The sequence below is a fragment of the Crinia signifera genome, chromosome 6 (assembly GCF_055691185.1).
Source record: "Crinia signifera chromosome 6, ASM5569118v1, whole genome shotgun sequence".
NCBI lineage: Eukaryota > Metazoa > Chordata > Amphibia > Anura > Myobatrachidae > Crinia > Crinia signifera.
The window spans coordinates 148,379,777-148,487,274 of NC_139222.1; the positions used below are offsets into that span (position 1 = coordinate 148,379,777).

A 107,498-nucleotide genomic window follows, 5' to 3' on the forward strand; every position below is an offset into this window, starting at 1 on the left:
ACATTGTTTCCTATGGAAAAATCACGGGCATTGAGGCATTGAACAGTAAAATCGCGTCCAATCACACTTTTAACATTGATCCCTATGGGCATCGCGTCGCACCCGTTTTTTTAGTGCATGCGATAGCCGCGATGCCCGCGATTTTTTACCCCCGATGACTGCGATGGACATCGTGGGCGCCGTTCTAGGTAAAGAGTACCAACTGGGGTAAATAAAATCAATAATAGTCCAAATAGATTTGACAGAAGAATTAGTATTGGTAGCTAAGGAACATATAATATAGGTGGGTAAGCATTTTTACATCATGAAACACTATATTTCTATTTTGCTCTCATTCTACTTGTCATTGCTTTACTTAAAACATAATAGATATAAATTTGCTTTTATGCACAGATCCTGGTACCCCATTACAAGACTGCACAGTGCAATTTGACTTGCCTGGAATGCCTCTCATCACTGATGTCACATTAGGAGTTGCCATAGTAACCCATCCAAGAATAGTTACGTGATGCCACCCAGTGAATCAGCTGCTCACTTCTTACCTGTGATTGAAAAAGAATGAACACTGTAGATTATTTGGCCTTCCCTGCAATAGTTAGCAATCAAAGAAAAAATAGCAATCTGAAGAAAAAATGGGACGGCTACCACTATCAATGCCACATGTCACGAGTGAGAAATGGTATGTTTACATATATAAATTTTCTGTTGCATTAACCTCATGTAATACAAATATGTTTGTTTGTTTGTTTGTTTCAATGATAGATAGATAGATAGATAGATAGATAGATAGATAGATAGATAGATAGATAGATTTGCTGAGATATGCTCTGTGCTGCATAATTTGTTTGTACTATATAAGCAAAGTTTATGATTACTTGCCCATTCATTTCGGTGTGTGTGTATATGTGTGAGTGTGTGTGTGTGTGTGTGTGTGTGTGTGTGCACAACATGTATAAATTCCATTTAAATAAATGAGGGTAACTATGTCAGGTTATTTTTATTACTATTAGCCAAACTGTATAGTCAGACATTTATTTATCATATATATTACAGATGTTGTGTATTCCAAATAATCCTGTAAAAAAAAAAATCATGTTTGTTTCCATTTGCATAGGGGCCCCCAGCAGTTAATTTACTTTTTTATCACATCAATAGACATTTAGAAGTCTGGGTTTAGAATCTCTATTGATATATAAATAAAACAATTAATACTTTTGAGGAGCATTGGGGCCATGGGAAATCAATGCAGAATCATTTGTGATTCCCTAATAGCTACAGACATGTTCCCAAGTGTCAGACTATTCTTTTTAAAAACTCCAGTAACATTTTCACATTAATTTTAATGAACCTGTTCAGTAAAGTTATTAGCATAACTGTAGAAACAATACTGACATTTATGGCCACATTCATTTCAATTGTGGTACAAATATCACAATTGATATTTGTACCACAATTGGCCCCATTTTGAGGTGTGCAGAAACCAGATGGTGTCTGTGTCTTACCACACCCGGTTACTCCTAAAGAACAAATTGGGTTGAAGTTGACAAAAAGAGAAATAGAGCTGACTAGATGGGTCAAGAGGTTCTTATCTGCCATCAAATTCTTTTTTACTCCTATAGGTGCGTACACACGCACAGATTTTCCGTCTGATCTATCTGATGAGAACAAAAACCTGGAAATGTATGGGAGCATAGGACAATCAAAAATTTCCACCCAAATGCAGGAAAACAGAAAAAAATATATGCTTTGATAGATTTGTTATATCAGAATGATTTAAATGATTTGTCTGACTGATCACTGTCTGTTTTCAAGTGTTTGCTCCCATACATTTCCAGGTTTTTGTTCCCACCAGATAGATCAGACAGAAAATCTGTACGTGTGTACGCACCTTAAGACTGATTGTCATGCAGATGATCCGATGCTGCAGCTTTATAACACTAGACATCTCCTGCAGCATTGGCATATTTCCGCACAGAAGCAGCATCCAAAGATGCTGAAGATCTGAATCAGGCCTACAGATCCATTTGAGAAGTGGTTTGTGTGCAGGAAATGCAGTCCATGGATATTTTAAATGTAACCTAGAAACTAAAACAAAAAACATACAAATTGAAAGATGCATAATACCAGAATAGCCACAAGTGTTTTTCAATTGGATATATAACTGTTTTTGGTAAATACATGACTCATTAAATATAACATATAGTAACATTTACAAGTGTTTGTGTTTAAAGTTTGACTAACAGCCAAACTGGATATCTAAACTGATGCCCTTGTGGCTATCATAAGTACATCTGTGAACATACTGTAGGTACAGATATCATGAAAAACTACACATTGCTTACTGCTGAAAAATAACATTTCTGTACTCTGGGCCTGAGTCATGATTGTAAGTAAAGTAAAAAAGCATGCAATTGGGCAAAACCATGTTGCACTGCAGGTGGAACTTGCAGTGCAGAGAAACTTTGGGGGGGGGGGGGGTATTCAATTCAGTCTATTCAGTTTGGCTAGCCGAAACAACGGACTTTCCTATTCAATTGCGGCCATTTTCGGCAGATTTTTAGTCATGTTTTGACTAATGAAACATGACTGAAAATTAGTCAAAGACTAGTAATTTGCCATTCCTCGTGTTTTTCGACCATACCAGATTTTATACCACAGTCGAAAAATCGTCACTTTAATTGAATAGGTAAATTTTTCGACTGTTGAAAAATTCTACACCTATTTAAATACCCCGGTTAAGCTGGGTACACACTATATGAAAAAAATAGAGATTGTGACAACCACAAAAAAATGTAGCTGCCACTTTAAGAAGCGCAGTCTTACTCAATAAATTATTCACACATTATAATCATAAATAATATAATAATATTTATTAAAAAAGAAACAATTCATATAAAGCTTCAATTCTTAAAGTGCACTTAATTAGGACAACTATCATAGACAAACAAGACTCACAACACTTATGACAATTAATTGATAAAGGGTAATTGCGGCTTTCTATAAAGGCTAAAAATATATAAGAGGCTTTAAATAGTTTAAAAGTTCCTCCAGAGGCAGAACAGTATTATAAATACCAGTCCCGCATAATTGTAAATTCCAATAGCTGTAAAGATGTTGCGCCTTTTTATTATGGTATTGGGTCAGTCTCTCCACTGATTTACCAGAAATGGACACCGGATAATTTGCAGGACAAGAATACAGCTGCAGTGGGCAGACCTCAGGATGTTTGAGGAAACTGAGGAAGCCGCCGAGTTGTGACACAGGCGGAGAAACGCATTTTTGTGAGAGCCTTGTTTTACTAGTTCCCGCGGACCAACTGTTATATACAAGCTGGTGGATGTCAACATCCTGAGGTCTGCCCACTGCAGCAGTATTCTTGTCCTGCAAATTATCCGGAGAGCATTTCTGGTAAATGAGTGGAGAGACTGACCCAATACCATAATCAAAAGAGGCAACATCTTTACAGCTATTGGAATTTACAATTACACTGGACTGGTAACTATAATACTGCTACTGCCTCTGGAGGAACTTTTAAACTGTGTATTGTGAGTCTTGTTTGTCTATGATTGTAGTGCACTTTAAGAATCAAAGCTTCATATGAATTGTTTCTTTTTTAATAAATATTATTATATTATTTATGATTATAATGTGTGAATAATTTATTGAGTAAGACTGCGCTTCTTAAAGTGGCAGCTGCATTTTTTGTGGTTGTCTCAATTTTTGCAACTTAAGGGTACACACCCTGTGTAAGAAGCAGCAATCTATACTCTGTCAAATATCTATTGTATCTGTGAGAATAAGTTCTAGCACCACTAGCGGTTCTATAGTGACCTATGGGCCAACACACTATATGAGTTGCAGCACCTCCTATATTGTTAACGTGTTCATGGACAAATGATCTAGTGCATACACACACTGAACGATATTGTTCACAATATTAATTAGTGATGCCATCCTCTCACTCTCACTAAGGGGGTGCCACTGATCTGATTATGACTGGCTGGTATTGTGGGGTTGGCACAGTGCTGTGTATGAATGGTTCTGGCTGGTGTTACTGTGTCATTTATGGCTTGCACTAGAAAGTTGTTCTGTGCGGTATTTGAAGTGATTGGGGTATATAACTTCTGTGTTATATTTGAATGACACTGGATGAGTCTCTGTGTAGTATATCATTGGCACTGGAAAGTGATCCTGTACAGTGCATGACTGGTTATCGGTATTATAGCTTCTGTGCTATATTTGAACTATAATGGATGTGTCTCTGTCTAGTACAGTGATGCTAACCTTGACACTCAAGAGGTTGTTGAACTACACATCCCAGCAGGTCCTGCTTCAGTTTTAGCATGGCCAAATAGCACAACTGTAGAAGAGCATGCTGGGATGTGTAGTTCAACAACATCTGGAGTGCCAAGGTTAGCCATCAAGGGTCTAATACATCAATGACACTGGAAAGTGCTCCTGTGTAGTGTATGGCTGGTAATGGGGATTATAGCTTCTGTGCTATATTTGAACAACACTGGGCGTGTCTCTGTTTAGTATATGGCTGGCACTGGGTTGTGTCTTTGTGTTGCATATGCATAACACCTGTGGTTGTCAGGACTGCCATTAATGTCTTGTTTGGTCTGCAGTGCCTCTGGTTATACAGAGGTGCTGCTGTTGTTATATTCACCTTGCAGTACCTCTGTGTGGCCAGAGGTGCTGCAATCATTTATTGGTCTGCAGTACCTATGGGTGGCCAGAGGTGCTGCTGTTGGGTTCTGCCTGCAGAACTGTGGCTTCTGAGAGCAGTTCCAGCTGGTGTAATTAGCTGGACTGGGCTGTTCTCAGAATGCCATTCCCAGCTGCAGCACATATTGATCATTAAGGGGCCTGTCTCTGTGTGCTGCAGCGATTGGTTTGTGCTGGTTTTAAAAAGCTGCATTTGCCCTGAGCTCAGGGCCAGTTATAGTTTTCCCAGCCTTGTCTGAACGTCTGAGTCATGTTACCTGGTTCCTGTACCTGAGTCCTGTTACCTGTTTTTTGTACCTGAGTCCTGTTACCTGATTCCTAATACCTGTTCCTGTTCTGATACCTGTACCTGTTCCTGATTTATTATCCTGAAAAAGCAGTGAGTTACATCCATCCAGCCTCCGTTTGTCTGTTACTCCAGCAAGTATATTTCAATCAGTCTTGCAGTCCACTGGGACTCCTAACAGTGGTGCCTATGTACAGTATATGACTGGCCTTTTGTGCATATATAGAAGTGCATTTGGGCAGTATATGAAAGTGTAATATACTCATATTTAGCTTTTTTTAAATACTTTGATGGCATTAAACTTCAATTAATTTAGTTGATTAAATGGAAACATAATACAACATGCCCCATGTTTTGTTGGCAGAAATAGGGCAACACAGTATGCTGTCACTGCGGAGATGGGAATTGTGCCTTAAAAGTTGATTCAATCTAGTTTACATAATTTTCATCACGTTTTCACATATCTAAAATGACTGGAAACTAGATAGAAGCAGATAGGTATCAATTCAGACTTTCTAATGGACCAAGAAGAACCCTGTCCATATGCATGTACCAGATATTCCTAGCAACTCCGGATTGGCCATGTGAACACCATGTACAGTAAATATGAATGCCAGAAGAGCCAATGGCTTAATGGGCTGGTCAGGCCGTATGGCACCCAGAGAGAGGAGCTGGCCTCACAGCACTCTGCTTGGCTGCCCTTCATACAGAGAAAGGGCGCATGTCACAAGGCCAGGATACTATTATTCATTGAGAAAAGGCCATCACCCGTTGCTGTGCATGTGTATAGTACAGTACTACGATTGATTTACCCCCAGTCTGTCCCTGATTCCTAGTATTAGTTTAATAGCTTGCTCTTTGTCTTTTCTGTTCAATATGGAGGGCATGGTGGAAAATTGTTGCCATGTGGTTACCATATGTCATACATTCACTGTCCCTATGAATATGAAAAATATTAAAAAGTGTTTCCGGTTGCTCAGGTTAGAGTATTGTACAGTTGAGATGTATTGTTATGTCTACACTCAGAATATTAATACAAGAATCCTGACATTTTCTGAATGGTACAAAATGTCACCAGCAAGTAAGCAAAGGGTGGTTCCTAATTGCATGTGGGTTTTATTTACTAAGTGACAGCTTATAAATGCAGCCTCTCCCCTACATCTCTCCCCTAGAGGAGCTAGACCAACTGCCACTCTAAACAATACAACTCATTGTCAATGATAAATGGTGCTCCAGACAATTTTTCACACACAGCTGGTTGGCTGGAGTACCATTTATCATATGCAACAAGTTTAACCCACAACAGTTTTGTATCACTCGTTGATAAATGGGCCCATATATGAGAAAGAGCTTATGTTCTGCAGTGGATCACATGTACGCATTTACGTGGTGATGTTATTCATAGTGGAGTTGGAGACTTGAGGAAGTGTTTCAGGCTGGAATGCACACCTACATCAGTCACATGTGCATGGTGGAGCTGCAGGTGATATTGTTTAGAGTAATAAATGGACCGATAAAGGCAGCCTGATGGTAAGCTTCTGTAAATAGTACATTTCTCAGGAGTATGGTGGTGGTGTCTTGATGTATGGTCTTCAAAGTGGTCCATTAGGGGACTCAATCACAGACTTCTGAGCAATTATTTGGTGACATTTGTATACACATATGCTAATCTCTTCATGAAAATAAAGTGAGCTTTTTAACAATTTTGGATGGTAAAATGTCCTGCTTGCTATGTATACCCAGCTACTGAAAACCTGAGGATTTGGGGTTAATGGAATAACTCTATAGTTGGATTTAAATATGTTAGGAGATGTTTATATTTTTATTCAATCCATGGGCCTTTCATTTCATTGGACAATTTGTTTTCCTTTATTGAATCATAATACTAGTTGAGAAAACAAATGTGATCTATTTTGTTAGAACTGATGAAGACAACTACCCTGATATATTTGTTATTGTCCACTTTAAAACTAGTGGTTTTTGTGATGCATTGAGGAGCAGACTGCCTGGCAGAAAATGAGTTAATTAAATTAGGGAAGCAAGAGAGGGAATGTTTGTGCATTATGACAGCTGCCACCAATATAATGTAATGTGTGTAGTGCAAGCAGTAATGGAAATCTGCAACAGCTGCAAGGCAGTAATGTGACAGATTGATTCAGTCAGGTTCAACATCAACTGTCAATTTTGCAGGAGGCCTTAAATTATTTCAATCATGTATTTTTCATTGCCCAAATATGATCTTATTAAGGGGCACATTCAACAAACCCAACAATGTGGATTTCTACCCGAAGCCTTACATAAGAAAATAAAATAAAATATGCACTTTCAGAATTCAAATTATACAGCTTCAGTGCAAATCTCTCCAAAAAAGGGATAATTTCATGAATCAGTGATATTAATGCAGGGTGCAAGTATGTTTTTTTTTATCATAATACATAACTATGAAGTGGTATGCATTATTAATATTATAATCCATTTAAAGCAGTGTATTACATGGTGCTATACATTGAGGGAGTCAGGATAAAAAAACAATAACATGCATTGACATGAACAGAAGGTAAATATGGTCTTCTCCAGGTGACATTATTATCTATGAGGTGTGGGGAACCCTAGAAGTAACAAGGGGAACATGGTTACTCCTCCCTTGCACTCCCAGCCCTGGTAAGCCATATTTACTCACATCCTGTCATTTCCATTGACTGGGGGTGGGGAAAGCATACAATATGAACACTTAGGCAGAAGTATTATCGGCCACCAATAAGAAAGCAGCCAGTTGTGACTGGCATTTCTTTCTAGTGACTTATAGTGTTGTTTAGTTGTGATAAGAAAAGATAGCGGAAGACAGAGAAATTAAAGATGAACCGCTGTAGAAATTCAATAGAGCCTTTGGCAACCACAACTGTCCTTCTCCATTTATTTCGATTGAACTCCTTTTCTCATCTGGTGCTAGACAGAGCAAGAGACTTATTCCCCATGGTGACAGACATTCTGATAACAGCTGCTGTTATTAATCGGGCTACAAATTGTAGAATTTTTTTAAGTGACAGTTATGTATATTGTGCACACACCTATTCCGCAGCTTACAATGTATTTTTCCTATCAGATAGACACACATACTGTACATACTAAGGTTAGTAAGACAATTAAACTCAAACACAGGGATAATGTAAAAACTCCCCATGACCGTGTCTTGGTCAGGAACTGAAATCCGGGCTGTAAGCTGGTGTAGACACACTCTCATGATTGTCAGTATTGCTAACCACCAGAAGGCAACAGTGATGACAGTGAAGCCCTCTTGGTCAAGCAACTGAACTGTGATAGAATTTCAGTCAATAAACATAACAACCTGGGGGTAGATTAGGTTTGTCATAGTGTTAAAACCAATGGTCATCACCAGATAATTTAATGATACTGGAACAGACAGGAGGAGGGAAGGCAGAGGCATCCGTGGAACAATGGACAAAACCAACTTTGAGAAGCCTATATATACCTATCTATACTACGGTCACACCATGGTGCTGTCATTCTGCTGTCACTACTTCGGAGGAACCGGGGATGATCCCATATTGTGGTCAGTGGAGAAGGGTAAGGGAAAAGATTATGGGTAGTCCCTGAGTTATCCAATAGTTGCGAAGATAATGGTGGTAACTGAGTAAACCAATGCTGGACTATGATCCCTGGGAAGCCAATCCAAAGTAACAATCATACCTTTTTGAAACAAGGAATTCTGAAAGTCTACCAATTTTCTTACTCTCATAGCATTATTAAAGTGACATGCTACTGTACATAACAGGATTGTAGAATAGGAAGCTCTAGACCCCCATTTAAGTCAGTACCTTTGTTGTGAATCAATCGCCTGACGCATGGTTTATGACTAGCCCATATAAATTAGTAACATGTTTTTTTTTACAAGAGTCACGTGAGATACCAAGATTGGGAAAGTCTGGAAAAAATATATTCAGTGCTATTTTTCAGCAGGAACCAGCAGGGACTCAGTTCCTAAACCTCAAAATAAATATGATATCATCAGGAACTGGGTATTTTAAAGTCCCCTTGGAGTGTCTAGATTTGTTAAAAGAATATATACCTCTCTCTCTCCCTCTCCCCCCTCTCTCTCCCCCTCTCTCTCTCTCCCTCTCTCTCTCTCCCTCTCTCTCTCTCCCTCTCTCCCTCTCCCTCTCTTTCTCTTTATTTAATTGATCCACCCCAGATCTGGAGTTCCTGGACCTATTTTTCCTGAAAAATAATACTGGATATAATAATCATAAAAAAAGTTATACATAAAATCCTACTATCAATATCCAGTGCTACAGTTTTAAACATAGGGACAAAATTTGCTTAAGGGGCTGAATAGGTTTCAGTGATATAGACATCAAGATACTTAACCCTTGAGCCTGTCCTGGTTCACCACAGTACAGTCCAGAACATCCTTGATTTGTTATGAAAGATCTTCACAAATGCAGCTATCAGAGCTTAAATGTCCCACTCTAATTCAGAGGCAAGGGCACGAAATAGCACGAAATGCTGTCCAACAGATTGGTGGCCTTGCAGCTGCAGATTACCTAGCACCTGGGTTCATTGAAGGTTGCTCGGTAATCTGCACTGTTATTGACCAGAGGGTCATTCCTTTACCATAATGAAGTCCATGCAACTAGATGACATAAGCAACTTTTGTTATCTCAGAAGGAAAACTTGATGTCTGAGCCCTGACTCAGGAACCCCCAACAGCCTTAGGCAGAATAAGGTCATCGGGAAGGTGGTATCAAGCTAGGAGTCACCAAACACAGTTCAAAGGGATAAGGCAAAGACAGGTAACTAGGAATAGTTTAGGACATGGGCCCACCCCAGGACTCGGCATTTGCAGTCTGAAAGCTCCATGTCCACCCCAGCTTATTGCCAGATCGCTGACATCACACGGGGGTGAGGCAGAGTGGCGTCACATCATCAGGGGGTGGGGGAAGAGGCAGCGCTTGGAGCTGACAGCACTACCTTCTCCATACTGTGAAAAGGACCCGGGTCGCTCGACACAGGTTAGCTATTCACACTGCACCTTGACCTGGGTCAGAGCCGTATTCAACCATGGTTGTGACCATGGTTAAAATTGCGGGTTGCTCACCCTGGAGTATCGTTGGTGACATAATGACCCAGCAATATCCTGGGTTGAGAGTTCGGTCTGAAAGGGTTATAAGTCTGCATGGAGACCTATTCTCTTTAGATTCAAACAAATGAAAAGTTGGTATTAAAATGGAATGGTATTACTAAGTGTTAGGGACTATTCTGGACTGTGGCAGAGTCTGGGAGAGGTAGACACAACAGAGGAACAAATCTATATTATGTGGTATCATGTGGCACAGTAAAAACTACAGTCTTGGCTATATTTTTTAACAATGTTGATGGAGAAGACCTTGTTGGTTAGGAGCCTGATTTATCCAAAAGGGGAATGAGTAGGATGCTAAAGTTTCTGCCTATCAAGGTTTTGTCTTTACGATAAAGTAACAGTTTGTGAAAGAATTTTTAAAAATTAGATTGGCCAGTCTTAGGGTAGCTAGAGAAGTCTACATAGTAGCTAGAGTAATCGCCTCATATCTGATCCTTCCTTGTAACATAATATATCTCAGTCACATTTAGAATCTAGAAATTTATAAGGGAGGGAACTTCTGAGACAAAAGAGCAACTTCATTGCATTTTGAGACATGGTTCGCATATCATGGGGAAAGTTTTGGAGGACAATAACGGGTGAGAGTCTTTCTTCGGGTGATTCTCTGTTAAAAAAAATGACAAAGCCCAATAATTTTCAAAAGGACATGTGAAGATGTGAGGTTTTTTGTGGATTGTTAAGGTCTTCAGTGTTGATGGATGAACATTGGAGGCATTGTGGAAGGCTATAGAAAGGATGCCCAGGCAGGTAGCTATGAGAAATCTTAGACTACATTTAAAAAAGGAACAAGAAGATAAGAGGAAAAGGTAGAGAGAAGAAAAAAAGAATAGGGAAAGAAAAAAGGAAAATAGTAATAAAAAAAACCCTGAAAATAATCAAATACGAAACATTGAATTGTGAAAAAAGTAAAGAAGGAATAAGTGAACAGAGATATACCCCAAAACACCTGCTATTCAACCATAAAATGTGGAGCTCCAAAGAAATGGGAGCTCACGATTGAGAATAAAAGCTATGATTAATAAAAAGCCTAGTTAATACACAGTCTATAATCCCTTGAGTTCAAATATGAAGTGATAGGTGGAAATATCACAACTCTCTTCATAGATTTACAGATATTAATTATAAAATTAAGCTTAACATTAGGTACAGTAGTAATAAAGTTAGTAAAGAACTGAAAGCAAAAGGTCAAGGCCACAAGGAAATATGTTTAAAGCCAGTTAAGGGACCATAAAACAAACCTAAACATTTGTAAACATAGATAAACTAAAAAAACAGGTCCACATTATCGCTGAAATTGAGCAGAACATAACTAAGTCTACTGAGCATAATTTATGAATTAGTAGACATCAGAAAACAGTGTGCAAAAAAAAAATTCAAAGAACATCTACAAACCTATTAGGCAATGATAGAAAGCCAAACGGAGTTGGAAGATTTTTAGGTTGCCGGGGAGGAGAGTAGATGTGATCTGCCAAGGTCAGGACCAGATGCAGGCACCAGGCATGGTTTCCTGAGCAGATGAGGTCCCTCATCCACAGATTGAATAGAGTGAAGGTGACAAATCTTATAATATCTGTATCTGAGAGGCATTAAACAAGACTGAAATGGTATTCTTACTGGCCATTGTAATTCTGCTTTTAACATTGAATGATAGAAATTTAGGAATGACATCTCAGGGAAGGTTGACATTTTTGGGATTCGGTAGCTGTGCCAAATAGGCTTTCTCTCTGGTTTGTGACTGCTGACAGTGAAGGAGCCAAAAAAATAAACAATCTCTAAATATAAGGCTGCAGGTCAAAAGCAACACCGGTTTCTTTAACATTTCAAATTTGCTAATTTGTTCCGGCTTTCATTGTTTTTGAGGTCATTCATTTTCTCTCTGAGGAATTCATCTTGTAGATAGTTCATATTTCAGCGTGGTTTTTTTTCCCCTGGAATGCTGTGAATCTAGTGTAAAAGTGTGAATTATAAGAGGCAATTGCATACAAATATGAATTAGGTCCTGGAAGCAGTTCAACTGATAAGTAATAATCCAATGTATACCTGACCTCCTGGTTTATTTCTTTTTTTTAAATACTGGAACTTACTCCTAACCATTTTTTCTTGGACAACCAGTATTATTTAAAAAGCTCATAAAGTGCCATATAATCAGCGTTGGCTTTGTCTTTTGTGAACAGTAATAAATTTACTATAGGACTTTGTTTTATCAGCAGAAATAATTTACCAACACCTTTCTTATTTTCTCGTGTCATAGACGATTTGTTAAATGTTTGGAATGGCCCTAAAGCGCTGCTCACAGATCATTTGGATCAACATTATCTGAAAAACTGCTCCATAAAATGTACTTATGAGTGCCTAAAGGAAAACAGGTTCTTCATTAACTACAATAATGTGTAAAAAACCCACAGACAAAAAGAATTTCCTTAAATTTGACAGTTTCCATCCTCCAGTTTTAGGGGTCAGCCATCTTACATGTGACCTGGAAGACACTAAAACAACACTAGATCTAATGGTAAGCCTCATCAAGATAGAACCTCTCATTGCATAGGATGTGCAGTCTACAGTTCCTCCATGCCAGAGGCAGATTTAGACCTCATGAGGCCCTAGGCAAGATACTGTTTGTGGCCCTCCTCCCGCTAACAATCCATAGCACTATTTTTTTGCTGCTGATTGCAGACGGCATCGATAGTGTACCTTGGCAGATTCACTGTCTACAGATAAATGCTCATCTGCATAAACATCGGCATTGCTTAAAAATTTTAATCAGGTTCTAGAGCTTTTGTCATTTTTTGCCATCTCACTCCACAACTGTGGACAGTTTTCCCTTTTAAAAGACTGTATTTAAGATATTGGGGAGACACCAATATGGAACGTGACTGTTTTTTCAAAGAAAATCGAAGTCAGAAAGTTATTAGAGCAGCACTTTCCTGTTGAAGAAGAGGATAAATTACAGATACAGTTGTGTAGGTGCGAAACCCTTTTGAAAATAGAAATCACATCTATTTTCTGCATGTGAATATAAATCATCCATCAATATGACACATGATTCCTCAGTGAAGGAGTTGTTTGCAAATGTTTCCATTTCTCAGTTCTGCACTTTCCAAGAAGGCAGTCTGTGTCCTCCTGCCATTCCCAACAACATGTTATAATATGTATGTGTTGTTAAGTGTTGCTGTCAGATAGATACAGATTCTGTCATGATGGTCCAGCTCTGCACCATCCAGCTAAACTTTGTATAGCTTTGTATACTCATGTCTCGATATTTCCATGGATTGGAAATATCGAGAAACATTGCATACCCCCTTTACCTTAAATGTGTTAGTATTGGTTGTATTAAGTTTTGCAATGAAAAATGTGGGGCTTTGCTATCACCAAATTTTTTAATTTTTTTTAATCACCTCAGCATTAATATTCTATTTCCCATTGATTCACATTTAAGTAGAACTTGCAATTACAATTTTTTATGTGTACCACAGTGCGTAACATTAACAAGTCAAGGTACGTAGGCACAGGGAGGTATCAGATTCCAATCATGTAGGTCTGCTGCATATAGTTGGGGGCATAAAAGTCGGGTATGGTAGAAAAAGTTCAAATGTGGAAACAGGCAAAAATCAAGCATCACGATAATTTGGTGGGCCACATAATTTTTACACTACAGAAATCTATTATTCATGTATCGGCTTTTATTATTTTTGCCTTATTATGACATGTAAGTATGTTCTTTAGCTATGAAAAATAAAGGTCCAAGATAGTCTTTATTCACAAGAATCATGCAGCTCCACAGGACATTAGAACTGGCAGAATTCCATGAATTACTGCAAAAAAACACAAAGCACATACATTACAATCCTTCAGAAGGATCCAATGTAGGTCACGTATTCCAGACTACATTACAAAACATTTCAGGTATCGCTGTACTTTTTTTACATGTGTTATTTTAAAATCATTGTGTTTCAAAATAAAGCATTAATAAATGATTATTGAATGATTCTTCTCTACGATTGGATATTGAAAATAGCTTTATAAGCAATTCCCACAGGATGCATGATCCCCAAATCCATAAATTCTTTAGGTGATCTATAGTACGTAGGATGAGAGAACATTTATGTGCTATTGATGCTGCTTCTGCAATTGATTTTCTGCCAGAAAGATCTTTCGGCTCAGATCAGGGCATTAATTTCTATCTCACAGATTCCTGGCATTTCTACTTAAAAAAAAAGGCAAATGATAACCCGAGTTACAATATTCTGAAATCTTCTTCATCTGTGTATAACATTTCAGTGTCACTGCTTTACTTAGTATCACTGTCATTTAATAATTGCAGCCTGGATTCAAGTGCAATTACAGTAAAATTGGAGTTGGAGTGTCCAAAAATGTGGCTGAACTCCCACTCTCCGTCATTTGTCCTTTTTTGTTCATTCCAATTAATAAAGGTCTGTTTGTAGTATTCAAAATGTTTGTAACATAAATAGGTTACTTTGCAGTGAAAGCCTATACTTAAGGCAGAAATACATTTGCTTCAGCTTGTACGATTCGTTGCATCTTATTTTAAGCTTTTGTCTCTTAAAGCAATTATTCTCAGTGACAGAGATAGTGAAGGTCTTTATTTAGTCAGAGTGGGAAAATTACAAAGCAAATGGTTTTAACAATAATTACAGACTCTGGTTGTGAGACAGATTGCCCTCCTCTAACACGGATTGTTTTAAAATATTTCTATTTTTGGATTCATCTTGTTTTTTTTTAATTTACATTTGGCTTTTGTATTAATATTTTGTCTTATAATATACCACCCAATTGTCCTATATTTCATGGGGCAGTCCCATATTTTGGAACTGTTCTTCCTGTCCCACCCAGTGGCAGCAGTGGGGTGGGGCAATTGAGAGATCCCCTGTCACTCTCTGGCAGCGGTGAACAGATGGTGTGTGCATGCACACACCATCTATTCATGGCAGACAGTGGGAGTAGGGGAATGCAGCACTCTGCATGGCCACCATAGTGACCTAAGCTGAGGTCACTTTAGGGGTCAAATCCCCTTTTGTAGGGGCCAAGCCCCCTCATTGGGAGTGAACAGAACATGAGAAGCAAGTGTGCCTCTTCTCCTATTCAGAATGTTATGCAGTATCATGGTGACAGTAGTGTTATTCATTGTTTTCACAATTGACAAATGTAGTTGATAGATACTTGCCAGTTACCTGAGAATGCCTAGGAGGTACAAATCAAGACCCTGAGCAGTCGGGATTGCTAGTACGATAATGCCATTTGCAGCACCTCCTAACCAGACCTTGCAGAATATGGACTGGCTACATGATATCAGCAGTCATGTGACTGTCCCTTTAAATCCACATTAAATTCTGTAGATAATGGAAGGGGAGAGGAGAGAAAGATAGCAGTATGACGGTGATGTAGAAGGGTTAGTTATACATGCAGAAGTGCAGTGGGGAGGGGGGGTAGTTACAGTGAAAATGTGAAGGTAAAGAAATAGGACATCTGTTGGTCGATGCAGCGGTTCGCATCAGAGGAGGAGTTTTAGCAGAGTCCAACGTTTAAATGGGTAGCCTAACCAACTGCCACTCAAAACGCTGCCAAACATCACCGGCCAGGACTCACTAGCAACTGGTGGGGCTCCCCTACTGTGTTGTATCCCCTCCTCTGGAGCCACCACTGGTTAGCACATAAATCCATAGTAGTATAATATAGAGTGATTGGAGGTATACACGCTATGCTATTTAGAGAATTTAATGGTTTAAAAATGTACAGTATTATAAGATGTGACAAATATAAAGACTGTATGGCAATAATAAAGATAGAAAAATATATATGAATATAGGAAAGACAATTAGTATTAATCATATAGAAGTGATAAGACAAAGATAAAAAAATTAAGATGATAAAGAATGCAATTAGTTTACAAGGAAAGAAAAGTGTTGAAATAATGCAATAAATGCTAGATGAAAAATGTCAGCTGTTTAGGAGTATTCCTAATTAAGAAAAATATCATGTTAAAAGGTGTTACTATAACAATTATAGCATAAGATGGAAAATAATTTTAAAAAATAGTGAAAAAAAACAGTAATATAACATACTAAAGCTTAGTGTAAAAGTCAGATACTAGGTAAAGTAAATCAGTAAATAGTAAATTATTTATTTTAAAGCACAACATCCTCAGTGGGCTCTTTAAAAATGAGTGGTTATAAAGGAATACCCCTTTGGTGAACAAAATGGCCACTTTTCAATGGTCCCCAGACTCAGAGCTTGATAAAGGGGAGGGCCCATTAGGCATGTACCCTGAGTTCCACTAATTTACAAATGTAATTTCTGCGCATGTGCAAACCCCAACTGTGAACGGCCTCGACAATTTACAATGTAGTCAGGCCATTTGCAGTGGGGAAGGAGGAACAGGGGCAGTGCTGGCGCTGGATCATGGGAATTTATGGGCATCCCCATGGAAACGCTGGGTGTTCCATTGGGAATGCGGGTGGGATGCAAATATAAGTCAGTCTCCACTGACTTATATTTGCGAAAGCAGGAAAAATCATTCAATGGTTTGCGACCATTGAATGATTTCTCCTGCTGCAGGCACATGCAAGGGGATGTGTCTTCGTAACACATGCCCTTGCATGGTTGCGAGGAGAAACAGCAGTGGGAGTTGTGTCAATTAGAATCACCCCCTTGGCTTCAAGTTGGCAGACACCCCTGTTCTTGTCAGTGGCTCTGACCCCTCCTGTGGGCATACAATTGAAACTCACTTGATTTTTCTTGCATATTTGTATCTCTCACAAAGCTATGGAGGACAGCTTAGATATGTGATCACAGTAACAGTAGTAGTAGTAATAACATTGTACAATGTTACTTCTACACAATTGGATTTTAAGACTTGATAAATATATACAGATATATATAATTATTTTATGATGGAATTGGTCTGGAAGCCGCTTTAGTTTTTACAGCTACTAGTAAATCTCCTCCTCTGTGCTCTTGGTTTTAGATCATAGGGAAACCCATATCTAAAATGTCCTGAGTCCCCCAGTGCCTTATCACAGCTGTGCTCATTGGCAAAGTAGTGGCTATGAATAAATAATGTGGACTGAGACTTTGCGACTTTGGTGGTTTATCAAAGTTTTCACCATATTTCATTTTTTGTTTCTCTTCCGCCTTCTTAATCTTCCCAGGTTCTACTAGTGTAGGAGACGTGTTACAAAAGAGTCCCTGTCTGCACTTAGCAGTATAACATGGTAAAACAACAAGAAAAGAAAAACCAAGTAATTATGTCAATCAGTTGAGTATCTTCTTTGTTTATGTGAGAGATATAGATCTAAAGCTGAACATTCACATTGCAATATCAGCAGCAGTATGACCAAATAGTCTAATATTTCTAAACTATGTACCCCTAACTACCTGCCATGCCCAGACCAGGCAGTAGAAAAACCTGTGTTTTTTTTCTCTTCTGTATGCAAAAGTTTTACGGGTATTAAAAAATATTTATTTTAATTCATATACACCGTATACAGTGGTCAAAGTGGAGATTTTGAAGTGGGGGTATGGAAATATAGCAGTATTTTTCTGCATACGCTCCATGAAAGGGGCGTGGCCACACAAAAGAGGGTGTGGTCACAAACAAGGGGGTGTGGCCATTACACATATAATGCCACCTGTAATGCTCATTATACATAATGCCCCTTTTAGAAAGAATGAAATCCATGCCACCTTCAACAAATTTCCACTCTTAGGGTGCAGGCCAGGGATGGGAGTATGGAGTACCTTTTTACCTGAGGCTCTGCTGCTGTTGCCGGCTCTGGCCGTTCACAACTCCCGCTGTCGGCTCCAGACAGGACCTTCCCCGGGACTGGCAGTCTCAGGGGATTTGGGTGTCACACCCTGTGCTGTGGCCTCGCTGGATGGGGTAGAGGCCTCTTCTCAGCGCCGCCGTCTGCCCCCAGCTTGCTGCCCGCTGACTCTGTGCTGCTGGGCTCTGTATGCTGATGCAGCACCTCTCTCCCACTCCTGCTGTCTTGGTCCCGGAACTCTGGGGTTGGCGGGGGTCACGGCTGCTCCATCCCGATGGTGTCAGCAGCCTCCGCCTCACAGCCGCATGCTGCTAAAGACATCACCCCCGCACTTGTCATCTTTCCCCGGCACGGCAGTGACGTCACCCCGCCGCCTGCCGCCGACCCGCTGTACTTGCTACGGCTGTCCCCCTCTGCTGCCGTGGTCTCAGCTCCTGCTGAGGCACTGCTCCTTCCGCTGGACTGCCGCCATCAGGTGTCTCGGCTCCGACACGCTGCTCCCTGGATGCCGCACACTCATTCTTCCTTGCCTCTGTGAGAAAAAAAAAGCAGTGCTCGAAGGAAGTGCCGGTATGTCATACCGGCGTATACCGGCCCACTTCGAGCAATGGCCCTATAGGTAATGTTTACGCAGGTGTCTGCATTTAAATAAATGCATAAAATGACTTTAGAATATTTGCTTAATTATGGTAGTGAAGAGATATCTGTATTGCTCATAATCCATGTGTCCCTTTGATATGTGTATGTATATATATATGTAGCTTTATATCCCATTGCTCAAAGTGTGTCTATATTGCTTTCTCTCATTATAATATTGTTGGTACACAAAATGAATTCTTGCTTCTACGTTGCTCCTGAAAATGATATGTGCCTCACTCCAAACTCCAGTTGTAATGCTTTCACTCCACCTACCTCCTTCAGTCTATCTGTGCAAACTTTTGCATCTTCACAAATGAGGCTACTTCATAATTCTATCAATCTACCAATCTAGAAAAACAGCCGTTGAATGCTTTATCTGCGCTATGCTTCTATTTATTGTTGTATGTTCATTTTATACAATTTAAGGTACTTGTGTATTTTGGCGGCGCCCATCACATCGCATACCATAACGCATACGATGGTATGCGATGCGACGCGATATCGTACGATAGTGCACGATGGCATACAATTTTGAAATTGTATGCCATTGTACATGGCATACAATGCCATACGATGCGATGCGATTGAACATTGTATAAGCACCCTAATGGGTGCTTATACAATGTTAAGCACCCAGATGGGTGCTTACAATGTTAAATGCACCCCCACGCCACCCCCCCACTATAAACGTCAACCCGAAGCGTGGCGAGCGCAGCGAGCCTGCGTGGGGTGGCGGTACGCGTCCTACGACCTTTTCATGCCCCCACTATCCACCTCGGCGTGGAGTTGAGAATAGAATAGTGTGGCGAGCGCAGAGAGCCACCGAGCCCGAAGCGTGGCGAGCGCAGCGGATACCTGTGAAGCCCGCGAAGGGACGCGTTTACCTGTGAAGGTATCCGCGTCCCCTCGCGGGGCTCGCCACACTATTCTATTCTCAACTCCACGCCGACGTGGATAGTGGTGGTATGAAAAGGTCGTAGGACGCGTACCGCCGGCGCTCGCCATGCTTCGGGTTCATGTTTATATTGGGGGGGTGGCGTGGGGGTGCATTTAACATTGTAAGCACCCATGTGGGTGCTCAAAAGCACCCTTTAGGGTGCTTATACGAATTTTGGTCGTATAGGGGGTCAAAATCGCGTTGCATCGCATCGTATGCCATCGGGTGCATGGCATGCGATGCGATGCGATCTGTTCGTCGTACGATGGACATCGGGGGCGCCGCCAAAATACACAAGTACCCAATTTAATTAAAAATATGTTCAACACTTAATGCATCACTAAAAATTGGTTGACAACCCAATTTCCACACAAACAAACTTTTGCTGCTGGTAATAAATTACCTCATATATGCCCTAAACCTACTCAGGACAAGCAAATATGCATTTACATTGCTCTTAAAAAAAAAATAAACAAAAAAACAACAACTGTATAAATATACATATTATTGTGCATGCTAGGGTAGACTGCTCCACTGGAAATCTAATATCCCTGAAGGTGCGATTTGCATTTGACTAAACCAATACTACAATTTAAATTCTATTCTTTGCGCAAAACATCTTACACAAAGCTACTCTACGTATGTCTTATTTATAGTCTGTTCACAGCTCATAACATTTACTATTCAGACTTGGATTATAAAACCTTCACAGAATGTGATTCCAGAGCACAGACACATCCCCAAGTCTAAGCTTTGTAAAAAAAAAAAAAAGATGAAACTAAATTAATTTATTCCAAACCATATTTCTAGTAATTTAGGATGCCCAAAACGAGTATACAGTATGAGTTACCTTTGGGGTAAATGCAACTGTTGGATTGTATACTATCCTCTATAATTTATTAGCATAGGCAGTTTATTTTTAACATCAAATTATTTTTTTTGAATTTCCCTGTTTAATGTTGATTACAAATACATCTTAAAGACAGAGAATATTAGCTGAATGCAACGTTTATTTTTTTGTGTTGTATTTTTGTGTGTGTGTGTGTGTGTGTGTGTGTGTGTATATATATATATATATATATATATATATATATATATATATATATATATATGTGTAACACACAAGTACAACAGTACAAATAGGCAACAGAGATATTTTCAGAAGACCATCATACTGCTTAACAGCTTAGTTGTAATATCAGATGAAACCGGTACAAAACTGCATAATTTTCTATTAAAACAAAATGTGTTTTAGTTTTTTATGTTGAACAGTCACTACATGTTCAGGTTTACAGTTACATTATTAGACAGAATGAATAAGCAGGGTCATTTACAATGGTCAAATGATGATTCATTTGGCATCAATTTAGAGAATACAATGATAAATGTAGCTGGCAGATAATGTAAGTAAGAGCAATACATTTCTTTGGCTTGACAAAACTTTGGCATTCTCGAAGTCCCTATGACACTAAGGGGGGAAATGTACGAGTATGAGAGATTCAGAATGTGAGAGATTTTGTTAAAAAATCTTCTCTCTTTTTTTTAAAAAAAAGGCAATCCTTCACATTGCCAAACCAGTTTGATTTTGAAGTGTAATGATTGCCGCTTTAAAAAAAATTGGAGATTTCTTACCAGATTTCTCACTTTCTAAATCTCAAATTCTATGTTTCTATGTTTCTATGTTTCTCATCCTATTACATTTCACCCCAATTTTTTTAAATTGAATATAAGAACTGTCAGTGAAGCTCACCAGAAAGAATTTAAAAGTAACAATGAAATTAAATATTAAGAAAATAGGCTAGTTTATAGACTAATAAAGGAGATGCAGGGATGGAGAGAGTTTACCAGTACGCAGAACCTGCTACAGGTTGAGTATCCCTTATCCAAAATGCTGGGGACCAGAAGAATTTTGGACAACGCATTATTCCATTTTTCAGAATATTTTATTCAATGATGTATCTTGCATTTATGTTGTATAAGCACATCAAACACATGAAATACACACAAATATATTTTATTTGTGCATAAAACAAGGTTTCAAAACATGAAACAAAGTTTGTGTACAATCTCAGATAATAAATTTGAAAGCCAACCAATCATTTTCTTGCAGATTTTTAGTGCCAGTTACATATTATGTCCTTAGTAGTGCTGTTAAAGATGACCCAAGTAGGTTTGTATCCCCCTTATATATCACCACTGACAGTGCCTGATGCACATAATTGCCACACAGTGCCAGATAACACAATTGCCCCCACGGTGTCAGATAACACATTTGCCCCCACAGTGTCAGATAACACATTTGCCCCCTCGGCGCCAGATAACACATTTGCCCCCTCGGTGCCAGATAACACATTTGCCCCCTCGGCGCCAGATAACACATTTGCCCCCTCGGCGCCAGATAACACATTTTCCCCCTCGGCGCCAGATAACATATGCCTGCCTGGTGCCAGATAACATATGCCCACTTGATGCCAGATAACACATGTGCCTCCACGATGCCAGAAAACACATATGCCCCACAGTGCCAGATAACACATGCCCCCTCCGTACCAGGCTGGGAACAATGTGACAACTATCTCTTTCCCGGGTAGCTACTACTCCAGGACAGTACCTCACCACAAAAAAAAGGTATCTTACCTCTGGCAGGCATGGCGTGGAGGGTTACTTCAACCCGCTGCTGACACCTTCTGTCGGCAAGGCACTGGGAGGTTACTGCACAACTTCTGCCAAAGCACTGCTCTCTGCTTCTGTTTCCGGCAGGGGGTTACTGCGGGACACTCTGCCCCTCTCACTGCAGCCGTTCGCCTCTGCTAACCTGCCTTCATGCTTCTGCTAGACTGCTACCCTGCCTTCCCACCTCCGCTGCCAACCACCACAGCCCTGCACTGTGCGGGTGTGCAGTGACGTCACCCGTGCACCCACGCAGTGCACTCCTGGGAACGCACATTTTCTTCTGAAGCCTCTCCTGGCTTTGGAGTCCTGATAGGGGCTTTGCCCTTCAAGCCCATGAGCCTTGTGGGCCGCAAAAGTAGGCGGCTGGGGCCGCGAGTTTGACATGTCTGTTGTAATATAACAAGATGGAGACCAACACCACTATATAGCACAGCTCATGAACCCCTCCCCCCCCTCCATGATGAAGGGAGAAGGAGACACCCAACAGGCAATATATAGCATAGCTCAGGAACAGCCACAGATTGGAGAAGACACCCATCAGCCAGGGATGCACTTGGAACCTGGAAAGGGAATGTAGATCCAGTCTGTGAACCATACAGGGTGACATGAGAATAAAATATATGAAAGAGTGGCACGCTGGGGACTGCATTACAGCAGAAGGAGCCAATTGTACTGCTATAAAAATGGGTGCCTGGCAAATTATATAGGCAAATTATATATTAATTATATGCATATATGACTCTCTAGATTTATGACTACATGTGTGACCTACAGATGGAGCCTGCCTCGTCCTTGCCCGGCGCCCGCCAGAATGTCCCCTCGGGTGAGCGCCGGCAGACAGGGACTCCATTAAACTGGGACGCGCGTGCGTCTCATTCACACGCATCTCTTATTCTCTCGGTGGCTGGGTAGCGGCACCCTGCCCGTCTAAGCTTCAGGGAGACAGGCAGGGTTGGGGCAGTGAGGGGGACCGGTGGCGCTGGATGTCAGCGGGGAGCTCCGTTGCCACGGGGCGTGCATGCTCCCTGGCTGGAGTTGGGGGTACGCGATAGAATCGCCAGCCTCTGCCAAGATGACAGGGGCTACATACTGTATGTTCTGCATGTGTTAATATGCATCTGTGACTGTGTGCATGTATCTCTGTATCTGAGACCCTACATATGTTTTCACAACTCTTTCACATTATGTTAGTATTACAGCAATGTACTAATGGGTAACTGGAAGAGAATTCACTAAATCTTCTTTAAGCCCTTTATTTCCCTTAACATCGCATTTTTTAAATTAAGCAGATTGCATATCCCAGACTTGTAATGGGAAATGTGATCTGCTAAAATTTACTAACATCAAATTGTAAAAAAAAATGGAGGGAACCCTGCAACAATAACACAATTTCCAGCTGTATAACACCATCTTGAAATTGTGTTATTTTTGTAGGGCTTCCTAGATTCTGCAGATGTGATGAGGCTTGAGGAAGAGAGCTTTCCTCTCCCTCTCCTTCTTCCTGTCCATATTTTGGATAGCAGCCAAATGTTTCCTGTGGCTGTGCAAAGCAGTTCTGTGCTGTTCCATTTTTGACAGGTCCATGATTTTTTATTCAAAATTCCTCAAATACCTTACTGTGTCCAGCATTGGGTGTCTCCTCCCTCCAGCATTAGTGTGGCAGCTCGCCATCAGGAATATCAGCTGTAGGGTTCACTAGCTTGATTAAGGGCAATTAATTTCTTTGGCTTGACAAAACTTGGGAACTCTAAAAAGTCCCCATAACTAACATTTTTTTAATTGAATATAAGAATTATCAAAGTAACTAATAAAAAACAATATAAAATGAATATATAAATTAAATATTAAGAAAATAGGCTAGTTTACTAAAATAGATTACAAACAAAATGTTATATTGAGGTATAATTTCTTTATTGGAGTGCAATTCAGTTATTTAACTGATATCTGTACTTAAATGATTGTGATTTGCAAATTAGTCAGAAGTCTAAAAGTGTAAGATGTAGGCTATACAACCATATACAGAAGGGATACATTCAGAATTCCGGCAGTCAGGAGATTGGTGCTGGAATCCCTACACCAATGAGGATGCAGACACCGGATTTCCAACTTGAGTATGCAGGGGAGGGTTAGGCTGGGCAAGGTGGAGGTGGTGAAAGGGGTTAGGTTTAGGCACTAGGGGGGATTAGGGTTAAGGGTTAAACTATGGGGAGGGAGGATTAGGCACATAGAAGGGGGATTAGAATTAGGCTGCTGGGTGGGGGGGTTAGGTTTATGCGTTAGGGTTCGGGGTTTGGGTTAGGAACTGGCAGTGTGCTTTAGAGTCATTAGGGGCAGATTAGGGTTAGGCTGCGTAGAGGGAGGGTTAGGGGGGCAGGGGGATATTAAGTATACTTACCAGACCCTTGTCGGGATTCCCTCCATCGGGTTGTCAGAGTTGGTATTCTGAACGCTGGCATCCTCACCATCGGTCATCCATAGGTATTGCACAGAACTAATATGTTAGATGTAGGATACACTGTACAACTATATACAAAACCAGTGTTTATGTATTACTCTTTTTCTCAAGATATAATAAACTTTCATGTATAGAATTATTTGTGAGAAAATTTAGTTTATAATCCTTTGTTTTACAGCCAAAGCAGAAATTGACAATAAGCCTCCCTGGATACCTTTACATCATTGTATTCAAATGAAAAAAATCCAGGTACAGTATATTATTGAGATTTAAAAACTGTTGCACATAATATTCACATTATTCTTCATTTCACCACAAAATGTATAATTTGTAATTAGTCTCCCTAATTCTACCATAACCACATCACATAGCAATATTAATAAACATTTCTATGCTAGTCAGTGGCATATCTATAATAGGTGCAGTGTGTGTGGTGCACATGGGCCCCTGAGTCCCAGGGGGGCCCACACCATGCACACAGAACCCATTTTGGAAATACTTACACTTTTAGTCCAACGGCAGGAGCGCTGTAGAAATTACAGGAAAAATGGCACAGTGGACATTTTTCTGGCGATCTGAATGTGAAGTGGAGTCTAAGCGCTCTAGTGCTCAGACCCCACAGCACAACAGAGGCTCACGCATGCACAGTAGGGTCTGAGCACTAGAGCTTTCAGACCCTACAGTACTTCTCCCACAACCGCTTCCGGCAGAGAAGAGGTGGCCTGGCCAAGGAGGCTGCACACAGGCCTCCTCCTCTCTCAACAAGCCTCTTGTACCAGCCCTTTTCATATGCTAAAAATTGTTCAAGATTAAAATTTACAAACATCTCTTGTGGTCCTATTTTCATTTGCAAAACCAGCCTCTATAGGTTTCTAAGGGTGCTAACATTGAAATCAAGCTCCAGTATGTGAAACATTCTATAGCTTGCTTCCAATAGTGCAGCTAAACAAACATTGACGTACTGATTCCACCAGCACTGTGGTCCCAGCCGGTTAAGTGTAGCAAGTGAAAAGTCCCCAGAGCCGGCTGCCTGTGTCTCTTATTTCAACTCCGTTCTTTGTGAGGCTACAGGCTATGCATCACTTTTAGGGAAAAAATTACGGTCAGGGCAGTCAAATTGTGGAACTCTCTTCCTGGAGAAGTCGTGTCGGAATACACAATAAATACATTTAAAATAAGGTTGGACAAACATCTATTGGGCAAAAACATTCAGGGGTACAGAGCAACAATCTGAATCTGTCTTTAAATAAAACAGAATACACAACACACAATAAGGGATCTAGCAAATGGATCATACACACTTACCAAAGTTGAACTCTTTGGACGCACATCTTTACTCAACCTTAACTACTATGTACTGTAACTATGTAATTTAGAGGGCCAGATGCTGCAAGTAGGGGAATTCTAATTGGCACCACAATTGAACTCCACCTATTTAGGAAAGTCCCCGGGGAGCACTCTTGTATCATAGTCTAGGCTCACACATTGCTCCAGCGTTCCTGATCCTTGTGTTTCGGCTTCCTGTTACTAATTTTGGCTACTCTTGAGGCCTGATTTTGTCTGATCACTTTGTACTGCATTGGTGATTTCTGGTTTGACCTTGGCTTCCCTGATTCTGTCTGCTCCCTGGAATCTCACTGTCCATCTGTTTCAGATCCAACTTGACGACTACTCTCTATACATACACCACAAATCTCCAGCTCTACCTGTACAAGGGAACCTTGCAGGGGTCCCTGATGAATTCCACCTGCAAATTACACTCCACAACTCTGTTCTGGATCTAGGCAATCCTAAGTACAGGCAAGCATTCACTTCCCACAGCGATTGTGACATCTACTGTAGCAGCCTAAGGACTGTTGCATCACATCATTTTTTTAAATGGAAATGGATCATTCCCCACTTGCCAGAACTCGCATTTGCAAAGCTCTGAGAGCTGTACGAACCACAATATTTTTAGATTAACCTATGCAAATAGGCTCTACAATATTATCTGTGAAGGCAAAACTGGTCAAAATGAATCCTATACCTTTTCTAGAAGAGTTATCCCTTTCCAGTCTGCTCTAACATATGTCAATGTCTACTGTAGGTAAATCTGGGGTGCTTTGGGTGCTGATGCTACACTCTAGCACTTGTAAAGTTGGTAGGATTGTGCCGAACACCCTAATACTGGCCATGCCCCAGAAGACACTTTCTGTAAACTGCTGGTGAGAACATATAGTCCACAGAAATTTTTCAAGCACTTTATTATAATCCCACGGTCCAGGGTATCAAATACTGCAAAAAGATCAAGGAGGATTAAAATTGAACAATCAAGAAGTGATATAATATTTGCTTCCTTTAGCTAATGGGAAACAATGCCTGTCACAAACAGTAAAGTAAATACAAACAGAAGTGAATTATATCAAAGAATTATGTGATAGAATCATGTAAAATCCAATGCATATCTTACTCAGCATCTGCAGAATTAAGCAAATGAAAGTAATTTCACTTTTTTCAAACTTTTTATTCTACTCTAATTCATTCTTAACTTTTCTTCATTTCTACTGTGCTCTTCTTGTATTTCACAGTATATATCACTGTATTGATGTGCAAACCTTTCATTAAAAAAAATATGAATGAATGTTCCTTTTCTCCTTGTAAAAGACATATTTAATCAATAATGGGGAAATAAAATATTTACTAAGCTAGATCTGAGAGGAGCATATCATTTGATGCTGAGCAGACAGAAGGATTAATAGATAATGGCTGTTAACACCTGATGTGCATACCCCTTAGCCAAACTGTTCTGGACCAGAAGAATTTTGGATAATTAATTAAGCTTATTCTGTATTTCAGAATATTTTTAGATTTTAATTGAGGACAGGACCCATGTGTAACTACAAAATGCATTTATATTGTATAAAAACATGAAATGCACACATATATATTTGTGCATGAAACAAGGTTTCAAAACATGAAATAAAGTTTGTTTACTATGTCAGGCACTGATTTTGAATACAATCATTTTATTGCACATATTTAGTGCCAGTTACATATCATGTTCCCAGTAGTGCCAGTTACCGATGTTCCCAGTAGTGCCAGTTATATACCATGTCCCCAGTAGTGCCAGTTATATACCATGTCCCCAGGAGTGCAAGTTACAGATGTCCCCAGTAGTGCTTTTAGCAACAACAAAAAAAGTACATTCAGGAAACTATGGTTTTCAGAATAACTTGGATAACAGATATCCATAAGGGATACTCAACCTGTACTGTATTTACTAATGGCCTGGCAATAAATGAGTCGCACAAGACCTCCAGCACAAAGAGGAGTTATTTTGCATGACTGGACCAATCTGTTGGTTGCTCCTTTGACCAGGAAGTAGATTTATAGAGGAAGTGCCACCATTTATAGAGCTAATTTCAGTCAATGATTACACATGCAATGTGCTGAGTCATTTTTTAAATAATCCTGAATGTATAAATTTCAACATATTTGGTGAGATACAGAGTCTCATATTAGGTGAGATCCAGAATTTGATTTAGTTTTTTATGCACCATTTTGTAGCTGATATTTTTGATTTACACATTTTCTATGACCTGAATCTAAATTTGCATGTTCATGTCCAGTTTTAGTCACAGGGTTTCAAAGTATAATGTTGATACATTTCAAATTATGTAGTTTTGACCTTAAAATATTTGGCAAAATATAGTAGGAGATATAAGTAGTAGTAGTTGCATTAGTGAATAAAAACATAATCAACAAAGATAAATATGTGTGGTGCGCAATTATCAGCAGCTGGCAAGGGGTAGTCACTCCCCTAAATAGGTAGAGATATAGAAACATAGAAACATAGAATTTGACGGCAGATAAAAACCACTTGGCCCATCTAGTCTGCCCCTTTTTTTAAACATGTCACCTCAAACCATATTTGATCCTTATTTTTTTGTAAGGATATCAATATGCTTATCCCAAGCATGTTTAAATTGTACTCCTGTATTTGCGTCTACCACCTCTGATGGTAGGCTATTCCACTTATCTACTACTCTTTCTGTGAAAAAATTCTTCCTCACATTTCCCCTGAATCTTCCTCCCTCTAGTTTCGTGTTCTGTTGCTCCTCTTCCTGTGAAGAATGTCTCCTACCTGTACCTTGTTAAAACCCTTGATATATTTGAAAGTTTCTATCATGTCCCCCCCCTTTCCCTTCTCTGCTCTAAAGTATACATATTAAGATCTTTTAGTCTTTCCTGGTACGTTTTGTGATGTAGGCCATGCACCATTTTAGTTGCTCTTCTTTGTACAGTCTCTAATGTATTTATATCCTTCTGGAGATATGGCCTCCAGAACTGAACACAATACTCTAGGTGAGGTCGTACCAATGACCTATACAGTGGCATTATTACTTCTTTCTTTCTACTGCTGATACCCCCCCCCCCCCCCCTTTTCATCCCTGCTTGATGCTGCACTGTAATCCACAAAAAAATCCTAGTGTGCGCAAGAACACATGGCCAATAAAGTTGATTCTATTCTATTCTATGCAACCAAGCATCTGACTTGCCTTCTTCATTGCTTTGTTACATTGCCTACCTGCTTTTAAGTCCCCTGAAATAGTGACACCTAGATCCCTCTCTTGCTCAGTAGTTTCCATTATAGTGCCATTTATACTATATTGATTCTTTGGATTTCTGATACCCAAGTGCATGATTTTGCATTTTTTGGCATTAAACTGTAGTTGCCATTCTCTTAACCATTTCTCTAATCTACCTAGATCCTCAATCATTTGTTTTACCCCTCCTGGTGTGTCTACCCTGTTGCATACATTTGTGTCATCTGCAAAAATGCACATTTTACCCTCAATTCCATTTGCAATATCACCAATAAAGATATTAAAAAGCACCGGTCCAAGTACAGATCCCTGGGGTACTCCACTTGTAACCTTTCCCTCCTTTGACTGTACTCCGTTTACTACAACTCTCTGTTTTCTGTATTGCAACCACGCTCTTATCCATTCAACTATCTTAGAATCCAATCCCAAGCTTTCAAGTTTATTTAACAGTCTCTGATGTGGGACAGTGTCAAAAGCTTTACTAAAGTCTAGATAAGCAACATCTACAGCCCCACCATGATCTATTACTTTAGTCACCCAGTCAAAAAAGTCAATAAGATTTGTTTGACATGATCTTCCCCCAGTAAACCCATGCTGTTTTGGATCCTGTAAATTGCTGGTTTTGAGATATTCTACAACTCTTTGTTTTAAGAGTGTTTCCATCAATTTCCCTACTACGGATGTAAGGTTCACTGGTCGATAGTTGCTTACCTCTTCCATGCTTCCACTTTTGTGCAGTGGGACTACATTCGCTGTTTTCCCGTCCTCTGGGATTACTCCAGTAGCTAGTGACTGGTTGAATAATTCTGTTATTGGTTTTACCAGCTCCCCTTTAACCTCTTTTAGTATCCTTGGATGTATCCCATTTGGCCCCATTGATTTATCCACTTTCAGTTTTGAGAGTTCTGTGAGGACTTTCTCCTCTGTAAATGTACTTGTCTCTCCCTCAGTTTTCTGACTATACTTGCAACTTAACTGTGGCCCCTTCCCCTCTCTCTCAGCAGTGAATACTGAGCAGAAATTATTATTAATATTATCTGCTATTACATTGTCCCCCTCAAGAAAACTTCCACTCTCTGTCTTCAGTCTAATTATTCCACTTTTTGTTTTTCTCCTTTCACTTATATACCTAAAAAAGTTTTCCCCCCTTTACCCACTGACTGGGCCATTTTCTCTTCAGCCTGTGCTTTTGCAAATCTGATTACCTTCTTAGCCTCCTTCTGTCTAACAAGATACACCTCTTTGTCCTCATTCTTCTGCGTCTGCTTAAATTTCTTAAAGGCCAACTTTTTTGCTTTCACAATACTTGCTACTTCTTTTGCAAACCACAATGGCTTTCTTTTTCTTGTGTTTTTCCTAACTCTTCTGACACAAAGGCTAAAAATAGTATGCCAGCGCTGGCTAATTGATATACACAAGACAGTTCACAATGATAAATAATATTTATTAACTGAAATTATAATCAATGTAAAAATCAATAATAATAATAAAACTCAGAGTAATGCAAATCACAATATATATATATAAAATAGAAAAAGGTAAATGTCACATTTGTAACTTCAATTGTGGTATATATGGTTGATAAATTTCACTTTAAAAGTCACAATTTTTTCCAAACTGGGTATGAAATAATATCATATTACCATTTTCATAGTGATCCACTGATGGGTACTAGAAGAATTGGTAATTAAATATAGTCCAATTAATTGAAGATGAGTCACAGTAATCCCAAACTCTATAATTTCAAGAGCTCAAAATATCCCGATTGCAACCTTTTTGAGATCTTGGACCTTATTCTAGTTCACTCTTTCTGTCAAAATCCTTCTTAGATGGAAAAAAACATGTGCACTGCAGGTGGGGAAGGTGTTACTTGTGCAGAGATAATTACATTTGGGTGGGTTTACTTCAAAGTGAGATCTATATTGCAGTTTAAAAATAAAGCAGCCAGTATTTACCCTGCACAGAAACAAAATGACTCACCCAAATCTAATTCTCTCTACACATTTTAAATCTGCCCCCATGCAGTGCACATGGTTTTGTCCATCTAAGAAGGATTTTGTCAGAAAGAGTGAACTAGAATAAGGCCCCTTGTGTATTAGGGATCGGGCTAGATATCCCATAAAGAAGTTCGAACACTTTACCAGTCCTTGGTGGTGCTCAATGGATTCAGGAGGTTGGTGGTGGATCACAGGCAGGGGTGGGCTGGGCCGGGGGTCAGGGTGCCATGGGCCCCCCGGGCCGCTTACCCAGTCACTGGCTGTGCATTGTCCACCTACTCCAGCCATCTTGCGCTGGCCACGGCTTCCAGAACACGGCCGCGGCTACAGGAAAATGTCCGCCGGCCCCTTGCACTGAAGACATGTCCTCAGTGCAGGAGGCCAGCGGCCATTTTCCTGTAGCCGTGGCCGTGTTCTGGAAGCCGCAGCCAGCACAGGAGGGCTGTCAGTAGTAGCCTCACCGGACTGGGGTGTGGGCAGGAGGGGCATGGACAATACAATCATGGTACAGGCCATGCCCCCTTATGATAGGCCACACGCCTAATTTTTCAGCGCGCCTCCAGCGCACACAAGTATTCCGTCTTCCAGAAAGGGGGGGGGGGGTATGGGCCAGTGCTCTGGACTTGTCCCCTAGGCTAAAAATTGCCAGCCAGCCCCTGATCACAGGTAGGTGTGAAAAGTCCCAGTGGGTCAATAAAAACCTTAACGCGTTTCCCCAGATAAATTGACTTCCAGCTTCTTCAGGAGAAAACATAATCAGTACCCTCTATCATGCCCATTGCCCACTTGGTGACTTTGTGACCACAGCACGGTGATCCTGTTACTTTATTAAAAAATGTGCCCAGGTTACACAAGCTTTCATATTTTTGCCAAATGTATGTAGCTATATCCACAGGATTTCCCCAACTTCTAATCTGTGAAAATCTAGACTGTGTTTAATTGTGGATTCGGAATTTACCAATTTTATGTGCACACACATAGTAACATCTCTTATACGGTAAGTGGTGATTCCATTACAGACTTTGAAAGTAAACTGATTTATCAAGGATAACCTACACATAGTACTTAAGGTATTTTGCATTTTATTTTGTTTTGTTGTGGGAGGTTGGGTTATGATGATTTGTTTACATTAGAGGTATCAGTTGTATAGTCAATAGAGTTTATCACTGTAAAAAGGTGATTCCATTACTGATTGAATTACCCATATGCATGCCCTTTAATATTTATTTGTAAGTGGGGTATCAGGGATTTACAATAGGAAATATATTTATATTTTACTTGTTGCATTTAGAAAATGCAAACAAAATCTCAGTAATTAATTTAAAATTTCTATTTATACTTGTAGAACCATTGCTTTAATTACCACATTAGCTAGTCAGTGTTGTGTGGATAGATTAATTGACTCAGCTCCTGCCTTGTGCTTTTTACATACAGATGGAAAAAGAAAGACTGGCTGTTATAGAAAGGACTAACCAGCTGCTGCTAGAGAAAATCTCTCAGATCATGCGCGGCCCAGGTGCAGTGGACAACTGGAACACGTATTATTTACAGAGGTAATATCGGCTGTTCTACTGTTCTGTCATAAAACTGTGGTATTTTTTATATTTAATGATCTCTACTTCATTACTGAGTACCACTGGTGTATCTATATGGTGTCCATGTGCTGAGCACACATCATTAATTATTATTGACTTTAATAAAAAGACCCAAACTTACAATTTAACAAATACTCTTCCATTTCATATGTGACAATAGAGATGGTATCAATATACTGGTATTCATTAACGCGACGACAGTAACACCCTGACATCAAAATCCTTATGGGTCCAGTGAGTATATATATATATATATATATATATATATATATATAGTCATATCGAGGAACCGCACTCAAATACTCAAAGAACAGCTTTGCGGTGCTCCACTTTAGAGGAAACAAAGTCCCAAATATATAGATTCTGTTTGAAGCAGGCACTCACCATAAATCATCATCTCAGTTGAAAAAGAATTTATTTCATAGAATATCCATCATTAGTCGACGTTTCGGTCCACAACAGGGACCTTTGTCAAGACAAGTGTTTGTCAGTCAACAGACCAGGAACACCAGGCAGTGTGTCCATACAGTGTCGCAGGCGGCTATTTATGGCATCACAACCCTAATTGAAAAGCACTCCCACTTCCTGTTCCATATAAGGCAGGAAGCGGATCCTAAACTGCTATATCCGATGGATAATGCAAGTTAAAAATAATCCCACAAGTGAGGCAACAGGGCGAATACTTACTATAAAAAATTCCAGCAAAAAATATCAAACGGGGACCGAGATAAACACCAAACCAACAAACGTTGCCGGACCGGAAGTGCCATGCGTTCCACGACGGTGGAACGCAGCCGGAAACCGGAAGTAGAGCGCTCGTGAGCGCGAAAATTAATAAAACACGGCTGACAATTGTAGGGGACTGGTGGACAGGAAGTAACATGCGTTCCACAGCCGTGGAACGCATGTAGGGTAGAGGAATGGAGCGCAGGGTGGCCAAAAATTGCATATAGATGTTTGGATACCGGAAGTGAAGCGCTAATGAGCGCAATAATCACTCAAACAATGTTGACAGCCGCTAGAGACCACATGCGTGCCACAGCCGTGGACCGCATGTAGAATAAAGAGGTGGAGCGCTGAAAAACAAAAATAATGAGGGAAAAAAATTTTTCGAATAAAAAAATATAAATAAAAAATGAAAAATCAAAAAAAAAATCAAAAAATAAAAAATCTGGATTGCGGGATTGACGATAACTCAGCCCAAAATAAAATATGGGATAAAATAATTATAGTGAGCCATAAATAGATCAAATGCGACTACTGCCTGATGCATCACATCACAATTCAATTCAACCATTATATGCACATAAAAGTAGAAAAACAAACAATGAGATAGAATACAATAAATTTACTAAATAGAATTTTGTGTACCATGTGTCGACACATACGCGCATGGATGAAAACACTATCAAGTGCAGACACGCATGCGCAACACGCGCCACACACATGAGACACAACTACATGAAGACAAAAAAACAAAAAATAAAAAATAATAAACACATGAAAAAAATAGAAAAATGCTGCATTGTCTTACAAGGACTATAATATTAATATAGAAAAAATTTAAAGAAAGACACTGTATGTTATCTGTTCATTTAAGCCCCGAGGGGCAACAGTCCCCAAATCGTAGATCCAGCGAGCTTCCAATTGGTGGAGCTTCTTTATTCGATCACCACCACGGAAAAGAGGGGGCACACAGTCGATGAGCATACAACGCAACGTAGCAACCGAATGTCCCAAGGCTAAAAAATGCTTAGCCACCGGTTTATCCGATTTCTTTTGTTCAAATGCTTGTCGGATGGATAAACGGTGGTTTGCCATTCGTTCTCTGAAACTGCGGGAGGTTAACCCTACATAATAGAGTCCACAAGGACATGTAAGGAAATAGATGACGAATGATGCCGTACACGATAGTCTATGTCGGATTTTGATCTTCTTCCCCGTATGGGGATGGGGAAAGGTCTGACCAACCATCATAGACCTGCACGTGGTGCAGTCAGTGCAGCGAACACATCCAAGTCGTTGGGGTGGAAACCAGTTAGAATTACTGGAGACTGGTTGGACATGTGGTCGCATTAACATCTGCTTGAGATTGGGTCCTCGACGGAAGGATTGCATAGGCGGCCTTTTGCTGATATAACCCATCTTTGAGTCAGTCGAGATGATAGGCCAATATTTTCAAATCGCCTTGCCCGTCTCGTCGGAAGCAGTGTTAAATGTAGAAGTAAAGATCATGCGATTAGACACAGAACCGGATGTGATTTTACTTTCGTCACTGTAGTATCTGGTGAATGCCTTGCTCAAACATCTGTCGATGGTGGTCTGTTTATATCCCCGCGTGCGGAATCTATCACACATCTCATCGATCTGTATTTGTGCTGTCGTTTCAGATGAGTTGTTCCGCAATACGCGGATAAATTGTGAGATCGGCAAACTTTCCTTCAAAAAACTTGGGTGGTGGCTGGTAGCATATAGTAATGAATTCCGGTCGGTCTCTTTCCGATACAGAGTGAAGCCGACTCCTTGGGCTTCTCTGAATAATGTTACATCCAAAAAGTTGATACTAGTTGCTGAAATGCAGTGAGTAAATCGAATAGTGGTGTCAAGGGAATTCAAGTGTGCAACCATCTCACAAAACTCATCCTCTGTGCCAATCCAAATTAGGAAGACATCATCAATAAATCTCTTTAAAAATAAAATCTTATTAGCATACAGGGGCATAATGTGCTCGTTCTCATAGCGATGCATATATAAATTTGCATACGCTGGGGCCAAAGCTGACCCCATGGCTGTACCGGAGCGCTGCATATAATGCTCCTTGTTATAGCAAAAATGGTTATGTCGCAGAACCAATTCAGCTAATTCAAGCAAAAACATAGTGGGTGGTCCCTCATGTAAACCTTGTTGTAGAAATAGTTTTAATGTCTCAAGTCCCCCTACATGGGGGATCACCGTATACAATGAAGTAACATCCATAGTTGCGAAAAGGGCTGTCTCAGGTAAAGGACCTAGAGCTAGCACTTTTGCAAGAAAATCCGACGTATCTCTAACGTAACTCCACATTTGTTGTACATATACCTGAAGAAAACTATCAACAAACTCTGCTAGTGGCTGTAGTACTGACCCTACTGCAGAGATTATAGGGCGACCAGGTGGATCATCCAGTCTCTTGTGGATCTTAGGAAGCGTATAAATATACGGACAGACTGGATGATCCACCTGCAAAAAGGCACCAACATCTTTATTTATCCAACCGGCTTGTATGCCTGTACCGATCGTTTTATCAACCAAATTCTTGACATTAGACATAGGGTTCGTTGCAAGTTTTTCATATGTATCGGAGTCAGCAAGTTGCCTACGTATTTCAGCATCGTAGGATGTCCAATCCTGTATGACAACCCCTCCCCCTTTATCCGCCTGTCGAAAGACAAGCTGCTTGTTGGACATAAGCGCACGTAAAGCCATACGTTGTTGTGGGGAGAGGTTGTCATACTTGGGTGTTAAGGATTGTAATGACATCTCTTGTTCAATAAGACGTGAGAAAGTGCGGATACTAGGGTTCACTGAATGTGGATCAAAGGTGCTGGTCCTGGAGAATTTCTTCCCAGTTTCAGGTGCTTCATTCGGCTTGTGACCAAAAAACTCTCGAAGGCGTAATTTGCGCCCAAATTTGAAAGTGTCAACGGACCAATCAAACCGATTTGGCCTAACCGTCGGGACAAATGAAAACCCCAGTGCCAACACCTCCTGCTCCGACTCAGTAAGCTCATGGCTAGAGATGTTAAATACCAGATCAGTGGCCAGAGTACTCATTTTCCTCTTCCCCCTCTCCTTTTTCCCGCCGCCGCCCCTCCGCGTGGGGTACTTTGTGGGCGGTGCGAAGGGTGGAACGCATGGCACTTCCGGTCCGGCAACGTTTGTTGGTTTGGTGTTTATCTCGGTCCCCGTTTGATATTTTTTGCTGGAATTTTTTATAGTAAGTATTCGCCCTGTTGCCTCACTTGTGGGATTATTTTTAACTTGCATTATCCATCGGATATAGCAGTTTAGGATCCGCTTCCTGCCTTATATGGAACAGGAAGTGGGAGTGCTTTTCAATTAGGGTTGTGATGCCATAAATAGCCGCCTGCGACACTGTATGGACACACTGCCTGGTGTTCCTGGTCTGTTGACTGACAAACACTTGTCTTGACAAAGGTCCCTGTTGTGGACCGAAACGTCGACTAATGATGGATATTCTATGAAATAAATTCTTTTTCAACTGAGATGATGATTTATGGTGAGTGCCTGCTTCAAACAGAATCTATATATATATATAGAGAGAGAGAACGAAGGGATTGGCACTCAGGACCACTAGAGAAATGCCGGGGTGCCTTCCACATAGAGGTATACAATACTGGTATCCACAGAGATTCCCTTACAGGTCCCCGAGCAGAAGAAGAGGCGGCACTCAAAACGGACTTTTCAAATCAAGATTCACTTGATTTGAAAAGTCCGTTTTGAGTACCGCCTCTTCTTCTGCTCGGGGACCTGTAAGGGAATCTCTGTGGATACCAGTATTATATATATATATATATGCGCTGTGATGGCGGCACTCTGCTAAAGCAGAGTGCCGCCATCACAGCGCATATATCCGCAGTCAGTTTCTCACTCACTGTGTTCTACGGAGGGCACCTCGTTTTATTGTTTGTGCTGCCTATTTGGAGTGCTGCCCGCATGCAAATTTTTATATATATATATATATATATATATATATATATATATATATATATATAATCTCTTTGAACCGGCACTCCCTGCTTGAATGATTATCTTGCGCCCGGTGCCCGTCCTCCACTCTGCAAGTGGATATATACCTCGGTAATTGCCGGCACTCTGGGGCGTCTAGTCGACAGGAATCACAGCTGACATGCTAACTTTACCAATGTTTCAATGATTTAATTCATTGTCAACAGGCTTCATACAACAAGTACAATGAAACAACATACCTTATATAGCAGACATCATCCCACTGTGAACACTGCTAATTCCGGACGCGGGACCACGCACCCGGCGGGGACGCAAACTAGTGACATAATCTCTAACTTCCTGTAATCAGGGAGACGGAGACGCCATCGGCATAACTACATATCGTGATCTAAATACAATGACACCGGAAAAAAATGCAATGTGAAAGAAAATAAGAAATCCTGACAGTTAAACCAACATCTGCTAGTTTGACCGTACTAAGGACACTGCACCTATACATAGGACTATACACAAGACATAGATTGTGTTGAAAACCCTTACAAAGTAGACCGGCTACAGCCTATTCAATACACACACAGTCAATGTTACCCTTAAATTAAGGAACAACATTTGTTCTGCCTATAATCTCTCCTCCTGTCCATAACCTATGTCTCAGACTTGGGAACATCTTGATTTTCCTCCTGGCTGTAATAGCTCACTAGCAGCTCCATGGTGCAGACATGGCATAAAACAATTTATTGATACTAAAGGAAATTCTGCCCCATATTCACTTTGAGAACTCCAAATTGCTAATAGTATCCATTCCCAACTCAAAACCTCTCTTTTAAGATTGCCTACCTCGTTTGAACTTATGTGTTTACACTCAGTTAGATGGAAGGGGGTCTATGATCTATACTTAGTCTTTACTTCTTACCCTCTCTTACATGAACCCCATCAAATTTTCTGTCAATTATACCTCTGTTTCTTTGGATAATGAATAAATGGAAGGGATTAAATTACCTGCACAATATTGGATTATTGCAAACACCATTTTGATATTACTTTCTACCCCTCCCTCTTTACTCTCATCTGGCGTAGCCCTGCATTCCTCCCTGGCCCCAATCGCAGACAGTTTTCCCCTTAGTCTGCGAGTGGTATCAGAGTTATACACAATGTATTCGACTCAGGCCACTGCGCCTCTCAAGATTGCCTGAAGAGCAAATTGAATCTACCTACTCTGACCTGTTTTGCGTACATCCATAATTTTGAAAATAACTTTTTACCCCTTAGCTCAGTCTCCATATCATTGACCCTGCCTTCATAAGAAGCTCATTTCAACTCCTTACTTAATTCAAGTCAAACTCATTTCAACTTCATACTTACTTCAAGCCAAACTTCCTGATACCCCAAATCATGAGCTCCAATGGGTTAGGGCCTAGGAAATATACCAAGAGATAACACATGGGCTATCATATACAAGAGGGTTGCTTTTTATTCCTCTATTAAGGAAAATGCTTACAAGATCTGCTATAGAGTTCCTAGTACCTATCCTTGTACATACCTCCCAACTTTGCGTGTTCAGCATGCGGGACGCTGCTGATGCGTGCTGAAATTTTCGAGGGGCGTGGCCTAATTTGGGGGCGTGGCCTATACTCGCGGCTCTCCCGTGAGGCCACGCCCCCATTTTGCCGCTATGGGGGCATGACCCGGAGGCTCTGTAAGCCTCTAGCCATGCCCCCAGCCCCCTGGCTGCGGGAATAGACGCTGTGCGCATGCGCACAGCGTTTATTCCCCGCTGCTTAGCAGCTGACAGGGGGGACTCCCAACAACCCCCCCACACCGCGGGACACTGCCGCCCGCGGGTAGGACAGCGGGACAGGCCCTGATAATCGGGACTGTCCCGCTAAAATCGGGACTGTTGGGAGGTATGCTTTTATGTAAAATGTATAGTCCAGCAATGGACTGTTGTTGGAGGGTATGCAGCGAAGAAGGTATGTTTTCACATATTTGGTGGACATGCTTCAAGATTGTATGCTTTTGGACAACATCTCCTAGATTGTCTCCATGTACTTTTCTTCTTTACAGAGGCGGAGGATCTCAATAAGTGTGCAGATTAGCATTCTATGCACATCTTGAATGTCGCTCGCTGTTTAATTGCTAAACAATGGATATGTACCAATTCTCTTACCCACATACAACATGTGCAGCAATGGAGAAAACATCAGGCTACCTCTACAATACAGTATCTCTCATAAGTTTATCACGATCTGGTGCTGTTGGTTCTGGTATAATAATGCTGCCCCACATGGAGCCATCCCATCCAATTTTTACTATGATCCTACTAGATGTAGCCATGTACTGTACACTACTATTTCTTTTTTGCTATAGATCTGCAATACGAAAATGTACTAGGCCTCTGCTCTCTATTTCCTTATTAGCTTTTTTTGCTGTTAGCAAAGCTGCAATTTTGCAGATGGACAAAACCATGCTGAGGTAGATGTAACATGTGCAGAGAGAGTTTGATTTGGGGGAGTTATTTTGCTTCTATGCAGGGTAAATACTGGCTGCTTTATTCTTACAGTGTCATATTTTTAATTTTGTTTTATTGCATAATTATTTTTTTAGGTTTCTGGATAAATAAATAAAAAAACTGAGGTTGGACCTTTTAGATTTCTAATATTTGTATTTACTCAGGTGGTTTATTTATAGACCCCGTAATATTCCTTGTCACTATGAGCCCGATTTAGCCCTGATCTCACAGGAGCGAATTTGACTGGGCCAGCATTCAGTTAAGATGCCATCCTGCTTCCAAAACCCATTGTAAGTTGGCTCACCATCTAATGATTTCTACACTGGGCACAAGTCATCACAGGCTAGAGTAAGGCCAGAGCCTAATAGGCCCCATACATCAGCAATTAATTGTGACAATCCTCCGTTCTGGAGATGATTGCCACAATTAATCTTTAATGTGTGGGCTCCCCCTTTTGGCAATCCCAATCAAAAATTAATAGGGATCGCCAATCGATTGCTGAATCAGATTTTTAAACATGTTTAAAATCTGGTTTTTTTGGAGTTTCATTTTTGTATGTGTGGGAATTCTAACAGCAAAAATCTGCCGATCACTGAAACAAATCTGTAATGTGTGGGCAAGTCAAATAGATTGAAGAAACCATTTATCTGGGCAAAAAATCACTGGATCTGAGAAACAATTAATTGTGATTGCTGATGTATGGGGGCCAATACTCTGCAGTGCATTGGAATGGAGCTGGAGCTGAACTCACACTCTCAGACACGCCCAGCCTTTTTACTGGCATGCCTGCTCATTCTTTGCACTAAACAGCAAGTTTCCACCCACAGATGCCAACTTCCTGTCGATTGCCTTGCAAAAATATATATTTAGTTGCAGGATTTCAATGCAGGACGGCCTTGCGCATGCGCATTGCCACCGTGCGAATTCGCAACTGTGTGAGCCGGTCTGAATCGGGCATATGTGCCTGATATATTGCAGAATGTAGCTTACAATTTGGTTTGCTTATTCGTTTTTACTATGGGCCTAATTCAAACCCGATCGCAGAACAAATTTGTTCTCAAAATGGGCAAAACCATGTGCGTTGCAGGTGGGGCAGATGTAACAGGTGCAGAGAGAGTTAGATTTTGGTGAGTTATTTTGTTTCTGTGCAGGGTAAATACTGGCTTCTTTATTTTTACACTGCAACTTTGAATTAGGCCCCATATGCTATCTCCATCACACTGGATATGTATATGTATATGTTAACACTGGTCAACCCAGACAAAAAAAAATGTTTTGTATTTCACCAACTATTAGTATTGTCCAGTATTTCAGAGGGCTTTTCTATTGGCAAATGGAGCGCCATCAGGGCTGGTATAAGGCTTCTCAGCACCTTAGGCAAAACTTCAGCCTACTGGAGGCCCCCTTTTGCTATCCACATTAGAGTAGAAGAAGGGGGGGGGGGGGGCAGAAAAGTAGGACAGTATGCCCCAAGGGAAAGTATGGAGGTAAGGTCTTAGAAGTTCCACAACAGACACCTGCATTAAGTACAACAAAGATCTTCATAGACATCCTTGATTTTTTTGATAGGCAGACTTGGTGGCACTCCCAAGTTCCTGGCGCCCTAGGCAGCTGCCTAATGGTAGAGCCGGCCCTGAGTGGCCTATATTTGTTAGGATCACTCCTTAATACATTCTGGGGATATTTTATATTGCAGGGATTTTTGGAGGATTCATAAATAGGCCCTTTATGGAGAAGTCATAGGCTAGCTGCTGCCCCAAGATCCTGGTGCCCTAGGCAGCTGCCTAATGGTAGAGCCGGCCCTGAGTGCCCTATATTTGTTAGGATCACTCCTTAATACATTCTGAGGATATTTTATATTGCAGGGATTTTTGGAGGATTCATAAATAGGTCCTTTATGGAGAAGTCATAGGCTGGCTGCTGACCTGTGGGACTTATTAGGCAGGTACTTGGAAAAATAGAAATGAATAATTATTTTGTGATCACTTACTGTTCTCCGCTATAACAGTTTTTCTCAGCACCATTTATCAGTGTCCTTTCATAAGCCGGGCAAGCTGAGTCCTGGCTCTAGAAGAAATACTGTTCTGTTAACTTCTTCACATACGGAAGATTACATTTTTTCTAACAATTTTAATTAGATTTCTAGCCCCTATCTGTCATGTGCACCAAACTACTTGATTGCCTCTTTTATCTCAGCATTACAGTGCCGAGCAGCCTGTACACGAAAACTGCCTGTTCACTAATGTGCACATAATGTGCTGGAAAATACAGATTGTGGCTTGTGTTTAATCTGTATTATAAAAGTTGAATATTTGATAGGAGGGTGTTGGTAGCACAGTGTGTAACTACTGATACTGTAAGAGTCCATGCCATGAGTTTTTAAGCTGTGCCATTTGAGGTGTCAATCATCTACTTTAGAAGACACATGACCTGCCTGCAGTTCTGCTACTGTATATAGGGCCTGATTCAGCAAGACTTGCTAAGCAACTGTCGTTCTCTTCTTAGCGAGCCCTGAACGTCCACACCCCCTGACACCTAATCTCCTCAGTAACATGCAAGGGGATGTACGCGAACACATCCCCTCGCATGTGTCTGAAGGGAAGAGAAATCATTCAATGGTCATTGACCATCAAAAGATATCTCTCCCCTTCAGAAATAAAATTCAGTTTAAACTGACTTTTATTTCCGTCGGTGTCCGCCGAACAGGAGGTGGGTGCTGAAGTCATGTGATGTCAGCCGCCCACCCCTGGCAGGCATCGGCCCATCCATGTTCCGACCCTTACGAATGCGTCGGCCACTGTGAAATTTTGCGAAGGCGTTCCTACAGCTGCCCTGCACATGCGCAAATATGCACATGTGCAGAGCCGCAACATCGGTCCCTGGCGCAAATACGCTGGGGACGAATGGTATTGAATCTCCCCCAAGTCAGATGCTTTCAATTATATACTAGATAGGGATGTGCACCGGCCACTTTTAGTGTTTCATTAAACTTGTTTTTGGTCTGTATCTTCGGCAGTGTTTTGGATCTGGATCGGTTCCAAAACTCCACTCTTCAGTGTTTCGTGTTTCATGTTTTGGATCTGAATTTTGTGTGCGGCCCGAAAATATTTACTGTAATTGTTAAGTGGCCCCCCAGACAAAATAATTGCCCACCCCTGCTGTGAACTATTTGATGTGCTTAGGAAAATCTTTTCTCATTTTGTAAAGAAAAAATTATTAGTGGTATAATTATTTATTTATTTTGGGGATCCAAGTCTAAATGAGTGCAGGTTCGAATCTCTAGTGATTCAAACCAAGGCCTATTTTTTTGGACTTTCTGTAGTTTTGAACCTCAGATATTCAAATCTGAATTTAAGGTAAGCAAGTTTGGTTTGAGCGTTTAAAAAAAAAAAAACAATAATTAAAAATTTAAAACCCAACATAGACCAAAACACTTGAGAGTGGCTTTGTCAAAACTGGAAAAAAAATCAAAACATACTGTACATAGTGTTTTTAACAAAACCAAAACATGAGGGTCCACAAGACTGGACTGTCCAACTGGCAATTCTGGCAAATACCATTCAGTCACATATTGGTTCTGGATAAGCACTTGGCTGCCTGGTTCACATAGGCAGTGGCTGGCTGAGAACTGCCTGGCATACAACACTGTACAGACCCCCATGATTTGTGGCACGCCCAGTGAGCCGTGACCACACTCCCTTTTACTGCTGATTGTGTACTACAATGCCTCATCTGTTGGACAGCTCCTGATATATGCACCTGTCTTATACTATTAAGGTAGTTTTTGACTGTAGAGTATGTACTTAGGAAAATATGCAGCAGAAAAAAGTGTATTGCCAGCAAATGCTTTGTCTTATGTATCTTAGGATGTGTCTTACTCAAACTAACCATGTTTTAGACCAACATCAGTCATACAAGTGTGTATACACAATATACCATAGACAGAGGAAGTGTGGGGTGCGCTAATCAACAGCTGCTGGCACTGGGTTTGTCAAACCCTACAAATACACAAGTGAAATTAAAAAAAGTGTGCCCGCGCTGGCTCATCCAATAATAGAGCAAGACGGTTCTCAAAAAGTTAAACAATTTATTAACAATAAAAACACAATAAAATTACTATAGGTTGTAGAATCACTAATGGTGAATCATAGATATGACATAATCATTGACATAAAGTCAAAATAGAGGTATAAAAATAATATCACAGGGATATTTTATCCATGGTGGTTTTTAGAGAGTTATGAAGCTGACATGTATGATCATATTACCATCCTGGTAGAAGATGTGTCCAATTTGGATGACCCAAGAGTCCTTTGTAGTTTGCCCTATAGTTTCAAGGGCTCAGGCTTCCCACTATGACGATTTCCTCCTTCACTGGATGTGGTTAGGAATAAAGCGAATATCCCATAGATGATGAATCCAGGTGGGGCGTCGTCGGTGGGAGATGGACTGGTCACTTGGTCGACTGGATGGTGTCAACAAGGATGGTGTCGACTGGATGGTGTCAGCAAGGATTTGAAACAGCTCAATGCATTTCCCCGGACAATAGAACTCCGGTTCCTCAGGAGCAAGTGACTTGCTCCTGAGGAAGCCGGAGTTCTATTGTCCGGGGAAATGCGTTGAGCTATTTAAAATCCTTACTGACACCATCCAGTTGACACCATCCTTGTTGACACTATGCAGTCGACCAAGTGACCAGTCCATCTCCCACCGACGACGCCCCACCTGGATTCATCATCTATTTAATATACCATAGACAACTGGTTCCTAGTACCTTACATATACAGTTTGGAATATGAAATATTCAAACTGATGCAGGGGAAGATTGACTCACCGGAGTTCCCCGGATCTACTGCCAGTCTGTGTATGCTAGGAAAATGTTTAGATGCATCCAGATCCTACGCTGACAATCAGCATTTATTTTGACCCAATCAATCAACAATACCAATTGTAGGTGCTGGTGCAGATAGCCACTTTCCTCCAAACATTTAACCCAGCAAATGCAGTGGATAAAGTACAAGATTTTAATTTGAACCTTATTGACATGTGGGTGACATAAGTTTATAAGCACAGACTCTCATTTCTGGGTAAAATCTGAATATTCCTCTGTTTACAACACAAATTGGCATATATGGGGAATATGGAAATGCTGTTATAATTAATTTTTTCCACCTATTTATTACTGAACAACGAGAACTTGTACAGTATGGACAAATAAACCTATTAGTCCAGCAGTTTTTAGCTTATGCTGCTAAGATAGAGGATAAAGCCTTTGAGGATGAGCTGAGAAGAGAGCCAACTGGTCATATTGTCATCGATTAGACACAAGAAGATAATAAAACACTGAAAGGGATGAGGAAAGAGATACACTAAAAAAGTTGGCGAGGAATGAGGGGAGTGAAAAAGCTGCCAGGAGACTTAAAAGCACACTGAAAAGGCTGTGGGGCGGGGGAGAGAGAAACAGAGATACAAGTTGAAATATACACCAGAGGGAGGGAAAGAGAGATAGAGAAAGAGAGAGAGAGAAAGCCAGTAGGGAATAGGAGGCTGGATGTATCAAGCACTGTTTATTGCATGCAATTCATGACAACATTTATCTCAAACATAGCATTGTTTATTAACTCTGTACATGGATAATTCAAAATAATTATGTGCGGATATTAGATCATAAGCCTCTATAGGCAACAAAACCTACAGTATACGTAGGATTACCATACTAACCCTTTAAACAAATTCACTTTTTAATTACACAAGTTTGACTTCTAGCAGGCTTGTCAGCTGGTTTTAATCAGCCACAGAACCAGTGTATTTCACGTTGGTTAAAAAGATTGTAGGGTAAGCCTATTTAGGGATGCCAATCCCCAGATCAGGATCGGAGGGATCCTGGGATTTGAGCCAAAAAATTATAGGATTTTATTCCTGTGATTGGAGCTTCCCCAGCTACACACACACACGCACACATACACGCACACAGTCATTATCACCCAGGTATGGACACAGTAATCACTTACCAGGCTGAAGAAGCTCCTAAGGTCTTACTGTAGCTTCACTTCAGCCACAATCTTTCTTCTCTTGTGTCATCCATTCCTAAACAGTGATCTGCATCCATGGCTATAGCAGTCTGTGCTAATATTCCTACTAACTGCAGTGCAGCGCCTACTACTCAAGGAAGGAGGTCTACAAAACAGCAACACTCAGCTGAGCAGTTGCATGGCACAGTCTCTGGCATATACAAAGTATGCCAGCGCTGGCTGAATATTATAGCTCAGACGGTAATACAATAACGCTTCCAGCTTCCTCAGGAGCTCCTGAGGAAGCCGGAAGCTTACTGATCCAGGGAAACTATTAGGAACCATGATTAATGGTTCAGATCTGTTTGTGTTCTGTTCAGTTTGTGTTTGGGCATTTGACTCTCCGTTGGCCTCCGGTGGTCAGTCTGTGCCATTGCAGCTCAAATCTTCTGGAAACTTGATTTATTCACAAGGCTGATTGATAATGAGCTCATTATTCCTGCTGGCAGGTAGCTGGATATGTCACAGGTGTGCTAATCACCTGAGCCCTTCTTAAGGCATTCTCCACAGCAATGCAGTGCCGGTGATAGCTTCTAGTTTCCTGTTCCTGTTGCTGAGCTGCAGTCTTTGGGCTTCCTGTTGGTCACCTTTCAAGTGTCTTGTCCTGCTGCAGTCTGGGTCCAGTCACAGTCCAGCCTTGGTCCAGTCTCTATCCTGTCCTGGTCCCGTCCTGATCCGGTCCCGTCTTGGTCCGGTCCCGTCTTGGTCCGGTTGTGGTCCAGTCATTGCCCAGCCGTCTTCTGGCTGCTGTCTGCATCCCGTTCTGTCTTGGTCCGGTCTTGGTGCAGTCACTATCCGCTCCTGGTCCTGTCTGGATCCGGTTTAGTCTTGGTCAGCTAATTTCTATCCAGTCCTGCCAAGCCACCCCTGGCGTGCATGTTATCATCCTGTGCTGCTGGAGGGTTCAGTCCGGTCACGTAAGTGCTCCTGTGGAGCCTGGTTCCTTATCTATCTTTTCTATGGGCAAGCTGCCCTTTATCCTAAGTTATTATTGTCCTGGTCCAGCTCTCCATGATTCGGAGAGAGGCCCACTATGGGTTCACACCTGTTTTGGGGTACCGTCGCTTTAAGTGTACTATATTATGTTGGCGTGTATTTTGTTTGGTGGCACCCCGTCATTAGTTGGCCTGGTGCCTGTGATTTGGTCACACTGCCCGTCCTTGGCCTGGTGCCGTTAGCCAGGGTGTCCTGTCCAGTTAGCGCCTGTAGTTTGATCTCTTGGTCCTGTCTCGGGCGGTCGCCGTAGACTTACCTTAAAACCTGGTTGCATCGGGGTTGGAGCGATCTTAATTCGCTCCTTCGAACGCCGGCGACTACAGGAGAAGCCTAGCAATCCGCAGTCTACGGTCACCTGCCTGAGAAGGCCAAAAGAGTCAGTGTAGGGTGCGCCGTGGCCGTCCTAAACAGCGGTCACGGCTGAGGGCACAGCCCACCACCATTGTCCACACGTGCCTGTCATGGTACCCCAACGGTGGGTTCACACCCAGATCCATAACAGAACATTATGTTGTACATTTTCTACAGTTATTTTATTGATTTTTACATTTCAATCCTGGACATTCCAGTAATCCCATGATTGAAAAAATGGCCCGGTATTGGCCTACCTAAGCCTATCTATAGATGGCATTGCCTGTCAAGTGCAAGCTCTGGTGCTTGATACATATAGGTAATGCGGAAAACCTAAGAACACAAAACAATAAATAAATAGTTAAAATAGCTACAGTATAAGGAGATGGTTAGGTTATAAACAGAGCCACCCAACATTAAAGTAATTATGCCACTGTACAAGGCACTGGTTAGACCTCACCTTTAATATTGAGTACAATTCTGGGCCCCACACTATAAATAGGACATCATAGAATTGAAAAAAAAAAAACAAAGAAGAGCAACAAAGCTAAACAAGGGAATGGAGAATATAAACTACTAAGAGAGATTGAGTACTTTGGGACTATTTACACTAGAGAAGAGACGTTTAAGGGGGGACATGCTCAACATGTACAAATATATCAAGGGCCAATATAAGGAACTGCCATGCACCCTTTTTACTGCCAGAAAGGAATCTAGGACACGAGGGCACAAGTTTAGATTAGAAGAAAGAAGATTTCATTCCCTCAAAAGAAAAAAATTCCTTACGGTCAGAGCAGTCAAACCGTGGAACTCTCTTCCTGGAGAAGTGGTGTCGGCAGACACAATAAATACGTTTAAAATAAGGTTGGACAAACATTTATTGGTTAAAAACATCCAAGGGTACAAATAAGAATCATATTCTATCTTTAAAATGAATCATATTCTGTCTTTAACAAGGGATAAGCTATTAAATCCTAGGTTGAACTAGATGGACGCAAGTCTTTATTCAGCCTTATCTACTATGTTACTATGGGGGTTATTCTAGTTCATTCTTTCTGACAAAATCCTTCTTAGATGGACAAAACCATGTGCACTGTGGGTGGGGCAGATGTAACTTGTGCAGAGAGAATTAGATTTGGGTGGGTTTTTTCTTCAAAGTGAGATCTATATTGCAGTGTAAAATAAAGCAGTCAGTATTTTCCCTGCACAGAAACAAAATAACTCACCCAAATCTAATTCTCTCTGCACATGTTACATCTGCCCCCCTGCAGTGCACATGGTTTTATCCATCTAAGAAGGATTTTGTCAGAAAGAATGAACTAGAATAAACCCCTATGTTACTATGTTTATTCAGTTGGTGAGAGCAATAAATTGAAAAGAGCAGGACAATAAAAGAAATGTTCCAAAAAAAGTTAGCGAAGAACAAGAAGAGAGACACACTCATAGCTAGGACTGGACAGAGACAGGCAACCACTGAAAAAGCAGTGAGGGGAGGGAAGGAAGAGGGATGGAGAGAGAAAGATTTCTAATGTAAAAAATAAAATAGCTAGTTTTTTTTATTATGATATCAGCAAGAAATAAAAAAATGCACTCTGTTAGGTCCACAACTCCACTGCATCACGACGACACATATCCTGTCACAGTAGACAATTTGAATGTGGTCTTTTAAACTTTATTCCACTAATAACTATGCTGTCTTTTTTTTTGTAATTATACACTTATTTTCTGTTTCATAGTCACGGTAGAAGGACATGCAACAAAGAATTTGTGAGGATCACTACAGAGAACCAGCAAATATACAGGAGGATTGAAGAAAGCAAGCCAAGCTACGATCATAAGAAATGGGAAGATGAGTGGAAGGTGATTTCACTGCAGCGTTGTGTTAAAACCTATGAAAGGTTTTATTAATGATCAGAGGAGTCAGTTATGGAATTTATTAAATACTAGTTTAAAAGCCTGTCAAACTGACAGCTTCCCCAATGAATTTTCACTTTGAGCTGTGACAGTTTTTAGCCCACAAACTCTTCACCCCACTGCCAGTCCTTATCTGCTCCTACCTCCAGTTTGTCTTCACAGCTCCCTTTCTCCATATCCAGCAAATTTGAAACAGATCAGTGTCCTGCAAAATGTTTAAAATAAAGACAAGACACCTAGGGGGAAATTTACTAAAGGAAATGTGTAAAAAATAGGTGTAAAAATAGGTGTATTTGTATCCAGAAATACACTTATTTTTGACATTTTCTATCCCGAAAATACGGCAATTCGTATTGATGTGCTATCAATACGAATTGCCGTATTTTCGGGATAGAAAATGTAAAAAATAAGTGTATTTCTGGATACAAATACACCTATTTTTACACCTATTTTTTACACATTTCCTTTAGTAAATTTCCCCCTAATGTGGCACTTTTATTTTACAGCACCTTCACATGAAAGGTGCCTCCTCCCCAGAACTTGTGTAACAAATAGCATCCTTTTCTTCCTTCTTTACCGGTGGGGGTAACAGTGTCATATAGGGGTTTATTCTAGTTCATTCTTTCTGACAAAATCCTTCTTAGATGGACAAAACCATGTGCACTGCAGGGGGGCAGATGTTACTTGTGCAGAGAGAATTAGATTTGGGTGAGTTATTTTGTTTCTGTGCAGGGAAAATACTGACTGCATGATTTTACACTTCAATATAGATCTCACTTTGTAGAAAAACCCCACCCAAATCTAATTCTCTCTGCACAAGTTACATCTGCCCCACCCACAGTGCACATGGTTTTGTCCATCTAAGAAGGATTTTGTCAGAAAGAATGGACTAGAATAACCCCCATCAGGGCCGGTGCAAGGCACCGGAGCGCCCCAGGCGAGTCGGGGTGGGGGCGCCCCGGTGCCGGGCGGGCGGGGGGGTCGGGTCTTGGTTGGTACCTGCGTAAAAAAAACTTCTGTCCCCGGCGTCCCTGCTGAGTGCTGGTGTAGGGGTGTCCGTGCCGCCGGGGGAGCCTGCGGCGCTGTTATCGTGTATACGCTTGTCGCGCCCGGCGGGGTCCCTACAGAGCATAGAAAATAACTAGCGCTATGCGCGCGGCGTTATTTTCTATGCTCTGTAGGGACCCCGCCGGGCGCGACAAGCGTATACACGATAACAGCGCCGCAGGCTCCCCCGGCGGCACGGACACCCCTACACCAGCACTCAGCAGGGACGCCGGGGACAGAAGTTTTTTTTACGCAGGTACCACAGTGCAGGGGGTGAGGGGCGAACTGCCGCCCTCCAGGTGCCGGCGCCCTAGGCAAATGCCTAGAGCTGCCTAGTGGTGGCGCCGGCCCTGACCCCCATAGTTACATAGTAGGTAAGGCTGAAAAAAGACTTGCGTCCATCTAGTTCAACCTAGTATAGATTAACCATTGCTGATTTGGTAGGTTCTGATATTTTACAAACAGATTATATTTCTTAATTGTACCCATGGATGTTTTTATCCAGTAAATGTTTGTACAACTTTGCCTTGAACGCATTTATTGTGCCAGCCGTCACAACCTCTCCGGGAAGAGGCTTCTCCTGCCGAAGTGGGTGGTTAAAAAGTAATTCTCCGGTGGTGACTGTAAAAACACATTCCACATCTTGAAAGGTTTCTGCTTTTGCCCAAAACCGGGGAGGTCTTTAAGATCTTTTGCCTGGCTGCATATTCAGTCTCTTATCAGCTCCTCCTCTGCCATTGGACTGCCTGCCCCTGCCTTGCACTGGCTAATATTAGCTGGCACAAAGTAATTTGGTGGTGGTAGGATGAGGACCAGTGGCATAACTAAATATTCCCCCCCCCCACCAAAATTTCGTCAGCGCCCCCCTTGCAGTTTACACCCCCAGTGCCACTGCCACAGCTGAGAGCTCACCTGTGGTCGGAGCCCGGGACCCGCAGAAGATTTGTCTGTGGTGCTGGCTCCTCTGTCCGCTCCATCCTGGCTCCAGTGTCTAATAAAACCGGACCATCACAAAAATGTCCGCCCCCCCCCATACAGCAGACAGTTTTCCGCTGTATGTAGGCGGACATTTTGTGACAGTCCATTTAGATTAGAAGCAGAAGCCAGGAGGGGCCAGGGGAGCGGGGACCACAGAAAAATCTTCTGTAGGTCCCGGGCTCCGACCACAGGTGAGCTCCCGGCAGTGGCAGCGGCATTACAATAGCCCCGCAGACCCCGGCACCCACATCTACACAGCACCTCCCCACCACCGCGGGGTCTGCGGGGCTATTTTTACACCACTGGTGAGGACACTATGAGCCACAATTGATTTGCTGTGGCCATCTTGAATTTCCAGAATTGTGCCACAGTGTAATTTTTTTAAACAGTAAAACTGTCACAATACACCTTTGTTGAACTCTGCATTAATGGGATCTGTATTCTCCATGATCCAGACCCAACACAACAACCAAATACCATCACCATGCCTGCCACCACCACTGCCTTCGACCATGTCCGCCACCACAGATTGCATTTGCCCTCCGGGTCCTGCACTACCTCCACACTGATCATATTCAAAGCTGTTGGGATGGAGATAAGTCACCAGCTCTGGTCTTAGTACCCTACAAACTTAAATATAGGTTGGCAGGTCAATGATTGCATCTGCCGGTTTTAAAACCAGGAGACTCCACAAGCAACCAGGATCGAGGGAAAAGATCACTTTATGGAGGGTGCACACTTGTCCAATGTTGGACAAACCGGTTGTTTGGGAGTTGGATCGCCTAAGGATTGGACATGTGTGTGCCCAACTTATGTCAATTCAAATGTGACTGCTGAAAGATTCATACATCTAATGTGCGATTTATATGATAAAAATCCCTGATTCGCCTGATCATTTTTGTGTCGTTATCAGTAAATAGTGAGAACAAGTTGGATTTTGATGATCCCTCAAACAAGGCATTGGTAGAACAGAGAATTACCCAATTTCCTCCCTGGTTGGCAGGTTGGATCAGTGGTTCAAATCAGCATCGGCAGAACAGGCAATCGCAGCTTAGATATATGATCGGCTTTACCAATATCAATATATTGAGATACTAAAGAGGGAGAAGAAAATATATTAACTTGACATTCCACTTTCATTCAGAACCCCCTGATGATAATACAGTGACTAATTATGAGTGTTATTGTTATTTTTACATTTCCTTATGGATGAACTACATCTGTAAGTGCTTTTTAAACTCATCAGTGTTAATTAACTGTGTTGGTCCATATCCCCCCTCTAATGAGTTGATTATACATAACACCTACACATGTTATGCTATTAGTAGTGCAAATAGATTTTTCAGACTTTGAGTCTATTGGCCTGAATTTAAAGGTCACACCATACAGTATCCTTCTTTTTAAACAACTTCAATGAAAATTCAACTAAGTAAAGCCATTAAGAATCACAAAAAGCAACTTCAAGCAATATAAGCCACTCATAAAGGCAATTCATCATGAATTATTAATGAAATATAATAACTCCAGCTTTTATTTGGATCAATTTTTTAAGGCCAATTAAACTTTCTTAGCCAGCAAGCTAAGACTTTAACACTAATATGTCAGGATTAATACACTTTAGGTGCCCATACACGCTCCAATCCTGGCGTGCGTTCTGGGCTTAAATAGCATCAATCACATCGCATTGCATGCCTTGTGCATGCCTTGTGAATGCAATGCGATGCGATGTGATGAAAAGCAAGTACAAAAAGTATGTGCAGCACATACTTTTTGTACTCTGCGATGAGGTGCCGTGGGAGTGGGCACCTCAAAGCACACATCGGACCCGCCGGGATCGGTACGTGTATGGGGACCTTTAGGCTTTTATTCAGATCTGATCGCAGTACAAATTTGTTTGGAAAATGGGCAAAACCATGTGCACTGCAGGTGGGGCAGATGTAACATGTGCAGAGAGAGTTAGATTTGTGTGAGTTATTTTGTTTCTGTGCAGGGTAAATACTGGCTGCATTATTTTTACACTGCAATTTAGATTTCAATTTCAACACACCCCCACCCAAATTTAACTCTCTCTGCACATGTTACATTTGCCCCACCTGCAGTGCACATGGTTTTGCCCATTTTCCAAACAAATGTGTACTGCGATCAGATCTGAATAAGGGCCTTTCTGTGATATCTTACTAAGAAAAGCATCTGTAGTCTTCACAATAAGATACCTGAAGGCATATTCATAGCCAATGTATATGTTACATTCATTGTACAACTGTAACATTCATTAACTCTTTTTAACCTGTCACTCATAGTTACATAGTTAAAGATACATCCATGGTGTACAGATGGAGCATCCCTCTTCCTTGTAGTGGCTGGCGGTAGATTCGTCAGCCCCCGCCAGCCACCGGAAGGGGGTGCGTGTGTCCCCTTACAACGGAGCTCGCCTGGGTCCCCACTGCCTCGCTGCTGGTTCCCAACATGGTCCCCCACCTCCCTGCTCCCCCCTAACCCTGCCTGTCTCCATGAAGCGGAGACGGGCAGGGTTCCTGTCGAGTCGGATGTAGCACTGGCTTGCCAATGGGTGTGGTCTGGCGAGCCCCAGCACTAATAATTGGCGCTACATCTGTATGCTAATAAAGATGAAGTGGCGCTTGGGAAGTTCATAGCAAAAATATGTTATTAACACTAGACAATTAATATATTAATAATAACAATAATACAAATAATAATAATAATAGTGTCAGAATCCATCACTTGATCGGATCCCAAAATGATATGTCTCCCATTGTGTGTATTATAAGTGCTATATCTTATATTCATTATTTCAGCTTAAACGTGACCTAGGTAGGTGGGAAAAAATGGGTTGTGTGCTGTGCTTGACCTGCATGTATCCAGGCCAGGGAGAGAGGGCAAATTCTGTCTTCCTGATAAGAGGACCAGATCAGGGTTCTAAATATTAATAAGTATTCCACATACACAGATAAGCAAGCCACCAGGCTTCCTGGCTAGTCAGAGAATACAGTCAAGGTGTCAAGATACAGATCTCGTTTCAAGACCTTTCTCTTTTTGGAGGAGATCAGTGTCATCTGGGCTAAAAACCCTTATCCAGTATGTAATGAGGATGTATTTCCAGTTCCTAACTGTCCAGTAGAGAAATGGTTAAATCCCAGAGCTATATCTGTCCCTTTTACTGGGGCTGCGTGTGCATTTCTAGGGGACCTCAGCTACCTGCTGGAAATGACCATACCACCTATTCTGTGAAAGTCCCCCACAGTAGAATTACCTAAGATCGTAAGTGAGTTAGGGTTTCTGTGTTTTTATTCCACTTATTTTGTTTGAGATTGTTCTACTCTGTGTGTATTCTTAAAAACATATTTAACCATCTTTGTAACTAAACCTCTGAAGTCTTCTTGGAAATAAATAATTAACATTTCCAGTTGTGAATCTGTGCTACTTATGACTCACGCATATTGGCCTGAGTTATACCTTTTTTATAATTGTATTGTGTGTGTTCAAGTGCAAGCACAAGCATACCTTGCAAGTGGAAAGCTAAAACTGGGCTTGTGTTGGTGAAAGTGACTCCCAAGTCATGGCCGGTGCTACTCAGATTGATGTATCTGAGGAAGCGACCGGTAAGTCCGTGACAATAATAATGGTAATAAAAACAGGTGTGAGGTGGGGGCAATGATAATCAATAGAATATGCAGTGGACCAGACCAATGGTCATGAGAGATGGTCCCATTCCTATTTTGTCATCTTTGGAAACCAATAGTACAAAGTAATTGTCGTATGGTTAGAGAAAGTTAGCTTCAAAGAGGTAATAATTACCACACAACCGCTTGTAATGCGCATAGGATGGCATGTGCAGCTGATCTCCTAACTAGGTGTGGTGTAAGTGTCAAAAGATAAAGCTGTACTGCAGACAGCGAAACGCATCAGAAAGGAGACAGTGGACAGGACCCCAGCATTTCCAACCTTGACTATTTCTTTACCCAAACCAGCCAGCCTACCCATTTTAACCTTGGATTACTATTGTGCCCCCACTTTTGCACTCACTCTGTACCTAGTGAGGTCATCAGCTGCACATGCCACCCTATGCGGATTACAAGCCTCCAGCGGTCGTGTAGTAATTATTACTTCCTTGAAGCTAAATTTCTCTAACCATATCACAATTATTTGGTACTATTGGTTTCTAAAGGCGGAAAAATAGGAATGAGACTTACTGTACCGTCTCTCATGTCCATTGGTACGGTCCACTTCATATTCTATTGATTACCATTGCCCCCACACCTGTTTCTATTACCATTATTCTTATTTGTGTTATTGTTATTATTCATATATCAATTGTCTAGTGTGTTAATAAAATATTTTGACTGTAAACTTCCCAAGCGCCACTTCATCTTTGTTTGCATTTACTTTTTCTGTGGGACAAACTCCCCCACTTTTAAGTGGCTGCTTTTGGTGATACTTAGGTAGCCTTTCTTGTACATCCAGGGTGTATACCATTTCAGATTACATAGCTCAGGGCCTGCACTCCTCCTTCTAAATAATGCCATCAAAAGCAAAAGTGCTCCAACCCAGTATTGTGATTCATTCCCTTCTCCATTCCAGACCCTTGCCAGCTGCACTTTACTTGTAGTAGGAGCAGCAACACTATGAGAATGGGATGTCTCTTCCTTGCTTTGGTATGAATGAATGAGTAATATTTATGGAAATTTACCTTATGGAACACTAGTCTTTTCTGTTCATGAACTGAACCATGCACATATTTTGGTTCTTGTGTAGTTTCACGCTACTTCCGGATTGTAAGCTCGCCAAACTATCTAAAATAAAGTAACTTAACTCCATGCCAACGTGGATAGTTCATACCCCCACTATCCACATTGGCATGGAGTTGATTGTAGATAGCGTGGCGAGCGTAGTGAGCCACCGAGCCCGCATACCATACCATACCGAGTACCATATTTTAATCTGGGAATCATATTATTGCCTGAGCAGACTGGGTACCACAACAGAACTTTGCGTCTCTACTTTGAAACATTGGCCCAATGTGGAGACTCTGTTGAATAACTTTTTTGGGGTTGAAAAAAAATATTTATTTAATTAATGTGTTTTCACTACCGTCTATATGCAAGTACAGGAATGGAGCCACTTTTTCTAGAAGTGCTACTGTAGTTCCTTTTAGATTGATTTACTTCTATTTCTCTAAATATAATATATATATAACCGCTAAGAAGTCTAAGCCAATGTTTATCTTTACAAATGCACCTTATGCATCTACTAATTAAATGATTAATTGCCATTCTTATAATATGCTTGATTGTATTTTCTGTTTCCATGTTGTGAAGCTTTTAACTATATACTGTAATATTCTGTTTTTGATGTACAGGATAGAAGAATGAGATGAAAACCAACTCTTAGACAGTGATGGCTTCTGGGAACCCCGACCTTTTTTTTTATCCTTAGCAGCAAGGTTAACTAAAAATAAGCACATTGTGAAATAAACCAGTTTTTCTCCTTTTTCTATATCCTTTTACAGATTTAAACACACTTAGCTTGACAACTGATATAATATCAATGTTAACCCATGGTACACAATTATTGAAATCAGTATTATATAATATATTAGATATTATATAAAATCATGTACAACGGTATAGCAATTATAGAAATACTTTATTTACCTTGTTATGTAACTGTTTCCTGAATTTGAGATCAAGATGGGTTAAAATATTTGTTATTTTATGTAATTTATCTTGGTGGATTGTATGTTTAAATCAAATTAAGTAAATGTTTTGCCACATATAAATACTTCAGTTGACACATCTGAATGCCCCCATGGTTGTTACGGTTTAACATATAATCAATCTTAGTTGCCAATTTAAAGACCCACTAAACATCAAATTTGAATGTATCAAATAAATAATGACATTTCAAACTATATGTACTAAATTATCCTTACTGAACTTGCAAAAGTGTACCTGTTAATTTATAGGTTCTTGTTATAGGCTAATTTGTTAGGTGACAATAGTATTATAAATCCAATCCACAATTCCTCCAACAAAAGAGTATTCTTGGTAGCAGATTAGTGGTATCCTTTGGAAATTCCAATATGATTTAATATAGTGCACAAACTTGTATTAAACAAACTTTGATTGCCGTGAGTAACTGCAATAATCCATTGCAGAGGTTGATACAAAGAACGTCTGATCTTTATGTTACTATGTGGTGTAAAGTAGCACCTAACCAACTTTCTAACAGAAATAATAATTAGTAAGTGCATGCTGGAGATTGTTGAAACACAAGCTGCCAGTGCATACCATGGAAAATGCAGTTCCACAGTAACTAAAAGAGAAAATAAAGAAATACCCATGCAAATCTTTTAACTTAAACTGCCACATTTGCCACTTATTCAAATAAGAAATAAAGTGGTTCAAAGAAAGTGAAAATCAAAATGGACAGCAAACATGAAGGGGGTCAGTAGCACGACATATTGAAAAAATAGGAATAACACAAAAATGGACAATAAAAAGGACCCGAAAAACAAACTACTGCCGGAAACCAAGAGTCTGGTAGATTGAAGCTAAATGGATACAAGCTGGGAGTAATAGGATGATAATACAGAATAGTGACACAGAGAAAGGTTAGTAACTACAACTGAGCAGAATAATAGACAATAGGATAGACTAACAAGATCAATGAACAGGCAGAACTCAGAGGGAGACAGAGGGGTTTATTTATATGCTCCATATTTCTAGGGAATTGCCTGGCTTATTACCAAGCCTAGATTAACAATGGGGCTGTTGGCACTACAGCATCAGGCCTCATTTCAAAATAAGTCACCCACCTTCATCTGCAGTTTAAAACTATTTACCCTGCTCTGGTATATTCTCTCTCTGCTCTCTAATAAAGCAGAGAATGTTTAAATGGGAGTCACTTGCTTACACTTCATTGGCCTGATTCAGACCTGTTCGCTAAGCTCCATACACTTGCAGCCTAGTCAGCGGCGAAGGGGTTCACACAGGGGGTCTGCACATGCCTATAAACAAGCATGCGCAGACCCCCCACGATCGGACACGGGGCGAATTCAGCCTGCTGCGAGCGTGTCTGAATCGGCCCATGTGATGTCCTCTGTACACTGCTGGGTGGTCACATTTAGGGCCAGATGCACTAAGCTTCAAAAGCGACAAAATGGAAAGTGATAACCAACCAACCAATCAGCTCCTAACTTTCATGTCACAGACTGTGTTTGAAAAAATGTAAGACAGGAGCTGATTGGCTGGTTGTTTATCGCTCTCCATTTTATCACTTTTGAAGCTTAGTTCATCTGGCCCTTACTGAGGGACATTGAAGGCTATACCATCAGAGACTTCATCCATGGCTGATGTTTTCTTTTAAAAAATAAAAGCACACGCTAACGGCAATGGCTGGATCAGGATGATAGGGGCCCAGGGGCAAGGATGGTGTGGGGTGTGAGAGCATTTTATAGCAAGTGTATATCTACTGTAAGTGCATGTAGGGATATTTTGGAGTTAATGTATTATACAGTATGTGGTGGCTTTTTTATTCTTGATAATAAGGTTAATGTGCACCCCTTTTGACCATCGGATGGCCTTTGACAAGTGTCAGATTGAACATCGCTGACATAATGCCAGCTTTTTTTGCAGTATCTGTTAGTGTCTCCTGTCTGAATTGATATTCGGTTGCTGCAACAGGTTCTTACTTGGTCTATATGCAAACATACCTTCCCACCTCTGTGCGGGATCTATTTCCCTTTTCACTGTCTTTACTTATGGCATGAACCATAAGAAATATGGGAGGCAGTAAGAGTGTTGTGCTACATTTACTAACTAAGTGCAATTAGTAGCTCTTTCTTGTAAGCGTATCAGCAGCAATAAAGTTGTGGTATCTGGACCAGGCTGTCTCAGGATCAGCAGCAAAACGCGTTTCTCTGCCTGTGTATAACATCAGCGGCTTCCTCAGTTGTGCTGTCACCATTGCCTGTTCAGCTATTTATAGCGGTCCCGTTTGCGGGGGTTGTTTAAGCCGCACTTCCGGGTTTGCGCTTCAAGCCTCGCTTTCAATAGCTATATTTATAGCCTCTCGTGGCCATCTTTAAATGTATTCCAAGCCTCGCTTTCAGTAACCTATAGTCTCTCGCGGCCATCTTTAATCCGTGTTCCAAGCCTCATTCTTGTTTTGGCTTTCACTATGCCGCGGCCATCTTTGAAAACCAAGCCTCTTGATGTTACTATTATATATGCATTCCAAGGCTTGGAATGCATATATAATAGTAACATCGGAAGTGCGGCTTAAACATACCCCGCCAACGGGACCACTATAAATAGATGAACAGGCAGTGGTGACAGCAATATCGCGGAAGCCGCTGATGTTATACACAGGCGGAGAAACGCGTTTTGCTGCTGATCCTGAGACAGCCTGGTCCAGATACCGCAACTTTATTGCTGCTGATACGCTTACAAGAAAGAGCTACCAATTGCACTTGGCTGGTGAACAAGCTCTCTCTCCGCAAAAACACCAGGAGAGTACCACTATTCCAACAGAGGATACATTGTAGAATCACCAGTAAAGACTTTCTACTTTTTCTGTGCGGGACTGGTAAATATAAATGCCTTGCATATCAGTTAAAACCAATTGATGCCTCAAATCGTAAATAACCATTCTAGCCTCATACCAGATACTGTGTGATCAATTGATAAGCCTCTGCATGTTATATGTTGTATGTCTTGTTGTGTTGTATGTGATGTATTACTTATGAAGTGCACTTCCTATATATGTGATATATAATTTTATTATTTATATATTTTTTAATAAATTGTATTATTGAATTACATTGCCTATTATTGTGCTTAACACGACTGCGCCCCTTGAAACTGCATGTTCTGTTCCTTTTCTTGTCTTGTTCTGAGGTACACAAACTCTGACAAGGGGCAGCAATAGTGCACAGTGGTTGGGATCCTTTAATTACATAGAACCAGCGCTCCCATTTAGCCCTTTGGGCTTCCTCTTTGATTTACCAACTGAGGCTCTAGCCATGCCCACACAGCATTGAACAAGCCCACACACCACTAACACCACACACTGTACACTGCTTCCAACAGTGGGCTCTTGATAATCTTTAGTCCTAGACAAATGTGGGTTTGATCTGTCCATGCTTGTTACAGCAGAGTAGACAGAACAGAATGTAGACAATATACATAACAAGATAACAGAGAGAGTTCCAGTGGACAGTGCACTCTCCAATAGATAACCAATTTTAGGATGAAGCACAAGGCTCCCAGATTCAAACCTTGGAAAAGCCTTTCAAATGACTAATATGCGATCACTTTATTCAATACTGTATTTTGCTATCTTTACCAATTGCATTTTCAATTAAATCAGACAGGCACATCTGTTCATCATATTTAGGACTAGATTTGCTAAAGATCCTTATAAAATACACCACCACTTCAGATGCTGGATTTAAAATGGCAAATTAATAAATACAAAACCAGGTATTATTGCCTCTTTAAATTCATCAGCAGACACAGCACATGGGGGATTTGAAAATCATTGATTAGTACATTTATCTACTTTTGTTTTTCATATAAATCAATAAAGTATTTTGTTTTATTCTGTTGAGAGATTTCGCCTGGCAAAGTTGGAACGGTTTCCCCATAGGATAACATGGGACCCGCTAATTCCAACCCCCACCCGGTTCCGATGGCTGCCGATTGCAGTTGATTTCATTCGAATGCAAATCGCTGGACCTTCAATTTGATACCTGGATTGTCCATATGGGTCAATTGTTTCCAGAGATATTGCGGATAAACCAATTTTTTTTCTGAAATGTAATTTCATGGCTGTTCATGTTCTTTGAGGGCAGACTACACTGGAACCAAGCAGCCCAGTTTCACGGGACCAAAATCATTCAAAGTCCACTGAAAAGTTCTTCAATACGATACTGGTTTCATGTAATGGATCGGTTGGTTCCGAAGATATAGCCAGTTAAATGAAATAGCCGGTTAAAGGGAGGGAAAGTGGTGGTTTTCTCTTCCCCTCACACCAGAAAATGCAGGGACTAGGCTGGTGTCCATGCATGATCCTGGGACAATATTCCCGGGTAAATCCCTGCATTTTCTGGTGGGAAAGGGGTATTATTTCAAATAGCCGGGACCTACAGTGCTCTGAACACAGCGCTCTCTAACCGGCTGCCAATGTCACTTGTGCCTGGCGGCGGCTGTCCTCCAGTTACCGTGAGCATGTATTCCCCCTTGGCAATGAGCATGTAATCCCACATGGTAACAAGCATGGAACCCCTAGCAATGAGCATGGAACCCTTGGCAATGGGCATGTAGGTAAGCAGCACTTATGTAGCATAATTTTTAATAGGCATAATGGTGTTTGGCATAATACATAATGAACATTATGCTGTGTGGCTTAACATGTAATGGGCATTATGTTGTAAATTTTTAATGCGTGCCTTTGGCGCGCAATGTACCTGTTTATGAAGCATATTGTGAATTTTTACTTCATCTCTGTGGCATTATGTGAATTTTGGCTTAATCTGTGTGGCATTGTGTTAATTTTGGCTCAATCTGTATGGCATATTGTGAATTTGGGCTCTATCCATGTGGCATTATGTGAATTTTGGATCAATCCATGTAACATTATATGAATTTTGGCTCATTTGATCATTGATTTCATTACACAGCAAAAATAAAATCGATGGTAACAAAATAAGTGACAAGTGATATTAAGGAAATGACTCTAAGTAATGCGCATGACTTTATCTTGGTTTACGTAACTTTCATTAAAACCCGTCTGATGCACACACAGCTACTTGTGATTCTGATACTTTGCTACATGTCTTTCAATCAATGTTATATTTTATTTTCCTTCATTAGTCTGTTAGTCTGTAGTGCACAAATGTATTAGTTCAAAAGAGATCAGTTCAACAGTGACACCTACCGTGTGCTCTGTAAATCAAAATCTGACGTAGAATGTCCTGAAATGTCACAAACAGTATCTTGCCAAGTAATAAATCTATCTTACGTTAATACAAATGATATTTCTTGCGTAGTGTTTTGTCACCGCAGTCACCAATCAGAAAATAAAGAACAGATTGCACAGTGCAGTTATTCACTGCTCCAGTAACAGTATACAAAATAATTAACAATTTATCTTAAGGGGAAAAGGGCCTATTTATTAAAAAATATTTGTGGGATATCTCCTGAAAATCAGCCATGGTTTCTTCATTTCTGACAGCATCTGCAGCCTCTGTAGAAACAGCTGCAAATGATGTTAGCTGCTATAGTCTGTGGCTACATTTCACACAAATTCCCAGGAGCGGGTTCCTCACACATGTGTAGTCGGTAGCGCACCAGGTCCCGAAAGAGGAGAGAAACAATTGCATTAACGATCATTTTACTATTTACACATTTCAAGGATTGGGGGGGGGGGGGGAGATTCTGTAAAGCAATTATGCCGTAAAAACCCCGTTAACAGGGTTTTTACCGCATTTTGGTATGCAGCAAAACCCGCACGGCAAGTTTTCGCTGCGAGGGGTATCGCTAGCAAAAGCTGGCGATACCCCATAGAAAAATATATGGTGCAGATGCACACTCCATATTATTAATCAATAATAGAGGCTCTTGGTATATTAATTGGCCAATAAATATTTGCCCACCAACCAGCTTCACGGTGGCCGCATTTCTGGTGGGTCCCTAATACTAAGTTTGAATCTGGGGCATGGAACCCCGAAAAGGTTGGCATAGGCCAGTCACCCCAGGGCAGCACACAAGTGAAAAACTAAGCTAAAGGAGTATTAATAAGAAAGTAGCAGAAGCTAGAGGTTAAAAAGTGAAGTGCTAGAAAGTATAATATATTAGTGGAAAATAAATAGTGCTAAATAAATGTTAGGGTGCGCCACCCCGAAAGCAACTCAGCCACACCAAACCAAGGGGAGCCGTGCCCCAAATCCATCCCCAAGACTAGCAATTAATGTCAATTTTAGGTCTTACCTATATTGTGCCTCCAGTTTGCAGTCTGTGGCTACCAGGGACCAAGCTGGTAAAATAATATTCAAATCAGGTGGGTGGGGTGCTACTCTAAGTTGAAGGAGTCCCAACCTTCAGGTGTACAGGTGTACACAATATTAGCTTATGGGGGGGGGGATCTTAGAATGCACACCCAAGATACATGAGGTGCTATCATGCTGGGACTTGTAGTTCTGCAAAGAAAATACATGGTGCAGATGCACACTGCAATATGTATGTTATTTTACCAGCTTCGTCCCTGGTAGCCACAGACTTCAAACTGCCCCTCCCCCCCCGATACCCCATAGAAGCCTATGGGCTTCTTAACGCGACCCATGCCGCCCTGAATTTACCCCCGCCGCCTCGCGCCGACACCCCCCCTCACCTGCTGTGTCCAGGCAGCACAGTGTGTGCTGCCTGGACCTGTGACATCCCTGCACTGTATCCTCTTCCGGGTGCAGGGAGAGGGAGGAGAGGCCACCCGGCAGCAGCAGCCCCAGGTAGTGGAGGGAGGGGGGAGCCATGGGACCTGCAGCACATCGCCGGCAAGATCGCAAAGGACAGCTCTTAACGCAAGAGCTGTCCTTTGCCATAATTATCGCATATGCTACAGCATATGCGATAATTAGGTGTGCGGTAGCTGGTGATGTGCGGCGGTAAGGGGGCGCGGATGATACAGCTTCCCGCCCTAGTTCTTTTCAGAATCAGAATAACCCCCTTTAAGCTGAGTACACACCTTAGGTACTGATAACCTTAATAATATGAGTGAGCTGATTTAGATTGCCCATGTGGACTAGGCGCTCTCTTGCAGAAGACAAAAACATTGTTTTCATGATTATGATATAAATCATACTGTTCTATCATTTTGCCGAGTGTCCTTGAATATTGGGAGACTCCCTGAAATAGTGTCAATCTCCCTAAATACCCAAAAAAGAGTCCAGCAATCTCCCTGCGTGCTATACAATCACAATTCCATCAATGTATACTGCCCACAATGGAGGGAACACGTGTTACAAGAAAATGGCTACCACTCTTTATGAGTGGCTGTGTGCATAACAATCATGATGAATATCATGAACCTTGCGGAAGGTTAAAGTTAGTTATTTTACACAATTAACTGCTAAGGTTTTTATTTCCCTTTTGCATAAATTGCACTTCCTGTATATGTGGTAACCTGCAGTTGGGGTTACCCCTTTTTGGTGCCACATACTTATTGGTGGCCAGTGTTGCCTGTGTTTGCTCCCAGAATTTACAGATGTCCATTTCAACCAGTCGGAAACATAATCTTATAGTGTGTATCGTTTAGGTACGAATTAGCTACTCAGGCCTATGTTTGGGGTTTGCACATGGCGCAAACATGCGTTTGTTCAAACCCCGGGAGTGTACACTCGCCTGGACGTTTGCCCAAGGATGGTCGGGAAGGGGGCGGCCAACCAGTGTTTTATCAGCATGCCCATAAAAATGGTGTCCTCTGGGTGGGCAGCTGATGTCACATGACATCAGTGCCCTCCCCGATTTCGGTCATCTCCGTCCAGGATAACAGTCATCGGCATTTACCTGTTAGCTAGGCTGTGAGTATACACAGCCTAGCAAACAGGTCTGAATTAGGCCCTATATACTATATTCCATTAGGTAAACTAACTTTATTTAACTATTATTATTTTGAAAGCTACCTTTCATCTATTTTTATTTATATGTCCTATAATTCTTTTATTTAAACATTACTTTTTATTGAAAATTGTTCACAAAAATATGTGGTACAGAAAGAAGAAAAGGAAAACATTGAGGGAGCCAGGTACAATCAACATTACACAATAGAGGCCCAGTTGTCCTTGTACTGAAATAAACAAAATTAAAATAATTATAATATATTACTGAATATTATCAAACTTAATGGGGGGAATGTAATACAGACAAGTCACTAGGAGAACTGTATATACAGTAGTCGAATGACCCACTCCTTCTCTATAGAGGAGGAATATGTGGCCCCAGCCATTTCAAACATACAGTATAGTGCTTTTGAAACGTATTCTGAATAATTACCAAGCATGGGATTGCCTCCGATTACCAGAGCTGAGTCATCGCAGCCTTGGTAGAAATCAAGACGTGTCCCAGAACATATCTATTCCCAATAGATAATTAGTCCAAATATAAGTGAAATAATGCTATAGCAGGGTCTGCAGTGACAGCTACACCTAGGATTGTGCTGAACATCTTGTACACCTCACCCCAGAGTGGTTTTAGACATGGGCAAGCGCAGAAAATATGGTAGATGTCACCTACCTCCTCACACTTCCTACAACAAAACTTCTATTTAGAGGACCAAATTTGGATGTCCTTTAATTTTAACAAATGTATTAAGAGTCCAATTTTCTACCTGTTTCTTGCTAATCTATTACTTATGTTATTTGTATTTTCTTAGAATGAATGCACCAAAGATTTATTGGTGCATTCCAAGAGAATACTTACTACATAAAAAATGGATTAATTGCAGATGCCGATTTATTGTGTTACACTTTATATTATGCAAGATATTTGGACCATTAGGGTACATTTTGTAAAGTATGATTTGCATTTTGGTTGAAAATAAAAAATAACAAGACTATCACAATGCTGATTGATAATTTTTTTATAACCGCCCATTATATCACCTTTATTGATAAGGGCTCCCACAAGTTTGTTATTCAGGGCCCCCACAGACCTTAATCTGGCCATTTTCCCCACTGTGATGGATGTAGGAACCTGCTTTACATGCAAATTTGTACATTTCTTGGCTACAATTGGCCACGTTCCGGACACTCCTTGGTTCAAATAACAATTGTACAACAAATAATTTACCATGACTCCGAATTATAGGATGGTATTTTTAACTACATCTTTAATTAGCCATGAATGTGTTCCATATTTAGGGCCAGATGCACTAAGATTCAAAAGTGATCAAATGGAGAGTGATAAACTGCCAGCTAATCAGCTCCTACCTGCTATGTCACAGACTGTGTTTGAAAAATGTCAGACAGGAGCTGATTGGCTTGCTGTTTATCACTCTCCATTTTATCACTTTTGAAGCTTAGTGCATCTGGCCCTATGGGCCTTATTCTAGTTCACTCTTTCTGACAAAATCCTTCTTAGATGGACAAAACCATGTGCACTGCAGGGGGCAGATGTTACTTGTGCAGAGAGAATTAGATTTGGGTGAGTTATTTTGTTTCTGTGCAGGGTAAATACTGGCTGCTTTATTTTTACACTGCAATATAGATCTCACTTTGAAGTAAACCCCCCCCCCCCCCCCAAATCTAATTCTCTCTGCACAAGTAACATCTGCCCCCCTGCAGTGCATATGGTTATGTCCATCTAAGAAGGATTTTGTCAGAAAGAGTGAACTAGAATAACCCCCTATGTCAGAAAGAGACTTTTATATCCTGAATATGTTATTCTTACATAACACTTCATACTGCCTACTAATTTGTTTGGAGATATGTAAGTCACTACAATATCTAGCACAGTTATCCATTACTGACTTCTGCACAATCTTTTTCATTACATAATAAACAAATGTGATTAGAGAATTCCATCTCCAGTACTAGAAGATAGTGCAGACCCATTTTTTGAGACCTAGGGCCTGAGTTGGGATCACAGCACTGGTTTTGTGTGAAGCCACACTGGTCTAATTTACTACGTTTTGCTAAGGTAAGATTATGCTCAGCTAATGCAAGAAGGAGCACTGAGAATCATGCTTCCCATCACATCTGTTTGTGATTCAGAGATTTAGCTGCATGCTCATGACAATCAAACTAGAAGCAGCTCTTGCACGTTCATACCGCACATACCTTGGCAGCCCTCCAGGTTTCCAGGGATCCCCCAAAGAAATACAGGGAGGTGTGGCCTACATGGGAGACGTCATCAGCGCCGGCCACTGCGGGTTGTGGATAGGAGGTAGCCGAACTGCTCAGCTCTCGGCAGCCAGGGCTTCCCTGAGGCTGGCCCCGCCCAGTAGACTGACTCCGTACAGCAGCCCTGCTCTCCATGCTACAGCTCTTCTGCCAGCTCTATAATGCTTTCCCCACCACACTGCACGGGTGGATATTGGAAACCACTACATGGTGAGTGTGTAGTGGTTATAATTTTGGGTGAGGACTGTGTATAATGCACAACCATATGGGGGGATGAGGGGGCTGTGTATAATGCACAACCATATGGGGGGTTGAGGGGGCTGTGTATAATGCACAGCCATATGGTGGGAGGAGGGGGCTGTGTATAATGCACAGCCATATGGGGGGAGTAGGGGGGCTGTGTATAATGCACAGCCATATGGGGGGAGGAGGGGGGCTGTGTATAATGTGCTTGGTGTAATATGGGGGAGGGGGTTGTGTATAATGTACTTGATGTAATATGGGGAAGGGGGTTGTGTATAATGTACTGTGTGTAATACGGGGGTGCTGTGTATAATGACATTTAATATGTAGCTGTGTGTACTGGATCTAATATGGGGGAGAGGGATGTGTGTTGATGTGGTTACAATGCCAGAAATTGACAACACTGGCCTTGGAATCCCAACCTCCCCCTGACTGACAATAGGTGGAGCTAGACAGTCCCTTTGGGCGGAGCATAACACGCTGCTCAAACGGCTTTGCGCCGCACATTCGTCTACCACCTAGAATCTCCCTGAAAACTAGTTTTTGAAAGTAGGCAAGTATGATATGAAATTTCTTTGAGTGTACATAGCTGTAGGCCCTCCCAAGTGAGCTTTTCTCCTATTATCTGACACAAATTTCTCCTGTGGCAAAAAACATAAACATAACAATATATGCAGGTATGTTTTATGCCTAGTAAGAGCAACTATATTTAACGTTTTTGGGAATGATTCAGAGGTGGACTCAATTGGTGTTGTTGCTGTGTCTTTGGCCACAGCAAAACAGGGGAGTTATGGTAATGCTGAAGGTGGAATTTTGTACTGAAACAACCAGCTACAGCTTCTCTGATCTACTGCCTGCGTAAGAAAAAGCAACACTGTGTTAACATAAGACCTCTGAGTAATCCATAGTGTTCTTTCAGAATATTCACGTGTTCAAGTATGAGGCATTGGCTTCCACATGCCCATAAAATGGGCAGAACCATAAGTCAGCAGCCTTTCAATCAGGCCATGGCTTACCCAGGGGAGCCGACAGCTCTGGCCAATGGGAGGTTGCATGGCCAATGGGAGGTTGCATGGCCACATCCCTGTAAAACAGAAAACTTCCCCCCTCCTCTGGGGGACACTGCTGGCTGCAGGTGAGACATGGAAAGTCACAAAAAAATCATGACTGTCCCACAATAATCAGGACAGTTTGGAGGTATGCCGGCATTTGAGTGTGAATCGGGGACTTTGTTTGGATTCCATTAAAGGTAATAAAATAGGGAGTGGTAAACCACCAATCAGCTCCTAACTGTCATTTTCCAAACACAACATATAACGTTGCAGGTAGAAGCTGATTGTCTTGCGCTTTATCTCTCTCCATTTTATCACTTTTCATCTCGCCCTATGAAACAATTTTGACTTGGTTGATACTCATTTTATTTAATGAAAATAAATGTATTCCAAGACATTTAACTATGAATTGTATATTGTTTTCTATGTTACACATGCTGTGAATCAGCCTAGCATAATATACAGTAGCAGAAGGATTTATAAGACAGTAAAAATCCACACTGCGCTGAATGCAACGTGGAGGAGTTAGTGATGATTGATGCAGGGTTACTGCTTTAGAGGTTTATAATGGAGTTGATGATAAAGTATTGGTGTTACAGATAACAGAGGAAGGAGGGGGTAGTGGTGACCGGGGATCGTGCTGGTGGGGGGTTAATACAGATGGATGTTGATGAGTTGATGACTACTTGAATGGATGGTTAATTATTATGATTATAATGACTGGGTTGCAGTAATGTGATTCATTAATTGAACACAGCTATAACCTACAATTGCAATAAGGTTGTGTAGACTTTTTATAGCCTCTGTAGTTAATGGTACTCATTACACGCACCATAGAAAAACCTGTGATTTGTACCAGTCAGCACTATTTACACAGCTATATGTAGTACATGCAGGATGCATGAGTCTGCACTACAAATCACACAGCATACACAGATGTTCTTGCATCACTTTGTTTTATCAAAATGTTTACAAATGTTCTTCTACAAGTTAAACTTGTATTTATTATATTATATATTTTTATGTCTATGTATGATACTATGCATAAAGCACTATGCAATATGTCCATGTTCAGTCCTTATGTACCAAATATACTGACAATGGAGCAAGTTTTAATTAAAAGTCTTAAAAACAAGGGTATCCAAGGGCATCATCTCTATCAATAAAACATAATAGTAACCATTGGAGTGCCAAATGCAGGGCCATCATGAAGGGGGGAGGGTGCAGGGAAAGAGAGGTGGGGAGCCGTGTCTTCTACTGCCGATATCTTGAGAGCTCCACCAGGCTGTACAACAACAGAAGGCTGTTTCACAGGGAGCACTTCTTAAAAGCAAGACTTTCTGTGTATCAGCTATCTATGAATCACTTCTGGAGGTCCACAGTGATCCACCTCATGTGATGTCATATAGGGACGGAGCGAAATGGTGGAATACAGCACCTTACTTATGGGAGGGGGTGGGGTGATGCCTATTTTGTATTTCCCAGGCCTGGCTATATAAACGGGCCTGACAGGTCAGCTGGGCCCCGGTAAAATTAGGGGGCGTGATTAACAGGAGGAAGCTTGGACAGACCTGCTTCTTGAAAAAAATGACATAGTTCATATGCACCATGCAGCGGCACACCAGTGTTTAATCCTGCCGGGTATGTGTGTAACCGCGCCTGCAGGCAGACAGAGAGGATAGGCTGCTGCAGCTGTCTCTCTCCCCCTGTTCAGCACACAGCACTGAGCAGCGTGTGCTTGGTTGGAGAGAGAAGCTGCTGGCCCCCCAACAGACCTCCTGGGTATACAGTATCCCCCCAACACCAGTGTATTTTGCTTTATTTATTTAAATATTCATCTATAAAAAACTATTCTTTGTGAATCTTTCATACAGAAATACATCCATTATGGTGTGTCTATCTTCTTAATACAAACAAAATACACCAATTCCCCCAATGCCAGCCACATCTTTTTTCAAAATAACTTGCTAGTGAAAAGTAGTTGGTAAGCTGCGGACGTATGTATGTTATTAGGCTACATTATTATCATGGTTTAGCTGAAATGATTGCTGTAAACTGCAGGGAAATAGCTATTTTAATTGAGAGTGTTTTCTGCTACTACAGCAGAATTTCTAAATGAACTTAACAAGCCTCTACAATAGATGTGGGTGCAGCTCTTTTTCTTTCTTTTTTTTTAAGGATTGTGTTTTTGCTTCTATGACTATAAAATTGCTTTGAAGCAGAACGTTTGGAGATAATTGCTTTAATATAATATATAATTTTTTTTCTTTCGCTACTGGGAAAATGCACATGATGTTCATGGATGAATTTGTATTAATTTCTTAGTCAACAATTGGCAAGAAACAGAAAAACTATAAAATACTGTAAGATAGAACACACAGTCAGCCATCTTAAATAGCCACATGACCAAATCTTGATTTTAATTGGGAACAAAATTTTAAACATACTGTACAGTACAACAACAGTGTAACAAGCTGATGACTTGTGCTGAGTTAATGGGGATTAAAGAGTTAATAATATTGTCTTTTTTAAGATGGACTACAATCCTGTATCTGTATGTTGGCACTTAAAACTAAGGGGTTATCTTCAATGCTCGGATGGCGAGCTATGATGGTGAGCAACACCGATAGCTCGCCATAAGAGTATTCAACTGCCTCCCCTTTACTCGCTGTTTCCACCTCGCTGGTTCTTTTCAGCAAAGTGCTTGGCTTCTTCGGGCCAACACAAAAAAAGCTACAGATCGGCTTAAGGCAACAGCACTATAGTGGCAAATTTTTGCTATCCTCAGTCAGTGTGTACAGCACATCCTCCTCACACAAATTAAATTCATCCCAATTGGAATCCACCATTACAGAAGCCTGTACTGTGAATTTCCAGTTAATATGCCGTTCATTCACAAGGTTCTAGGCTATAGCAATGGATGGCTTTTTACTGGTCCTCCATCTGCTGAAGCATATAAAGGGTGGAGTTCCATTGTTATTTTGATTCATTTGATGACATTGATTCATTTGATGCAGGTGCTGTAATCTCCTGCATGCTTTTGATAAATTAAAGAGGTTGAGGAATAGCGCACTCAGGGAGAGGGGGGGTGGGGGTGGTATGGGAACAATGGGGGGATGGATGATGGGATAAGGAAGATGTGTTTATGATCTACAGATGGAGCAGCTGTCATCTGAGCGGCCCTCAGTGTGAACGAGGTGCGCGTGTGTGTGAGACGCATTCATGGCAATAGACGTGCAAGCTGTTTATGCATCCCTGTCTCGGCGAAAGGCGTGCCGAGACAGGCAGATATGGCGTGCTATCAGACTGAATAACAGCGGCTCCATCTGTACTGATTGATAACCTGTCCTTCAGTGTGCATGTATAATGCGGCTGCTGACTCAATGGGACGTGACTTGATTTCTTCTTTATTGATTCTTTAAGTGAAATTGCCCCTTTGCCAATTGGGGTGAACCTGTTTGATTGCTGTAAAACTCATCTGCGACGGATCTTTCTGGTGTGACTCTTTGAAATGTTGTGAAAGACTGTATTGGTTGTATCCTCTTTAATATTGAGAATGTGCCCATATATTCTAGCTTTCAGGGTCCTGATTGTCCTTCCCACATATTGTTGCACACATGGGCAGGATATGACCTATATAACCCCCTTCTTGTGGCATGCAATATTACTTTCACAACATTTCAAAGAGTCACACCAGAAAGATCCATCGCAGATGAGTGTGACAGCAATTCGATTCACAATTCGCGAGGGAGTATTGGAGTATATATATATTGATAACCACCCTGTAATTGACCTTGCACAATATTCCGTTGGTAAACCAACACAGACCTTGATATTACACAATTAACACCCTAGATTTAGCCAGCCAAATCGGTGGCAGGGAGGAGCTTAGAAAAAAAGGGCACCTGGGGGGGGGGGGGCAGGCTTCGGGGCTATTGTTACCCGCTGCTATCTGCCCAGGACCGGGATGCAGTTTAAATCCCAGCGGTCGGGATCCCGGCGTTCAAAATCCCGACGCCGGAATCCCGACCGCCGAAATCCCGCCACTTTCTCCCCCCGTGGGTGTCCACGACACCCTCGGAGGGAGAATAAATTAGTGAGCTGAGTGTAGCGAGGCACCGGGCCCGCAAGGGGGGGCGATCCACGTCCCCCCCTTGTCGGGATTTCGGCGTTCGGGATTCCATCGTCAGGATTTTGAACGCCGGGATCCCGACCGCCGGCTTTTCATGCCGAATCCCCAGGACCTGTCGCCAGCGAATCAGTCTGTGGTCCCGGCTCTCCCTGCTCTCCCGGCTCCTGCTGCCAATAAAAAATGTGACACTCAGAAAATGGCTGCCCCCATACTGAAGACGGAGTCCTCCTCTAGCATCCTTAAAAATGGCCTGCTGTATGGGGGCAGCCATTTTCTGAGTGTCACATTTTTTATAGGCAGCAGGAGCCTGGAGAGCCGGGACCGCAGACTGATGCGCCGGCGGCAGGTCCCGAGGCAGACAGCAGCGGCATTATGTGGATGGGTTAGGGGGTTGGTGGGGCGCTGCCAAAATTTGCGGCAGGGGGAAGCATATTTCATATTTACGCCACTTCTCTTCTACACGCATCAGTCCACCAATTCCTATCCCTCCCCTCTTTCCCATCTATCCCATCCCTTTCCAAAATAGCCTGATCGTATCTTTCACGTATACCAACAAATACAATATAAGTATATTATCTATTTATACCACAGCAGTTGGGGCACATAAAATATAATCAGAATTGGGTACACTTGATGTATTTTTATTCACAAGTAGATACTTTGTACAACATCTTCTATAATAGTGGTGTCAAACTCATGGCCCTCCAGCTGTTGTGGAACTACAACACCTCCCAGCATGCCCTGCCACATTTGATATAATGGCTAGCTAAATCTGTGGCAGGGCATGCTGGGACGTGTAGGTCCACAACAGCTGGAAGGCCATGAGTTCGACACCATTGCTCTATAACTATACCTTGTTGACCCTGAGAAGATCATGCTTTCTTTCCAGTATAGTGTACATGGCTGCTAATAGTGGCATGGTCTACAAAAACGCTTTCTTACTTGAATATCATACAGTAAAGGGTTAAATTTCACAGATGATCATTACGTTATTGCATGATAAATGTAAGAATGGAGTCTGTGAGATCTATATGTTTTCTGAGAATGGGTAATGATCAATTAGAGAAAGCAGATGGAACGCTATATGTCAGTTATTAATCATACGCAAACCGACTTTCTGAAAGTCAAGTATATATTTTAGTGTCAACATTGTGGGAGTTTATAGTAGAGGATTACTGGGCTACAGCCTAGTTGTTGACTGTTTTTGTGTATTTGATGGTTTTCATGGAAATTCCATGACAGCATTAATTAAACTGTGCAATTAATTTAACCATAACCAACAGTGTCAGTTTTCACAGGATGTCTAGTTTCTAATTTCCAAGGACAAGTCTTAGGGGGGTATTCAATCGCCGGCGACCATCTCCCCATGGTCGCCGGGCCATATTCAATGCTGTCTTCCCCGACAGCATTGAGCAGGGTTTCTCGGCAGAATGAGCCCGACTTCACTAGCTGTCGGGCTCGTTCTGCCGAGAACGGCCAGGAAGTGACGAGCTGCCAGCTGCAGCTCGCCTATTCCCGGTTGCAAATTGCAGCCACGCCCCCTTCTCGCTCCCCGGCAGGCGGGACATTGAATCCTGCCTGCTTGTTCTCAATCGAGATGACAGAGAACAGGACAGGGTCACGGCGGTTGACCAAGCTCGACCGCCGTGACATAAATATTGAATACCCCCCTATGTTTGTCCCTTAAAATGTTCTAGCACCACTGACACTAAGCACAATAAAATATAACTTTTCTGCTTGTTAGCTGCAAATCTTCCCACTTACTCTTATTCTCTATTCAGTAGAAAAGATAAAATATGTTATTTAGTGGAGTCAATAATATACAAGTTTTATTTTTAATAATCAAATCCAGTAAAAAAAAAAAAAAGACATGATGACAATGGCTGTTGTTGCATGCATGATCAGGGCTTTCCATCCATAATGTTCTTCCCTGTAGCCAGTGTCCGCCTATTTATCCTCTCTGTCATGTCTCTTCTATTCCACCTCTCTCTCTCTCTCTCTCTCTCTCTCTCTCTCTCTCTCTCTCTCTCTCTCTCTCTCTCTCTCTCTCTCTCTCTCATCTCACTCTATACTTCTGTGGGTGAGGCGTTTCAAGGTTGCCAAAGCTCTGTCTTTTGAGAAGGTGCTCCCCTGCCCCCCTCCCCCCACACACACAAACCACCCACAACAGACTCCATCATCATTGACTTTACCCATTTTGTATGGCTGCTTTCAGAAATGTCCACCTTCCTGGTGCTAGGGATCACGGGACAACTGCATTTCCGAGTGGCTGTCCTGTAACCAGAGCAATGACAAATAGCTCTGGGACTTTCATATTCACTACTGAAAGTGAGTATGATACTCAATTTGTGAGGGTGCAGGGGAATGCCCTGCATTTTTATAGGCACCCTTGCCTACTGAAGGCAGTTGCACAGGGGGTTTGCCCATGCGCGTGTTCTTGCATGTGCATGCGCAGATCTCCACCATTGATCCGAGTGGATCTGAATCACCCCAAAGGTTCTTTAATGAATAGACCACATAATATCTTTTTGCCACCAGCTCTTGCAGTGATTGGCCCAGCAACTTGTACTGTCTCCTCTCTGAATAAAAGAAACACTACTTTTGTATTCAGAGGGTTTCTACTAAAAAAGCAATCTTTTTTTTTTTACTTCCAATACAATCACCAATCCATATTGTGCACAAAAAATGATTTTGTTTTGGCCCCAGTCAGTGTGCTAATTACAGAAGGGATTGCTGTACTGTGTGATACTAATTACTTTGCTTCCTAAATTCAGTAAGTTTGAGCTACAGTATAACTGTGGTGCACCTGCTGCTGCTGCATAGTTTATTGGCTTTATCCCAGGAGCCCTGCTATCACCTGCAGTAGGGAACAGAAAAGCTTACGCTTTGTACCACTCAGCCTGCGTGGTGGTGAGATTAAATTAATCAGAAATATGCTGTATACATCAGTAATGGGGTAAATTAATATACTAGCTGCAAACTTCTATCTACATAGGTTTATAGTGGCGCATTTCCAGCAACCATCACTCCAGTGTTCTAATGGTATATTGTGTTTTCTAATCACGTCAGAAGACTAATGGTTGATTAGAAAACCATTGAAAGCCCTTGTGTAATTATGTAAGCACAGCTGAAAATGGGTTTGCTCATTAGAGAAGATATAAAACTGGCCTTCCTTTGAGCTAGTTGAGGATCTGGAGCATCACATTTGTGGGTTATAGTATACTTTCAAAATGGGCAAAAAAAAATAACTTTCATGTGAAACTCGATATGCTATTCTTGTTCTTTGAAATGAAGGCTATTCCATATGAGAAGTGGGAGGGCCCGGTGCACAACTGAGCAAGAAGACAAGTACATTAGAGTCTCTGGTTTGAGAAATAGATGCTTCACAGGTCCTCAAATGACAGATTCAATAACTGGTACCCGCAAAATGCCAGTGTCAGTGCCTGTAGTGAAGAGGTTACTTGGGAATGCTGGCCTTCTAGGCAGAGTGGCAAAGAAAAAGCCATATCTGAGCCTGGCCAATAAAAGAAAAGGATTAATATGGGCAAAATAACACAGACATTGGACAGAGGAAGATTGCAAAAAAGTGTTATGGACAGACAATTACAAGTTTGAGGTGTTTGGATCACACAATAGAACATTTGTGAGACATAGATGATAGAACAAGTGAAAAGATGCTGGAAGAGTGCCTGACACCATCTGTCAAGCATGGAGAAGGTAATGTGATAGTCTGTGGCTGCTTTGAGAGATTTGTACAAGGTAAAAAGATTTTGAATAAGGAAGGCTATCACTCCTTTATTCAACACCATGCTAAGCCCTGTGGAGAACGCTTGATTTGAGCCAATTGCCTCCTCCAACAGGACACTGACCCAAAGCACACCTCCAAATTTTGCAAGAACTATTTAGGGAGGAAGCAGAGAGCTGGCATTTTGTGTGTAATGGAGTGGCCAGCGCAGTCACCAGATCTTAACCCCATTGTGCTGTTGGGGAAGTAGCTTGATTGTATAGTACGCAAGAAGTGCCCATCATGCCAATCCAACTTTTGGGAGGTGCTTTAAAAAGTGTGGGGTGAAATTTCCTCAGATTACCTCAACAAACTAACAGCTAGAATGCCAAAGGTCTTCAAGCTCTAGACTGTAAGCTCCTTAGAGAAGGGTCCTGTTCCCTCCTGTTCTCACAGCACCCTTCTTGCAATTCTATTACAGCTCTCTTAGGGCGGGATGTTGTAACATCCGCGCCCATTATCGCCGGACATCGCATTTTTAATAACGGCATATGCTATAACATATGCCGTTATTCATGCAAGGGACAGCTCTTGCGGCAAGAGCTGTCCCTTGCGATGCGGTGCCGGCGCTGGACTTCCGGGTCTGTGACCCGGGAGTCCATCTGCGCATGCGCAGACCCCGGCGCCGGCCGCAGGGCACGCTGGGAGGGATCCGTGACGGATCCCTCAAACAGCGCTGCGGTAAGAAGCCCATAGGCTTCTGCAGGGATTCGCCAGCTTTAGCTGGCGATTCCCTCCGCAGCGCTGACACTGCGGAGGCGCCATATAGCATATAGAAATGCGGTAGAAACCCCGAAAACGGGGTTTTTACCGCATTTCTGCTATATAGCATCCCGCCCTTACATACAATCTATTCCGGCATCTATTCTCACTCACTTCCCTATACAGTATCTCAGCTGTATTGTGTACTAAGAATGGTGCTGGTAATTGTGCTGTTTCTTTTGTTGCTGTTTTGTATACCCTGTACTAATGTGTTCAATATGTACAGCACTGCGTACCACTTGTGGCGCCTTATAAATATAAATATAATAATGCTGTAATTGCTGCAAAAAAAGCATTCTTTGAAAAAAGCAAAGTTTGAATGACAAAATTATTATTTAAAATAACTGACTATATGTTCCATTCATTTTGCTAATTATTTGAAAAATAAAAGGCAGTATTCATGTAAAATACGAAATTGTCTGGGTGACCCCAAACTTTTGAATGGTAGTGTAACACACACACATATCGATAGATAGATAGATAGAGTGAGAGAGAGAGCTTGTGGTCCGGAACTTCCCAATACCTGAAGAAGTAACTGGGTGCCCTTGTAGAAGTATAATAGCAGCAAAGAAAAAAACTGCGCAAAAGGTTGAGGTAAAAAATGAAACAATAAAATGTATTTAATAAGAATAGATATATTTAAGAACTTAGAAACAATGTCACAGTAGGCCTGCTTTTCTGCTATGAGAACATGCATATAACGATCTATATTAGCATATAGGCAATAATTCACCTGAAGTTTCCCCCAGCTGGGCAGATCTGTTAGTGCTCCTATGCAATATTAGTAAGCAGTGTTAATTGCTGTAGATTGCTCATTTAAGCAGAGGTTAGTAGGTTATTGCTTCCAATATGGAATGGTTATTAACCCCTTCCCGACATTTGACGTATATATACGTCATGGCCGGGAAGTACTTCCCGACACATGACGTATATATACGTCATGGCTTCTAACTGTCACTGCATCTAGAGACGCAGTGACAGAGGGACGATGTCTGCTGTCCCTGACAGCAGACATGTCCCTGCATGCGATGCCGCCCCCCCGTCGGCGATCGCTGTGATTGGCTGTTCAGTGTGAACAGCCATTCACAGCGTTTTCTGTGTCACCGGCGAATAACGTTCGCCGGTGACACAGGGATCGGAGGTGATTGGTGCTGTAAAGTACAGCAGCAATCACCGCGGGGTGTAAGGGTGACACTGGTGTCACCCCACCTCACCCCGCCCGCCCCCAAAGGCCGTGATTGGTTCGTCGGACCGACGGACCAATCACAGCCATGGAGGGGGGTTTAAACTAACGGTGACTGCACTGCAGACGCCATTCCGGTCTGGAATTGCGTGCAGTGCGGTCACCGTACCCAGCTGCCGCGATATACTGACCAGAACCCCTCTAAATACTTACCTGATCACTGCCTGGATCTTGCTTATTCTTGTGACATCCTGTGACATCCTGTGCTGTGTTGTGCTGCTGCGAGTTATTAGATAGAGAGATAGAGAGAGAGAGATAGAGAGAGATAGAGAGGCCTAGTGACAGAGAGTGCTATATTTTGTGCTGCTGCAGTGTGATAGAGCTATAGATAGAGAGATAGAGAGAGATAGAGAGAGATAGAGAGAGATAGAGAGATAGTGACAGATTGTGCTATATATTTTTTATATAACTGACTGCTGCCCCCCCTTTTGTGCTGATCAGTATAAATTAACTGATCAGCAACTTTTTGGAGGCGCAGGTTTTTTTTTTAGATATATATACCTGTCAGTGCTGCTGCTGCAGTGTCATAGAGTGAGAGATAGAGAGATAGAGAGAGATAGTGACAGAGAGTGATAGAGACTGCTATATTTTGTGTCTGCTGCCCCCCTTTTGTGCACCCCCAGCAACTTTTTGGGGGTGCAGGGGTTATTTTTCATATATATAACTGTCAGTGCTGCTGCTGCAGTGTCATAGAGTGATAGATAGTGAGAGATAGAGAGATAGAGAGAGATAGTGACAGAGAGTGATAGAGAGTGCTAAATTTTGTGTCTGCTGCCCCCGCCTTTTGTGCTGGTCACTATATCTGAGGTGATCAGCAACTTTTTGGGGGTGCAGAGGTTTTTTTTTTTTTTATATATACCTGTCAGTTGCTGCCAGTTGCACTGTCAGTTGCACCAAAGGTTGTGCACCTGCTGCCCCTCACTGGTAATCAGTGTCGCATCACTGATCACCTTTTTTTTTTTGTGGGTGCTGTGGGGTCTTTTTTTAATTTTTTTTTTACACACACTGTGATTTTGTGGGTGTCCTGTGGCCACTGTGCGCTGATCAGTGACGTACATCACTGATCAGCTTTTTCGGCACAGGGTTGATCTATTTTTTATTTTTTTTTTTATCAAATTCCTGTTGCCTTTGAGCGCTGTTCAGTGACGGACGTTACTGACCAACATCTGTGCTCAATTTTTGGCGCAGGACCTTTTTTTTTTTTTTTTTAACCCCTTCAATTTTTTTTTTTTAACCCCTTCAATTTTTTTTTTTTTTAACCACTTCAATTTTTTTTTTTTGTATAAAGTATTTTTTTTTTCTGCACTACATACACACTACACACTACATACCCCCCAGGTTGAAATAAAGTTTGTACCCCCCCCTACACTATACACGTGTTGAAACATTTCACTACCAGTAACACAAAAATAAAAATGGCATCCCAAATGTCATCCCAAATGTCATCCCAGTCATCCAGAAGAATGTATTCAGTGGAGGAGGCATATGCCATGCTTGCCTCTGACTCTGACACAGCCAGTGAGGCAAGCGGGGAATTTGAAGGATTCGTCTTAAGCTCCTCTTCCTCCTCTGGTGATGAGGGACCCCCTCAAAGACGCCCCCGTAGAGCAGCTGAGACCCACCCCCCAATAATTGATCTCGTATGGACCCCACCACCAGACAATTTTGAGCCCCAGGTTCCTGAGTTTTTGGCCATGCCAGGAATCCAATTTGATTCCACAGGTCTCAGAGAAATTGACTTTTTCAAATTATTTTTCTCTGATGATTTTATAAATTTAATGGTGGACCAAACTAATTTATATGCCCAGCAGTTTATTGCTCAAAACCCCACGTCATCATTTGCTAGGTGGACCCCTGTAGATGCAGTAGAGATGATGACGTTTTGGGGTCTGGTGTTTCATATGGGCATAGTAAAAAAGCCAGAAATTAGGCAATATTGGAGTACAGATGTTCTGTACAGCACCCCATTTTACCGTATGGCCATGCCCCGGGCTCGATTTGAGACGATCCTTAAATTTTTGCATTACAACGATATGCACAGTGCCCACCCAGAGATGATCCCACCTTTGACCGGCTATTCAAAGTCAGGCCGGTCATTGATCATTTCAGTGCCAAATTTGCAGAGATGTACATCCCAGATAAATTCATTTGCATAGACGAGTCCCTTATACATTTTAAAGGAAGGGTTAAATTCCGCCAGTACCTTCCCAGTAAGAGGGCAAGGTATGGCATAAAAATGTATAAGCTGTGTGAAAGCACCTCAGGGTACACCCACAGGTTTAGGGTATATGAAGGGAAGGATTCAAGAATTGAACCGCCAGAATGCCCCCCCTCCCTCGTAGGTGTTAGTGGAAAAATTGTCTGGGATTTAGTGCACCCCTTCCTGGATAAAGGTTATCACCTCTATGTGGATAACTTTTACACTAGCATCCCCCTGTTTAAGGCCCTTGGTTCAAGAGGTACAGCAGCTTGCGGTACTGTGCGCAAGAACCAAAGAGGCCTCCCAAAAACGCACATTGCCCAAGTAATGAGAAGGGGTGAAAGCAGGGGAATATGCACCGAAAATATGTTGTTGGTCAAATATAAGGACAAGAGGGATGTCCTTATACTGACAACAATTCACGGAGACAGTACCACCTCCGTCCCTGTACGAGGTACCAGTACCCACACCTCAAAACCTAATTGTATCCTGGATTACAATAGGTACATGGGCGGAGTGGATCTTTCAGATCAGGTACTGAAGCCGTACAGTGCCCTGCGGAAAACAAAAATCTGGTACAAGAAGGTGGCCGTGTATATCATCCAGATGGCACTGTATAACGCTTACGTGCTATTCCGTTCTACCGGCCAGAGGGGGACATTTATGCACTTTCAAGAGGAAGTCATAAAGGGCCTAGTATTTGGGAACCAGCAGGCAGAGGGCCCCAGTACTTCTAGTACTGGCCCCCGTATTGTACCAGGGCAGCATTTTCCGAACGAAATCCCCTCCACTGCAAGAAAGGGCAGGACACAAAAAAGGTGCAAAGTTTGCTATAAAAAGGGAATAAGAAAGGAAACTATTTTCCACTGTGAAACTTGCCCCGACAAACCCGGCCTATGTATAAAGGAGTGTTTTAAAATATACCACACATCTATGGATTATTAGGTTCATCATTTCACCGTGCTTCGGGGGTCTTGCTAATGCCACATAGCACCCACCAACATTCCACCAGAATCTGAGCTGCAAAATCCAAAAATCACTCCTTCCCTTCTGAGTCCTGCCATGCACCCAACTGGTATTTTTTGGTCACATATGAGGCATTGCCATACTCGGGAGAAATTGGGGCACAGATTTTGGGGTGCTTTTTCTCCTTCATACCTTCTGAAAATGAAAAATTTTGAGCCAGAACTGCATTTTTGTGTAAAAAATGTAATTTTTCATTTTCACTGCCCAGTTGTATCAAAATTGGTGAAACCCCTGGGGGTTTGAAATGTACACTATACCCCTAGATGAATTCCCTGAGGGGTGTAGTTTGCAAAATGGGGTCACTTGTGGGGTGGTTCCACTGTATTGGTGCTTTGGGGGTCTTGCTAATGCGACATAGCACCCACCAACATTCCACCAGAATTTGTGCTGCAAAATCCAAATATCACTCCTTCCCTTCTGAGTCCTGCCACTTTTTGGTCACACATGAGGCATTGCCGTACTCGGGAGAAATTGGGGCACAGATTTTGGGGTGCTTTTTCTCCTTCATACCTTCTGAAAATGAAAAATTTTGAGCCAGAACTGCATTTTTGTGTAAAAAATGTAATTTTTCATTTTCACTGCCCAGTTGTATCAAAATTGGTGAAACCCCTGGGGGTTTGAAATGTACACTATACCCCTAGATGAATTCCCTGAGGGGTGTAGTTTGCAAAATGGGGTCACTTGTGGGGTGGTTCCACTGTATTGGTGCTTTGGGGGTCTTGCTAATGCGACATAGCACCCACCAACATTCCACCACCAAAAATCACTCCTTCCCTTCTGAGTCCTGCCATGCACCCAACTGGTATTTTTTGGTCACATATGAGGCATTGCCATACTCGGGAGAAATTGGGGCACAGATTTTGGGGTGCTTTTTCTCCTTCATACCTTATGAAAATGAAAAATTTTGAGCCAGAACTGCATTTTTGTGTAAAAAAATGTAATTTTTCATTTTCACTGCCCAGTTGTATCAAAATTGGTGAAACCCCTGGGGGTTTGAAATGTACACTATACCCCTAGATGAATTCCCTGAGGGGTGTAGTTTGCAAAATGGGGTCACTTGTGGGGGGGTTCCACTGTATTGGTGCTTGGGGGGTCTTGCTAATGCAACATAGGGTACTTGTTTCCTAGCACGGCCACACCGATTAAGATCGGGGTGGTCGTGCTGAAAAAAATCGGGTCGATCGCATCGCATGCGATTTGGTCGCATGCGATGCGATCGACGCGAGCGACCGATTTTTGACCCGATTTTTTTCATTGAATCCAATGTAAATTGGGTCCCTGGGACCCAATTTTACATTGGATTCAATGAAAAAAATTCCCAACACCCCCAAATTGAAGCGCGTAAACAGCAGCCCACGATAGACGCATACCCGAAGCGTGGCGAGCGCAGCGAGCCCGCGAGGGGCGGCGGTACGCGTCCTCCGACCTTTTCATGCCCTACTATCCACTAGGGCGTGGAGAGAGAATAGAATAGTGTGGCGAGCGCAGCGAGCCACCGAGCCCGAAGCGTGGCGAGCGCAGCGAGCCCCGCGAGGGGACGCGGATACCTTCACAGGTAAACGCGTCCCTTCGCGGGCTTCACAGGTGTCCGCGTCGCCACGGACACCTGTGAAGCCCGCAAGGGGACGCGTATAACTGTGAAGGTATCCGCGTCCCCTCGCGGGGCTCGCTGCGCTCGCCACGCTTCGGGCTCGGTGGCTCGCTGCGCTCGCCACACTATTCTATTCTCACTCCACGCCCTAGTGGATAGTAGGGCATGAAAAGGTCGGAGGACGCGTACCGCCGCCCCTCGCGGGCTCGCTGCGCTCGCCACGCTTCGGGTTGGCGTCTATCGTGGGGCGACGACGGGGACATCTATAATGTGAAATGGGTCATATGGACCCATTTCACATTTTTTGACATTTTTACACCATTTCAATGTTAAAAAAATTTTTAACATTGAATCCTATGCAAAAATCGGGGGCATCGCGTCGCATCGCGTCGGGACCAATGTTAATGGTCCCGACCGACGCGATGCCCCCGATATTTTACCTTTCCCGACAAGATTTCAATGTTAAAATATTTTTTAACATTGAAGTCTATGGAAATATCGGGGGCATCGCGTCGGTCGCGTCGGGACCAATGTTAATGGTCCCGACCGACGCGATGCCCCCGATATTTTATCCTAGCCGGCAAAATGGACCTGATTTCAAAAGAAATCGGGTCCATCGTGGGTAATCGTGTCCCTTAAGTAAGGGACACGATTACTCACGATTGTGGCCGTGCTAGGAAACAAGTACCCAACATAGCACCCACCAACATTCCACCAGAATCTGAGCTGCAAAATCCAAAAATCACTCCTTCCTTTCTGAGTCCTGCCATGCACCCAAATGGTATTTTTTGGTCACATGTGAGGCATTGCCGTACTCGGGAGAAATTGGGGCACAGATTTTGGGGTGCTTTGTCTCCTTCATTCCTTGTGAAAATGAAAAATTTTGAGCCAGAACTGCATTTTTGTGTAAAAAATTTAATTTTTCATTTGCACAGCCCAGTTATATCAAAATTGGTGAAACCCCTGGGGGTTTGAAATGTACACTATACCCCTAGATGAATTCCCTGAGGGGTTTAGTTTGCAAAATGGGGTCACTTGTGGGGGGGTTCCACTGTATTGGTGCTTGGGGGGGGTCTTGCTAATGCGACATAGCACCCACCAAAATTCCACCAGAATCTGAGCTGCAAAATCCAAAAATCACTCCTTCCCTTCTGAGTCTTGCCATGCACCCAAATGGTATTTTTTGGTCACATGTGAGGCATTGCCGTACTCGGGAGAAATTGGGGCACAGATTTTGGGGTGCTTTTTCTCCTTCTTACCTTCTGAAAATGAAAAATTTTGAGCCAGAACTGCATTTTTGTGTAAAAAAATGTAATTTTTCATTTTCACTGCCCAGTTGTATCAAAATTGGTGAAACCCCTGGGGGTTTGAAATATACACTATACCCCTAGATGAATTCCCTAAAGGGTTTAGTTTGCAAAATGGGGTCACTTGTGGGGGGGTTCCACTGTATTGGTGCTTGGGGGGTCTTGCTAATGCGACATAGCACCCACCAACATTCCACCACCAAAAATCACTCCTTCCCTTCTGATTCCTGCCATGCACCCAACTGGTATTTTTTGGTCACATATGAGGCATTGCCATACTCGGGAGAAATTGGGGCACAGATTTTGGGGTGCTTTTTCTCCTTCATACCTTATGAAAATGACAAATTTTGAGCCAGAACTGCATTTTTGTGTAAAAAAATGTAATTTTTCATTTTCACTGCCCAGTTGTATCAAAATTGGTGAAACCCCTGGGGGTTTGAAATGTACACTATACCCCTAGATGAATTCCCTGAGGGGTGTAGTTTGCAAAATGGGGTCACTTGTGGGGGGGTTCCACTGTATTGGTGCTTGGGGGGTCTTGCTAATGCAACATAGCACCCACCAACATTCCACCAGAATCTGAGCTGCAAAATCCAAAAATCACTCCTTCCCTTCTGAGTCCTGCCATGCACCCAAATGGTATTTTTTGGTCACATGTGAGGCATTGCCGTACTCGGGAGAAATTGGGGCACAGATTTTGGGGTGCTTTTTCTCCTTCTTACCTTCTGAAAATGAAAAATTTTGAGCCAGAACTGCATTTTTGTGTAAAAAATGTAATTTTTCATTTGCACAGCCCAGTTGTATCAAAATTGGTGAAACCCCTGGGGGTTTGAAATGTACACTATACCCCTAGATGAATTCCCTGAGGGGTGTAGTTTGCAAAATGGGGTCACTTGTGGGGGGGTTCCACTGTATTGGTGCTTGGGGGGTCTTGCTAATGCGACATAGCACCCACCAAAATTCCACCAGAATCTGAGCTGCAAAATCCAAAAATCACTCCTTCCCTTCTGAGTCCTGCCATGCACCCAAATGGTATTTTTTGGTCACATGTGAGGCATTGCCGTACTCGGGAGAAATTGGGGCACAGATTTTGGGGTGCTTTTTCTCCTTCTTACCTTCTGAAAATGAAAAATTTTGAGCCAGAACTGCATTTTTGTGTAAAAAAATGTAATTTTTCATTTTCACTGCCCAGTTGTATCAAAATTGGTGAAACCCCTGGGGGTTTGAAATATACACTATACCCCTAGATGAATTCCCTGAGGGGTGTAGTTTGCAAAATGGGGTCACTTGTGGGGGGGTTCCACTGTATTGGTGCTTTGGGGGTCTTGCTAATGCGACATAGCACCCACCAACATTCCACCACCAAAAATCACTCCTTCCCTTCTGAGTCCTGCCATGCACCCAACTGGTATTTTTTGGTCACATATGAGGCATTGCCATACTCGGGACAAATTGGGGCACAGATTTTGGGGTGCTTTTTCTCCTTCATACCTTATGAAAATGAAAAATTTTGAGCCAGAACTGCATTTTTGTGTAAAAAAATGTAATTTTTCATTTTCACTGCCCAGTTGTATCAAAATTGGTGAAACCCCTGGGGGTTTGAAATGTACACTATACCCCTAGATGAATTCCCTGAGGGGTGTAGTTTGCAAAATGGGGTCACTTGTGGGGGGGTTCCACTGTATTGGTGCTTGGGGGGTCTTGCTAATGCAACATAGCACCCACCAACATTCCACCAGAATCTGAGCTGCAAAATCCAAAAATCACTCCTTCCCTTCTGAGTCCTGCCATGCACCCAAATGGTATTTTTTGGTCACATGTGAGGCATTGCCGTACTCGGGAGAAATTGGGGCACAGATTTTGGGGTGCTTTTTCTCCTTCATTCCTTGTGAAAATGAAAAATTTGGAGCCAGAACTGCATTTTTGTGTAAAAAAATTAATTTTTCATTTTCACTGCCCAGTTGTACCACAATTGGTGAAACCCCTGGGGGTTTGAAATGTACACTATACCCCTAGATGAATTTCCTGAGGGGTGTAGTTTGCAAAATGGGGTCACTTGTGGGGGGGTTCCTAAATTTTAGCATCTTATGGTGCCTAGAAACCTACATGGTGCCTAAAAAATAATCTCATAAAAAGGAGGCTCCAAAATCAAGTAGGTGCTCCTTCTATTATGAAGCCTGTGGTTTGGTCAACGTGCACACTAGGGCCACATATAGGATATTTATGAAAACAAAAGAATTGGGGGAATCAATTTTTAGTCACATTTCTCTAGTAAAATGTACTGTGTTCCTTAGAAAAATGTATTAAAATTGCAAATCTGCAAAAAAAATGAAATTTTGAAATTTCACCTACACTTTGTTTTAATTCCTGTGAAACACCTAAAGGGTTAACAAACTTCCAAAATGCTGTTTTGAATACTGTGAGGGGTGCAGTTTTTGAAATGGTATCATTTATGGGGGTGTCTCACATACAAGTCCCTCAAAGTCACATCAGAACTGAACTGGTCCCTAAAAAAATCAGTGTTTGAAATTTTCTTGAAAATTTGAGAATTTGCTATTCATATTGTAAGCCTCCTAGTGTCCAAAAAAATTAAAAGGAAGTTGAAATAATGATGGAAACATAAAGTAGACATATGGTCTATGTTAGTTATTAACTATTTTGAGTGGTATGATTATTTGTCTCACAAGCAGAAAATTTAACATTTTGCAAATTGCTAAATTTTCCATTTTTTTACGACATTTTGGTATTTTTCACAAAAAAACACAGACTGTATCGACCCAAATTTACCACTAATTTGAAGTACAATGTGTCACGAAAAAACAATCTCAAAATCACTGGGATAAGTAAAAGCAAAAAAAAGTTATCCCCACTTAAGTGATACATGTCAGATTTGAAAAAAAGGGCTCTGTCAGGAACGCAAAAACTGGCTCTGTCAGGAAGGGGTTAAAACAATCATTTATGTCTGGGCAGACATTGTATGGAAAAGTACCTGTAGTGTTGACACGTAGAATAGGTTTACACTTCTCCCAGCCGCTGGTGCTGAATCCCCGAAAAGCATGCAGCTTTATCCGGAGTCTTTGTGTGGAAGATGAATAAAATGTGCCCACTTTAGGTACATGCTGGCGATTTTGTGAACAAGAAAGGTTGATATAAGGTTTCTGACGCGTTTCCCTGCCTGCTCTGCGCTGTCAGCGGCTTTATCAAACGAATCAGATGTATGTAGCAGCAGCAGATGTTTATAACAAACAGTACGGCACTCCAGAGTTCAATTTAAACAAGTGTATTAGGCAAATGAATTGCAGCAACGTTTTAGGGCTACACACTGGGCTTTTTTTCTGGACTGATGACGGGGCGTGTATAGCCCCGAAAAATTCCTTTGCCTAATACACTTGTTTAAATTGAACTCTGGAGTGCCGTACTGTTTGTTATAAACATCTGCTGCTGCTTTATATATATATATATATATATATATATATATATATATATATATATATATATATATATATATATATATATTGGTTTCTATCTTTTGCAATGCAGCACGTTTGTAAGGACCCTGTGTGCCATCCTTTATTCCATACACTATATATATATATATATATATAGGGAAAAGGAGATATAGAGAGCGCTTTACCACCACATGGAATTTCCACTAATTACAGTCAAATACAGTACAGTATAATCATAAAACCAGAGTGCTTTTATTAAAGTTTCAAGAATCACATCTGGAAATTGTATCCTTTTCGGAAATATGGGGGGAAATTCACTAAAGGAAATTTGTAAAAAAATAGGTGTATTTGTATCCAGAAATACACTTATTTTTGACATTTACTATCCTAAAAATACGGCAATTCGTAGTCATATTGATGTGCTATCAATACGAATACGAAATTGCCATATTTTCGGGATAGTAAATGTCAAAAATAAGTGTATTTCTGGATACAAATACACCTATTTTTTACAAATTTCCTTTAGTAAATTTCCCCCATGATATCAGTAACCCAAAAGATAACTGCAAAAGATAATATTTTTATTTTACTTTAGGGAGGAACATGTCTGTGTAATATTACACAAAATTATCTAAAAAAAAGTCTAGTGTGCATGCACTGAAACCAATTTAAGGTTGCAATGTATCTGCTCTCCTGATATGGCAAACACTTTTCTCCCTTTTCCTCTAAAAAAAAAATATTTTTTATTTAAAAAACAAAGAAATGTCATGAATAACCTAAATGCAAGCAGACTAATCTGTTATCAGAGCAGGCAGCACAGTGCAGACTAGACTACCCCAAAACAACATCATCCACGTAAACACCAGTGACATTCTATAGTCTATTATAAACACACCAGCAGATGGATGAGCTCAGATCTTTGGCACATTAAATATAGCTACCTGCAATGCTGAATGTCTTTTGAAAAAGTTTTCAGTATATTTTACCTAAAAATAAAATAAACATAGTTATCTTTATTTTATATATAATGGAAAATGTAGGTGTAGATAAAGTGATATTATCATTCTATTATAATGTCTGCAGTTTATCAATTTTGTTCAGTACTACAGTCCAAAAGATGTTGAATCCATTATTGTCTCTTTTAAAGTAATAAAGTATGATTTCCTACATTTTTCTGATAGTGTTGTTCCTTTTGTTTTGCACAAGGCCATCAACTTATTCTGCAAAACTCAGTCTGTGAAGCTCAGTCCGTTCCGCTCACTGCTGTGTTGCGTCTATGTGTGGGGTGGTACTGTATATAGCAGATTCAGCACAATTTATGTTTGATGCAGCGGGGAAGGGGAGGTGCGGGGACTGTGGGGCAATGCGGGAGACATGCTCACCTTTCTGGGGGGGCCGCGATGGGGACCCAATTTGCGGGAGCCTCCCAGCCATTCCTTTTGGGTAGGCAAGTATGCTGTGAAGGGCACAAAGTGCCGTTCTTGCGGTGTGTAAACGTCAGTAACTACACCCTGCCATGCACCCCTAGCAACCCCTTTTAATGCCTGATTACCAGATTTTTACTTAGTCCTTTGGGGCTTCGAATGTGTGAGTTGGAGGTATCGTAAGTGTGCACTCGCTATGTCTTCACTGGGAATAGAACTGATCTCTTTTCTTGGGCATGCAGTCATTAGGTTGCTAGTGTCTAGGTAGACAGTCAAAAGGTTGACCACTATCGGTGGACAGTAAAAAGGTCAACACATGAAAAAGGTCAACATGCAAAAAGGTCAACATGATGTTTTATTTTAAACCAACTTGTTCATACTTTACCATCCCAGTGGGGAAAGAGGGAGAATAAAATAGTGTGCTGAGCGCAGCCCAAAGCATGGTAAGGGCAGCGGTACACTGATACGGTGTCCATATTGATCGATGTTGACATAGAAACAAATTTTTTTTTTAAACCCACGTCAACCTTTTTCCATGTTGACCTAAAGCACGTCGACCTTTTTCATGCGTCGACCTCTTTGACTGTCGACCAATAGTGGTCGACCTTTTTACTAACAATGAATACCCTATGCATGTTACAGTAAGTGCTGTTTAGAGATACATTCAGGACCATGGACAGATACGCATTTCAAACAGGGGCCCTCATTCTGATTCACAGCTTTGTGGCTCATCTAAATGCCGCCCGCACAAAGGTCCATCCACCTCACGCAAAGCGAATCTCCCCGCACACATGCTACAGGATGTTTTGCATAAACATCCATTTGCAGATTGTGTCCGATGCAAAAATCATTCAATGGTCGCCAACCATTAAATGATTTCTCTAGCACTCGCAGATCTAAGACACTCCCTGGTGTCTTACAGTAGATCTGCAGCGCCCCTGTACAGGAAGAGGGCGGGCAGCTGACATCAGCTGTCCGCCCCCGGCACCCACGTCATGGCCACGTCAGCATGGGAACGTCTATTGTTTTCATAGGGATGCCCATGAAACGCTGGGTGTTCCCATGGTCACTACCCATCCACCCTGCCCCATGTCCCCCGCCAGCAGTGATCCATGCAAACGGGCCCGGGAATAATCAATTCGCCATGCCCGCTCGCAAACGGAGTCTGCACATTACAAGCTGTAAATGGTATGGGATATGGTCACTAGGTCGACAAGCATTAGGTCGACACCACTTGGTCGACATGCAGGAAGGTCAACATGACTGAATGTCGACATGGGTTATGTCGACACACACATTAGATCAACATGGGGACGGTCAACAGTCAAAAGGTCGACATGGGGTTTTTCACTTTTTTGGAGCCAACATGTGCTGACGGGTGGTTTTTCATGCTCTACCTCGACTAGGGCGTGGTGGAAGAATAAAATAGTGCCCAAAGCATGGTGAGTGCAGCGAACAAAGTGAGGGAATGCAGTGCTACTTTTCAGTGTCCATGTCGATTGTGTCGACAATCGGGACAAAAAAAGAGAAAAACCCTGTGTCGACAGTTTCACTGTCACCCTTCCGCATGTCAACCTAATGCTTGTGTCGATCTAATGACCCTGTCGACCTAACCCATGTCGAACTTCAGTCATGTCAACTTTCCTGCATGTCGACCTTCAGCCATGTCAACCTTCATGTATGTCGACCTTGTTCTTGCCTATTCTATGATCCATACCCAGTGGTACATGCCAAGCTACAAAGAGAAAAGATACTAGTAGACAGAAATAACAGGTTCATTCAGTCTTGTTTGGCATTCATCTTCTCCACTTATTCAGGGTCAGATGTACTAAGCTTCAAAAGTGATAAAATGGAGAGTGATAATGTAGAATCCAATCAGCTCTGCCAATCTGCCAATCTGTCTTGTTGCAGGTCTTGTCAACTGTCTTGTTGCAGGTTGTGTTTGAAAAATAACAGTTTAAAGCTGGTTGGTACTTAATTACTCTCAATGTTATCACTTTTCAAAGCCTAGTCCATCGTGCCCTCAAGAGATGTCATAAATAGCCAAAGTAGGCAACAAAAGCAGGGTCCATGAGTGGTTCCCAAACATGAACCTCAAGGACCCCTCGTTGCTCATGCTTACCAGGTCATTCAGCAGGTGCACTGTGTATCACTGTCACATTGTCCTTGAGGACCAAGGAACCACTGGCCTAAAAAAAACCTAACATGACTGTAGGATGTGTCATTAACTGCATGATAAGACTCACTGTGCCACATCTGAGAGGCAGAGTCTAAGGACCTTATTCTAGTTCACTCTTTCTGACAAATTCCTTCTTAGATGGACAAAACCTTGGCCCTTATTCTGATCTGTGCGGAAATTCCCGCATTCTTCACGGAGCGGACCGCACGCCACGGCGTTTTGCCGCATGCGGCCATCGTCCGTCGAAACGCCCACGTGTCCTCCGCATTCGGACGGACTCACTCTTTAAGAACAGGGCGTGTTTACGGACGACATACAAAGCATGCGTGTGCGGGAGAAACACTCCGATTCGGCACGGTATTACAGAGTATTACAGAGTATGCTCGGGAATACCGCATCCGAACGGGAGCCAAGCGGTGCTACCGCACGTAAGCGGAGTATTTACGCCAAACAACCCACTATTATATATCTTCTGTATTGCTAGTATTAATATTCAGTCATGTCCATTGTTAGCAGTTTTAAAGTGTGTGACAAGTACAGCATATGTGGGGGATTAGTACGGTTTCCTTGAAGCAGCAATGGTTTCAATTAAAGCACTGACAAGCGTCCTATTAGTGAGTAATGAGTAAAGGAGTCGATTCTATTGGGTTCAGGTGTTAATGCTTGTAGTCATTAGGCGTACGTTCGCCTAGCGCATGAACGAGTGGTGTCCGCAAAGCAATAGTACACTTGTGGACACCGCACATTTCTGCCCTTTTTGATCGCGTGCATTCGGAGTGGTTTCCGAATGTACGCCCCCCAACATAAGTGTACTCCCCCGTGTCCGCCCATGTTTCCGCCCCGTTTTGCCCACTTTGAAACTACGCCCATGTGTCATTCCGCATGACGCCCATAATACGCCCCTATTTCCCGACTGATAGCGGTGAACAGTTTTGGACGGGATTTGGCCGAACTGGTACCGAGTCAAGGCGTGGCACATGCGCGTAGCGTTCTCCACGCATGCGCAGACGCCATAAAGACGCGATCCGTAAGTACGCGGTAAAGTCCGCGTCAATCAGAATAAGGGCCCATGTGCACTGCAGGTGAGGCAGATGTTACTTGTGCAGAGAGAATTAGATTTGGGTGGGGTTTTACTTCAACGTGAGATCTATATTGCAGTGTAAAAATAAAGCAGTCATTATTTATCCTGCACAGAAACAAAATAACCTACCCAAATCTAACTCTCTCTGCACATTTTACATCTCCCCCCCCCTGCAGTGCACATGGTTTTGTCCATCTAAGAAGGATTTTGTCAGAAAGAGTGAACTAGAATAAGGCCCTAAATGACAATGCAGTTATCACCAGGACAGAAGGATGTGATGGACCTTGTGACAGGATTCCCAGGTACAACAGCTGACACCAGAAGGGCCAGAATCAAGGCCCAAGGTACTATACAATGATATACAAAGGAGCAGGCTCTTGCCTAAGGAACACACTCAGGGAACACACTCAGCATGGGAAGTAGAGCTGCATCTGGGGATGCTGGAGAGCATGAGAATATGCAATTTTCTATGTCACATATTATTAGTTGCTGAAACTTCAGTGCATTTATAAATGTATATCCTGTCTGCTATTTTTTGGAATTGTTTATTACAGACACCATGCCTTTCAAAGAAACAAATGTGTTCAGCCTGTGAGTCATACCATTAACATATTCATACACTGAAAACAAATTTAGTCAAAAAACAAGTTAGTCCAGAGAAGTTGATTGTCTTTTAACATAAAAATGTCAGCTAAAACTTGCAGGGGTTTAGGCCTTGGAGAATGTTTCTTGTCAATGTCATATTTAAAAAAAAATTTGATTACTAAAAGTATATGGTCCCTTTCCAGTTGATTTCTATATACTGTATGGGTTGGTACACACTACAAGGATCTTGGACCCATATGTAATTTCGGTACTTGTTTTCTAGCACGGCGCCTACGATTTTAATCTGATTACATTGTTTTGATCGCATCGCATGCGACCAGATCGCATGCGATGTGATCGATGCGATCAAAACGATGATTTCATTGTACAATCACCCTGATGGGTGATTACTATGTTATATGCACCCCCATTGTTAATGCCACCACCACTATTAACGCCAACCCGAAGCGTGGCGAGCCCGTGACGGGCGGCGGTACGCGTCCTCCGACCTTTTCATACCCCCCACTATCCACGTCGGCGTGGAGTTGATTTTATATAGTGTGTCGAGCGCAGCGAGCCACCGAGCCCGAAGCGTGACGAGCCCCGCGAGGGGACGTGGATAACTTCACATGTATTCCGCGTCCCCTTGCGGGGCCACATCTAGTCCGCATCCCCTCACGGGGCCACGCTTCGGGCTCGCCACACTATATAAAATCAACTCCACTCCGACGTAGATAGTAGGGGTATGAAAAGGTCAGAGGACACGTACCGCCGCCCCTCATGGGCTCGCTGCGTTAATGATGGGGGTGCATATAACATACTAATCACCCATCAGGGTTCATGTACAATTAAATCATCGTTTTGATCGCATCGATCGCATCGCATGCCATTTTAATGGCATGCGATGCGATTTTAAAATTGTACAGTGCGGCTCTTAGGACCCATCGCATACCACTAATTAAGGCAAGCGATGGTATGCGATGGGCGCCGTGCTAGGAAACAAGTACTGTAATTTCAAATCAGAACTACATATTTCCCCAATACAGTGGTTCCCAAACTGTGCGCCTAGGCTCCCTGGGGTGCCTCGGAGCACTTGCAGGGGTGCTTCAGGTTGGTGGTCCAGAACCAATTCAAATTGTTTATGGTCAATGTAATGGGCAAATATGTGGATAAACAGAAGTGAATCATGTTCCTCACCACATAACTGGACCTAAGGATGACATTTAGGCACAACTTATGTAATTTAATTATTATTTTTTATTCTTGGTAACAAACTTTTGACCTAGCGGTGCCCTGAAAAATACTATGATACTCTAGGGTGCCGTGAATCAAAAAAGTTTCGGAACCACTGGCCCAATGCTTAAATTTGCACCCACAATTTGCAGGAGTTGCATGCAATATCTTCCAGCTGGGTGGCCAACCAAAAAGCTGCGACCTGGTGTGTATTAATGAGGGACAGAACAGTAATCGTTTCATCTTTCATTCAATCCTACGATTGGGCATCCATACCAAAGGGAATTTGGCCCAACCATCGCCCCGATTGTTTGTCTTACAGGTGTGTACTCATCCTCACCCTTTAGTAACAATTGCTACTTTGTTGTATAAGGCTGGATAGGTGTTTTGTACTACTGTAATTCACTAGTTTTTGTGTGTTGTTTACACCAGACGCAGAACTTTATTTTCATCTACCCAATGTAACTTTTTATACAATGATTGATGTTTTATTGCTAACATAAATGACAATATTTGAAAAACATTAATGTTTGCCATTTATAAATGAATGCTCACACAATGTTATTACTTCATCCAATTACAGATTAAGATCTGACACAATCATACTGACCAGGAAGAAGTGTGCAAAAGCCCATTTGGTGGAAGTGATATAGAAGGACTGGCAGATTCTAATGTGGATTTTGGGCAACCATTGTGTAAGACATTCACATTTTTGTATTAGACACCTACTTGTGTTTCATACAAAATGCATCAGTCCTGTAAATGTAAGTACTTGTTTGTTTGTTTTCTAGAATGATTCTAAGAACAGATCTTTATAACTGCACTTAAGTCATTTCATGATATTATTAATAGATTATTCACATTATGCTGCAATCTAGTGGTTTTATAGGTTGGGAGGCTTTTCAATACATCTCATATATCTCATATATTGCATACATTAAGATCTGTTGAGTTAGCTGAATATCTGACAAGCACGCAGAGATACACACTTACGCACTCACATATGATCTTAACCTGAATATTTTGATATTGTTGCTGGATGTGTAGATTATCTCAAAAATAAGTTTAGAAGATATTATATTCTGTAAAAGAACAGCTTTCTAACAATTAACAGGATCTGTCTTTTTCTTCAATGCCCGAGCCTATAACCCCTACACTCCCACGTTCCCTTTGGAACTCCCTGTTCTGTACAGTCCGAGAGGCCTCCTCCCGGAACTATTTGAAAAAAAAAAAAACAGACTTAGCATTCATCTGTTTACCCAAGCAATTGATTAATGCACATCCATCTGTCAAGAACTCAGTACTTGTCTTCTACTGTTCTATCATTCTCTTCATTTTATATTTTTATCCCGTGCTGCAGCATCCAGCATTATCTTGTGAAGTCTATGCTTAAAAATCAAAGCTTACAGTTTCCTAGGTCGGAAAGCAACATTTGTCACCCAACATCCTTAGAAACCGTATATATATATATATATATATATATATATATATATATATATATATATATATATATATACAGGTCGAGTATCCCGTATCCGAATATCCGTTATCCGAATTATTCCGAAATACGGACATTCCAGAAAGTGAAAAAAAATTTTTTTTTTGCTAAAAACTCACTGGGGACATTTGTAACAGCATCACTGGGGACATGATATGTAACTGGCACTATATATGTAAAGAAAATGATTGCTTGGCCTTCAAATTCAGTGCTGAGATAGTACACACATTTTGTTTCACGTTTTGAAACCTTGTTTTTTTGAACAATTAAAATATATTTGTGTGTATTTTATGTGGTAATAAAATATATTTGTGTGTATATTATGTGTTTATGCAGCATAAATGCAAGATACTTCAAAATACATCATTGAAATATTAAAATATTCCGAAATACGGAATAATCCGTTATCCAAAATTCTCCTGGTCCCGAGCATTTTGGATACGGGATACTCAACCTGTATATATATATATATATATATATATATATATATATATATATATATATATATTTTTTTTTTTAATCCGGCACTCAGAAAAGAAATACACTTACTTTTATAAACAGAGAATAAAGGCTGCGGTGTCTTCCTAGAGGATCCAAACAGGGCCAGCAATGGAGGGAAGAGGGAGGTGGCACCCAACAGACTGCAGAAATGGGGTCCATTTTAATACAACAGTCTTGGAGTTACCCCCCGTTGTCAGGGACAAACAGCATACACAATCATCAAAGGTATAATGACTCCAATATATAGCCACATCCAAAACCCGCCCTTCCCACCAAATTACAATCTAATCCTACTTACCTGCCATACGGGGGATCACATCACAACGCCAAGTGGGACGGGAAGTGTCCCATTGGCTGTAAGTATCCCCCACATCCAGCAGCCAGAAGAACTGACATCTAGGACAAACGCAACCACCAGTGGGCCGCCTACCGGAAGCGGAAGACTGGATGGGGAGTACTGCTAGAATGCAAGACTTCCACCAACCAGCTCTGGATACTGCTGCCTGCTAACCAGCTCCAGATACTGCTGCCTGCCAACCAGCACCGGAAGCGCATCAGACATCAGCGCTTACTGAAAGGAGCAGGACCAGTTACTTAGCAATCAAAAAACATAACATGTGCCGTTATAGAAAGGCGAACCTGCTGGGCAATAACGTATCAGCAAAAATGCAAGATGCTAAGTACAAACAATACATAAAGTGTCCTATTCAGATAACTCATGGACACCCATAACAACGGGTCCAGAGAAACTGAATGGGGCTAAAAATACATTTGTAATGAAATTACCTGCCAATAATATGGCATCATTCTGAAGTTGGGAATATGAATGATTAAGAAAAAAGGGGAACACACATAACATAGCTGGAAATGGACATAACAAAACCGTTGCGCACAAATTGTGCACAGATAGCAGTAATAGTATGATGTAATGCCTAAATGCTGAAAATACATTTTATGAAAAAATCTGGATTTTTTAATGCAATGTTACTATTTTAGAGATAACATTGAAGGCCCAACGTCTCCTTAAGGCCTTTTGAGGCTAGAGTGCCAAACATGTAGATCCACCTGCTTTCCCGTTGTAATAATATTTTATTTCTATTGCCACCTCTTAAAGATTTAGGAACATGATCATTGATGATAGAGCAAATGTTATTAAATGTATGGTGCTGAAGCAGGCAGTGGCGAGCAAACGGCTGGTCACTAGCCAGTCTAAATGGCATGATTGATATCTGTCCTATGTTTGGCCATGCGTTTTTTGAACTGGCGCTGGGTTTTCCCCACATAGGACAACCCACACGGACAAGTGAGTAGATAAATAATGTATGTAGAACTGCAGGTAAGCAGATAATTTATGGAAAAGGTTTTTTGGGAATGAGGGTGAATAAATTTGGCATCATTGTCTTGCAAGTAGCACACCCTAAGCATCTGAAGCACCCATTTTTTCTAGTATGGAAATGTGTAGGCGCTTGATTGTCCCAACCCCTTATATACAGTTTGAATAGGCCATCCTTAAGGTTAGATTGTCTAGAGTAACTAGGCATTAAATATGTATTATATAGTAATGGAAGTTCTTTGTCCCTAGAGACTATTGGCCACCATTTCTTGACCATTTCGGCCACATTACCGCTGTAAAAATGAATACACTCCCTAAATTACTTTATCTATTCCAAACCCTCCCGATACCAATTCCATCGTCCACGATCGCTACTCTACAATCCGCTTTCTGTAACTTTATATGGAAAAATAAGAAGCCCAGAATTCACTGAGACGTCTTAATTAGACAATCCAAAAATGGTGGCCTTGGCCTCCCCATGCTCCAGCGTTATTTAGATGCCACTTATAGGGCCTTATTCTGGTTGGAGCGGCCGGGCCGTACGCGTACGTCCCGGGTTTTTTTATAATCTGCGCATGCGTACATTCGCTAATGCGCAGGCGCGACCACTCACCAACGCTTACGGACGGGTCTCTACGTGCGAAAAAACCTGTACGCGAGTGTACGGGTATTGGGGGCGGCATAGGGGCGTGAAGAGGGGAGCGGCCGAAATAATGAGGGAAAATGGGCGTAAATATGGGCGTACACGGGGGTGTGCACCAAAAATGAGCGGTGCTACTACCGCACGATCGACTAAGGCACCGTTCATTTCGGACACAAAACAGGCGGCTGCCAACCGCCATCTCAAACCACCCCTACAGATACCTCATGCCAGCGTGCGCCTGAGTTTGCTAATTAACGCTGATTCCTACTCAAACACATACACCTGAATGTAATAAGCAATGCTGCAGTCTATTAAGTCCAAACCATGATTTCACTACCTGCAAGCCACACACAGCACTCAAACACATTGGAAGCTTATCTTTCTATACTTCTCGACATTTAAAGGTTTGTTTAATTTAAGGTAAGAATCTTTTGAAGACCTGCTTATATATGCTAAGGTAGGTATTTGCTAAACAGTTAGACACATTCACTACGTGCTTTCATAGACTTTACACAGTAGCACACTCAATCTACACAAGTCGACATGTGTCAACGTGTTCACTCTAATACAAACATATGTTTGGTATTTAGGATACAATAACATAAACCACATCTAACACCTACAAAGGATGTTTCAGCAATGTTTTAAGCCCATGACCACTATTTTGCACATTAATTAATTCAATCAATTAATTAATTTTCATAATTATAGTTGAAAGGCAAGATTTGCAGGTCCATATATATGAAGGGTATGTCAGCGTACACGGACGTACGCTCACTCTCACGAGCGGTGACATAAGCTGACTTTTCTATTGAAAACAATAGGGACCCGTCCGTGCAAGCTGGCGTACGCTCAGATCTCCGCAAGAAGGCGGTGGGAAGACGGACGAGAGACGTCCGTAAACGGCGGCGTACGCTCAGTTGTACGCCAGTTGTCGGAGTGTAAGGGCTGGCCCGTCCGTGTACGTTGGCGTACACTCATTTGTACGCCACTCCCCTTCTACGTTGTTTATGCCCGTACGTATGCGGCTGAGTTGTGGGTGGACTTAACCCCAACGGCCGCGTGCGGCTAGCTTACGTTAATAGCGAACGTACGCACGTTTGGCCGCTCCAACCAGAATAAGGCCCCTTGCCTGGCATTCTTCTCCTAATAGCAAAAGATGGGTAGATCTGGAAAGTAACTTAGTGGGGATCCCTTCCGTCTCATATCTCCCTTGGTTGCCCCGTAAGAGCCACCCACAATTCTCCTTTACTTCTCCAACAGTAGATATGACCTTAAAGTCCTGGGAGAAACTCAATAAAAAATTTAAACTCACATCACCCCCCCCCCACACACACACACACACACACACCTCTAACCCCCTTATGGAATAAACCATTTTTTTCACCGGGCCTCAATCCCTCGATGGCCGCTCCCTGGATACGAGTGGGCATCACTAGAATTCATCACATACAGGGGGACTTTGCCCCTAAAACGTTTGATGAACTGCAACAAAAATATGGTATCTCGAACACTCTAAGCTTCCAATATCTACATCTTTTTCTTTGTATGTATGTATATATATATATATATATATATATATATATATATATATATACTTAACATCGGCACTCACCTTTCCTAGTTTTGGGGTGCCATATGGCTTGTGACCACATTGTTTAAACAGACATTGTAGGGGCTCTGCACACACTAAATTAACTGATAATAAATAGTGGAGATTTGGTTAATGAATTGATCAATGCATTTAAGCCTGCAGCCCCCTTCACGGGACCCCACTGTTCTGCAGGTCCTAACACTATCGCTGAAAATGGCTACAATACACATAGCTATCACATCAATGTTTGATTCCAGGCATGCTATCTGGTCTGAAGCTCACAGCACACTTTGCTTTTATAGGTGAGCAGCTACCAACACACCTGTCACTAATCATCTAGGGAAATGGTTAACATAAGCTATGGAATATTAGTTAAAACATGGTGCATGAGCGAATTTGACCACAATAAGACTAATTTAAAAAATGAATCTAATAAACAATATATACACTTAACAATCGGCACTCACCTTTCCTAGTTTTGGGGTGCCATATGGCTTGTGACCACATTGTTTAAACAGACATTGTAGGGGCTCTGCACACACTAAATTAACTGATAATAAATAGTGGAGGTTTGGTTCATGAATTGATCTATATATCCAGAGGCGTAACTCTGGGAGGCAATGGAGTCACCTGCCGCCGGGCTCCTGCTCCTAAGGGGGCACCTCTCCTTCACTGCAAGTTTGAATCAGTTAACTGAAAGCCATCCATATAGATTCTGTGGCTGACTCCCCCTTGTAACATAATTTTTGGAAGTGTCACACCCTGTATTAGAACCCATGACCTGTCTTACTGGAGACAAACACCTTACTGATTAAGATATTTGGGGGGGCACAATATTTATCTTGCCTCCGGGCAACTGGGACAAACTTACGCTACTGTATATATCTATATATATATATATATATATATATATATATATATATATATATATATATATATATATATATATATAAAAAACAAGAAAAAACTGGAAGCGGCACTCAAGTGTCTTCAGAAAAGATATGAATTTAATCCAACATGTTTCGGGAGCTTATCCTCCCGTCGTCAGGGATAAACCCATTGTACAAATGCACACAACTTTATTCAGTACCTTCACCAATCAGCAGAACAACAGGCCAATCAAGCAACTGCACACACCTGTGGACCTGGACACCAGTCCGCCCCACTGGGAGTGCAAGCTGCCGCTGGCCAGTTTCATTATTAACCCACAGATGCCCGTGTAAAAAGGAAAAAAAATGTATACATATAAACACATACAAAAACTACATTACATAAAATAAATCAATCTGCAGAGCAGAGCAATATCATTACCGAGTACACTGTAATATAACATAAAGATATAGTAATCACTGAAATAGAAGTTATATCATAACATACAACTTTCAATATTAAATAAATCATTGCAGCATAAGTAATATACTAGCGAAGAAGGTATGTCATAATTTTGTCATGTCATCTATAAATGCGCAGTGTAAACCTTCTTGTTTGTTTCTATAAACCAGCGTCATGCATAGTCCCGAAAAAAAGTTATGTTCTATTTATATTCTGCTTTTTTTGTTTATTGCTTTCAATATTTTCAGTACCATTTTTTCTTTTGGTGTTTCAATGTGAATCTACAATGTGAAATTACATTATCCTCCCCCACCCCCTTCTTTAACGGAACTGTTCAAACTCAGAACTTTTGTGTGCACTACCAGCACCCATTAATGGTTTGATTCCTTGTGGTATATACATTTAATATACCATTGTACACAATTATAAGGTGTATATGAAACATAAATGCATTCTGTGTTTAGACTTGGGTCCCATCCCCAAGATATCTCATTATGGCAAGTAAAATACTTATAGTAGCAAGCATTTTGAATGTGGGACACTTAACCTGTATCTTCTTTTAACAAATGCATAACTCCCAACTGTTTGTTTTTTTTTTTTTTGGGATGTTTGCATGTCCCACTGTGGAGGGGGGAGCAGTTGGGAGTCCACCCTGTCACCCATGAATAGACGCTTTGAGCATACGCACAGCATCAATTCTGCTGCCTGAGGGGCTGGGGACATAGCCAGCAGCTCAGAGAGCTGCTAGCCATGCCCCCACAGTGGCGAAAATGGGGCCTCATGGGAGTAGACCACACCCCTGTGTTGCTAGACCACACCCCCAAAATTTTGGCCATCCCCCTTCATGCCTGGCCAATGTTGGGAGATATGCAAATGTAAAAGCGATAAGTCACAGAATTATATTTTCTAGGAGCGTTTTCAAAGGTTTCTGTAATGTGCCAGTACACTGTGGGGCAGATTTATTTGTAAAAGTGAGAGTTTAGGGTTGATTAGCTGGTGCTTTATTTCCAGCTATTTTATCACTTCACCAGGCTTGATAAATCTACCCCTGTGTTTCTTTTATTCACATGAAGCATACATAAAGAGCCTGATTCCTGTTTTCTGGAGAAAAAAAACTATGTTGCCAAGCACAGGGAGCAAATGCATTTATATTTGTTTCTGTTCACACATGTTAAACAGCTTTGTACATTGCAATTTAAGCCCTATACACACACACTAGAAATGTATTTTTGTTTACAATATCACCTATTGTGTGTACAATTCATATTGTTCCCCCTCCCTCATCCTGCATGTTCAGATGAGGGAAGTCCTCGTTAACGATGGTCATGCATGGTGATGCCCCTCCCCTCTGTGGCATATATTGTTGTCAGCAGCGATTGGCTAGTGTATTGGGGGCTTTAGATTTTAGTTTGAATACACCCTACTGAAATCTAAAGCACCATACACAATAGAGCGGGTGTCCTCAAACTATTTTGCGCTGGGACCACATCAGACAGTAAAAATAATTACAGGACCACAGCAAGTTACTGCAGAAGGTCATCAGATCATATGTCTATTCAGCAGACAGCGTATACCTGGCAGCATTGTGGAGGCACATAAATATGTGAGGAGTCTAATATTACAGGCAGGGGTGTAACAAGGGCGGACATGCTCCGGGCGCCGAAAGATCACAGAGTGCCGGAGCTGTGCACCGCAAACTCTGCAGCTGGCTCCCTGCCCACCCAGCTCGCCAGCTCCCCCCTATGCCCGGCTGTCTGCCGCTATTTTCAATTCAAGTCTTCCGCCAATCAGAAGCAGCATTGGTGGCTGCTGGACTGTAAGCGCCTATTGGCAGGGGTGAATTTAGGGGTCAGGGCGCCCCTAGGCACAACATTTTTTGCCACCCCCTGCCCCCCCCCAAACCCACCACCACCACCACTTTAACATATTCAGGAAACAGGGGGCTGCTTAGCTGCTCAGATGTCCCCCTGTTCTATACACAGCAGGCAGAAGTCAATAGGCTGTGTGTATAGTACAGCTTATGGGAATGGGCACCAGGCACTAGTGCAGACAGCGTGGGGAGAGATGGAGAAACTGGGCAGCATGGGAGGTTATAGAGGCAGGTGGACATGAAGGGCTATGATGAGGAAGCAGACAGCGTGGGGAGCCTGAGCAGCGAATTAGCCTCCGGGACGCACCGGTGGGTGATTAATGATGTGGCGGGTAGTGAGCGAGCAGCGGCGAGTGATGAGCAGCTTTGGCGCCGACTGAATCGCATCGGTGGCGGTGTCGCTGCTCATCACTTGCCACTGCCCAATCTGAGAAGCTGCAGATGCTGCCTGCCTGGTCACAGATATACTCACAGGCAGCAGCTGCCGCCCATACTAGGTGCCGCCCCTAGGCCCGTGCCTCACGGGCCTAGTTACAAATCCGGCCCTGCCTATTGGCTAGCAGTTCAGTGGGAGACTTGAACTGAAAATAGCAGCCGACAGCTGGGCATAATGCACTGCTCTCTCTGCCCTGCTGTCGGAACAGGCTGCTTGCAGCAGGATTCAGTCACCCTTGACTACGAGCTATTTCAGTCCCCCTTTGCAAAGGGCTATTTTAGTCCCCCTTGGCAATAAGCAATTTCAGTCCCCCTTGGCATCGAGCATGAAGCCCAAAGGCATCGAGCATGAAGCCCCTGGCATTGAGCATGAAAATCCTAGCAATGAGCATGTAGGTGAGTAGCACTTATGTGTCAAATGTGTAATGGGCATTACGGTTTGTGATATAGTATGTAATGGGCATTACGGTTTTTATATAGTATGTAATGGGCATCATGTGTGGCCTTATGTGTAATTGGCATTACGACATGTGGCTTTATGTGTAATGGGTTCTATAAAGTTCGCTAAAATGTGCAATAGGCATTACAGTGTGTGGTATAATGTTAGGCCGCGCCCACTTTTCGCCACTCAAGAGCCCCGTCGACTACAAATCAGGGGGAGGGGCACGAAACATGCCCTTGCTCCGGACACCGTGGCACCTAGCTACACTGATTACAGACAATTCACCAGATTTTTCAGACTCCTTCAATCACTGACTGAGATTAGAAAAGTCAACATGGAGCAACATGGAGTCGCAATCCCATGCTGAGCAGGTCAGGACCCACTTTGGGGCCAGCCTCCAGGACCCACAGGATGAGAACCGCTGCACTAGAGGATATTTTAAAAGGGGCTTTTGAGCGATATCTAAAAATCCTCTATAAGTATGCTCAATGTCGTTACCACTACACCTCATGGCTGAACATGCAGGTCAAGCTATATAGCTATATACCCAAAGTATGTTCAGGGGGAACCTGGTGACATCACTGAATGATATAGTTATTGGCCAGGGTCATGTTGTGTGTATGGGGCTTAAATCTCTCTGAACATGTTACATCTGACCCACATGCAGTGCAGCATAGTTTTGCCCAGTTGCTTGCTTTTTTGCTTTAATTACAGAACATACATGAATCAGTCCCAAAGTGCATTGTTTCCATGTATCAGTTAATTGCAATCTCCTGCTCTCTTTCTATCATGGATCTTCTTTCATACAGTATGGGACACCCTTCTACGGCTTTTCATTCACTACACACATATACCTCATGTCAGTGTATAAACAGAATATAGGTGTTCCTGTCACAATGAACTACAGAAAAAAAAGTTTTTTTGGGATAGCATCTTAAGATTTATTTATTTAAAGGTTTGTATATTCTGTAACTACCTGTGACTTTTATTAAACTCACTACTTTATATTTCTGGCTTTCTTTGGTATATTTCAGCCATTCCTACAATTTATTATTAACATTCTGGTGTATGGCACAAAGCTCTTCCCTGGATACACCTACTGTACATCCAATGTGGAGAACATATGTCAATGGCCATGTAGAACAATCACCTCTGATTATATAAAGACATGGCTGAAAATGCACAGAATGAAAAAGCAATGTATTTAATAGGAGCTGCCAGGCAGCATGTATGTATTACGTCCTTTGAATATGGAAATCCCCTTTAACCCCTTCCCGACATTTGACGTATATATACGTCATGGCCCGGGATGTACTTCCCGACACATGACGTATATATACGTCATGGCTTTAAACTGTCCCCGCGTCTATAGACGCGGTGACAGTTTGGAAATGGCTGCTGTCCCTGACAGCAGACATCCCCCCTCGCTGCCCAGGGGGGGCAGGGATGCCCCCCCCGGTCGGCGATCGCTGTGATTGGCTGTTCAAATGTGAACAGTCAATCACAGCGTTTCCTGTGTTACCGGCGGCTAAGCCGCTCGGTAACACAGTGATCGGTGGTGATCGGTGCTGTTAAGTACAGCACCGATCACCACCGATCGCCAGCCCCCCCTCCCACCCACCCGGCAGCTCACCCGGCAGCTCACCCGGCAGTCCCTGCAGTCCCTCCTTCCGGCAGCCGCAGCGCACGCAGCGCTCCCCCCCCTCCCACCCCCCCGCCAGCCGCAGCACAAATAAAATAAATAAAATAACATGTAATGTACTGAATTATATATATATGTGTGTATATATATATGTGTGTGTATATATATATATATATATACACATATATATATATATGTGTATATATATATATATATATATATATACACATATATATATATATATATATATATATATATATACATATATACACATATTTATATGTGTATATATATATACACACATATATATATATATACATATACATATATATATATATATATATATATAGACAGATAGATAGAAAGATATTCCCGATATATGACGTATATATACGTCATGGTCGGGAGGTACTTCCCGACCGAAGACGTATATATACGTCATGGTTTTAAACTGTCACCGCGTCTATAGACGCGGTGACAGTTTGGAGATGTCTGCTGTCCCTGACAGCAGACATCCCCCCTCGCGGCGATCGCTGCGATTGGCTGTTCAAATGTGAACAGCCAATTGCAGCGTTTTCTGTGTTACCGACGGCTAAGCCGCTCGGTAACACAGTGATCGGTGGTGATCGGTGCTGTTAAGTACAGCACCGATCACCACCGATCGCCAGCCCCCCCCCTCCCACCCGGCAGCCCCCCCTCCCTTCCACCCACCCGGCTGCCGCAGCGTCAGCACCCCTCCCACCCCCCCACCAGCCGCAGCGCCAGCCCCCCTCCCAAAGCTGGTGAGCAAAATGGGGTCACATGTGGGGGGGTTCCACTGTATTGGTGCTTCGGGGGTCTTGCTAATGCGACATAGCACCCACCATTCATTCCACCACCAAATATCACTCCTTCCCTTCTGAGTCCTGCCATGCACCCAAATGGTATTTTTTGGTCACATATGAGGCATTGCCGTACTCGGGAGAAATTGGGGCACAGATTTTGGGGTGCTTTGTCTCCTTCATTCCTTGTGAAAATGAAAAATTTTGAGCCAGAACTGCATTTTTGTGTAAAAAAATTACATTTTTTTACATAAAAATGCAGATCTGGCTCAAAATTTTTCATTTTCACAAGGAATGAAGGAGACAAAGCACCCCAAAATCTGTGCCCCAATTTCTCCCGAGTATGGCAATGCCTCACATGTGACCAAAAAATACCAGTTGGGTGCATGGCAGGACTCAGAAGGGAAGGAGTGATATTTGGATTTTGCAGCACAGATTCTGGTTGAACTTTTCCCCTGAAGCACCCATACAGTGGAACCCCCCCACAAGTGACCCCATTTTGCAAACTACACCCTTTAGGGAATTCATCTAGGGGTATAGTGTACATTTCAAACCCCCAGGGGTTTCACCAATTTTGATACAACTGAGCTGTGAAAATGAAAAATTAAATTTTTTCATTTTCACAGCCCAGTTGTATCAAAATTGGTGAAACCCCTGGGGGTTTGAAATGTACAATATACCCCTAGATGAATTCCCTGAAGGGTGTAGTTTGCAAAATGGGGTCACTTGT

The 107,498-nt window shown here is 41.9% G+C and overlaps 1 protein-coding gene across 1 annotated transcript; it reads left to right on the forward strand.

Moving 5' to 3' along the window:
• Window positions 1–488: 488 nt before the first annotated feature.
• On the forward strand, window positions 489–59,323 carry CFAP97D1 (CFAP97 domain containing 1). The gene is made up of 5 exons (XM_083147579.1): window positions 489–679; window positions 24,836–24,906; window positions 32,675–32,793; window positions 49,248–49,371; window positions 56,828–59,323. The coding sequence occupies exons 1-5, from the start codon at window positions 559–561 to the stop codon at window positions 56,843–56,845; spliced, it is 453 nt and encodes a 150-aa protein (XP_083003705.1). The 5' UTR covers window positions 489–558; the 3' UTR covers window positions 56,846–59,323.
• Window positions 59,324–107,498: the final 48,175 nt, after the last annotated feature.

Excerpts from the sequence above, each read along its gene's own strand:
- CFAP97D1 (XM_083147579.1), top strand. The coding sequence starts at position 559 with ATGAACACTGTAGATTATTTGGCCTTCCCTGCAATAGTTAGCAATCAA. Across the intron at positions 24,907-32,674 it reads TTCAAATGAAAAAAATCCAG|ATGGAAAAAGAAAGACTGGC; the intron begins GTACAGTATATT and ends TTTTACATACAG. Across the intron at positions 32,794-49,247 it reads AACACGTATTATTTACAGAG|TCACGGTAGAAGGACATGCA; the intron begins GTAATATCGGCT and ends TCTGTTTCATAG.